The sequence below is a fragment of the Notolepis coatsorum genome (genome assembly GCF_963971535.1).
Source record: "Notolepis coatsorum genome assembly, chromosome: 16".
NCBI classification, from domain to species: domain Eukaryota; kingdom Metazoa; phylum Chordata; class Actinopteri; order Aulopiformes; family Paralepididae; genus Notolepis; species Notolepis coatsorum.
The window spans coordinates 43,742,181-43,886,359 of NC_140180.1; positions in this window are offsets into that span (position 1 = coordinate 43,742,181).

Sequence of the window (144,179 nt, forward strand, 5' to 3'; positions counted from 1 at the left end):
CCCTGGCCCTCTCCATGGACATGCATTATCGGAGGGCTGATTATTTGACCTAAACTCTCTGCCTGCCAATGATTTATTTTACCCTGGCACAGGTAAACTTCCTGACCCTTCTGACCTGATGTGGAAAAAGGAGTGACAGAGGACTTTAAGGCAGACATCACGTAGGTGTCACGGCTAACCTGTCAAGTGCATCAGAAAATGGAGCATGACTCGCCGAAACTTCAACAAAGGACCTTATGGGAACTTTTTAATCCTTCTTTGAGCTGAACTCAAATGTGGTCCTCTGTCTCCGTGGAGCAAAGCCTTTTACAAGAATATACAGGGGACTTAAAATGATCGGATCAATTGTTCCACTGCTACAGTAATTCAGAAAGATGGATTGCAGTCCAGAGTGAGACTCAAAATGTGCTGTGGAAAGCTAAAATCACAGGACCATAGCACTTTAAATGTCACTTCTCATGGTATGCATTACTGAAGTATGCAACCAGACAAGAGAATAGTTTTATGAAATATGCATTATCTTCACAAACTTTCATATAGTAGTAGGACTGTCCTTAATGTTCTCTTTCTCCTGCCATTTGAGGTCTATATATATCTATAGATATCTCCACAACAGTGGGCAGCGACTAGCAGCCTCCAGGCTCCACAACAGGGGGCAGCGACAGCGACTGCTACCAGACATTGACCTGGGACTTATAGGAACCCAAGGAGGACAACCTACACTACCTCTTACTGCACCCTATGTGGATACTGTGATACTGTGAATAATGTATATTTCAGTGGATACCGTGATACTGTGAATAATGTATACTCAGTAGATAGTAAATTATAACACTACCTCATGCATACTGCACCTTATGTGACACTGTGAATAATGTGAATATTCCTCAGCTAGTCAGATAGTAAATTATATTGACCATATTGATCAAATTGTTTACACTGCCTGTGTTGTTTTTTACTACCTGTATACTGTGTTGTTTTACTACCTGTACCCCTCCCCCCTCCCCCCCATGCTGCTATGATGCCTGAATTTCCCCAAGGGGATCAATAAAGGAATATCTTATCTTATCTTATCTTAGGTGTTATGAACGTGAATCCCATTCAGACTCAGTTTAAATAGGTAACATCCCCTTTTACAGTCCCGTAAAGATGGATTAGGCAATTTTTTTAAGAACTAATTGGTATATGATGAAATGATCTACATCCCAGCAGCTACCGATAAATTAAATTATCTGAGAAAATGTCAGTGTGCCTGAATCTTTATTCACAATTACACAAATGTGTACTTTTTCTATAAATTTATTAAATTCTGGAGTATGTACAGTACAAATTGAGACAACTGGCACTTCAATCTCTGCTCAGAAACAACAGCCGTGGAAGGTGCTACTTTGGGTGAGCCAGATGTCACAATGACACTTCGATCAACCCTCACTCAATTTCAAAGAACCACAGTGGGCAGGTGATATTTATTTCCTGATAACTCTACCATCTTCTTGATCAGCTTCCCACTCTCTTGTCAGGTAACAGAAGGAACCACAAGTAAATGCTAGCGCCCTTCACTCATTGTGTGTGTTCAGTTGGAGTGGCAATGTTTGACTTGCATTGTCTGATGCCCTCCCTTTTTCTCCTCAGTGCAGTTCTTTGTAAAGCCGGGAGCTGGATCGTGTTCAGTAGCTTAGGGCTCTATCTGTGGCCTGAAGATACAGTGTGTACAGATCAGGCTGTGAGCTTGTTTTACACTATAGTATGGCAACCTTTCTACAAATACAAGATAGACCCAGAGTGGAATTCCCCCTTTACACAATTATAAAAACACAAGATATTTGTGTACTAATGATAACAATAAGCACTCAATGATTAAACCTGCTCCCATTGCCAAAGTCTATCATGCCTATAAATGCTTGTACTATGGAATGAAACACTACAAATGCATTACATGCCACACGCACGCACACACACACACACACACACACACACACACACACACACACACACACACACACACACACACACACACACACACACACACACACACACACACACACACACACACACACACACACACACACACACACACACACACACACACACACACACACACACACACACACACACACACACACATAAAAATAGAACAATTCCTGATAACTATATGAATGAATGAATGAATGAATGAATGAATGAACGAACGAACGAACGAACGAACGAACGAACGAACGAACGAACGAACGAACGAACGAACGAACGAACGAATGAATGGACTTTTTATTTTTATTTATTTTATTCATGTCTTCTTTTACAAAGCAATGTACCCCGAAAAGATGTAGGCTGAAGCCGAGGCTTATAATTGCCTACCAGTTATACATTACATTATTTATAAAAAAGAAAAACATAAATCAGTACATAATTTGGCTAAAACAAATGGTTACAAAAGTTTCATAGTTTTATATACAAAACGTATACACATTTATTTATTAGTTTTTTATATAATTTTTTTGTCACAATTTTAATACAGTTATGTTATAATAAAATATAATTAGGATAATTATAAGGTTTTATATTTATGTATCACCTTATATTTGAATAATTTCTTAAATGTATATATCGAACTACACATTTTTACTTCGTTGTCACAGTTATTCCATAGTTTTACCCCTAAAATCGACTTTTTATATTTGTCCTTGCCTTTGTGATATATTGAAGACACAAGTTCCCCTAAGTTTATACCGGCTCTCTCTAGTTTGGAACAACTCTGGAATGCAACTTGGAAGTGAGTGGTTATGTGCTTTGTACATTATTATTGCAGTGCTAAGATCAACAAGATCTTCCAATTTTAAGGTATTTGATTTAATAAAGAGTGCGTTTGTCGGTTCATAGTAATCTGCTTGGTTCACAATTCATATGGCTTTCTTCTGCATTATGAAAATTTGGTTATATTTCACATAGCTCTGCTCAGCATCTATTGCACATGCTTCACGTCAGTACTTGTGCACTAAATAAAAACTCTCAAATGTACCTTTACATACCAACATCTGTCTGGCCACACCCCTATCCGCCACCTATATAAGCAGGGGTGTGGCCATACACTCACCTCCTTCTTCACTTTCACCTCAAGGAAGTGCCTGTATACCAATCACTCAAGTTAGGTTGTTTAGACTGAAGAAAGGAGAACAGCAAGGAGATACGGTGACGTTATATCTTTATTTTCTCTCTCACTATTTTCGCGAAAATACGGCGATAATGTCTTCGTCACTGGGGTGTCTGGAAGATGATGATCATTCTGACCTCTACCGGCTTTTTCGTATTAGGGGCTCGCGGCGCTGGTCTAATCCCCACCTGCAGTCCTCCAAAGCTGCGGCTGGATAGGTATTGAACCTCCGGTTCTACAGCTGGACTGTACACGAGGCGTCGGCTGTTTGTGAGAAACTGGCTGTCTCTGGGCTGGGTGAGTGATGTTTTGCTATGCGGGCGCCGGTTGTACTGCTAATGCTATGGGGGTTAGCTGCACAATTTTACAAAGGCCGGCCCCAGATTGGGGTCCTTTGTTCGGCCTCTTAGGCGATGGACGGAGGGTCCTGGTTTGAAGCCCATGATAATCAAGCTAGTGGGCCGCGACCGAGCTCTGTTTTTTTTTTGTTTTGATCCACTTTTTCTCCCATTTTCTATATTTTCTCCCATCCCAATTTCGTATCATCCAATTCAACCCTCCCCTGTCACGGACGCTGTTTCTTGCCTCCCACAAGCCGGCTGCAATGTGGACTAAGTCATACATAGCACAAGTCCCCTCCGGTAATTGAGGTAACAGCAGTCGCATCTTTTCACCTGCGCAGCTCGATCTCTCAGTGGCGAGGAGTAACGCGTGGGAGGCTCATGCTGCCCCCGACACTTCCTGATTCTACTGCGCAGGCGCACCAACCGACCTGTAGGAGTCGCTGTCCACAACGCCCGATCCCCACCCATCAGTTTCCCACCCCCTAATACGGCCAATGTGTATTAGTACGGACGACCAGCTAAACTGAAAGCAAATGTGGAGCGCTGGGCTCGAACTGACGAGCCCAGCGTTTCCAGCATTTCGTGGCGAGCGCCTTGCCCACTACGCCACGTAGCCGCCCACGACCGAGCTCTGTTTTAAACACGGGGTCTCTGGACGAGCGGATTCTTCTCTGTCCCGTGTAGGCCCCATCTTTCAAATGAATGAAAGTTTAAACCCTAATCACAAGGAAAAGTGAGTCTGGATCTTCGTTATCGGAAGTTCCATGCTCAAGTCGGCTGCAGCCCATACGGGAATTGTGCCGACTCCGCTGTATGTCTGTTAAATCACTGTTGAAAACTGTGTTGACATTTATTTTTCTCTTCTCTCTTAGAATGAGGAGGGACTCAGACGGCGGCCTGTCTGAAGTGTGGCTTATTATGTTCTTGTGTACAGTTCAGGTGATAGCTGCTTAGCTTGCGTGCTAGTTGTGTGGCCTACCTGTTAGCCAGTCAGCTGTTAGCTGCGGCGCTAGCCCATTGCGTTCACTAGGCTAGGAACGTTAGCTTGTTGCTATCAGTCGGGAGTTGGTTGTTAGCTTAATGCTACACTGTTGAACGTTACTGTGAGAATAACAAGCCTTAACACTGACTACGGCATCATCTTTGACAGAGGATGTTAGTCGACTCTACACCGGGTGCCCTGCCAGCGAGGACTTCGTCAACATGGAGAACGTAGCGGCTAGGTGGCGCGGCGGGCATTGCCCTCGTCACCAACGCAGGAGACGCCGGGTTCGACTTCGGCTGTCCCCGTTAACCAGTGTTTGCAGTCCTCTCAGCCTGCGCTCAAGGTGTAGGTAGGAGTCCTGCTGGACTTAACACTTCTTCTTTCCTTCCCTTCTAAATGTTCAATGTTCGCACATGAGTCTATGTGAAGCTGTTAAACGCTTCATGTAGCATACTATGACTGAGTCATGGCTCTACTTTGTCATTACATCGTATCAGGGGTGAGGGGTCGTAAGGGGGTGAACTGGTAAACCTTCCTCCCCTTTTTCTGATTGGTCAGGGGTTAAAACCCCCTGTCCTTCGGGCTTCCTGTCACGTTGCTGGTTCGGCACGTTACAGGGTAGGGGGGGGGGGGGGGGGGGAGGGAGTTTCAGTGGTCCCACGCTATGAAAGATTGGGCGTGCGGACCGCGGAAATTCCCCGCCATAGAGTACGTCACTGGGCGCGTTTCTATTGGTAAAACTTCCGTGGGTTATTCAGGCTCCATGTTATGGACCTGTTACAGGGAGTTTCAGAGCCTCCTCCTCAGGGAGTTCAGAGCCTCCTCCTCAGGGAGTTTCAGAGCCTCCTGTGAGTTCAGACCCTCCCTCCCAGTGAGGGAGCCTCCTCAGAGTTTCAGAGCCTCCTCCTCAGATTATCAAGGTGAGTAGAACTTAAAAAGAAGTTCTGCTCTGTTGTATGTGGTTGCAATGTCTTTTCAATCTATTGCTCACGTGGGAAGTCTCTCTGGGGGTTCTCCATCCTCTCCTTTTTGGAGAGGTGGACGGGGTATTGTTTAGGGTTTCCCTGACTCCACGCCTTAAAGGTCTGTTGAGTCATGGGTTTCCCCCCGTCATAGGGGTACGTCGCTCTCTGTCCCCTCTTATGGAGCATGGTTGACGGGGTGGTGTTTCCCTCAGCTGCGTCGTATGGGACCCATGTGCGTATTATTTTATCTTTTTTCTGTCAAAAATTAAAAATTAAAAAAGCGGCTTCTTATCGTTCTCCCAGGCGGCTTGGAGGAACGGTATCTGGTGTCTTGTTAGACTATCCATTGATGTGTTTTGGGTCTCGACGTGTACATAGTGCTGGCCCTGGGTGTTTATGATAGGAATCACGCATGAGGCTTGCGCGTCTTGGTTGCTCATCATTAAAACGGCGTTTTTATGGGGCAACTGGGATGGAGTTTGTCTCTTCCTAGTTTACTAGGTTTGTCTCGACGAATTCTCGTTCATATCTGGGGGATGTTAACGGAATAGATCAAAGCATAGGTAGAGGGGTCTCACGCCCTTGGGGTGGGCCACTGAGCGCGGTACGAACAGGACCGGCTGGGTGGCGCCCTCTATAATGTTTTGGATCGACACGCGTACCTACTCCCCTCCTAGAGTTGGGGATGTCGGCATGATTAGGCCACGGGACTGGTTCTGGTCACGCCGGTCCAGGTCAGCCGGGGTCGCAGATCTGTTGTTCTGGTACCCTGAGGGACTTGTGCTTTTTTCGGGGGGAAAAATTCCCGGTCGGCCCGGGTGTCACAGGGTTTGGCGTTATGGAGATGTTCGTGGTTGTGTTACTACGTATTACCCCTCACTGTTGCTTGGTCCATGTTGTGTTGTACCTTGAGCTGCGCTAAGGGGGCCTGATCCTTCTCCATTCTTTTCGCCCCTCTCTTCTCCCGCTTACGCATGGCTGAGAGGGGGCTGTTGAGGTGGTTCTTATGGAACTCCTCTGGCATCCCTGTGTACGTCCCGGTCCGCCGGGCCCGGTCCGAAGTTGTTTTCGTCTACCCGTAGGCCTGGGATAACCCCTTTTTGAAAACTAAAACACTTGTACTGCGGTGTAAATAGCCAGTGTATACCCGCAGGTGTGTTTTGGAGTTTTTCCCTGAGGGGTTATAGGAACAACCACCTCATGTTGAACCAAGAGGGTGGTTGATTCCCTGGTGTGTTGGAGCGGAGTCAACTCCCGGGTTACCTGTTTGAGTGTGCCCCCGCATGTTCATGACGTCTGCCAATCGTGTCAGCCTTCTCTGCCTCGGCCCCTCTAGAGCGTCGGGTTTTTTTTGTGGAGGCTTTGACATGGTGCTCAACAATGCCAGCATACGCCCCTTCCGCCGGGGTGCTGTTTTCAGTTGACCCCTTTGGCGCCTGTCTCGTCCGCAGTGCTCCAGGCTCGGGTCAAGTGCCTGCTGCCTGGATCGAGGGATCGGCCTCTTCTGGAGGTCGTCTCCCCGGTGCGCTGCCTGCTCCCGCTGTAGTGTAGCGTCTTGAGTGCTTCGAGTTACAGCCATGCTGACTGCCTGAGTATGCCAGGGTCAGTGAGCCAGGCGGCGTGCTATTGGGGGGAAGGGCCTGCTCTTGGATGGGCCCTGTCCGAATACGCTGGCGATGTGGGGGGCGGTGTCACTAGTGACCGCCTGGTGAGGTCTCGATGCTGTGGCGTCATTGGCCTCTCCGGGCCCCCTTTTTCGGGGGGGATCCCTTCTGGGTCTGGGTCTTCCTTCGCGCTCCGCTGCTACGGCCTTGCCACGGGGTTGAGCTTTGCTCTTGACCCCGTGATTTTGGGGATGGTAACAAGGTTTGTTCCTTCCGTTCGTTCCCTGGTGGCATGCAGGTTGTGTGTGTGGGTACCTACCCCACGGTCTGCTCACCCTGTGCGTTAAGTTGCTTGAGTTCCTCTTCGCGCAGTCGGATCCGTCTCCCTCCCGTCCTCCAATAGGGAGGGTCGGGGGGGGCTCGGGTCCTCCCCGGTTCTGATGGTTGTGGGGGGCCTCAGTGGGGTACATTTGTCGGGCGTAAGCTCTGCTCAGCTCCTGTTGTGCAATAGATGCTGAGCAGAGCTATGTGAAATATAACGTACGGTTATGTATATAACCATAGTTATATGAACATAGTGACGCTCAGCGTCTGGACGCCACTGCGGCCCTTGATCTTGCCTTGTGGTGAAAGATTGAGAAGGAGGTGAGTGTATGGCCACACCCCTGCTTATATAGGTGGCGGATAGGGGTGTGGCCAGACAGATGTTGGTATGTAAAGGTACATTTGAGAGTTTTTATTCAGTGCACAAGTACTGACGTGAAGCATGTGCAATAGACACTGAGCGTCACTATGTTCATATAACTATGGTTATATACATAACCGTATGTTCATGTTGGTTTTATATGTGTTTCCACATACCTCCACACAGTACGTTATGTATGGAACTATGAGCGAACAGTATAATACACCTTACAGATGTGTTCCATAGACTCACAGGAATTGTGTAAAATTGCCCAAATAGTGAAATAAATAGCTAAATAGTTCCCCTTTAAAGACCCACATCACCGTGGACACTTCCTGTTTAAAGACCCACATCACCCTGGACACTCTCTGTTTAAAGACCCACATCACCCTGGACACTCCCTGTTTAAAGACCCACATCACCGTGGACACTCCCTGTTTAAAGACCCAGATCACCCTGGACACTCCCTGTTTAAAGACCCAGATCACCCTGGACACTCCCTGTTTAAAGACCCAGATCACCCTGGACACTCCCTGTTTAAAGACCCAGATCACCCTGGACACTCCCTGTTTAAAGACCCAGATCACCCTGGACACTCCCTGTTTAAAGACCGAGATCACCCTGGACACTCCCTGTTTAAAGACCCACATCACCCTGGACACTCTCTGTTTAGGTGGAGAAGCTCCAAACACCAGATTAGAAACCACCAACCTGAGAGCATCAGAATAAACAGGAAGTGCTTCCACAATAGTTTATTTCCAACAGCTATCAGACTTCTTGCTGAAGACATTACAGATGGAGTGAAATATCCTGCATTCAAAACCCTCTGACACTGTGACAATAGGCTGACAGCACACACATGCATGCAAGCGCATACACGTGCACATGCACACGCACACACACACACACACACACACACACACACACACACACACACACACACACACACACACACACACACACACACACACACACACACACACACACACACACACACACACACACACACATACTCCAACTCCCTAAATCCACACACTCACACACTTTAACAGGGTCAGTACACCCCCCACTTTGAGTATATGTATTATTATTGATGAGTATTTGTTTTTTGTATGTGCACCTTTTTTCTTTTTTTATATCATGCTTTAATTTACAACTTGATTGAGATATCTGTACAATAATTTCAATGCCCTGTACACTTGTACAAATGCCTTGTACACCTGTACCTGAGAAAATGGCAAATAAAGTTGAAGGTGAACTCTACACCAGTTCACCCATTGTGGCAGCTTAGCCTGGGCCACAGCCTTTGTACACCTCACCACATCCTCTTGTCAATGTACCTGCTCCACTACCAGCTTCCTCCTTTCCACATGGGCTGCTTTGCTCCATACTGGTTTCCCTGAGCTGAGCCCTAAGCCCCCCTGGCTTACCTACAGTGTCTGTATGCCTAGGAACTGCCTCTGCTTCCTGTATTGCCTGTCTGGGATTTCCTTTCCTCCCTTTAGTTGGATTTGGGACAAAGTTACTAACTACTGTATCTTTGCTCCCTGATAGCAATACCTATGTTCTCACCTTCACACACTCCTCTGTAGAGGTAGAGAATACCTTTCCTACTTCAACTAAACCAAACTGCAAACATCATAACTTCAACTTGCCTGGAAGCCCTGCCTTCTCTATCCTCCCTATCTCCTCTAGAGCATCTTTCCTAAGTTTATCTATCTGTTTGCTATCATTAATCTCCCCATTATACCACCTACACAATCCTACGCAGAGAGTTGGACGATGTTCCACTGCGTTCCACTGTCAACTAAGTAAACTAACAGGTGCTATTTGTCCATAATATATTTCCATATGGATTTCACGGTGTCTGTGCAGCATTGTTTATTCACTGTGTCCATATGTAGCAGCCTGAATATTCTACAAAGTATTCAGTAGTGCTAACTAACTGTTACTTTCCCTGTGTGTGTATAACGTGTGATTTACAGTGTTCCTTTGGATAGACTAACAGTGTTCCTTTGGATAGCTCGCCCAGTCTAACGACGAGGTGAGGTGCTACTCCTCTCCAGATGCAGTATGGATTACTAGCAATAACATTGAGCCTTTGTTTCCCTTTCTGGAGCGGTCTTTGCGTGGGACCGGTGGAGGTTGCCAGCAGGGGGCGGAGTGCAGTGGTGGCAGGTGGAGCAGCGGAGAGAAGCAAGCAACGAGGAAGAGGGAATCACCTGGAGGTGAGGGGAACAGGAAGCTCTCTTCGGCGTTGGACTTGGCCGTGAACGGTCGCAGCTACAACGGGAGGTAGAAGCAGGGCCGGATTAACGACCGGGCCGCGTGAATATTAAAGGCAACCAACTTGTGTTCGGCTTTTCTCTGATTGGCCGCGCCCCCCCGCCCCCACGCGCAGGCAAGCGCACGTCCCAAATGAAATCGAAGGAGCAAGCGAGCGGCAGCGCGGCAACCAACTTGTGTACTTGTTGGGCTGCTGTTCCAACCAACTTGTGTTCAGCTGCGGTAGCAGTGGACATACAGTACACCTCCTATCTATGTTGGGATTATGTTTGGTCATGACAAAACAATAAAAATCGCTACTGTTGTTAGTAATGCTGCCACCACCCACTTCAATGACAGAGCTCTCATATTTGCGAATGCATAAACTATATCTTAAATTATGGCGATGTGTCTAATATGGCTGTCGAGAAGTCATTGATAAGCGACAGCCATATTAGACACATAGCCATAATTTAAGATATAGTTTATGCATTCGCAAAATATGAGAGCGCGCCGCTGTCATTGAAGGGCTTCCTACAACAGAGCACCGCCGCTGCTGCTGCTGAAGCTGGATCAAGCCGCCGGCGGCGCACGGACGCCGGGGAAAAACCACCGCGTCGCCCCGCTGGCGCTTCAGGCTCAGCAGCCTCCACCGGCGAAATAACATATAACGTTACAGTTCCACACTGATGTACAGTGAGTGTCTAATATGGCTGTCGCGAAGTCATGCCTCTCCCTCTGAAAGCCCATCCACGCTGTGTATCATAGACTACCAGATTCACTCGTGTATAAACAAAGCCCATACAGTTATGAAATGCGCTGAACTAGAAAGCGTAACGTTATGTTTCGCGTTCCATTGATTAACATCATTACCTGCTGTGCTGTAGGAAGCAGAGGTACAGTAAGTTACAGTAGGTGTAGGTTACATGTTTAATCAAAGCCCATAAAATGTTTTAGATGAATGATTGTGGATATAATATAGAAAACACATCATTATGATATTTGAAATATTATGAAAAATTGTATGGGCTTTGATTAAACATGTAACCTACACCTACTGTAACTTACTGTACCTCTGCTTCCTACAGCACAGCAGGTAATGGCGTTAATCAATGGAACGCGAAACATAATAACGTTACGCTTTCTAGTTCAGCGCATTTCATAACTGTATGAGCTTTGTTTATACACGAGTGAATCTGGTAGTCTATGATACACAGCGTGGATGGGCTTTCAGAGGGAGAGGCATGACTTCGCGACAGCCATATTAGACACTCACTGTACATCAGTGTGGAACTGTAACGTTATATGTTATTTCGCCGGTGGAGCAGTGGCGGCTCTACCACTAGGGGCGCTAGGGCGCCGACCCACCTGCTGGCCAGCTGCTGTTAAATCAGAGAAGAAGAGAATAAAACTTTTTCGTTTTTGTGTTTTATAGCCCTATAAATAATATAAACATGTTTAAAATTAATAATATTTACTCATTTTAAGTATGTTTGTATTTCCAATGCACAATATAACGTTATTATCTAAATTAAAAAAACACCGTTTTCCAGAGCAGGAAGTGACATCACGTTTTTTTTATTTTTTTTATTTTTTCGTATTTCTCGGGGGCAATACGCGATAGCGCTCTGCGTGCGCGTCACAGTTTGATCGCTGTCTCCGTCACAGCCAATCAGTGCATACGGCGTTGTGCGTTGAAATATGACTATTATGTTGGAATCCGAGCGCGATTTGAAGCGGTCTAGCCAGCAGCGTGAACTTCCGTGAAGGATTTTCCATAGCCGCATTTCGCGGAGACGCTCTCTGATTGGCCGACGCCAGTATTTCTTTCCATGGCAGAATTTCACAGAGACGATATCTGATTGGCCGAATCCAATTTCTAGCTTCTAGCTTGGTTGAGATAGTTGTGTTGTTGTGAGATGCATGCAGCTGTTTGCCGTGCCGTGACTGCAAGTTCTTAAGCTTAGGCACTCTTTCAAAGTTGGTTAAGGTTAGAGTTTGTCTTAGAGCATGGCGATAGAACGCCAGGTAGTTTTGCAGTCTGTTCGAGCGGAAATGGACAAAGGTGTACTTGTTGAGTGTTGTGGCAACGAGCTCAGCTGAGCTAACACTTGGCTAACTGCTAACTTGGCCCTGGACGTTCAACTAAACAGTGAGTCTCTCTCTCTCTCTCTCTCTCTCTCTCTCTGTATCTGTATCAATCTTGGATGCAATAATAACGTTACTTACCACACTGACTATCTCGATGGCTCATTGATTTAACTACTGCAGCTCTCTCGGATTGAAAATACGTGGATTATGGCTTGTTCAATATCGTCTATGTTTGAATGAATGAATGAATGAATGAGAACTTTATTAACAGATTGCAGAATGGGTACAATACAGTACGGCTCAATACACACAATTGTTAAGGGGATGCAGACCAGAGAAGGACGTTTGTCTTGTTTACATCAGGGTCCCAGATTTTCGATTCATATCGATAGTTTAATAGCTAGCCTTGGCTCGTTTAACAATATGCAAAATATGTGTACAGCCCTGTACTCATACTGAAGTTATTCTTGGTATATAATAGGTCTGATTGTGTAACGAATCGATTCCACGTCGCGCTGTGTGTGAGAGAGAGAAGGAGAGAGGGAGAGATCTGCCTGTGTTTGTAGACGGGCGAGTTTTGTTTCTAACTTTTCTATTTATATATTGTGTTTCAAGTTGTGAATTAGAGTCTAGACTATACTTTATTTGACTGGTTGTGTGTTGTTGTAGTAACAGCTGAGCGACTCGTTCATAAGAGCCGATTCATTGCCGTGAGCGTGAGTCGAATCGCTCACGTCTGGCAATGAGTGTTGCGTGGTACTGTACTGTACATGTTTGGTATATGTTTGGTATAGCGCCCCCTAGTGGCGAAACCCACCGGCCGCCACTGCGGTGGAGGCTGCTGAGCCTGAAGCGCCAGCGGGGCGACACGGTGGTTTTTCCGCGGCGTCCGTGCGCCGCCGGCGGCTTGATCCAGCTTCAGCAGCAGCAGCGGCGGTGCTCTGTTGTAGGAAGCCCTTCAATGACAGCGGCGCGCTCTCATATTTTGCGAATGCATTTTTATTGTTTTGTCATGACCAAACATAATCCCAACATAGATAGGAGGTGTACTGTATGTCAAATGTCGGTCATGTGGTGGAAGTGTTTAGTACAGTCACACAACAGAACACCGCTGTAGAGTACAGTCACACAACAGAACACCGCTGGTTCGACCAGCGCTTTTGCCGCGTCTCTCTTTGCGCGAGGGCGTGTGCTAGTGGATTGATTGATTGGCCGTGTGGCCAATCAGAGAAACGCTGAACGAAAAGCTGAACACAAGTTGGTTGCCTTTAATATTCACGCGACCGGGCCGCGGCCCGTGGTCCTCGAGTGATGAGGGGCCTCAAAAAAAAAAAAAAAAATTAAATTTTATTTTTTATTTTTTATTTTTTATTTTTTATTTTTTATTTTTTATTTTTTATTTTTTATTTTTTATTTTTTTGGAGGCCCTCGTCACTAGAGGCCCCAAATTATTATTATTATTTTTTTTACTTTTATTTTCTTTTCTTTTGGAGGCCCCTCGTCACTAGAGGCCCCAAATATTTGTTAATTTTCTTTTAACTTTTTTTTTAAACATTTTTGGAGGCCCCTCGTCACTAGAGGCCCCACATTTTCTTATTTTTTTTTCTTATTTTGGAGATCGATGTCATACTGTGACACTGAATGATTGGCACTGACTGACGCTCTCTGATTGGCCACTGACATGTTTGCCCAATCGCGTGACGAGCTGTGTCTTTGCCCATTTCCTCGTCAAACAGCCTGCAAACTACCTGGCGTTCTATCGCCATGCTCTAAGACAAACTCTAACCTTAACCAACTTCGAAAGAGTGCCTAAGCTTAACCGTCGAAAGAACTTGCCGTCAGCCCGTCACGCTCTAAGACAAACTCTAACCTTAACCAACTTCGAAAGAGTGCCTAAGCTTAACACTTTGACTGCCTAAAAACGCTTTACAGCGTCATTGCTGGCCATGCTAAAGTTGCCGGGGGACGCTGTACAGCGTCCTTATATCAATATTTCAAAAATCTGGAATCGGATTCATATTCCCCCTCCGCTGGCCTGAGATCCATCAGCAGGACCCACTGAGCTCTCTGGCGGTTCACGAGCGCCATCTGGTGGCCGATCGGCGCAACTGCTTAACAGGAAGCGCAGTAGAGGTTTTGCTGGTCGGCCCTATTACTTCCGGACACTCGGTATAGCTTCCGGCACTCTAGCTCGTCACTCTACATAGCGATCGATTGCCAATAACTCGATAAACAACATGATTTGGACGTATATACCATTATACAAGCTGGAGATGGACCGGGTAATAATATATCCCATAATGATAAAATTTCTACTCGACGATGATCGCCCAACGGCGCGCGGAGACTGGGGTGAGTTTCAGCGTGTAACGTTACCATCTTCGATACTAACTGCTTTTATCAACATTTGACCCACATTAGATGATTGGTATAACGCTGCCCACGGAATTATAAACGCCCCCTCGCCCATCCGGTCAACATCAGATGACGTGTAGTAACTTCTAGAAGTACGTCTAGTTGGAATTTTTTATATCGCGCTGATTGCCATCAAACTGTATTTCATCATCAATATAATGCATTTGGGGCTATATATCACGTTCTGGAGAAAGTTGCAGAAAGAGATGAAAACATACTTATACATTAGACCATACTTTACTATGAATATGTGAATGAAAAAGTTTAACGTTGCTACACAATGAACAATACATATAGGACTTTGAATGGGCCCTAATAATGGCAATGTAGCAATAGAATTTAAAAAGTTATAGCCCTGCAAAGAAGGGGACTTTCTCCATAGACAAATAGCGCTGGCAATCTATGGTATATCATTAATTTAACCCAAGGCAACCAAAGTGTTAACCAGTGTAGAAACAGGCATCGGCCAATCAGAGAGCGTCTTGCCAGAAATGCGGCTAGGTTTAGAAATAACGCGACTAGGGGCCTCCACACTACACACTAGTACTAGTACTAAATACCTATATGTCCCTATGCCATAAATGTCATGTATGTTGTGTATGTCATAAATGTCTATATGAATTGAAAATGGGGGACCCTGATGTAAACAAGACAAACGTCTTTCTCTGGTCTGCATCCCCTTAACAATTGTGTGTATTGAGCCGTACTGTATTGTACCCATTCTGCAATCTGTTAAATAAAGTTTTCATTCATTCATTCATTCATTCATTCATTCATTCATTCAGTAAAAAAAATTAAAAAGATACGAAAAGTAGAAATATAGGCCTCTCTCTTATACATGCCTCCTCCTAATACAAGCCTGGTATCTACTACAGTTGAAACAAATACAAGCCGGGGTTACTATTAGAGGAATTACGGTATTCTATATATTTTTTAAAGTGACATAAAAACGCCACTGTGCGTGCGTGCACGTGTGTGTGGGGGGGCCTCCACAAGAATCTGGCCCAGGGGCCTCTGAAGTCTTAATCTGGCCTTGGGTAGAAGTATCCGTGATAGTGTGTGAGTAAGAGAAACCAAACCCAAGGACTAACGTCTAAGCTAACGAGACTAACGTCTAACGTTATCGGGTTATAGTAGTTACTGTGTGCGGTATAGTAGCATGCCGCTAACGGCTCCGTCTGACTTGAGTAGACTACCGGGCGCGAGGCGCTGAAGAGACCGGTTGTGTAGCCAGCCACGTTGCGTTAACAGTATAACCGAATAGCAGGAGGGTGCGCCGAGGGGTGGTTTAATGTATTGAGCACTCGGTGCCTATGGTGGGAGGAGCTTCCCCTACATTGATAACAAGAGCACCCGGTGCCATATGCGTAAGCATTAACGTTGTAATGTATAATCTGCCCAGGCTTCACTAAACGTAGATTTAATTGGGATCATTGTGTGTGTCTCCTTCTTTGAGTTCCATTTGCTATTTTATTCTCTGGGTAAATATTGTGACGGCATAATTATTTAACCCTTACACCCCATTTACAGAATAGCATTTGAAGGGTCTATACAGGTGGTCAAGGAAGGGTACTGCTTAAAGGGAAGCCCAATAATACTATTGAACTGACAGTCACTGGGTGTGGGAGGGCTGTCGGAGGTACTGAGGGAGTGAGGGTGTGTGGGGAGCTACTGCTGACCGCCTTGGAAGGCGAGGGAGACCAGAGTACCAGTCCCCAGGTTAGTAATTCCTGGGCCCCATCCACTCCAGCTGCAAGCCCTCCAGTATGACGTTCCGGGCCAAAGACAGGGGTACTTATAGGTCCAATACTATAGTATCCTACTACCCAGTGTCTGTGTACTACTACTCCCACAAGCAGGGATAATCCACCCTTCTACATTTGGCGTCACGAACAGGATCAACATCCTACTCCACTTCCTTGACAGACCAGTAGAGAGACCATGAGGTCCAAAAAAAAGACCTGTGCCGTGCTGGTGTCGATCTGATAGCTGTTCGCTGACCAAGAGCGGTTGAGCGTGCGCCAGGAACAGCTCTCCCAGGCCTTGGAACCGGAGCTGACCGAGCAGGGTAGAGAGACCATGACGTCCGACGAAGAGACCCGCGCCGCGCAGGAGTCGATCCGACAGCTGTTCGCTGACCAAAAGGCGGTTGAGCGCGCGCCTGGAACAGGCGCTGGAGTGGCAGGTGAAGTTTGGGGGGGAGAAGTGCCGGACTCAGGCGGCACTCCTGGAGCAGCAGGCCAAAACAGTGAAGAAACTGGAACAGACCCAAGCCAGGGATCTGGAGGAGCTGCAGGAGAAGTGCCGGAATCAGGTGGCACTCCTGGAGCAGCAGGCCGAAACAGTGAAGGGGTTGGAGCAGGCACTCCAAGAGAAGTGTTACTCTCGGGCGGCTCGGCGGGAGCAAAGAGACGGCCAAGACGCCGCCACCGAAGTGAAGGAAGAGGGGGCGGTCACCAGGGAGGAATTGACGGCTCGGGTGAAGGCCCTGGCGGACATAGCGAACCGACAGGCAGGCCTCCTAGACCAACAGGCGCTGGCCCTGGAAAGGACCCAAGCCGCCCTCGACGGGGGACAGACGTTCCTCGACCTGACGATGGCGGCGATAAACTGGTCCGAGGAGGAGATGGTCCTGCCCCCCACGGAGGGTCCCGCCCTTTCCCTCGCTCCCGAAGCGCCAGGCCCGGAGGAACAGACCGAACCGCGGGGGGTCTAGACAGTCGTTACAGGACGGATGGGGACCCAGAAGAGGAACCGCCGGTACGACTGGGCAGAGATGCGGCGACTTCAGTCGGAAGGGCCCCAGCTGGAATCAGTGGGACGGGCAGTGTTCCGAGGGATCCAGCCCTCCAAGACCCCGTTCGATCGGCAACGGGAAAAGAAAGATCCGGACAGGAGAGGGCATGAGAGAGAGCCCGACAGGAGGGGGCCGGAAAAAGAGAAAGGCCGACCAGGGAGAGCCTGCTCAGAGAGAGCCCAAAAGGAGAGGGCCTGGGAGGAGAGAGCCCAACAGGAGAGAGCCCAACAGGGGAGAGCCCAACAGGAGAGGGCCCGATAGGAGAGAGCCTGCTCAGAGAGAGCCCGACAGGAGGGGGTTTGAAAAGAGAAGGGCCGGCCAGAGGGGGCCTGAACAGAGAGAGGCCAATGGGAGAGAGCCCAACAGGAGAGAGCCCGACAGGAGAGAGCCCAACAGGAGAGAGCCCGACGGGAGAGAGCCTGCCCAGAGAAGGGCCAACCAGAGGGGGCCTGAACAGAGAGAGCCCAACAGGAGAGAGGCCGACAGGAGAGAGCCTGACAGGAGGGGGCCTGAACACAGAGAGCCCGAACGGAGAGGGCCTGACAGGAGAGAGCCCGACGAGAGGGGGGCTGAAAAGAGAAGGGCCGATCAGAGGGGGCCTGAACAGAGAGGGCCCAACAGGAGAGAGCCCAGCAGGAGAGAGCCTGCTCAGAGAGAGCCCGACAGGAGGGGGTCTGAAAGGAGAAGGGCCGGCCAGAGGGGGCCTGAACAGAGAGAGCCCAATGGGAGAGGGCCCAACAGGAGAGAGCCCGACAGGGGAGGACCTGAGGGGAGAGAGCCCAACAGGAGAGAGCCTGACCAGAGAGGGCCTGAACAGAGAGAGCCCAACAGGAGAGGGCCTGAGAGGGGAGAGCTTGACGGCGGAGACCGGGACCTCTGGAGGCAGAGCTACCGACGAGGTTTCCGACCAGGAGGTCAAGGAGGCAAGGACCGCCCAGAACAGGGGCCTCGTTGGCGTGCGCTACCGGCGCAACTTTCAATACCGGCGCAGACGCTCACCGGCAGGTGTCAAACCGGGCCTAGAGGTTGGAGATGGGAGCGTCAGGAGGGTGTCAGGAGAGGTAAAGTCAGCCCTCTCAAACGAGGATGGAGAAGACGGTGGCAACGGGGGCGAGGAGGGCGCCGTGGGCGACTCCTCAGAGGCCTTGGCGGGCAAAGCCGTGGCCAAGGGCATACCAACAGAGACAGACGAATCTGACGCAGATTCAGATGCAGGGGAGGTTGGACGAACCTGGCCCCAGAGGAGCACCAGAGGTCGGCTACCCTCTCGGGATCGCCAGGACGACCCCCCCTTCCCTCCCCCATCTCTCTGAGTGCCCGTCTCCTGGCGCTGACTAAGGTGATGGATGCCTCGGGGTCTTGGCCAAGATTGTAGTGACTGCTCTACATGCACCTCCGAGGCCTTGGATCAGTTATTTACCATCGTCTGTCCGTGGTCCTGTCAACTGATTAACAGTATTAACAGACTGTTAACAGATTAACAGTCAACGCGGTTTCATTGCTGGGTTAAGTACTTCTATTCTATTCACATAATATGCTTACTTCATATATCTACTCCATTCACATATATGCTTACCACTTGTATCTATTGCTATGTCTGCCCACTACAATCACATGAGCTGTCTAACGCCTGTCCCGTCTCCCTGTCTCCCTATGACTTGCTGTCCTGGAGTGCTGACCGGAGTGTCGGACGTCCCGTGATGAAGGCCGGGAGGTTGCGACCCCCTCTGCGTGCCCCCCTGTCTCCGGAGGTCTCGTAGTGTTGACCGGAGTGCCGGACGTCCCGCGATGATGTCGGGGAGTTCGCGACCCTCTCTGCGCCGCCCCCTATCTCCCTGTCTCCGGCTGTCCCTGAGCAATGACCGGAGTGTTGAATGTCCCGTGACTAAGACGGGGAGGCCGTGACCTCTTTGCGCCGCCCCTGTGCCTCAAATAGATCCGCTATCAGCTCTATCTTTAATCTTTCAAAATGTTCAGTTGCTATCGCTATTAGCTCTATCTTTAATCTTTCAAAATGTTCAGTTGCTATTGCATGCACTCATCTGTGTTTCACTACACACATGAGTGCATGCTTACCAACTGTCCGTCTGCAACACTACTATCACCAACATCTAAGAAGGGAGATCCCCCCTTGAATGGCCCTTCTAAGGTTTCTCTCCTCCACACTGCCTGTGGAGCTTTTTTCCCTATTGTTAGGTTTTAGTGAGTTTTTCCTTACCTTCGCGTGGGGTATGTCTGGGAGTGCTTGCATTCTTTCATTTATTTGCATTCATCTAAAAATGTTTGGACCTTATGGTGTTCTTGTTCTGTTCTTGACTTATTGTTATGTTTTCTTCTTGACTTGTTTAAAGAAGACATGTACGGCCTTAACGTGTGTTGTCGGGCCTTGTAAATAAATCTTATTTGATTTGATTTAGAACAGTGTGTGAAACTAATGGAACAATGGCCAGCAACAGCAGCGGTGGACGTTTCCCAGACGGTACAGAGGACACCTCTTCCCACCAGCAGAGGATGCCATACAGCAAGCTCTGCCCGCTAACCACTGCCTGCTGTTCGCCCAACCTGCTGGCTGTGCTCGCGGATCGCAGACGCCATCTTGTTATCCGGACTAGTGGTGACAAGAGTGGGTCCGCCATCTTGGCTAAGTACTAACAGTGCCATGTGTGTATCAACAGCAACGTCCATTGAAGTGAACGCTAATCACCAGTGTCTAAGGGGTACCCCAAACAATTTAAGCCGGCTTAGGTTAAACATGGGCCCACATTTATTGGTTATTTTTGTTATTGGTTTATTTGACTGTTTGATTCTGAGACTCCCAATGTGTCTACGTTCTATGCCTGGGTTCCCCCAGTACAAGCGGGGTGGTTTAATGTATTGAGCACTCGGTGCCTATGGTGGGAAGCAGTGCATGTGAGCGGATCAGAGCGTCAGCAGCGCGGGGAGCGGAGCGGGCGGTTTTGACGTGAGCGAGGAGTGGGTTTTAAAATGTGTCGGCGCGACGTCCGGAGCGAGAGTTCTCCTCCGCTCCAATCCACTCCAGGCCGCTCACAGTGGTTTAACACTGATGTTAATATACATGTAGTACAATGCCAAAGCAACAGATGGCGATGTACAAACATGAAGGCCATTTTCAACCAATGAGAAGGGTGAACCTGTGATATCCTGTTCAGGCTTTGTCACTCACTCCTGTTAGAAAAAGTATCGACGCCATTGTTGTTGTCCTTAGCTTACATGCTAACGTTAATGGCAGCGACCATAGCATTGTGGCTCGGCTAGCTATCATCGCTTAATAGAGCTAGTGAATGGATAAACAACGTTATTTAACATTGCAGAATTGGTACAATTACAATGCGGCTCAATACAAACAATTGTTAAGGGGCCCAGGGGGTGTAGACTGTTGTAGTTTGAGCTAATTTACACCATGCTCCAAAAAAAAAAAAAAAAAAAAATCTGCAGAGCGATCTGGCGCGGGGAGCGCTCGATTCAAGGTGAGTGGTGAGCGAGCGGAGAGCGACTTGGGGGCGGGGTCAACATGAGCGATTAGCGGAGCGGACCAAGCTTTAAAGAGCGAAGAGCGGATTTCTCGGCCGCGCCGATCCGTTCACGTGGCCTGGTGGGAAGAGCTTCCCCTACATTGATAACAAGAGCACCCGGTGCCATATGCGTAAGCATTAACGTTGTAATGTATAATCTGCCCAGGCTTCACTAAACGTAGATTTAATTGGGATCATTGTGTGTGTCTCCTTCTTTGAGTTCCATTTGCTATTTTATTCTCTGGGTAAATATTGTGACAGCATAATTATTTAACCCTTACACCCCATTTACAGAATAGCATTTGAAGGGTCTATACAGGTGGTCAAGGAAGGGTACTGCTTAAAGGGAAGCCCAATAATACTATTGAACTGACAGTCACTGGGTGTGGGAGGGCGGTCGGAGGTACTGAGGGAGTGAGGGTGTGTGGGGAGCTACTGCTAACCGCCTTGGAAGGCGAGGGAGACCAGAGTACCAGTCCCCAGGTTAGTAATTCCTGGGCCCCATCCACTCCAGCTGCAAGCCCTCCAGTACGACGTTCCGGGCCAAAGACGGGGGTACTTATAGGTCCAATACTATAGTATCCTACTACCCAGTGTCTGTGTACTACTACTCCCACAAGCAGGGATAATCCACCCTTCTACACATAGAAACAACAATGAACATAAAGGTATGGTTTCCTTGTGCAGAAAAGACATAGCACTATAGTCTGTTTACTTTTCTGATAACTAGACCACTGCATAACTCATAAATGTTCAGGCAAACTACATTTTTGGTGATTAGTGATATTCTGTATACAAGTGTTTGGCTTGTGTTTGGCTTGTCCCTTATAGATGGAATCTTTTCCTTATGTAAAACATTCTCTCTATTACAGGCAAATTTTTTCAATCATGTAAATAGATCAGTGTGCACGTTTGGAGTGTTTAAAGAAAAAAAAGTATGTGTTGTGAAAGGCCAGATTAAACTGAGAATCTACCTTTATTGTTTGATATACTTTGTATATTATTTATATATATATATACACAGAATATCCCTTTACCTGCGTTCAGACCAGAGTAATATTCGCTCTCCTATTGGACAGCGCCCCCAGGCGCCAGCGCGCAAGCCCCCAACGGCAAGTTCAAAGACAACTGCAGGCATGTCGGAACATGCCCGGAGTCAGCGTAGTGATACCAGACAAGGACTGAGGTTGGGACTAGATATTCACTTAAGTATAAATACAGCGCAAGGTGCGCACACCAGTAATTCAAGCTTAGTTCAATTCAGTTACGTTCAGTACCTTACCCACCTTCACCACGAGTCAACGTGCAGTGAAGTGAGCAACCTTGCGTCTAACAGAGCATTGAGAACCGCGTGCGAATAGAATGGTAAAAGTGTCAGAGTTTAATGAAGTAACGTTGAGTTCGACTTAATCTAATGTGAAGTAAATAGTCGTTCATTTATTGTATATCGTGCGGCCACAGTTTGTCCGTGTGTAGCATTACCCAGCGGTTCGTCGTGTCTTTAGCTAGTGTACTTAACCAGGCTGTGTGGCCTAAATACGTCGCCCACACCCGAGGAGTCCTAGGCGGAGAACCGTTGGACATGTACACAGGAGAATCGGCGTCTGCGATTGCAGAACCATTACTGGTTGGATTATATTGATTTGGAACGTGGTACCCGGAGAAGAGCATCGTTGATTTCCACTATCGTTTGGGATTCAACCTCGTGAGGATTACAACTCGGGCCGGCCTCGTGGACGGGGCTGGCTAGCTGTCATCAATGCTGTCGAGCATCTGGATTACAATTATTACTTTGCTGCTGATCAAGGGAGTTTACAAGGACCGACTCCTGTACCTGGAGTCTCTTTATTCCTCATTGAATCAGACGGAGTACCCGAACATTCCTCTACCCTCCAGGCCTTACACCCCCGGAGGGAACCCATTGTCTCCAGTCGGTACCAGTGTTGCCCTATATAGTTGCTACTATACGACAGGTGGTGTCAACTTAGACCCATCGTAGGATTCCTGCTATTCTTAGTGACTCATGCTCTTGACTGACTTTACGTATATTCTTCGCCATACAAGCGCGACCCTAATTCTCATTCTGTAACCTAACGTTGCCTAATAATAATAAATTACCCTCAAATACTATTTCTTTGTCAATGCCGTGTTCTTGTGGGTGTTCACCATCTATATTTGATGTACTGTCTGGCCAGTAATTAAAGTACATAACTAGCAGTGGTTTAATCTATCACAATCTTTAATACAGTCAGGGTTTTGTAACCCCTCAGTTACAATTGGTCCTTCGAGCCGGAGGGTATCAGTGTAATATTTAATATAATATTAATATTGACATGGCCAGCGGTGAACACTCCCCAAGCGGCTCCCCTAAGCTAGAGCGCCCGCAGCGCAAACGTCAGCTACCTCCATATCTGGAGGAATTCGCTTTCGTTCTACCCCCTAGCTTATCTAAACAGACGTTAAATACGGATAAATCGGATAGTCTAAGCATGTCCAATCCTATCGACTTGGCGACCCTGCCAGTAGAGACCCCAGTGGGTTCAAACGAAACTGACTCAGCTCACGGGGGGGACCAGGTGGGACATGACGTGACTATACCTCCAGACAGCGTCACCGGGATAGACCCCGGAGCGCTCCAGGATAAAGAACGTGCTCCAGGGATAGAACCCGACACACCACCAAGAGAAGAGAACCGCGCCCAGGAGATAGACCTCGGAGCGCGCCAGGAGAACAGATCTCCAACAAGCCCTGTCAGCACCCGATCACCTCCGTCAGTGTCATCCCCCAGCGAGGCGGACCAGAGACTGGCGCAAGCCTTGATCGCCACGCTGACAGCCTCAACCGAAAGAGACCGACTCCAGGGTGAGCGCGACCGGCTTCAAGCAAAGACGCTTAGTGAGCGTGAACACTAGAGAGAGCGCCTCCACGCGCAACTCCAAGCGCAAGCCCTTAGTGAGCGCGAACACTCTGCCGTGGAACGAGAGCGCCTCCGGGCGCAACAATTAAGTGAGCGCGAACACTCTGCCGTGGAACGAGAGCGCCTCCAGGCTCAACAGATGAGCGAGCGCGAACAACGAGAGCGCCTCCAGGCGCAACAATTAAGCAAGCGCGAACACTCTGCAGCGGAACGAGAGCGCCTTCACGCGCAACTCCAAGCGCAAGCCCTTAGTGAGCGCGAACACTCTGCAACCGAACGAGAGCGCCTCCAGGCGCAACAAAGGAGTGAGGACGCCAAGGCACAGCGCGACACTGCCAATGCACAGCGCGAAGCAGAGCGCGACCGGCTGCAGGCGCAGATGATAGAACAATTGATCGCCAGGGCGACACCCCCTCTCTCCGCACGGAGCTCCCGGAGATCATCACGACAAGGGTCTAGGGCACCTTCCCCTACCCGACAAAGCGACCCGGGACCCGGCCAACAGGAGGAACCTGTCTACATCTCCGAGCCCCCTCCCCGACCGGTCCATATGAGACCCAGCCAACGGGAAGAACCGGCCTACGTCGCCGGGCGACTAACTAGAAGACTCCAGGACCTAGAAGAGGAAGAGGAAGAGGAGGAATATCAAGCCCACCAGCAAGAACGTACTCTGGACCAGGAGGCCCAGTACAGCCCCGACTTCACCCCCGAGTCACTGCACTACAAACCCCCGACCCAACTCACGGGTGAGTTTGACGTACAGACAGCACCGAGGAACAGCACCTGGGGACCCGGCCTCTGGTACCCACCAAGTACTAACCCACGACCACACGTACCGGGAGACTCGCCCAGGAGGCCTCTTCCCCTACGCTCACCAATGTACCAGCCATCCATGGCATCGTACCTTGGCACACCGACGTTCCCAGACTTTACGCGCGAGGACAGAGCACAGTACACGGAATTACGCATGTGTTTGGAGACTATGATGTCCGATGTCCCCGACGAGTCGTACAAATATGCCATCCTCCTCAAGCATCTCAAGGTGCCCAGAGCGCATAACATAGCGCTGGCATATTCCAACTCAAGCACCCCATACTCGGCGGCTCTGGTGGCCCTCGACCAGCGTTATGGACGCATACGTGATCCAAGGAATACGGGATATCGACCGCCTCCCCCCAGCCAAAGACAATAGAGCACTGGATGACCTCTCTATCAAGGTACAATCCCTTGTGGGGATGCTGGGGTCCCAAAAGGAGAAGGGGAGATATGAACTGTATGCAAATTCTAATGTGGAGCGAATACTGGAGAAGCTCCCTCCAGCCCGCCAAGAGCGTTTTCGGCGGCAGAGAGACCACCGTGATCCCAACGGCCCAGAGCCATCTCTCCTAGACCTGGCCGCTTTCCTTGCAAGGGAAGTTAGTAGCCTACGACTGGACACATTCGTGTGGAGTGGATCTAGCCCAAGAGATGGACCTCGGAGGTCCAACGATAACCGCCGGTCAGTGACCGTTATGCACCAGGCCAAATCAGTGCTGCAGCACAAGAACCAGAGCACCCCCCAGACCAAGGGGAAGTGGAAGATTGTATGCCAGTACTGTGAAAAGGAACATTGGCTGTCTCAATGTGACACCTTCAAGAAGCTGACCGCTGACGAGGTGAGTCAGTGGATCAAAGCCAACCGCCGCTGCTTCCGCTGCGCGCGCAGCCATATGACAGTACCCGTACCCCCAAGCAGCTCGAGAGTGAACGTCATGTACATAGACCCTGCGAAGAGCGGGAGCTCACGAGTGCTCTTGAAGGTGGTCCGAGTGATCTTAAGCTACGAGGACAAGGTCATGGACACTTACGCCGTCCTAGACGATGGGTCAGAAAAGACTCTCCTCCTCGCATCCGCCGCAGCCCGGCTGGGTCTGCGGGGGAGCGAAGAAAAAATGACAATCCGTACCATTAGAAGAGACCCGAAGACCATAAAGGGTGAAAATGTCTCCTTCACGATAGCAGCGGTCAGGCAGCCCGAGAAGCAGTATAGCATCACTAACGCCTTCACCAGCCACGACATAGGCCTGTCACAGTACACCTACCCCATCCCAAAGCTGATGGAGAAATACGTGCACCTACGTCAACTACCCATACCGCTCATCGACGACGCCACCCCGACCCTGCTCATAGGATCCGACCACGCACACCTCATCGTCCCAACGGACCGGGTCCACATCGGGCCCAGAGGCTGTCCAGCAGCGGTCGAGACCCGCCTGGGTTGGACACTACAAGGCCCCCTCTCCGGGTCTTCCAACCGACCGACAGCCACTCGCTGTCTCTACACGAGGATAAACGAAGAAGACACCACCCTCTTACAGCACGTCGAGAGGCTATGGACACTAGACGCGATGCCCTTTAAGAATGAAAAGAAACTCGTTCGCTCAAAGGAAGACACTTATGCTATAGCCCTCCTCGATGATCATGATGATTAGTAGTTTAGGTTTGAATGTTGTGCCAACAGAGAAGATGTACTGTAATAAGACATTAGTTATGAGGATTCGCCTGTTCCCTGGACCTTTATTCCCTGTCTCCTCACCTCACCAGCCCCCACCCTTGCGAGCAATTTCCCTGCCTCCTACTCTTCACCAGCCCCCACCCTTGGACATTCTGTTCCTCTACCTTCACTCACCTGTTGGGAGTTTGCAATCACCTCGGGAGAGTACATAGGTTGCAGACTCCCCTCCAGTCCTTGTCGGGTCGTTCTTGTTACTACAATCTACTGCCGCGTCTCCGGCGTGAGACGTCATGCCACCCCTGTACATCACCACCTGTCGCCGTTTGCCTGGAGTGGGACGCCGTCTTCGCTCTCCAATTCTCTACGGGAGGTTTTCCAGTGTTCCCACTCCAGACGTCAAGGCGGCTCGCCATCGCTCCCGATTCCACGGGAGGAAGGAGTCTCTTCGTGATCCTCGTTCCTGGGGTGAGGCTCGTCGTCGCTCCCTAGTATTCCACGGGAGGACGGTGTGTTCCCATCCCGGTCCCCTGGGACCCCCTTTGTTCTGCGCTGCCCGTCTGCAGCATCCGAGGAGGCGGAAGAGGATCCCCATGCCAGGCCTCCGCCGTCGGGCCCCTGTCCCCGTGCCAGGCCTCCGCCGTCGGGCCCCTGTCCCCATGCCAGGCCTCCGCCGTTGGGCCCCTGTTCCCGTGCCAGGCCTCCGCCGTCGGAACCCTGTCCTCATCCCTGTAAGCAGCTCTGGCCCTCGCCCTGTCCTAGGCCTTAACCCTGTTCTCTGTCCCTGTCTCCAGCCCGCCTCTCCGGGCCTCTGTCCCTGTCCCCCTCTCCAGTGCCCCTGGTCCTGGCCCTGACACTTAGCCCTGGTCCTTAGCCCTGGCCCTTAGCCTTAGTCCCTTAGCCTGTTCGCCTCTTAAAGGCACAGTGCCGCATTTTCCATATTTCCTTGACTCTAGTGTTTTTGTGTTTTCCCTTAAAGGGACTGTGCCGTTTTTTGTTCTATAATAAATATTTGCCCTGTTTTGGCTTACTCTCATACCTGTCTTGTGTTGTGCGATTGGGGTCGGTTACAAACCATAACAGTACGACCAGACCCGTCGACGACCCCAGCCAGCACAGACGGTGTATGTGAGTTAGCCCCTGTTAGTTCCCTCTAGTTCCCTCTAACCCACTCTAGCTCCCTCTAGTACCCTCTAGCTCCCTCTAGTTCCCCTGTTAGTTCCCCTGTTGACTCCCCTGTTAGCTCCCCTGTTAGCCTCGTTAGCTCCCCTGTTAGCTACCCTGTTCCCCACTGCTAGGACTGCCCCTTCAGCTAGCAAGGTCAGTCTCCCCACTGCTAGGACTGCCCCTTCAGCTAGCAAGGTCAGTCTCCCCACTGCTAGGACTGCCCCTTCAGCTAGCAAGGTCAGTCTCCCCGCTGCTAGGACTGCCTCTTCAATTCAATTCAATTCAATTTATTTAATGACCACACAGCCAGGCTGGTGGAATTTAGTTTCAGTGCAGGTTTCATAGCAGTTCCAACATAAAAACATAAAACCACAAAAACATAGAACATATAACATCACTTACAGCGTACATAAAAGAAAACACAATTACATAGATACAGTTCAGAGTTTGTGAGTTTGTCCATGTCCATGTCAGCAGAGGTCAGCTAGCAAGGTCAGTTTCCCCACTGCTAGGACTGCCCCTTCAGCTAGCAAGGTCAGTTTCCCCACTGCTAGGACTGCCCCTTCAGCTAGCAAGGTCAGTTTCCCCACTGCTAGGACTGCCTCTTCAGCTAGCAAGGTCAGTCTCCCCACTACTAGGACTGCCCCTTCAGCTAGCAAGGTCAGTTTCCCCACAGCTAGGACTGTCCTTCCAGCTAGCTTGTTCTCCTTTGCTAGTCCAGCCCTGTCTGCTAGCCTAGCTCCGGCAGCTAGCGCAGCCTCTTTGCTAATGTAGCAGTACAGCTAGCATAGGCCCTGTAGCTAGCAATGCTCTGGCAGCTACCCAGACCCTCTGCTAGCCCCACTTTAGGTGTAGCTTCCCCTGCTAGCATGGCCCAGTTTTTTTTTGTTTGTTGCTTTGTCTTGTCCCCTGCCCCGCTGTCTGATTCCGTCATGTTCTGCCCCGTCGTGTTAGTGTTCTGCCCCGTCGTGTTAGTGTTCTGACCGTCATGTTAGTGTTCTGCCCCCTCATGGTAGTGTTTCGGTCGCCCGGTGGCTCCCGTGGAGGGGGAGGTACTGTGAGGATTCGCCTGTTCCCTGGACCTTTATTCTCCGTCTCCTCACCTCACCAGCCCCCACCCTTGCGAGCAATTTCCCTGCCTCCTACTCTTCACCAGCCCCCACCCTTGTGAGAACTTTTGCCTGCCTCCTACTCTTCACCAGCCCCCACCCTTGGACATTCTGTTCCTCTACCTTCACTCACCTGTTGGGAGTTTGCAATCACCTCGGGAGAGTACATAGGTTGCAGACTCCCCTCCAGTCCTTGTCGGGTCGTTCTTGTTACTACAATCTACTGCCGCGTCTCCGGCGTGAGACGTCGTGCCACCCCTGTACATCACCACCTGTCGCCGTTTGCCTGGAGTGGGACGCCGTCTTCGCTCTCTAATTCTCTACGGGAGGTTTTCCAGTGTTCCCACTCCAGACGTCAAGGCGGCTCGCCATCGCTCCCGATTCCACGGGAGGAAGGCGTCTCTTCGTGATCCTCGTTCCTGGGGTGAGGCTCGTCGTCGCTCCCTAGTATTCCACGGGAGGACGGCGTGTTCCCATCCCGGTCCCCTGGGACCCCCTTTGTTCTGCGCTGCCCGTCTGCAGCATCCGAGGAGGCGGAAGAGGATCCCCATGCCAGGCCTCCGCCGTCGGGCCCCTGTCCCCGTGCCAGGCCTCCGCCGTCGGGCCCCTGTCCCCATGCCAGGCCTCCGCCGTCGGGCCCCTGTTCCCGTGCCAGGCCTCCGCCGTCGGAACCCTGTCCTCATCCCTGTAAGCAGATCTGGCCCTCGCCCTGTCCTAGGCCTTAACCCTGTTCTCTGTCCCTGTCTCCAGCCCGCCTCTCCGGGCCTCTGTCCCTGTCCCCCTCTCCAGTGCCCCTGGTCCTGTCCCTGACACTTAGCCCTGGTCCTTAGCCCTGGCCCTTAGCCTTAGTCCCTTAGCCTGTTCGCCTCTTAAAGGCACAGTGCCGCATTTTCCATATTGCCTTGACTCTAGTGTTTTTGTGTTTTCCCTTAAAGGGACTGTGCCGTTTTTTGTTCTATAATAAATATTTGCCCTGTTTTGGCTTACTCTCATACCTGTCTTGTGTTGTGCGATTGGGGTCGGTTACAAACCATAACAGTACGACCAGACCCGTCGACGACCCCAGCCAGCACAGACGGTGTATGTGAGTTAGCCGCTGTTAGTTCCCTTTAGTTCCCTCTAACCCACTCTAGCTCCCTCTAGTTCCCTCTAGCTCCCTCTAGTTCCCCTGTTAGTTCCCCTGTTGACTCCCCTGTTAGCTCCCCTGTTAGCCTCGTTAGCTCCCCTGTTAGCTACCCTGTTCCCCACTGCTAGGACTGCCCCTTCAGCTAGCAAGGTCAGTCTCCCCACTGCTAGGACTGCCACTTCAGCTAGCAAGGTCAGTCTCCCCACTGCTAGGACTGCCCCTTCAGCTAGCAAGGTCAGTCTCCCCGCTGCTAGGACTGCCTCTTCAGCTAGCAAGGTCAGTTTCCCCACTGCTAGGACTGCCCCTTCAGCTAGCAAGGTCAGTTTCCCCACTGCTAGGACTGCCCCTTCAGCTAGCAAGGTCAGTTTCCCCACTGCTAGGACTGCCTCTTCAGCTAGCAAGGTCAGTCTCCCCACTACTAGGACTGCCCCTTCAGCTAGCAAGGTCAGTTTCCCCACAGCTAGGACTGTCCTTCCAGCTAGCTTGTTCTCCTTTGCTAGTCCAGCCCTGTCTGCTAGCCTAGCTCCGGCAGCTAGCGCAGCCTCTTTGCTAATATAGCAGTACAGCTAGCATAGGCCCTGTAGCTAGCAATGCTCTGGCAGCTACCCAGTCCCTCTGCTAGCCCCACTTTAGGTGTAGCTTCCCCTGCTAGCATGGCCCAGTTTTTTTTTGTTTGTTGCTTTGTCTTGTCCCCTGCCCCGCTGTCTGATTCCGTCATGTTCTGCCCCGTCGTGTTAGTGTTCTGCCCCGTCGTGTTAGTGTTCTGACCGTCATGTTAGTGTTCTGCCCCCTCATGGTAGTGTTTCGGTCGCCCGGTGGCTCCCGTGGAGGGGGAGGTACTGTGAGGATTCGCCTGTTCCCTGGACCTTTATTCCCTGTCTCCTCACCTCACCAGCCCCCACCCTTGCGAGCAATTTCCCTGCCTCCTACTCTTCACCAGCCCCCACCCTTGTGAGAACTTTTGCCTGCCTCCTACTCTTCACCAGCCCCCACCCTTGGACATTCTGTTCCTCTACCTTCACTCACCTGTTGGGAGTTTGCAATCACCTCGGGAGAGTACATAGGTTGCAGACTCCCCTCCAGTCCTTGTCGGGTCGTTCTTGTTACTACAATCTACTGCCGCGTCTCCGGCGTGAGACGTCGTGCCACCCCTGTACATCACCACCTGTCGCCGTTTGCCTGGAGTGGGACGCCGTCTTCGCTCTCTAATTCTCTACGGGAGGTTTTCCAGTGTTCCCACTCCAGACGTCAAGGCGGCTCGCCATCGCTCCCGATTCCACGGGAGGAAGGCGTCTCTTCGTGATCCTCGTTCCTGGGGTGAGGCTCGTTGTCGCTCCCTAGTATTCCACTTGAGGACGGCGTGTTCCCATCCCGGTCCCCTGGGACCCCCTTTGTTCTGCGCTGCCCGTCTGCAGCATCCGAGGAGGCGGAAGAGGATCCCCATGCCAGGCCTCCGCCGTCGGGCCCCTGTCCCCGTGCCAGGCCTCCGCCGTCGGGCCCCTGTCCCCATGCCAGGCCTCCGCCGTCGGGCCCCTGTTCCCGTGCCAGGCCTCCGCCGTCGGAACCCTGTCCTCATCCCTGTAAGCAGCTCTGGCCCTCGCCCTGTCCTAGGCCTTAACCCTGTTCTCTGTCCCCGTCTCCAGCCCGCCTCTCCGGGCCTCTGTCCCTGTCCCCCTCTCCAGTGCCCCTGGTCCTGGCCCTGACACTTAGCCCTGGTCCTTAGCCCTGGCCCTTAGCCTTAGTCCCTTAGCCTGTTCGCCTCTTAAAGGCACAGTGCCGCATTTTCCATATTTCCTTGACTCTAGTGTTTTTGTGTTTTCTCTTAAAGGGACTGTGCCGTTTTTTGTTCTATAATAAATATTTGCCCTGTTTTGGCTTACTCTCATACCTGTCTTGTGTTGTGCGATTGGGGTCGGTTACAAACCATAACATTAGTCTTACATTCGTCTTGCACTTTTGGCCATGTTTACACAAAATCTACAATATTTAGGGCATAACAGCATGGAGACAATCTTTATTACAATATTATTTCCAATATTAACCTAAATCGATCTCGTCCAATGCACTACATTTTAGTAAAAAGGGAAAATAGAGATGTGATATACGTATTTTTTCAGCGTTTTTTTTGCATTTTCTGTCCTGAAATGTTATCAAGATGTGTTTGAATCTTAAAAATAACAATTGTACTGAATTCCTTGGGTCAAACTTGTTTGGGAAAATGTTTAAATTTGTCTCTATATGTTGTTAACTTCAAAAGTGATGCCGTTTTCTTTTTCTTCTTTTTCAGGTTTTGGTTCAGGATAGGTGTAATAAAGGGTTACAAATAAACCCATGAGACATTATTTCAACCTGTTACCTGGCAGAATCTTTTTTTTTTATCTACTTTTTTCTCCCATTTTCTATTTTTCTCCCATCCCAATTTCGTATTGTCCAATTCTACCCTCCCCTGTTTCGAACGCTGTTAGGCCATGCCTCCCACAGGCTGGCTGCAATGTGGACGAAGCCTTGCATCACGTGTCCCCTCCGGTACACCAGGAGACAGCCGTTGCATCTTTTCACCTGTACAGCACAATCTCTCAGCGGCGAGGGTCTGCGTGGGAGGGACACGCCGCCCCTGTTCCTTCCTGATTCTGCTGCGCAGGCGCACCAACCGACCTGTAGGAGTCGCTGTCCACAACGTCCGATCCCCACCCACCAGCTTCCCACCCCTAACACTGCCAATTGCGTTAGTATGAACGACCAGCCAAGCTGGTAGCAATGCCGAGAGCTGGGCTCGAACCCAGCATCTCCTGCATTAGTGGCGAGCGCCTTGCCCACTGCACCACTTAGCCGCCCCCCCTGGCAGAATCTTAAAATAGACACTTCAAGGATTAAGAAAAAACAGGTGGTGAAAAAAATATCCACCCTATGCAGGTGGACCTATGTTTCCATCTAGACTAAACGTAGTGCTGAAAATATACACTTTGACTGCTGTTTTGACAGGGTTATGGTATTTACTAAAAAACGCAACATTAATTCCTACATTCTGTAGAGGTGGATTTATGGTGTGATGTCATTGTTTGAGAGGTTAAGGACCTATTCACTAAAGATATTGCGCAAATGATATATTAGTGCAAACACGCCCATATGGTGTGCAATTTGCTCCTGATACTGTATATGTCAGCGCAGTTGGCTCGCAGAGTGCAATTTTCTCCGAATTGCTCCAGTTGGCTCGTGGAGCATCTCAGTGCAATTTCCTCCGGATATGGTAAAATAGTATAAATAATGCCCATGCAACAGTATGCATGTCCTAGGACAATGGCAGACAGAAAACAGAAGCTTCAATTCTCTGATCGTGAATTGGAAGTCCTGACAATCAATACTGTAGCTCTTCCAGTCCTTGGGCCAGACACTTTTTCGGTACCAATTGGGTGGGCACAGTCTATACATCTCTTGTGTTTTGATATGATAGACAGTTTGGTTTTGTAGCTTATTAGTACTTAACGAAAACTGAGTTTTCGCTAATTAAATCTCCTGCCATATAGAGATACACCCAGAGTCGATCGGACCTTCCTACACTGAGCTATATGGTAACTTTTGCGCATCTACCCTGTACAGGTGAATGCCTCATTGCAAAGATACTGCACCAGAAAAGAAGGGTAGGTTCCCCTGAATAATTGTGTAGATAGTGTAGAAAGATGGTATGACACTTGATCAAAAGTAGTGAGAGGGACCTCCCCCTCCCCCACTAACCTCTTTGTCACATACACCACCCCCATCTGAGTAGTGTTGACTCCTCTCACTCCTTTTTGGAAAAACACCTAAACATATCACAAAGATGTGTAAAACACTTATTTTTTGTGATATTGTTATCGACTTTGGACATGTTGACTTCAGGCTATGGCCCCAGCAGTGTTTTCAGCTAATAACTATAGAGTAGATAGATCTGCAGGCATCTGTTTGCAAAATAATTAAATGAAATAAAAACTTTCATGGCCTCTGTAACTCTATGACAATAGCACTCAGAGTGATTCTGAGTGTTTCCTTTAAAAAGAGGCCAGACTGGTGCATCTGCTACAAATGGTTCCAGAATAGCGTCCAATTTACTTTCAGTATGTGTTTTATGCAAAATTTGCAGGACTGTAAAGAGGTTAACAAACTTAAATGGATCTCTATAAAATGCTGTCCTGACTTGCTCTTTCTCTCTTCCTAAGTTGTTCTGCCCTCCTGAATACTGCTAACCGACTTCTTAGCTCTTCCTGAAAAACATTAATTCCTTCTCTCTCATCCACTGTCACCTTTCTCCGCTGCTTTCTTAGCTGTCTCCACTCTCCTCCCCTTCAATAATTTCTCAATTTCTTTCTGCCATCTGGACCTAACTGACTGCAATCTCTCCACCCTCCTGCTCCCAATGATTCCAAATCTTCCAGCACCATAAATAATGTCTCCCATTGTCCCACTATTCCTTTAAGCTCATTTACCACCATTATCAAATCCCTGTTAACAGTCTGGAGTAGACTGGCCTCAGTACCATCTACATTTAGTCCCGAAAGTGTGCTTTTCTACCTGTTACTGGACTTCAACTGACTGACTTGACTGACTTCTCAAGAAGTACTATAAATAAGCAAACCCAAATTCCCTCTACCAAACACTTTCCCTGGTGTAGGCTATTCTGACGTCTTTTACTGATGTTACTTTCTACCAGCCACAAGGACAGATCTGGAGCTTCTTTCCCTCTACCGCTACACCCCTGCCGTCTATTGATCCATTCACCCTCCTCATAGTGCTGTTCTTTCTAGTTCTAGTTCTAAAGGACAGGTCAAAGACCCTGTCTCGCATGGAATCACTCATCCAACATATAGCCCTGTCCGTTCTTTGGTCTGTAACCGTATAATCTGCCTGTGAGTCATCCTCCGCCCCTGCTCTCACAAACTCTAGGGGTATTTGTCCTGCATTGTTCGTAGCTTTTTTGGGTGCAGCAAAACTGTTAACAGTCTGTGCCACCGCTGTAATGGGGTGCTAACCCATGCTTCCAAGCCATCACATTAACTTTCCTTAGTTGTCAGCTGCTGTATTCACAGTGGTCACTAGCTAGGCTAGATAGATAGGCTTAACTTAAAATAAAAACACAAGATACTACTAATGATAAGGTAACGTGATCAATGACGAAACACACTCCCATTCTAACATGCCTATAAATACTTATACTATGGAATTACACTACAAATGTATTACATGGCCCATAATGGGACCCAAATAGTTGCCAGCTTCAACATACCCGTGCCCCATTGATGTGACCACCACATGGCTCCTAATGGCCACCACAACCCAATGTGTAAATAGATGGGCAGCATATCACCAGGGTTATAAAGTGTAGATAGATAGGCAATGAGAGCCAATATATCACCAGGGTTATCAAGTGTAGATAGATAAGCAGTGAGAGCCAATATATCACCAGGGTGATCACGTGTAGATTAGATAGGCAATGAGAGCAGCATATCACCACGGTTATCAAGTGTAGATATATAGCCAGTGAGAGCAGCATATCTGAACAATAATATGTTCATGACGACAATGTTTCTCTCTTTAGCGTGGTTTATTATCACATTGCACACATCAGTACACATGAGACCTTCTCTTGTGAGAGTGACGGAGGAAGAGAGTGAAGGGGGAGGTAACATCTCCTTTTATACTTCTCACCTGGCGTCAGCTACAATAGCCTATAGCGCCCTCTTGTGGAAACAGTTAGACAGTTACATGCAATCATATATAACATCTAACTTCAACAATATCACCAGGGTTATCAAGTGTAGATAGATGGGCAGTGAAATCAGCATATCACCAGGGTTATCAAGTGTAGATATATAGGCAGTGAAAGCAGCATATCACCAGGGTTATCAAGAGTAGATAGATAGGCAGTGAGAGCAGCATATCACCACGGTTATCAAGTGTAGATAGATAGGCAGTGAAAGCAGCATATCACCAGGGTTATCAAGTGTAGATAGATAGGCAGTGAAAGCAGCATATCACCAGGGTTATCAAGTGTAGATAGATAGGCAGTGAGAGCAGCATATTACCAGGGTTATCAAATGTAGATAGGCAGTGAGAGCAGCATATTACCACACCACAGTTATCAGATAGATGGGCAGTGAGAGAAGCATATCACCAGGGTTATTAGATAGGCAATGAGAGCCAACATATCACCCGGGTTATAACATGTAGATAGATGGGCAGTGAAAGACAGCTAAAAATATAATATATATATATATATATATATATATATATATATATATATATATATATATATATATATATATATATATATATATATATATATATATATATATATTAAATAAATAATAATTACTCATGTAATATATAAAATATAAATCATTGTTTGTGCTTCCCTCTCTCTTCTGGGGCGCTAGAAACATCGCCCCACTGACTGGGTGTCAGTGCGCAACGCAGCCAATTGAAAAATGCACATGGCAACATAAATGCACCTAGCAACAACATTTTCCCAATCAGCGTCTTCAAATATGATGCCTTTGAGCCCCAACCAGAGTCATTGGTGTGTTAGGGGGTGCGGACTGACGTGATGACAACAATGATGAACGCAGGGACGCGAGAGACAGGATTACAGCTGCCCCCAAATTCAATAATATCTCTTCTCCAAAAGCCATTTGAGAGGAGCAATTTGGTGGTTCAAGTTCAAGCCTGGACCACAAAGCTTCTCGAAGGGTTAGCGTTAGCGTGACACGCAACGGCTCTTCCAGTTCTACCGGCAGCAGAACAAGTGAGTCTCAGCCTCTGCGTAATGATATTATGATATGGAAATGTAATTGTACGGGTACGGGTTGTCTTTTGCATTTATTTTCTTCTCTGAGTGCTTCGTTTACATGTTAAAATCACAACGATTTTCTTTGTAAACATGTCACCCTTTCACCTCATCAGTTTGCAGGTCTGGTTATATACTGTAGTTACTGAAACTGATTGAATATGGCACCGCCCCACCTAGAATAATTTTCACCAGCCGCCACTGTGTAGATGTGATCTAAGCCAGGCTGTAGCTGTGTTGCTGGACGCAACTAGCAGCAGGTCCAAGATAGTTTAAAAGTGTATTAAAGATCATGGGATTGTATGCGTTTCCCTGGGTAGTTTAAGGCTGATTGATGGGGTTTAGGTTTCATAAAGGGTAGTTTGCTCCCATTTGACTTGAGAGACATGGGCTGCTACATTTTCACACTGGCTGAGAGTGGGAAGATGAAACACTGAGAATAACAAAAGAAAGTCCTCCATTATGTCCCATATGTTACCTAATTAATTTTCAGTGATTTGGTATCTTCCATCTTGACATCTCGTTATCCCCCCCCCCCCCCCCCCCCCCCCCACCAACACCTTTACAATCACTGCATTCTGTGGGTTCCCCGTTTTTAAGAAGCAGACTTGCTTGCTTGTGCAGCTAGAGCACATTCCCTTACATCAAAATGATTCTGTACCATAGGGATTGTCTACATTAAGAAGCCTATCCGATTCTGTGTTAAAGGGATTGTCTACATTAAGAAGCCTATCCGATTCTGTGTTAAAGGGATTGTCTACATTAAGAAGCCTATCCGATTCTGTGTTAAAGGGATTGTCTACATTAAGAAGCCTATTCGATTTTGTGTTAAAGGGATTGTCTACATTAAGAAGCCTATCCGATTCTGTGTTAAAGGGATTGTCTACATTAAGAAGCCTGTTCGATTCTGTGTTAAAGGGATTGTCTACATTAAGAAGCCTATTAAATTCTGTGTTAAAGGGATTGTCTACATTAAGAAGCCTATTCGATTCTGTGTTAAAGGGATTGTCTACATTCAGAAGCCTATTCGATTCTGTGTTAAAGGAATAGTCTACATTCAGAAGCCTATTCGATTCTGTGTTAAAGGAATAGTCTACATTCAGAAGCCTATTCAATTCTGTGTTAATGGGATAGTCTGTATCCATAAGCCTATTCCATTCTGTATTAAAGGGATAGTCTACATTCAGAAGCCTATCTGATTTGTCATTTCAGTCCATCCAAAAAGCATGAAGAATGTTGACCTCCACTGTCAATGTCCGTTTCCAATATATAAAAAATCAAAACCTCCCAAAGAGTTTTGGGATGCTGAAAGAACTTTAACCTCTTAAGCATCGGACGGCCCGACTCGCTGCACTTTGCCCTCGTCTGTCGGCTTTGGGCTGCGTTTCAGTAAAAAGAAATGCAAGTACACAAAACCTTTACTTCAGTGTGTTCAAACCTCTGTTACTCTATTTCATTAGCACTCAAAGTGATTCCTCCCTATGGTGTAAGACACTTCAGAATGTTACCTTTCAAAAGAGACCAGACTCATGCATGTGCTATAAGTATAAAGTATAATAAATCGCAGATTACTTTGGGTATGCAATCATCAAAAAAAAGAAAACTAGCCCCATTTTTGCCCGATCCTTAACACATTGGACGCCAGACCCGACATAAGTCGGGTTAACTCGCCGAACGTTGGGCGCCAAACCCGAGAAAAGTCGGGTTTTGGTCGTTATTTCTTTTATTAGCTATTTCCATTCATAATCCATCCATCCAGCCTGATGTTATCATTGGGAATGGGTCTGAGATCGCAAACGTCCAATACCACCGCCTAATGCCTTGCGGCCGCTATTGCACATCCTTGGAATCTCTCTGGCTCAGCCTGTGTGTCGATCTAAGAAATCCGGTCCAGGTTTTCCTTCTCGGGCAGGACAAGCGTTTATAACACATGGATTGGGGAGACATGAACCACCGCCGGTTCATGTGTTTTGGTGGATTATCTCGGCAACACGACCGACATCAATACTTGGAATGGCGATCAAATAATTGGAATATTCTTTTTGCAGTACCTCCTAGACAAGGTAAGGGCTATATGCTATCAATCTTGCGTTGATCCGATAATTCCTTCCCCGCGATCGGAGCGTTTGTCTGTAATGTACTGTGTAACGTATTCCGTTGGTGACGATTGAAGCATAGAACCCCCCCCCCCACCCTTTCATGCATGCATGATGAAACATAATACCAATAATCTAGCATTGATTTCAGATTGATTGTTGGTCCAAGCGAGGAATGGCATGATTCCTAGTGAAATGCAATAAAACGTTTCCGGGGATTACACAGAATTACTCTAAAACTATACTCATATTCACCATGGTATAAAATGGGAATGTATTGATGAAAAATATGTTTCTTGCATCTTGACCGGAAGAAACTCAATGACAATCGACTATATTATTAGATCCATAGCTATAATATTTAATATAGTTTTAGCACTGCAAACACCGGCATGTATCCCCATTCATTACAGCGCTGGCACACAGGCCATATGCCCACAGCGACCCCTGGCGCTGAACCTGTTAAGAGGTTAAGTTAAAAACAAATCAGATGAACTTCTTACAAATGTGGGCTATCCCGTTAAGTATTGGCCAACCAGCAGTCATCCAAATTGAAAAATAACAACCACTTTCCACTCACCCCTATCCCAGTGTTTGAATGCGGGATCCAATCAGAGCTGAGACCCCAATCAAATGCTAGTTTGTTTCTTCCCTCCTGCAGGCAATTAGAGTCTCCAATCAAATGAAAGGCTGACAAAGAAGTGTAGATGTGAATTGAAAGAAACTGCCTGATTCACATCGATTCTCACAGAGAAGTATTGGTCAGTGATCTTTTCCCTCCTTGAGAGGGGTTCAAAAAATGTCACACACAAAAAAAACATAGAATTGAGCCGCTACGACCTCCAAAATACAGTAAAGACTGGCCCATCAAACAATAACAAGGAAACAGTGATACGGCCATGGTGGTTTCCAGGTCAAGGTCAGTTTCAAGGTCAAAGTCAGCAGTAGCTGTCACATACAAGTTCTATATACCATTAGAAAGCTGGGACCATAAGGAATAATTTGAGATGCAGCTCAACACAGTCTGTCAATATGTCGTCTATTAATATGCAATAAACATTATGTTTTGAATCTCAATTATTCAAGTTATGAGTGTATCATAGCCATTGCCATATTAAATTATTTCTCATAAGTTGTTGCAGCAATTCTGGGGTTTATACCAATTGTTACACAGATTTACTGCAAAATTTAACTTTTTTTTTAATTTTTTTTACCTTGAAGAACACCCCAGAAAAGGTCATGCTATGGTATCCAAAACCTTTGCATCTGGACATTTCTGAAATAATTGCATTTTTTGGCAATTGGATGGCGAGCGCAACTGCTCTGAAATGGCTGAGAAACTCCCTTATTAAATAAACCTAGAAAAGTCATACACCATCTGAATGCCTCTGGCCTCTGGTTTGTGGTTGTAGAGTTTCATGAGGCTATGATTATCCTGGAGGTTACAATAGGTCGTTTTATACAGTGAGGTCAAGTAACAAAATAAATATCTCTCACTACAATGAAATGGCTACTTTGGGGACTAACATCATCACACATGAATACAGTTGGGCGTATTGGATCCACAAGCTTCCCAATGGAGTCTCAGCTTCCCAATCATATCCAGTGTATGCAATTTCAAGACTGTTTAGGGACCACAGTATACAGAAATAGGCAAATACTCCATTTAATAAATAGGCGAAAACAACACATTTGTACTACATGCATTTAGCCCCAAAGGTGCATGGGATTAGCATACACTGGTCTGTCGCTTTGGTCTCCATAGAACCTATTTTCATTCGGATATCTTGAGGTGAGAGGTTTGAGGGACCCCTTTGAAAATGACCATGACATTTTTGTCCTCGCTAAAATGTAGCCCACCTTTGGAGCATTATTTAGCCCCCTTCCCAACAAGCTAGCATTTCACTACGGCCTGCAGTCGGCTAATAAACTGGTGAGTCTAATTGGTCCTCCTCTTTTTTTTGTGCCTCTTCAACGTCATCTCTGTGTGGTTGAGTGTACATGGTCTTCATTCCAAACTATTTAAAATCATACAAATAGCACCGTTAACCTTTATATATAAAAACAAGTGACTTACATGCAAAAAGGTATAGCTTTTTAGCAAAGTAATTTAACATTGTCAATGCATTTCCACAGATTTGTAATATGTACAGGAACATTATCATGTTTCAACAGTTCCTCCTCCTATTGCAACATAAATAACTGTTGCAATGCTACTGAGAGGCACTGTCAACAAAGAGTTTGGCGTAGCTATCCTTCAGTGAAGAACAAGAACATGAACCTGTTGCAGCACTACAACAATCTTCCAGTAGGTTGGAATTTGAACTGTTGTGTGTTTGGAATACATACTTGTTTTTTTTCCTGTTGATTAAATCTCTGAACAAAAGTGAAAGGGTTGCCAGGAGCTGAGGACAGGTTTATGCAGCTTGCAGTAGGTGCAGGAAATTGGATCTGGTTTCTCCTGAGCCCATATTTTGGAGATTGCTGCAGATAGATTTCTCAGCAAAAGGAAAATGACATGAGTTAGTGACTAGAACAAAACAAAGAACAAACCATGTTGCAGTATAGATGATATGCTTGGCTTACGCAGCTAGAATTTTGCATTGATAAATACTAGGGCTGTCAAAGTTAGCGTGTTAATAACTCACTAACGCAAATAAGTATTAATGGCATTTAAACACAACATTCAGTCATACCAGTTAATATATCAACAACAAGCAATATAATTGTTTTCTATTTATTTTTGGGATTTTCTGTATTTCACCCATCCCAATTTAGTCGTTATGCCAGTTCCCTTCCTGGTCGTTGCGCGCATTTCCCCACTGTCGCCCTGAGGAGGGTGTAGAACTACCACATGCCTCCTCCGATACATGTGGAGTCGCCAGCCGCTTCTTTTCACCTGACAGCGAGGAGTTTCACTGGGGGAACGTAACGTGTGCGGAGGCTCACGCTATTTCCCCAAGATCCCCTCCCTGCTGAACAGGCGCCCCGACCGACCAGTAGGAGTCGCAGTTTACAACGACCAGGACACATACCCCACCGGCTTCCCACCCGCTAACACTGACAATTAGTGTTAGTAGGGACGACTGACCAAGCCGGAGGTACCGCTGACGGCTGGATTAGATCCCAGAGTCTCTGTGGTGGTAGGTGGACGCAATAGTCCACTGCGCTACCCAGCCGCACCCCGGTGAGAAACAATTCTGAGTTGACGTTAACTACTGACCTCCTCAGAGCTCCGTGCGCTCCGACTGGCCGTCTTAGCCCACACACGTGCGCTCATCATCGGCCTCGTCAGCCCCATAGGCTCCGCGCTCTCCACTTGACCTTGCGCCCCCACACTTGTCTCTAATGTAGCTACATGCGCACCACCCTTCCCGGGGGGCCCACACTTAAGCACTCTCCCTGGGCATGCCCGGGGTACTGGCCCTCCGTTTTCAAAATCAGACTGCTCAGACCATTGGTTTTAATGCTTAAAAAAACAGGGGATGTTTTAGTAAAGTTGGACACTACATTGTGTGAATACTCATATTAGTAGTAATGTTACATTTAGCAGGTCAATATAGTTATTATTTTTATGGCCATCTGATGCTGCCTATTGAGCGTTGTCATGTTATGATTATTTGCAGGATATTTGCTATTTGATATTTATAATGTTTTTAAATATATTTTTTCCCCTCCTTTTTCCTCAGTTTTTCTCCCATCCCAATGTTAGCCGTTATGCCAATTCCCAATCCTCTTCCTGGTCGCTGCGCACCTACCCCCTACAGTCGGTCTGCGGAGTGGAGGCTATCACATGCTTCCTCCGACACATGTGTACCCAGCCCACCGCTTCTTTTCACCTGGCAGCGTGGACTCTCACTGAGAGGGTGTAACGTGTGGAAGGATCACACTACCCCCCTTAGATCCTTTCCTCGCTGAGCAGGCGCCCCGACCGAACTGTAAGAGTGACTGTTTACAACGACCAGGACCAACCCACCGGCTTTCCCACCCTCTAACACTGCCAATTGTGTTAGTACGACGGTGAAGCAACGCCGAGAGCTGGGCTCGATACCAGTATCTCCTGTGTTGGTGGCGAGCGCCTTGCCCACTGCGCCACCCGGCCGCCTTTGCTATTTGATATTTGATATATGCTAAATGCAGTACCTTTGTTTTTCCTGACAATATTTGTCATTTTGGTTATTTATTTTATTTAATAAACATACATTTGCATATAATAAAGCAAGCATATCTGTCCACTCCCATGTTCATAAGAGTATTAAACACTTGAAAAATATCCCTTTAAGGTACATTAACAGATAAATATTTGTGATTAATATGCAATTAATTTGGGCGGCTAGGTGGTGCTGCATTGGTGGTGCAAGGCGCTCACCACCAATGCAGGAGACGCTGGGTTCGAGCCCAGCTCTCCGCATTGCTATCAGCTTGGCTGGTCGTTCATACTAATACAATTGGCAGTATTAGGGGGTGGGAAGCTGATGGGTGGGGATCGGACGTTGTGGACAGCGACTCCTACAGGTCGGTTGGTGCGCCTGCGCAGCAGAATCAGGAAGCGATGGGGGCGGCGTACCCTCCAAACGCAGACCCCCGACGCTGAGAGATCGCGCTGTGCAGGTGAAAAGATGCGACTGCTGCTTCCTCGAGTACCGGAGGGGACACGTGATGTAAGGCTTAGTCCACATTGCAGCCGGCTTGTGGGAGGCATGGCCTAACAGCGTTCGAGACAGGGGAGGGTAGAATTGGATGATACGAAATTGGGATGGGAGAAAAATAGAAAATGGGAGAAAAAGTAGATAAAAATAAATATGCAATTAATTACAGTTAACTATGGACAATCATGACATTTATCACAATTACATATTTTAATAAATTTACAGCCCTAATAAATACATCTTCAATGATATCTTGTTAGGGGTTTTTATGGCTGCCAAAGCCGTTCAACTGGTGCAGCCAGTGCATATCAAAATCACGTTTTTCGGTCTTGTTGGATTGTTTAAAGGCATGATAAGTAGTTTCAGCCTCTAGATGTCACTATAGCACCACCAAAACAATGTGTGTTTATACAGTCACTCAGGAGGTAGAGCAGTCACCTGGTAATCTGGAGGTTCCTGGTCCGATTCCTGCTCCTACCGGGTAGCGTGTCGAAGTGTCCTTGAGCAAGACACTTAAGTGACTTAACTGCTCCCGATGAGCAGGTTGGCACCTTGCACCTTGGAGAGAGAGAGAAAGGGCTCAGCCTCTCGCTCAAATAGGGCATGTGTATTTAGTTGTTACTTAGAGTTACATTGTAACTTTGTGGTGTAACTGTTATGACAAATATTTCAGTTACTGACCTTCTGAGTCATGTAAGATCAGCTCAGTCTATGCGAGAAGCTTCACAACTATGACAGTGTGTCCTTGTTATCTCTAACTGGCTTCATAATCCAGCTCTCCTGTCTATGATCAAAGTCTTATCATCTGTTCTGGTGTCAGTCTCTACGTTGCTGCCATTACTTTGCCCTCTGATAGGAGACACACAATTCAAGCCAAAATGGTGATACACACACTGGCAGAATGTATACACACAGTTTAAAGGAACACACCCACATTATGGGAAATACGCGTACCGTCTTCTCCAGCTAGCCTAGCTATTGGCCAAAAACACCTCTCCCAGAGTTTAAGCTAGTGGTTTCCCATTTCCTATAATGTTGGCATGTTCCTTTAACAGCGCCAAAATGGCAGAACGTTTACACACAGTTTACAAATGCCAAATGGCAAAAAAGTACACAAAGGTTGATTCTACATCTACTGTTATACTTACTTTACATGCTCAGATATGGAGCCACACAGGCCATGCACAGGTTTTACACTCTGTCTCACTACAAACTACAGGCTAAACATGCATTCCAAACAAATGCCTGTGGTTACACAATGGCATGCACAAATGAAGCTCTGCTTGATAACTGATTGGAATGTGGTTCAGGGTACTGTTGCAACGGCCAACGGAAGCACCCATCCACCTTACGGACCAACGTGGATGCCATACAAGCAGACACAAGGGACGGGAAAGACACAGGGAACTAAAATATCCTACCTGACATAAATACAATAAACAGGGAATGGGAGAGATATGATACAGGGAAGGCAGCTAAGGACTGGGGAAAGGAATAAAAAATGCAATAGCTGCAATAGCTCGAACAACGCGGCACAGCTAGCCAGCTAGCTCCCACAGGGCCGAACACCAAAATAACACTATGCGTCGATGTACAATCTCCATGTGAAACCGGTCGAATCCTCTGTTGGCCCGGTATGTCTGGTCAGTCCCACAGAGACAATCGAGCTGGTGGAGGAGAAACCTCGATCAGTGGCTTGCTGTTCACAGTTCAATATCCAACCATATACATGTGAAATACATAGAGCCACTTAACGTTAGGTTATGACTATAACCAAGTTCTGTTAGTTAGGGGCGATGCTTGGCATCGCTACTGCACTATCTCGCGTACGTGCACGCGTACTGAATAAACCACAAATGTACCTCTAATACCAGTATTAGTCTGACCACACCCCTCATCAGCTTACCTTCATAAGCAGGTGTGTGGTCACCTGCTCTCCTCCTTCCCAAGCTTTCACCACAAGGTGAGGACAAGGGCTGCAGCGGCGTCCGATGCCAAGCATCGCCCCTAACTAACAGAACTTGGTTATAGTCATAACCTAACGTTCTGTATCGTTAGTGGCTTAGCTTGGCATCGCTACTGCACAAGGGAGGCCAAGCGGAGCCACTTGGCTGACAAATACACCCCGCTGACAGCCCCCCAAAACCATCAGAACAGGGAGGGCCGAGCCCCCCCGACCCCCCCTAATGGAGGGTAGCCCCCCTATTAGGGACGTCACGGGAGGGCGACGGACCCGACCGTGCGAAGAGGCACTCAAGCAACTCAACGCACAGGGTGAGCAGACCGTGGCTTGACCCCACGACTACACACACGCACAACCCGCATGCCACCCGGGAACGAACGGAGGAACAACCTCGTTACTGCCCCCAGAATCACGGGGTCAAGGGCAAACCCAACCCCGTGGCAAGGCCGTAGCAGCGGAGCACGAAGGAAGACCCAGACCCACCAAAAGGACTGGACTCCCTGGAATGGGGGCCCGGAGAAGTCCATGATGCCAGCATCAAGACCCCACCAGGTGGGCACGTAGTGCCCCGCCCCCCACATCGCCAGCGTATTCGGACAAAGGCCCCTCAGTTACTGCACCTGGTATTCCCAGGCGGAACCAACCAGGCCAGAACCTGCCCAGCTTCCGAGATCGGACGAGACCGGGCGTGTTCAGGTCGGTATGGCCGTAAGCCGAGCGGGCCCCGTCCCCCCAATAGTACACCGCCTGGCACACTGACCCTGCAGAATAGGCAGTCAGCATGGCCGTAAGCACACAAAAAAGGTTAACCAACGGAAGCAGGCAGCGCACCGGGGAAAAACCAGGCAACAGGCTGTTAACCCTAGCCTGGAGACTGCGGACGAGACAGGCGCCAGAGGGGACAGCTGAACACAGCCGCCCCGGCGGAAGGAGCGTAAGCTGGCGGTGTTGCATGACCAAGCCTCCATTTAACAACCCCCACCCAGAGGGGTCGAGGCAGAGAAGGCTGACACGATTGGCAGACGTCATGAACGTGCAGGGGCACCCTCAAACGGTGAACCCGGGAGTTGACACTGCTCCAACACACCAGGGAATCAACCACCTCGGCGTTACCCAATGCGGTGGTTGTTCCTATAACCCCTCAAGAAAAAACTCCAAAACACACCTGCGGGTATACACCGGCTATACCGCAGTACAAGTGTTTCAGTTTCCAAAAAGGGTTAACCCAGGCCTACGGGTCGCAAACATCACTTCGGACCGGGCCTGGCGGTACGGGAAGCACAGGGTCACCAGAGGAGGTCAAAAAACCACCCCCACAGGCCCCTCTTCGCCATGCGTGAGAGAGGAGCGAAAAATAATGGAGAACCAGCCCCTAAGCACACCGTACCTGGTATTCCCCGGCGGTCTCCCAACCAAGTACTAACCAGGACCAACCTGTGTAGCGGCCGAGATCCGACGAGATCGAGCGCGTACAGAATGGCATGGCTGTAAGCCATGACGACAGTGCTGAGTAAAAACATACCCAACCAGGGTCTCCATAGCGCCTAACCCTGTGACACCCAGACCGACCTGGCATTTTTCCCCCTGAAAAAAGCCCAAGTCCCTCAGGGTACCAGAACAGCAGATCTGCATCCCCGGCGGACAACGGGTTCAACTGATCTGGACCAGCGTGACCAGAACCAGTCCCGTGCCCTAACCACGCCGACATGCCTACTCCAGGAGAAGGGCAGATATGCGTGTTGATCTTAACATGAAAAGAAGGCGCCACCCAGACGTCGGGACGAACCGCGCCTGGTGGCCCACCCCAAGGGCGTGAGACCCCACTACATATGTTCAGATCCATCCCGTCATCATCCCCCAGACATGAACGAGAATCCGTCGACAACCCACCCAGGTCATGGGATGTGGTCGCCGGAAGAGGAAAAACCCCCATCTCAGTTGCTTTATAAAAACGCTGTTTCAACCACAAGCAACTAAGGCGTGCCAGTCAATCGCCTGTTTACAGCGAGCTAGCACTATACGTGCGTCGGGACACACCCCCATCAATGAACAGGCTATTTAGACCTGTCATTGAATCCCCAAGGCGCCCAGGGGAACGACAAGAGGGGTGTGACACTCCCTAACTCCAACACTTCTGGAATAGAAAGAAGGAAGCATCAACAGTATGTATCCCAGTCTACACAGCCGGGGTAAAAAATGTTCACATTTTTACATCCCACCACCCTCCTATAGGAAAGAGACGGGGATCCCCAGAGAGACTTCCCACGCGAGCTGTACAGATTGAAAAGAATATATTGCACCTTGAGCCATGTAAAAAACTGGTTTTAGGGCCTCCGGGGAAGAGGCACCGAACCCATACACACTCAATAAACGAATTGAATCGAATATACATACAATAGAAAAGGACCCTTCTAGAGGGTCCACTCACTTTGACAATCTGAGGAGGAAGGCTCTGTACTCTGATGGAGGCTTCCTCACATGGAAGAAGGAGTCCGAACTCACAGAAGGCCTGAGTAGGCGCTTGGTGAGGAGGAGCCCTGACCACCCCCCCTGAAAACAGATCCATCACATGGACCTGAACAGCACACGGAAGTCCTACCAACAGAGACGCGCACGGTGACGTACTCTATGGCGGGGGAATTCCTGCGGTGCACACGCCCAATATACCAGGCCGTGGGACCAGGAACTCCCTCCCCCCCCCCCCCCCCCCCCCCCCGTAACGTGCCGAACCGCCACGTGACGGGAACCTTGAAGGACAGGGGGTGTACCCCTGACCGACAGAACAATGGGGAGAGGAAAGGTTACCAGTTCACCCCTTTACGACCCCACACCCATGATACGACGTAACGACAAAAAGAGAATATGACACAGTCATAGTCAGCTCTATGAAGCGTTTCACAGCTCCACACAGCGCACGAGCTAACCTGCTATCTGATTTTTACTAAGGAAAAACACAGAATAGAGAGGGCTCTAAGAACCCCGGTCCAACATACACATGTGCTTCTGTGGCCAGTACAACCCAGTTGTAGGTCACATGACACACACAACCCATCATCACCTACAAAAAATGGCAAAAACACTCAACAGAGGAACGCCGTTTTTTTCACAATGAGAGAATACATCATTCTTGATTAGTATCGACCACAGGCCTTGCCAAGCACACATGACAGCAACCAAACCAATTTCCCTTTAGGAAATAAGTTTCTCCAGCAGATTTAGCACAACCTCAGCAATCAAGCTGAGAGTTACATCGTATCCCTACCACACAAAAGACACAATTAATGCACAACATGTCTGATAGGAGGTGATAAAGTCCCCAGGGAACCGGGGGGGGAAACACAATCCTCCTATTTTACCCTCAATACGGCCAGTTAAAACAGGAAAACCTGTTAATGTGTGAACTCACTGTTCATTGTCATTACAGTCTGAGAAAGAACATTCTTTTACTCACTCGTCACCAAGCATAGCTTCATAGGTTAGTTGCCTTAGTAGTGAGTACACGGTACACATAAACACCATGATGTTTCTCACACAACAACCAGATCAATACATCACGATCTGCACGGAGAAGCTAACAGCCAGTGACAAAAACAGCTCACACACAACCCGCAACGTATCTCAAATGCATTGCAACAACACACGTTTTGGGAAAAAACACCGTTATTCACAATACATTTAGCAAGGTAAAACCAGAAGACGTGTTATGAGGTCTGGCCAACCCCGTACCTGCCCGGAACGCAGATCAGCGAAGTGCAGTCACAAGCCACCGTAGAACACAACCGTCCCGTGTTGTTCGATCCGGGCAGCGTCGCCGCTCCACCAGTCGCTACAGTCCTCTTTGTTGACGCAATCCCCGTCTAGGCTCAGGCAGGGTCGACGAACATCCCCTGTCAAGGATGACGTCGTGGTCAAGAGTGTAAAACATGTTAAAAATCAAAGCACGTTCAACAGAATAGCATCAAGCTAACGGCTGCTCCAACCGTTCGGGTGCTATTGCTTCCGCTCGCGAGACGCCGATCTACGACGCACGCGATCAGGAGCGAGCTCCCGGCGGCGCGCGAGAAGCCAAGCTACCCCGCGCCAGGCCACCGACCGGCTAACCGTAAGCTATGAACATGTAAACAATGACATAACACTCACCCAGACAGGCCGCCGTTCTGAACCCTCCTCACTTTTTAAGAGAAAAGAGAAAACAAGACGTCAACACCGCTTCACAACGGTGACATTAACACGTCCGGCGGAATCAGCACAGTACCAACTGGCCTGTATAGCTGACTTTGAACATGAATCTGCCGCTATCGCACATTACATGCACATATCCCCTCGTGAAGGAATACTCTCATTTGGATATGAAAGATGGGGTCTTAACACGGTGACAGAGAGAATCCACTCGTCCAGAACACACAGGGATCACCAGTGTCAATGGTCGCGGCCCACTAGTTAAAACTATAATGGTCGCCAGACCAAGGCCTTCTGTCGCCTAGACGGCTAAACAAAGGACCCTAGCCTGGGGCCGGTTTCCATAAACTTTGTCAAGTAGCCCCCATAGCACTAACAGACAAGTGGAGCCCGCCAGCAAACACTACTCACCCAACCTGGAACGCACCGCTCCTCACAACAGCGGCATGTCCGACAGTTCAGCTGTGGCCTGACAGGTTTCACCCCAACAAACACAGCAAGGAACTGCAGTTGAGAAGCATGCAGCGGCGTGCTCCCAATACGAAAACCGGTGGAGGGTTTGTAGAATGATCATCATCTTCTAGACACTCCAGTACGAAGACAATATCGCCGTATTTTCTCGAAAATAGTGAGAGAGAAAATAAAGATACGTATCCTTGTTTCCCAAGCTGTTCCTAATCCAATTTCTTCCATCATGGTGTCAAGTGTGGGGATCTACCGAGGCACCTCTTCCTTGTGGTGAAAGCGAGAAGGAGGAGAGCAGGTGACCACACACCTGCTTATGAAGGTAAGCTGATGAGGGGTGTGGTCAGACTAATACTGGTATTAGAGGTACATTTGTGGTTTATTCAGTACGCGTGCACGTACGCGAGATAGTGCAGTAGCGATGCCAAGCTAAGCCACTAACGATACAGAACTGGAGTGATGCCGTATTGTCAGCCCAAGTTAATGGATCCCTGAAGTTTAGATGGTTGAAAGCTGGAAACTGGAGGTAGATGGAGCTCACATATAACCCCACATATGACCATATACGACCAAGCCTGTCTGATCATCTATTTATTAACCAGTGGCTCGCTAAATTTGGAACCCACATAGTATAAAAGCATGGTTGTGTCATCATTCTGGAGCCACACAGCCCCCATGGAGGGCTGTGGTCTCCAGGACTGTTCCTCTGTGTGTTCCTGTGTCAATATACCATCGATTGACTTCACCTTCGTCTCCTGGCTCATCATATCAATCCAAAGAACTTAGTTTTATACTATCAGATAGTAGATCTGACACTGTAGATGTAGAACAAGCTATTCGCCACCATGATACCTCTGCACAGGGAATCAGTGTGTGTCGTGGGCTTCCACCCTGGAGTTGTCTTTCATCGTAACACTGGACTGCCATTATACAGCTCAGGTCTGTCTCCATTACCTCCTCACGCACCTATGAAATACCTGGGAAAAGGCATAGGTGGGGCTTTCCACAATTCATTCCACAACACAGAGCTGTGGCCATTCAACCCATGGCACACAGCCATGGGGGAAAAGCACAGGGTCATTCCATTGAGCAGGGCAGATTCCAACAGAAAACACAACATTTCACACTCACTTGGTTTGATTTCTATCAAACCACAGGGACATTCCATTGAGCAGGGCAGATTCCAACAGAAAACACAACATTTCACACTCACTTTACCCTGGTCCACAAATGCCTTTCATCTGAAGGAGGTTTCTGACACAGGCATGACTAAAGTACAGAGGTGGTTAGCTTGATGAGTTAGCTTGAGGTAGCTTATTATTAGTGCTGTCAGGCGATTCAAAAAAATTATCTAATTAATTACAGGATTTGTAATTACTCAATCTAATTAATTGCATTTTAATCGCATAACCATTTTAGGCCTGATATTCTATATTCTATAATCATATTTCAAATTGCATGTGTCCGGATGGCAGAATTCAGTACTGTATCTACAAAACCTTCTGTTTAATCATCTTCTATTTATTAATTTGCTTAGATTTTTCAGGTCTGGTCAATTTTAGCATGGTGTTATTCACAGTCAAAGATTAAAAAAAAATTATATTGATATTCCCATTTGGTTCATTACAATTTACTCAAGCCTAGTAACAGACACTGTATTTCTGACACTGGGAATACATTCTCTGAGATCCATAGATGTCCCTATCAGATACCAAGAACAGGCAAATGGACCATATTAAAAAAAGTCTGTAAAGTGTATTCTACATTCTTATGTAATGAATGAGATAAGAAAATATAAAAAAAAATTATAATAATAATAATACATTTTGAGTTAATTTTCATAACGTGATCATTTGCTGTGTAATTAATTAATCTAATTAACAAGATAAACTGACAGCCCTACTTATTACTTAATACTTACTTCCATATTGAGTTATGGGTCATCTCTGATCCGAGCAGTAGCTAGACACTTACAATATATATTGGCATTAAATACCGCTTCCTAGTATTCTGCTGGCCAATGTATAGTCCCTAGAGTTGAGAGCAAGAATCTATTTCCAGTGGGAAACAAAGGACTGCTACATCATCTGCCTTATCGAGACCTGGTTGACGGAAATAATTCCAGACCATGTCATTGCACTACCTGGGTGCAGACAGAGCTAAGGAACACTAAGGGGGGGAAGCAAAGGTGGAGGTGTTTGCTTTATGGTCAATAATGCTTGGTGTGATCATGGGAGTGTTCACTCATTAAAACCATTATTTTCCCCAGACCTGGAATATATTTTTGTCCAATGCCGGCTCTTCTGGACACTGAGGGAGTTCACAGCTGTGTACATACAACCTAGTGCCAACACAGACTGGGCACTCAAAGACAAGATGTGTATGAAACAATCAGCAACACAGAAAACAGGCACCCAGATGCTGCTTTCATACTGTACTCACAGTCATTCAACCAAGCAACTCTGTGCAGAGTATTTCCAAAACACCGTTGTGAAGACCTTCGAGAGTCTGGTCCTGCAACATCTCAAGCCGGGTGAGTGACTCCCTAGACTGGATCACTGACTACCCCACCAACAGACCACAGTACATCCGATCGCAGGGCAGCCAGTCAGATGTACTGGTGGGCAACACCGGCGCCCGCAAAGGAACTTTGCTGTCACCCTTCCTGTTCACCCTCTACACCTCTGACTTCTGCTACAACTCGAGCAAGGGCCACTTACAGAAGTTCTGAAGTAATGACTCCTCCTGTTGTTCCTGTTTGCGGACGACTCAGCCCTGCTGGTCTCTGACAAGAACAAGTTGCAGGTTGAAAAAACCCTCAGCTTGGAACTAGGCAAAATCTGCATATGGCTCGCTGATAACAAACTATCATTACACATGGGCAAAACAGAGTCCATTCTCTTCGGTTCAAATAACAAACTCAGCAAGACCGACGGCTTCTCAGTTACAGTGGGTGACAATATTGTCACAAGGAAAGACGAAATTACCTACCTGGGTTCCATCCTAGAGGCAAATCTTTCCTGTGACAAAATGGCATCCAATGTAATAAAAAAAAGTCAACCAACGAACTAGATTCTTGTACCGGATCTCCTCTCTGGTAAACAAGAATACCCTGAAGACTCTGGCAGGAGCACTCATTCAAGGGTACTACGACTATGCGTGCACCTCATGGTACCAAAGCACCTCAAAGGCGCTTAAAACAAGATTACAAACATCACAAAACAAACTGGTCAGACTACTATACTTGACCTTACCCCCAGAACCCACCTCACCCCTGCCCACTTTGACAACCTAGGATGGCTTAGAGTAGACGACAGAGTACAGCAACTTGCAATGGGCCTGGTCTACAAGATACACTATACGACTAAGGTACATGTCAAAATACTTCCCAAAGGTCAGTGAATACCACAACCACTACACCAGAGGAAGCTCAACAAATCATGTTAAACCCAGATTCGGCTCAAACAAGGGACTAAACACGTTTAGCAATTATGCCACATCAATGTGGAACGCCCTACCCAAAGCTGTAAAGGAATGTGAATCCCTACCCACATTCAAAACCGCTCTTAAAGAGCACCTACGGGAGGCTGCAATTCGAAACTGGCCACCGTAAATGCCCAAAACCCCCACCACCTCCTAATAGACAGTCTCCTCCCCACCGCATGTATATATTCCCTCCCCGCCGTATGTATATTTCTCTCCCACCCACCCACCCCCTCCTAATGTACAGTCCCCTCCCCATCATATGTATATACTCTGTCAGGATCTAGGGGTAACAGTACTGTATATTTGAATACCGTTTATGTCACAAATGTATCAGTACTAAATACCTATATGTCCCTATGCCATAAATGTCATGTATGTTGTGTATGTCATAAATGTCTATATGAATTGAAAATGGGGGACCCTGATGTAAACAAGACAAACGTCTTTCTCAGGTCTGCATCCCCATAACAATTGTGTGTATTGAGCCGTACTGTATTGTACCCATTCTGTAATCTGTTAAATAAAGTTTTCATTCATTCATTCATTCATTCATTCATTCATTCATTCATTCATTCATTCATTCATTCATTCATTCATTCATTCATTCATTCATATTCATTCATTCATTCATTCATTCATTCATTCATTCACCTCAGGTGGTGAATAAAGCACAAAATCACCTCATTCACCTCAAGTGGCTGAAGAAATTCAGCATGGGGCCCCAGATTCTATGGGCCTTCTACAGAGCACAACCGAGAGCATCCTGACTGGATACATCACCGCCTGCTATGGAAACTGCTCTGCGCTCAACCACAAAGCACTACAAAGGGTTGTGCGAAAGGCTGAGAACATCTGTGGTTGTGAGCTTCCCTCCATCCAGGATATGTGTCAGCAAAACCCACAGGATTATTAAGGACCCCAGCCACCCCAACCACAAACTGTTTCAGCTGTTGCCATCTGGCAAATGGTGCCGTAGCCTCAAAGCCCGGACGACCAGACTCCAGGACAGGACAAATGACACTAGCGGCTGGCTACTGGCCTGTGACTGGAGTATTACAGTGCTATTTTAATCTATTGTATCGTTATTGCTTCTTTTTTTGTATGTTTATGTTGATGCTACTACCAAGCAGAGGAGCCAAGAACAAAGAATTTCACTCTATGCTGTAACAGAATATAAAGTGACAATAAAGCTGATTCTGAGCACAACGGGAGAAAGGGTTTTAAAAAGGGAGAAACTATGGAAAACCCTGTTGGCAGGTATTGCAAGTAAATGTATTAGGAATTGGTGATTACAAAGGCAGCCAACACAACATACTGGTAATACATACAGTACATGTAATGGAGGTATTACAAGGAAATGTATAAGGAATTGCAGTAATATATTGGTGATTAAAATTCCAGCAAATATAGCAAATATAACATAAATACATAATTTGCACACTGATTTAGAATGATGAGTTGTCATACCAGGCGTTTGACAGTTCGCACCTGTCAGCCAATTACAATTGAGTATTCACACGCAAGCTGTTGCATAATCTATTGAAATGTGCTAGCCCCAAACAAGCAGAGACAACTAGTGGTGCAAGGACATTGTATTATGAATGTACTAGTATATGCAGCTCAGCCCAGAAATATACAGTAGTGACAGTAGAGAACCCAGGGGAAAAAGTGTCTTTGTTTAATGTGGCCTCGTGAAGAATAAGTAGCCTGGTGTGTCGTTTTCCCCAAGCACTTGAACGCTGGAGGGCCTGCATGGGTGATACCACCGACACTGCTGGAGAGGTAGAGAGCACCAAGTCTACTATGGATCCACATAAACACAATAGTGGAAGATACCCCTTCTCTAGAGGTGTTTTTGGCCTCTATCTTCACCTCACTGGGGTGCCTGTTCTCCAGTTCAACAGGATTCCTGCTAATGAAACCACACCTCAATCTCCAAAGCATGAAACAGTGGGCCACCATTAGGTTAAGGACAAAATGTAAAAACATTTAATGTTACATTTAGTATTCCCTGCTGGTATATCTTGTAGAAAATCTCTCTATTTTTTTTTCTCAGTAAATGGGAATCAAATCGTATAAAAGGGCCATAAGGGACACTCATGATCATTTGTTGATTAGCCTACTTACCTAATGCATGAATGTTGTCCTATATTTGTCAGGGGTAGTAATAATAATAATAAAATAGACATGATAAAAAGTTATACAAATAAAATACAATACAATGCTAAGCTTTAACACATTGGGCACCAAAGACGAGTTAACTCGTTTTTGGCCACCATGCGCTGAGCGCCAAAGACAAGTAAACTCTTTTCTCGTTTTTAGATCCTTTGATGTTTTTCCTCTGATCCCCGTTCTAAATCATCATCCGCATCATTCTAGCCGTCCCTGGGTCGTTTGTATATGTTTGAATTGCAATGCCGATTGACTATCACCAGGTGGCAGTATCGTCTGTGTCTGAACTGGAACTTGCTAAACTTGCTAAGAGGACATATGCTGACAAACTGGAGACACAAATGGCACAAAACGACACAAGAGGATTATGGCAGGGACTGAAGACAATAACTGACTATAAAGTCAGCGCCCCCTCAATGGGGAGCGACGACGCCTCCCTCGCGGACAAGCTCAACATCTTCTACGCTCGGTTTGGTGTAGACAGTGGCGCTGCTGGCTCTCCGTCTAGTGACGTCACTGGCGCGCCGGCTGTTGTGGAGGGGGGGGGGGCAACCGTGGGGGGGCGGGGACGCTCTCTCGTTGTCGGAACACAGTGTGAGAAGAGCATTTATGCAGGTGAACACCAGGAAGGCTGCTGGCCCAGATGGTATAACAGGACGCATACTCAAGTCCTGTGCCAACCAGCTGGCCCCAGCGTTCACCGCCATATTTAATCAATCCCTGGCGGAGTCAGTGGTCCCTGCCTGCTTCAAGATGTCTACCATCATCCCTGTACTGAAGAAACCCTCCCCAACATGTCCAAATGACTACAGACCGGTGGCACTCACCTCTGTGGTCATGAAATGTTTCGAGAGGCTGGTCAAGGACCACATTTGTGCCTCCCTCCCCAGTGATATGGACCCTATGCAATTTGCATACAGGACAAACAGGTCCACCGACGACGCGGTCTCCCAGGTACTGCACAGCACCCTCTCGCACCTTGACCGTCAGAAGGGGGGCTATGTGAGACTGTTGTTCATTGACTACAGCTCAGCGTTCAACACCATAGTCCCCACCAGACTGGTGGACAAGCTGATCGAGCTAGGTCTGAGCTCCGCCCTGAGCGCCTGGGTACTGGACTTTCTGAGCGAAAGACCCCAGGCGGTCAGGGTGGGGGGTCAGACCTCCAACACCATCACCCTGAGCATCGGGTCCCCCCAGGGCTGTGTTCTGAGCCCCCTGCTGTACTCACTCTACACACACGATTGTGTGGCCAAGTTCAGCTCCAACTCCATAGTGAAGTTCACAGACGACACAGTGGTGGTGGGGCTGATCTCGGACAACGACGAGAAGGCCTACCGGGAGGAGGTTGAGGTACTGGAACGCTGGTGCCAGGACAACAGCCTGCTCCTGAACATTGGTAAAACCAAGGAGCTGATCGTGGATTATAGGAGAGGACAGCAGGAGACGCACACACCACTGATGATTAACGGGGCTACCGTGGACAGGGTGAGCAGCTTTAAGTACCTGGGGGTCCACATCTCAGAGGACCTGACATGGTCAACACACATAGACACAGTAGTAAAGAAGGCGAAACAGCGCCTCTACCACCTGAGACAGTTAAGGAAGTTCAGAGTATCGGGGAAGATACTCCAGTCCTTCTACTCAGGAGCTGTAGAGAGCATCCTGACCGGAAACATCACTGCCTGGTATGGAAACAGCACGGCACAGGACAAGAAGGCCCTACAGAGAGTGGTGCGCTCAGCCGAGCGTACCACGGGTATTGCACTACCCCCCCTGCAGGTTCTATACAACAAGAGGTGCAAATCCAGAGCCTGCAGGATAATGAAAGACCCTCACCACCCCAATAACAGCCTGTTTCAGCTGCTGAGGTCAGGCAGACGCCTGCGAACCCCAGCTACTAGGACAGAGCGGCTTAGGCTCAGCTTCTTCCCCCAGGCCATCAGAGCCATGAACAATGAACATTGAGTGCTCAGAACATTGAACTATCCACACACAAGCACACATGAACACACACACGACACGCACGCTGTGCACGAGCAGCCACTTAACACTTTAACATGAGCGGGCACACACTCATGTCGCACACACGCACACTTATGGCCAAAGGAAAGGACACTTTAAATTAGAATAACAGGAACAGTGTATTGCACTACCAAAGCTAACTAGCATGTCCCATATGCTCTGTAAATAACTATGTACAGATACCGAGATGTCACTCCATGTTACCTGTTACCTGTTTACTGCACAATGTTGTTTTTTCATTTTTGATTCTATTATATGTTGTACCACTGTATTGCACATCGTTGCGGGCAAGACCACCCGCATTTCATTGTATAACTATATGCCGTGACAATTAAAACTCTTGACTTGACTTGACTTGGAATGGCTTGGTGTTGATACACGGCCTCCTTTTTTTTCTTGGTAGGGGCGCGTGAATATTAAAGGCAACCAACTTGTGTTCAGCTTTTCGTTCAGCGTTTCTCTGATTGGCCACACGGCCAATCAATCAATCCACTAGCACGCGGCCTTGCGGCAAGAGAGACAAGAGAGACAAGAGAGTCGCGGCAGAGAGCCGCGCATGCGCATGAGGCTCCCCCAGGTCCTTGTGTTTGAGACAGCCATATTAGACACATAGCCATAATTTAAGATAATAGTTTCCACAGCTCCAGTTAACCTAATTTATACCGTAATGAATCATTAAAAAATATTCCGTTAACTGGAATATGTTGTTTCTTTACACATATGTTGGATTATGTAATTGGGTTGTCATGACAAAACAATAAAAATCGCTACTTTACATCAGGGTGAACGCTGAACCGAGTCAAGCCGCGGGCGGCGCACTGAAGCCGGTGAATGAACAACCGCATTGCCCCGCTGGCTCTAGTTAACCTAATTTATACCGTAATGAATCATTAAAAAATATTCCGTTAACTGGAATATGTTGTTTCTTTACACATATGTTGGATTATGTAATTGGGTTGTCATGACAAAACAATAAAAATCGCTACTTTACATCAGGGTGAACGCTGAACCGAGTCAAGCCGCGGGCGGCGCACTGAAGCCGGTGAATGAACAACCGCATTGCCCCGCTGGCTCTAGTTAACCTAATTTATACCGTAATGAATCATTAAAAAATATTCCGTTAACTGGAATATGTTGTTTCTTTACACATATGTTGGATTATGTAATTGGGTTGTCATGACAAAACAATAAAAATCGCTACTTTACATCAGGGTGAACGCTGAACCGAGTCAAGCCGCGGGCGGCGCACTGAAGCCGGTGAATGAACAACCGCATTGCCCCGCTGGCTCTAGTTAACCTAATTTATACCGTAATGAATCATTAAAAAATATTCCGTTAACTGGAATATGTTGTTTCTTTACACATATGTTGGATTATGTAATTGGGTTGTCATGACAAAACAATAAAAATCGCTACTTTACATCAGGGTGAACGCTGAACCGAGTCAAGCCGCGGGCGGCGCACTGAAGCCGGTGAATGAACAACCGCATTGCCCCGCTGGCTCTAGTTAACCTAATTTATACCGTAATGAATCATTAAAAAATATTCCGTTAACTGGAATATGTTGTTTCTTTACACATATGTTGGATTATGTAATTGGGTTGTCATGACAAAACAATAAAAATCGCTACTTTACATCAGGGTGAACGTTGTTACACTGCCACCACCCACTTCAATGACAGAGCTCTCATATTTGCGAATACATAAACTATATCTTAAATTATGGCTATGTGTCTAGTCTAGTCTAGTATATATATAGTCGTAACAGTGTTTATTATTGCGAGTCCTAACAGTGTTTATTATTTCATAACTGTATGGGCTTTGTTTATACATGTACAGTGACGAGTGAATCTACCGTTGGTTGTTAAAAACGCGAAACATAATAATCAGTCAGCAGCGCTCCACGCTCCACTGCTACCACAGCCCAACACAAGTGCGTTGGAACAGCAGCCCAACACTACAGCGTGAATATTAAAGGCAACCAACTTGTGTTCAGCTTTTCGTTCAGCGTTTCTCTGATTGGCCACACGGCCAATCAATCAATCCACTAGCACGCGGCCTTGCGGCAAGAGAGACAAGAGAGACAAGAGAGTCGCGGCAGAGAGCCGCGCATGCGCATGAGGCTCCCCCAGGTCCTTGTGTTTGAGACAGCCATATTAGACACATAGCCATAATTTAAGATAATAGTTTCCACAGTAAAATATTCCGTTAACTGGAATATGTTGTTTCTTTACACATATGTTGGATTATGTAATTGGGTTGTCATGACAAAACAATAAAAATCGCTACTTTACATCAGGGTGAACGCTGAACCGAGTCAAGCCGCGGGCGGCGCACTGAAGCCGGTGAATGAACAACCGCATTGCCCCGCTGGCTCTAGTTAACCTAATTTATACCGTAATGAATCATTAAAAAATATTCCGTTAACTGGAATATGTTGTTTCTTTACACATATGTTGGATTATGTAATTGGGTTGTCATGACAAAACAATAAAAATCGCTACTTTACATCAGGGTGAACGTTGTTACACTGCCACCACCCACTTCAATGACAGAGCTCTCATATTTGCGAATACATAAACTATATCTTAAATTATGGCTATGTGTCTAGTCTAGTCTAGTATATATATAGTCGTAACAGTGTTTATTATTGCGAGTCCTAACAGTGTTTATTATTTCATAACTGTATGGGCTTTGTTTATACATGTACAGTGACGAGTGAATCTACCGTTGGTTGTTAAAAACGCGAAACATAATAATCAGTCAGCAGCGCTCCACGCTCCACTGCTACCACAGCCCAACACAAGTGCGTTGGAACAGCAGCCCAACACTACAGAAGTTGGTTGCCCGCGCTGCCGCGCTGCCGCGCTTGCTCTTTGGATTTCATTTGGGACGTGGGACGGCTGCGCTTGCCTGCGCGTGGGGGCGGGGGGGCGCGGCCAATCAGAGAAAAGCCGAACACAAGTTGGTTGCCTTTAATATTCACGCGGTAGGGGCCCCTCCTCCTGCTTGAACAGAGATTCACATCTAAGCGTATTTTACCATCGAAATGTGTATAGACATACACACTGGTAATCGCAATGGATGCGATCACCATTCTGGCTAAGGTAAGGTATATTATATGTCTATTTTACCAAATCTGAAACGTGTTTTTCTAACGATCACAGTTCTGTGTTTCACCGGACGTAAAACATGCTCGGCAAACACGATCACAGTTTTGAGTTAAAACAAACCCCCCGCCCCTCCCTTGATGATTTTGTGAAGGTACATACATGTTATATACCTTTGATTTGGGAATATTTGGGGGTTCAGGGAATCAACCAGAACAATTCGGGCTTATTGCACATAACACGTTTTATCTCGCAATCTATGAAAAAAGACTGGATTATCTTGGAAATGCGCAATGTTTAACGTGTAATAAACTACAAACTACAGTGTGTAGAAACAAACTATTTTTCCATGTTGCACTACAAGCAATGTCTGTCAAATGAGCCACACCATTGTCTCCACAGCTATAATACAGAACACACACAGCTTTGCAAATATAGTGAAACACTGCGGAAACGACTATCAAGCTGGCCATCTAGCGGGATAACCGCTAAGCGTGTCGCTCAAAGTGTACTATATACAATAATATACAGTTATGTTTTTTAAATTTACCTTTTTTGTAGTGCGTTTGTGTGTGAGAGAGTGCAAGTGAGGATGTGTGGTGTGTGTGTGTGTGTTCATGTGTTTGGAGCATGATCATGTACTGTATGGGGTGGGAACTCGTTGCCTACAATGGTTTTATGATACAGCAATTCTGCAATACTCGATACATTGCAAGACAATCATAAGATAAGATATTCCCTTAGTTGCCTATTGATCCCCCAATCATCTACAATACCTGTGTAAAAAAAAAAAAGGCAATAAGAAGGAATTAATCAGACTCATCATTATTATTATTTTCTGGTAATTGTCAGGTTGGTTTTGTTTGATATAAGTATCACATACGCATCTGAATCACATTCGAACCCAGTGGTTCTCAAAATGTATACGTAATTGGACCAAGGACCCCCATCTGACAAGATATTTTATGTTACATGTTTATGTTACACAATCCAGAATTCCACAACTAGTGAAGAATATGTTAGTGAAATTAATTAACCCCCCCCCCCCCCGCCCCCCCACCATGTGGGTCCCTGGGCGCCACTTTGAGAACCACTGATCTAACGAACTCATAACCAACTTGCCATTCTTCTTTTTCTTTCGGCTTTTCCCGTCAGGGGTCGCCACAGCGGATCATCCGTTTCCATCTGTTTCTGTCATCTGCGTCGTCCTCCGTCGCTCCCGCTGCCCACATGTCCTCCTTCACTGTGTCCATAAACCTCCTCTTGGGCCTTCCCCTGCTCCTCTTTCCTGGCAGCTCCATCTCCAGCATCCTCCTCCCGATGTACCCCACCTCCCTCCTCCGCACATGTCCAAACCATCTCAGTCTCGCCTCTCTCGCTTTCTGCCCGAACTGCTCAACATGGGCTGTTCCTCTGATGTAGACCCAGAGAGAACCTTAACATCTTCATATCTGCCACCTCCAGCTCCGCCACCTGCTTGTTGGTCAGTGCCACTGTTTCTAGACCATACAGCATAGCTGGTCTCACTACCGTGCTGTAGACCTTTCCCTTTACTCTTGCTGGTACCTTTCTGTCATAGATCACCCCTGTCATCCTTCTCCACCCGCACCACCCGGCCTGTACTCTCTTCTTCACCTCCCTACCACAGTCCCCATTACTTTGGACTGTTGACCCCAAGTACTTATAGTTGGGTCAAGAACCTCAATTCCGTGACCATTCTCTGGCTAAGATGTTTTGATGATTGATTTGACTTCTATGGACCTTTTATAAAAGATTTAGCCCCTGTGTCCCTCCCAAAAATCCCGGCATTTTCCCGGGCCAAATTCAAAATACCTGCTGGCGCCATCTTGAAAAATTTACTTTGAACCAGAGCACCTAGAATCATGTATGAATACACTTCTTTGTGTAAGTCGACCATGAGGATTCCGATTCTGACATCAGTTTGACGTTATGACATAATTTCTTCCAGATATCCAAGATGGCCGCCACCCAGTAGAGCAACATTTTTACTTTTAATGTCAAAACCAATTTTACCATGGTACTGCTGTACTTTAAACAAACTACCTTCATAAGGATCTCAGTAAAATAATTGATGAATGTACAGTATGACAAGATAACTAATTCATACTAATACATTCTCTTTAATAGTTGTAACTTGAACAGGTTAAGAATGAAACCACTTTAAAAATGTGATGATCAGTCCGAATCAATCAGCATTCTGCCTCACTAGATTCTGAATCATCAGATTCCAATGAATCCCCCCTCCTCCTCTGTACATCATCATCTCCCTCCTCATCACCATCCTCCTCATTCTCTTCCTCGTTTTCTTCAGCTGGTCCTGGTGCAGGTAGATGTGTTGGGAGAGCAGGTTGTGTGTGGTGGACAGGGCGACAGCGACCACCCACCAGCCATGTCTGAGTGGTGTTCTTCATTCTCTTCCACCTTGTGGCATGGGCCTCAGCCATGGTGCTACTCTTCTTGTCGCCATAGATAACATGTCATGTGAACTTAAAGAGCTCCTCTACCACCTCCTCCTCAAGGTCAAGGCTATCTCCACACCGCAAGAGCAGCCGTCGTGCCACAGGGCTCTTCGCCACCTTGTCATACATTGACAACTTACCCTGCCATAGAAGCCTGAGTTGGCATCACAGCCTGTAATACAATGTAGCTCGACAATACAGTCTGCAATCTCCTCATAACCAGGCTATGGCAGAAGACAGTCTCCTGCTTTCTCTTGATACAGAGCATACCGGGCAGCGTCTATGCCTTCTACAACGCTGTTCGGTTTCCGGGTTCCTCTGATTGGCCGCTGACCTATGCTATTACACGCCCCTTTACACTCTCGCGCTGTGAAGCGCCAGCGGGGCGATGCAGTGGTTTCTCCCCGGCTTCCGTGTGCCGCGCTCCCGCCGGCTTGACTCGGTCCAGCTCCAGCAGCAGCGGCCGTCTTCCGCCGCCTGCGGTATCCTCCCTCGTTCTTATTATTATCCCCCATTGTTCAGGTCGACATGGTCGCACAAACACCCGTTGGAGGAGTAGTGGGGGAGAAGAAGAGGAATATTTTTAAATAGCAAGAATTATCGACTGGCAACTCTGTGCTCGTAAATGAATGAATGAATGAAAATTTGATTTAACAGATTGCAGAATGGGTACAATACAGTACGGCTCAATACACACAATTGTTAAGGGGATGCAGACCAGAGGAAGACGTTTGTCTTGTTTACATCAGGGTCCCCCTGTTTACATCAGGGTGCAGCTGCAGCTGCTGGTACTGTAAGAGGCACACAACAACAGACAGACAGCCGGTTTCAATCACTGAGCTGTCTGTCTGTTGTTGTGTGCCTCTCTCCATACAGTACCAGCAGCTGCAGGTATGACGAGCACAGAGTTGCCAGTCAATAATTCTTGCTATTTAAAAATATTCCTCTTCTTCTCCATGTCGACCTGAACAATGGGGGATAATAATAAGAACGAGCCGCCTCGGAGGGAGGATACCGCAGGCGGCGGAAGACGGCCGCTGCTGCTGGAGCTGGACCGAGTCAAGCCGGCGGCAGCGCGGCACACGGAAGCCGGGGAGAAACCACTGCATCCCCCCGCTGGCGCTTCACAGCGCGAGAGTGTAATAGCATAGGTCAGCGGCCAATCAGAGGAACCCGGAAACCGAACAGCGTTGTAGAAGGCATAGACGCTACCGGGCAGCTGTTGCGAGATGACCGCTGCCTAGACATAGACATCGCTGTCGGCTGCATCAATGACAAAGGCCACTGTAGCTTGACTCACATAGAACTGTGTACGCAGAGAAGAAGATGGTGTCAGCCTCAGACTGGTCAAAGCTGTAGTTCTGCATTGGTTGCTGGGTTGACAAGTTGGTGCAGTGGGAGCCAACAGAGTAGACAATCTCTACTCAGCAGTGTTTTGAACTCTCTGGCAGAGGGGAAGGGGTCGCCCAGTTTCATGTAGGTGTTGGGGACATGTACCTTACCTTGTACCCACAGGTTTCGCATGTCATCTTTAGATGAGTAATGTACGGGTAATTTACACAGATGATACGGTCAGCATCACCATGGCAGGCAAGGATGATGGATGACACCTTGTGGACATAATCCAGCCACTTGTATGGGGTGCCATCTTGCATCTGCCGATTGTCTACTGATGGAGTTGCCATCCTCCAGATCATTCCCATGTCGACAAGATGTAGGGTTCTTGCAGATCTACAGATTGGAGAGAGAGCTTCTGAAGGAGCTTGCTCTTCTGTGTCTTCCTATATGTGCCGTTGAAGTTGAATAAGGCCACACATTCGACAACACGACAACTCTGGGAGATTTACAAGTTGACCTCAACCAGGTCGAGAGCACTCCGCTCCATCTCAGCAGCTCTTGCCTTGAGTTCCTCCCTGGGCTTCTCCATGCATGGCCCCTTGACAAATGTCAAGCGTTTTCTCAGAGGGACGGGTGCATAGAGAGAGGTTTTCTTACTGAACACCCGGTCAACTTATCCTCTCCCACAGCGTGGGCTGAGTTGAAGTCCGCAATGAGTTCATCAGAGGCAGGAATGGCTGACTGTAAGGTGCAAAGGGTGGGTGAGGCTGGGTCAAATGGGAAGGAGTCAAACCAGGTCCTGCACTCGCTGCTCATCTTCTCGTATCCAAGGTGATATCTGATTTCAAGTGCGTAGGGCTGATTAGCTGCATAATTGATAAGACAGTTGATTCTGTCTCGCATTCTCTGATCTTCCAGGGCCACTGTGTGGCTCTTGAAAGCTGCCCATGCATGATCATACAAAATCAGTACCAGCTTTGATTCTGGATGCTTGGTCAAAACACATTTGGTTTTATCATGTATCAGCCCAAGACTCGATCTCAGCCACTGGGCAGCTGGAGCCGCAGCTGGGGAACAAACATCAAACATAGACGAAGACTCAGATTGGCTTTCATCAACCTCTCGTCTTTTCTTGGCTTGTTCCAGTTTCTTGGCATAAGGTCAACCTACATGTATTATGGAAGACGGGACCTTTATCCCAATCAACAGTTGCATGGACGTTTCTGAACGTGTCAAGACCGCTCCATAACAGTGCATTTTCTTTATATTTTCTCAATTAAGGTAATGGAATCGGTGGCTTCATCGCAAAGCCTGCCACACTGGAGGATACATGTAGTCTGATGAGTTATGCACTTTCTATTCATCCTTGTGAGTTGATTGATTTCTTCCATTTTCAGTTATGCATCTACACTGTGCATCTATGCAACTACTCTTCCTTTCAAACTCTAACCTTATTCTGACCTAGCTCCCTGGAAAAACAACCCTTATAGCTAAGAAGCATAGTCTAGCGTGACTTAATCACAAACACACCTCCATAACATCAAACCCCGCGCCGCCCGGGCCAACACGGCATTTCCCCCCCGAAAAAGCACAAAGTCCTTCAGGGTACCAGAAAAGCAGATCTGCGCCCCGGCGGACAACGGGTTAACTGACCTGGTCCGGCGCGACCAGAACCAGTCCCGTGTCCTAATCACACCACCATCCCCAGTGCTAAGAGGGGGGTAGGTACGCGTGTCGATCTAAAACATCACAGAGGGCACCACCAAGACGGTCAGACACCCCTGTCGCTGTTTCTATAATGAGCAACCAAGGCACGCCAGCCCATGCGTGGTTCCACACTGAAGCACCCAGGGCCAGCGCTATGTACACGTCAAGACCCAAAACACATCAATGGTAATTCTAACAAGAACCCAGATAACGTTCCCTCCATGCCGCCTGGGACGAGCGGTAGGAAGCTTGCCAAAAGACACAGATATGGGCCCCATATGACCCGTCTGAGGGAAAGAAACCCTGCCAACACTGCTCTGTATAAGAGAGGAGACAGGGAACCCCCAGATAGACCTTCCATGTGAGTAATAATTGAAAAGATATATGTAAACATTGAGCCACGTGACCAAAAGCTCAACACATATGCAATAGAGAGCAGAACAGAAAACAACGTTTCCAACGCACAGCATAACTCAATCTTGACAATGACAGCGGTCCACAACATGGAGCCTGAAAAAACCTCACGGAAGCCTCACGACCAATAGAAACGTATTCTATGGCCGGGGAAATTCCGTGACCCACCTGCCCAAATATGGCGTGGGATCAGGGAACTCCCTCCCCCCCCCCCCTCTACCCTGTGACGCGTTGACCCAACAGCGTGACAGGAAGACCAAAGAACAGGAGGTCCAACCCCCTGGCCAATCAGAAAAAAGGGGGGGGGGGGGAGGGGTTTATCAGTTCAGCGTCTTATCACCCCATACCCCAGATACGATGAAAACAAACAAGCAATGATGATACCAGTTTACCTAGCATGCTACATGAAAAGCGTATATCCACTAGGATAAGCTCAACCATTTGCACGCCAGCCACAGACGATAACTCGTTTGTGAACAAGGCTTTAGGCTCATGTGCAAACACGTCACCCGTGTTTATATACTTCACCAAATAAAGGGAAAACACAGACATTTAAAGAAAGGGGCAAAAGACCTCGGTATAAGCTACATATCGCTGCTGTCGGGACAAAACCTCATAACTCCAAAAACCCAACTTTTCAGCAGATGAAAAAAACTAACACAGATTTGAGGGTGAATAGGGGTTTAGACAGATGATCGGTTTAATGCTTTCCCATTGTTTAAACTTTGTAAAACCCACACACACATATGGAGGATGATCTACGGAGTTGATTTATATAAAAAAAGAAATTTAAAAAAATGGAGTTATGAGGTTTTGTCCCGACAGCAGCGATATGTGATTACTTCTGTAGGCTAACACACCTGGTTGTGGACTCTATGCCATGTTTCCCAAACGTAACAGAATACACACTACCCCCTCAGATAAAAAAGGTAAAGTTCACTCTTACTACTGCAAGAAGAACACAATTCTCTCGACCGAGTACTAGCCACAGGCCTTGCTAAGCACACATATATATATAGCGACCAGAAATTTTTTTTCAAGAAAACTGTCCTACTCCCTAAGCAAGCACACAACCCCACAGCTAGGTGAGGGTTTATACATCGTATCCCCCATATAGTGAATAAACACATTTTGTAACAAAAAACAGTCCCTGTTGGGGGGGGGGGGGGAAACAGGGGAGTCACTAGCGGCGCCTGCCGCATGCAGAGCGCTGCTTGCCCCCACGGGGAGCCGGCCCGGAGGAACAGAGCCTGGTCACGACGATCCCTACCGTTACCTCTGGGCTTGGAACGGCTGGCTACAGCGGACGAGGCACTCCTTCCACTCCTGGCCTTCTTCGCCGAAGGTCCAGTAGCGGCGGCTATCGTGGCGGAGGCAACGGTCGCGGTCCTCTGCCGGCGTTGCTTCTTCCGGACATCACTGGTGGCATCGGGTCGGGGGAAATGGGGTTGGAGCACAGAGCGCTCCTCCTCCATCTCTCTGCAGGCTGCCGTAATCTGCTGCATGGCCGACCCGAATAGCCCAGCATCGGAGAGGGGGGCCGTGAGCAGCGGAATACTCTTCTGCTCCGGCACCCGCACCTGCTCCAGCCAAAGGTGGCGCTGGGATAGAGTGGCCAGGGCGTGCTCCTTCCCTGCGGCTATCGCCTGCAGCTGGGTTAGGTGCAGGATGGCTCCAGCCGCCTGGGCGTGGAGATATTGTTGATAGTCATCCAATACCGACCCGCCCGCCATCATCCCCGACATGTAGCGTGCTAGCAGCGCGATGTTGGAGGTCGCAGCTAGGCTCTGAGTCGCGGCGATGTACACCTGGTCACTCCAATTAGCCAACTGCCTAGCGGATTTCCCTTGGGGAACCGGCTTTCGCAACTGCTCCCACACCATTTCGGGACAAAGTATGGATGCCATCGGGCTATCAAGCCGAGGCACCCCGTCCTTTAGCCCCTGGACCAAACCCGCCACCCGTGTGACTGGCACTATCATGTCATCAGGAACAGGTGCTGGCAGTGGCTGCGGCAACGCCACACCATTAGCGGTTGCGGCGGCTGCATGAGCTCGGGGAACAAGGCAAGCAACTCCCCTTGCGTACCTCCCTCCACGTCACTCGCGTCCCTCATGTACGGGAGGCTGCCACGGGCGCCACCATCTGACGTGGCAGATAGCTGGGCATCTTCTCTCAGGGTCGGAGGAACCCCAAGGAGACGCAACACTCCCTGCCACTCCACGAGGGGGAGAGTGATACGTCTCTACTGGGGCTTCGAACAAGAGAGCTCTCGCCCCCTCCATATAATCCTCAGTCTCCATCGGAAATGGAGACGAGGCAAGAGAACTCTCGTCCGGCTCCAGCACAACATCAAAGCCTGGCCGTTCGCCCCTGCTGCTCGCCGCCTTACGACGAGTGCGAGCAGAGGCGAAGAGTCTGCGTCGCAAATCCCCTGCCACCAGAGGAGCTGTCGCCGACTGTCCACTGGCGGGGGAACCAGGGCTGGAACCAGGCCATCTCACGGGAGATGGAGGCTCAACGGCCCCTCGGAGAGGCAAACTCACCACCAGGCGCCGCCCGGGCGTATCGGACTGCCACGACCGTGGAGCCAGAGACGCCCCACGACGCACGGAGGACGCGGCAATGGTGAAGTGCTGGTGAAGGGTGACGCTGCGAGCGTCCAAACCCTCCGAAGGTGCAAACATTATGTCTTAGCTTTTCTCGTAAATTGGCGAGAGAGAGAAAAATAAGATACAATGTCCACGTAGCTCCTTTCCAACAACTATTTCGGCACTAAGCTCAAGTGGTGTATACAGACACTTGTCGGTGGTGAAAATAGGGAAGGAGCTGTTAGTATGGTATGGCCACATCCCTGCTTATGTAGAGGAGCGGATTTGGGTGTGGCCAGGCGGATGGGTGTGTACATGTGAAGAAATGTATTCAGTATTAGATTGATAAGGGATAGGGTTCCACCAGAGTGCAGAGCGTACGCTATACGATATATAACTGTCTATAGATATAGTTATAATTTCCACAACTGACCATAGCTTGTAGTTATAGCTGACCATAGCTTGTAGTTATACCTGACCATAGCTTGTAGTTAACCTGACCATAGGTCAAAAACCTGTGAAACAAAACAGATGCACAATAGCATACACATTAATTGAATATAATAAATAGTTATATTATACATATATATTCATATACTATTAATACTACTATTGAATACACTATACATGTCAATCATAAATGTCTTACATATTAATCAAACCTGCATGTCATGTCCCCTTTAACACTTTGAGTGCCAGCAGGGGGCGCACGATTTAGCACTTGAGTGCCGGTGCTGTAGTCAATGGGAGGGCGAGCACATTTGCGAACGCATAAACTATATCTTAAATTATGGCTATGTGTCTAATACGCCCGTCGCTTATCAATGACTTGTTTGCAGTCAACATTGTCGAAACGGATTGTTTTTTTAATCTGTACATTTCCGTTTTATACCATTTTGTAAAACGTTTGTTTTTGGAAACTTCCAGAAAAAGGTGATTCTGCAGGAATCGCGCTTTAGTGGAATACACAAAAAAAGGTTGTCATTTTTCGGCCTATTTATGAATAGTTTTCAAATAAACGCTAGATTATCGATAGTATATGTGTACTTATGCACGCTAGAGAAGCGGGCTGAAAATCGATTATCTTATTTCCTGATCAGCACACACACACACATATGGGACACGCTGAGATATAGGTGAAAAAAACTCTGATTATCCCAAGACTGGTAAAATAGATTCCTTACCTCAGATCAGATGTTCTCCAAAAAGATTATTCCAATTCCTGATCGCCATTCCAAATATCGATTGCGTTTATTGATCCAACGCTGGTTACCTGAAACATATTCCACGCTGTTCTGTGGCTCGGCAATGAATGGGATCGTCTCCGGTTACATGCCTGACAAGTGAAATGTGGATTCCTGACTCTTTTTTTCCCATCCATTTCATTCAGTCCAATCCAAATGGGTGCAATAACATCCGGAGAGACGATAGGGGGCGGTATTTTCCCTGTTCGAGCTCAGATAGATCCCCACTGGTAACGTGAGACTAGAAAAAAAATTACGATTAAATAACGAGATTTCTCGTGGCTGGCACTCAATGTGTTAACACATTCTGCACCATAAACGAGTTAACTCGTTATTGGCCGCCATGCGTTGGGCGCCAGAAACGAGTTAACTAGTTTTTGGGATTGTTATTTCATTTATTCGCTATATCTATTCATAATTCATAGCTGCAGCCTCTGGTATCCTCTTCAGAGCCTGTCTGAGCTGGCAGACGGTCAACACCGCCCTCTACTGCCAGGCGGAGCTATTGCATCTCATTGAAAATGGGTTGGTGTGTTTTAGGAGGCGATCTGAGCCGGGTGGGCAGGGTTTAAATACTCGGGCGAACCAGTTCTATACAACGGTGGCATCGAGCAGTAACTCCGCCCGCCCGTCATTGTTAACCGGTCGGTAGTGTGGTGCGGACCTCCACAAGCATTATTTGGAATTGCAATCAGATATTTGGATTATCTCTTTTGCATTACATCAGATACAATGTAAGAAGATTATATATAAATTTGATCGTTGATCTGACATTTATTTCTACCGCGATCACAGCTATATGTGTGGACCGTGTATGGCTGTTTACCGTTGGTTGTGGTGGGGGTGTGGGGGAAGCGCCCCGCTACGACGGTCATTCCATGAATGGACGAGGAGACATACAAATGATAATCTAGCGTTGATTTCAGGATGATTAGATAATCAGCTGAAAAATTACAACGTGATGACTGGATTACAGTACAACGCATTTCTCTCGCCTTTTTCCTGGAATTACTGAAAAACACCCAAACCATACTCTATTCAAAACGGTATAAAACGAAAATGTACCAATGAAAAAACAATCTGTCTCGCCGCATGTTGACTAGAAGCAACTCACTGAGACCCGACGGCGTTATTAGACCCATAGATATAATATAAGATATATTTTAAGCACTCGCAAATGTCACAGTCTAAAACTATATCCATTGAATAAAGACTTGACGACGAATGGGGTATCAGCGCCCCCTGGTGCTGGCATTCAATGTGTTAACAGTGGGCGAAAGAGGGAGAACTACAATTACTACATTTACCAGAATGCCTGGCAATGTTTACATCCTCCTCTGCTTTCACACAAGCCATTCAAACCGCGTTGTCTCAAACATGACGCAAACCCATGCAACGGGACAAGACAGTAGTTCTCATTCAATCGGAGCACACACACATACCAAAGTTCCGCCACATGAATCTCACTGTGACAAACCGGCAAAGCCACAGACACTAGCTCAGTCGTGCACCATTGGCAAAGTATGTTAGCCTAGCCACAAGCTAGCGGCAAACATTTAAGCACAACATTCATTCATTTAGCCACCATCACCAACAACCTGCACATGCAAATATTATTAGCAGCCAGCAGCCAACGATACTAGCTGCTGCAGGGCTGGTGGAGGCTAGCAAGCCTCGACTAAGGCTAGTAGGCCTCAGCCCAGATGGAGGCTACAGTTTGTAGGGCAGATTGAAAAGGCATCAGTATGCAGATGGACCCACAACACCAAAACAGATTAAATAATCCACAAACCACAGGAAGTTTCTTAAAAAAAATTATTTTCTGCTGCAGTCCCGGGCTAAAAGCGAGCCCCACTGCAGCAAGAGCTAGAGCTCTGAGTAGCTCAGCTTGTATAGCAGTTCCCCAGAAGTAGGGATGGGCATTTTACAAGATAATCCAGAAAACGCTGTACAAAATAAACGTCTATTCCGTTGTTTTAGACTTTGCTCTTTTATTTTGAAACCCCCCGACCGGAAGTATTGTTGTTATCTATGAGCGGACAACTTGTGTTTTCCGGTTCTGTGTTTTTGAGCTAACGTTAAAACAAATGTTGAGATTGTTGGTGAACAACTAACTTTAGGTTAGTTTTAACGTTAGCTAACATTATATGCAGCTACAGGCGATCGATGATGAGGAAGAGCTGCTGATTTTATTGATCGATTACTCACGCCCACCCCTACCAGAAGCAAAACAAATACCCCAAACAGTCCACAAATACACAGCACAAAATCCTTACCCGGATTGGAAAGAATGCCAGGATGAAAAATGAACCACTGGTTACTAAATGTAGCAGGGTGGATTATCCCTGCTTTATGGGAGTGGTTGTACACGGCCACCTGGTAGCGGGACGCAGCAGAGCTGAGTCTAGCTGGATCCCCAACTGTAGGCCAGGAATGCCGAAGTGGAGGTCGAGCAGCAGGAGCGGATGGGGCCTAGGATTCACTGACCTAGGGATGGTACTCTGGTCCTTCTTGCCCTCCAGGGCGATCAGCAGTAGCTCCCCACACACCCCCACTTCCCCCAATACTTCCTTAGCCCTCCCACACCTGATGGCAGTAAGATGGATAATGTTTTCACTCCCCAAAGCAGTACCCTTCCTTAATGACCTGTAGAGACCTTTAACAATGAACTATAGGCAGGGGTGGGGAAAGGGTTAAATAATAATGAGCATTACCCGGGCAGAAAAGGGTTAAGACAGCAGACTCAGTAACAGACACACACAGTGCTCCCATTCAGTGTTTGTTTAGTGAAGTCTGATTCAAGGTACACTTAATTACAGTCTGATTCAGGTTACAATCACGCCCTGGCCACCTAGTGCTCTCGCTCTGTAACACAGACTAAAGTGCTTCCCACACTGGGCTAGACACAGTAACAACACCTTCCCTTTAAGGGCTTATACTGTTCCGCTACTCCATAGGTGGGGAGAGAGGGGAGGAAGAGGGAACAGATAAAGGGGTTACTGAATGGGAATTTTATAAATGAACACACATATTATTACACTCAAAAGAAATTAACAGTGGGCCCACATTTAGCAAATAAAGTCCTATCTAAAGCCGGCTTGAAATAGTTGGGGCGCCCCTATACACTGCCCTCCAGCGTTCGTTCAAAGCACCGTTTATCTTCACTCTTACAGAGCCTGCGCCCCACAGTAGACTGTCTACCGAACACGTTTCAACACTCAGAACACCGCTGATACTTATCCAAGATGACGGGCCCAATCTTAGCACCACTAGTCCGGATGCTAAGATGGCAGATGGAGATCCCGCGATAACAGCCAGCGGGGCGGAGTAGACGCTGGGGCAGGTGATGGTGGGAAACAGCTTGGAGAGGCTGGAGAAGCGTGCAGTGTAGTGGCGTCCTCTGCTGGGCTGAAGAGGTGGGCCGGCGCGCATGTTAACACAGCCTAAACTGCCTAAACACAGCTAAACTGTGGGTCGTGTTGAACCCTCCTGCTATGACGCCTATAAACAGCTAACGCAAGGTGGCTAATGTCTACCACCTGCTCTTCGACGATGCTCGCCTGTTGATTCCTTCACAGTGTCTCTGGCACATGAACCAAATGTTAAGCTACCGCATGTATTTCTGGGATAACCCGTTTTGTAGCTGAGTCTGTTCCTCGCACGCTCACTCACTGGTGCTCCTATTGTAGACGTCCTTCCTCCTCTGTGTAGAACGTCAAAGAGAAAACCACTCCCCGCTGCACCGTGCGATGAACCATTTCTTCCTCTCCTGATGGTGTGTATACTTTCCGCAACGGAGTTCGGTTTCCGGGTTCCTCTGATTGGCCTCGACCCCCACGTGACCCGCCCCCCTTATCGCTGCCGCTCGCCGCTGTGTTGCAGCGCAGAGCGCTCGCTTCCTGAGTCAAGAAACGCGTCACTACTCTGAGTCAAGAAACGCGCTGTTGGTAACACCACCCACTTCAATGACAGAGCTCTCTTGTTTAATAATATTGTCGCGTCATCTTAATTATGCTGCTTATGCAGTTATCAGCTGTATTTGGCATAGACGCCTGAGTCAAGCCTCTGAGTCAAGAAACGCGCTGTTGGTAACACCACCCACTTCAATGACAGAGCTCTCTTGTTTAATAATATTGTCGAGTCATCTTCTGAGTCAAGAAACGCAGTCATCTTAATATGCTGCTTATGCAGTTATTAGCTGTTCAAGAAACGAGGAAAATAAACGATGAGAGAGCATAGATTTCAATGTGTATCATTTAATCATTTATCATTTAACATTTAACATTTGAAAGGCATACATTGATGACAAGGAGACGTCGAGAGGCTTCTTCTCTGACGCAGGGTTGGTATTTATTATTTTTATGTCATTTAGTCTACTTTCATTCTGATTTAATTACTGGACTGTCATTATTGTTATTATTATTTCTGTTATTGTCCTGTGATTCATCGTTGATTACTACTGTTACTGTATTGTTTATCTTGTTTCATGTAAAAAAAGGGGAAATAAAAAACATTTGTTAAAAAAAAAAACATACTCAACCTCTACTGTCTTTAACTATGAATGAACACAACACTAACTTACACAGATCGTGATGCCAACCTCTACTGTCTTTAACTATGAATGAACACAACACTAACTTACACTGACCGTGTTACCAACAGCGCGTTTCTTGACTCAGAGTAGTGGCGCGTTTCTTGACTCAGGAAGCGAGCGATAAGGCGGGTCACGTGGGGGTCGCGGCCAATCAGAGGAACCCGGAAACCGAACTCCGTTGCGGAAAGTATACACGCCTCCTGATGTCCTTCCTGCCCAGCGACCACCACCGCCCCCTACCGGCACCTGTATCCTGTCTCGCTATGAGACGTCAATGTTTTGGATAAGGAGAATCAGAGCGCAGCAAGTTAACAGTCAATGTCGGGGTAGGAATGATCAAAGAGAACCGCACGTTAAGTGTCCACAACGTCCTCGTGAACACAGGGAATGCAAAAGACCAGCGTCAGACATCCTGAATAATAGTCAGACATATTCAGGTGGCTACATAAAAATAGTACAAAAACGGTTAAAAACTAATATAAATACAAGTTACAAACTTGACATGAGCAAACACCGAATGGAGACAATAGACGTGCTGCCATCTTGGATTCTAAAACATGGCCGATATTCTGTGATTGGTCAGGATTCGGCTGTCCTAACTGTGGTGGGAAGTTCATTCCACCATTGAGGAGCGAGGACCGATAATAGGCGGCTTCTCTTTGATGATCCTCCCGGAGGTCCGATAGGAGTTGGTCGTGTAGAGCGGAGGGCAGGCATGCGTTCTTCAGATAAGTACTCGCTATTTGCATATCAATAGCGCCGGTCGTCACGTGTGTTAAATACGTTCTCAGATACATTCACACCTAACTTGTTGTGAATGACATGTGTTACATTCCCTTCGTAGAGGCAATTAGGCACTGTCTTTAGTCTGTGCTCAAGCGAGGGGACATAAAATGCGCATTCGCGGGAGCGCGCGCAAACGCCGGGAGCGCGCGTGCACGTGCCATTAGGTGTGTGCAACCCCAGATGATTTCAATAACGCACCACTGGCGGAGGGGTCTTGAGGTGTAGTTAGAGACCATTGACCGGAGGTAGGCGGGAGCCGTTCCCTTTGCGGTGATCGGTATGCGAGCAGTGCATTGCAGTAGTCGAGGCGAGACATGACTGTTGATTGGACAAGGAGTTGCATGGCTTCTTTTGTCAGGAAAGGACAGATTCTTCTGACATTGCTCAGGAGGAATCTGCAGGTTCAGGGCCCTCATTTATCAACGTGGCGTACACACAGATATGTGCGTAACCCGTGCGTAGATCATTTCTAAGCAAAGTGTGGGATTTATCAATTTGAACTTGTGCTTGACTTTGTGCGTATATTTAAGCACAGGTCGGACCATGCGTAGCTGGCGCCCGTTGGTAGAATATATTATTACAACAAGGAAATAAGCTTCTGTGCATTAGTTTCAACACTGGCATGTTCTGTATGAACCGTAATTCATTATAGTTAATTGTAAAATAGCAACAGTAGTGTAATTATGGTCAAAACCCTATAAATAGCATATGGAATAATAGGTATTTTCTCTCAGAATGAATGCAGCATGGTTTATATATAGCGTTATCGGAATATACGGGGTGTACTGACTGACTGTGCTCGTTATTATTTTGCGCACAGACCGCAGAAACACGGGAACGTTTTGATTATATTTAAAAGGCTTTACGTAAGGCGAATTTCGAAGCTGTAAGCAGAATGCAAGTCATATGAACACCCACGATATAGTGTTCTTCCCCCTTCCTACTGTATAAGAAAGAATAAAAAACGCATTGCAATGAGACCAGGGTGTATGTGTATTACAAAACCCTTGCAATAATGTGTCTTAAATTAATGAAAAGCATATGTACATGCTCTGGACACAGAGCATATATCGTGTGGGTGATATGACTTGTATTTTGCTTACAGAATTCCACGTATTTAGTTTTACAACGTTCCCGTATTTCTGCAATCTATGCGCAAAATAATAAGGAGTTGAGGTAGATACACACTCAGAACGTATTACATGCTGGTATGCTGATAGAGTAAACTATTATATGAATATGAATATGATATGATATAAGGTATACACTGGTCCATCGCATACACTGGTATGTGCAAGTTACTGTTGCATAATGTAGGCTATGGCTGCTATTATATGTAATTCATATAGGCTACCTAATAGTATATGATTTTTAGAGGCATCTATTTTGTTGTCGGTATTAGGCTAATACCGACAACAACATGGGGGGGACCCTGATGTAAACAAGACAAACATCTTTCTCTGGTCTGCATCCCCTTAACAATTGTGTGTATTGAGCCGTACTGTATTGTACCCATTCTGCAATCTGTTAAATAAAGTTTTCATTCATTCATTCATTCAAAATAGATGCCTCTAAAAATCATATTATAGCCAATCGAACACAACTAATAAAGGCATTCATATTACAGCACGGTTATAATGACACACACATGATGAATTGAAAATGGGGGACCCTGATGTAAACAAGACGAAAGTCTTTCTCTGGTCTGCATCCCCTTAACAATTGTATGTATTGAGCTGTACTGTACTGTACCCATTCTGCAATCTGTTAATAAACTTTTCAATCAATCAATCAAACCACCAACGCCAAACAGTGGTCAATGAACGGTCTTTATTAGTATTTTGAGCTGTCCAGGCAGAATTGCAGCAATGGTCTTAGGGAGCCGTTGATATCTGACATCACTGTTTACAAGTCAGCCTTTTATTTATCCCATAACACGCGTTGTGTCTTCTTGGTTCGGCAGCGCCTCAGTGAACAATCTCCCGTGAAGTTTCACAGAGTTCCGCTCGGGTCAGTCCATTATTTCACATCCCATGGGGGGTGTTTCATCACTTTCATGACCATATGGATAATCATGCACGAGCATTGAATGAATGAATGAATGAATGAATGAATGAATGAATGAATGAATGAATGAATGAATGAATGAATGAATGAATGAATGAAAACTTTATTTAACAGATTGCAGAATGGGTACAATACAGTACGGCTCAATACACACAATTGTTATAGGATGCAGACCTGAGAAAGACGTTTGTCTTGTTTCCATCAGGGTCCCCCATTTTCAATTCATATAGACATTTATGACATACACAACATACATGACATTTATGGCATAGGGACATATAGGTATTTAGTACTGATACATTTATGACATAAACGGTATTCAAATATACAGTACTGTTACCCCTAGATCCTGACAGATTATATACATATGATGGGGAGGGGACTGTACATTAGGAGGGGGTGGGTGGGTGGGAGAGAGATATACTGTTATGGCTTGTAACCGACCCCAATCGCACAACACAAGACAGGTATGAGAGTAAGCCAAGAACTGGGCATTTATTGAATACAACAGAAAAGCGGTACTGTCCCTTTAAGGGAGAACACAAAAATACTGGAACAAGGAAAAAGGGCAATGTGCCTTTAAGAGGCGAGCAGGCTAAGGGGAAGGCTAAGGGAGAACACAAAATACTGGAAACAAGAATTAGGGGAAATTGGCACTGTGCCTTTAAGAGGCGAGCAGGCTAAGGGGCTAAGGCTAAAGGAACAGGGCCAGGGCAAAGGACAGGGCAGGAACAGGGGCACTGGAGAGGGGAACAGGGACAGAGGCCCGGAGAGGCGGGCTGGAGACAGGGACAGAGAAAACAGGGTTAAGGCCTTGGACAGGGCGAGGGCTAGAGCTGCTTACAGGGATGGAGTAGGAGCGCGCAGGCTAGACGTCTGGAGGAGAGCGCGCCGGCTCGGAGAGACGCATCCTCCCGTAGAGAATTAGAGAGCGATGCGCGTCTGGAGTAGTAGCGCGCCGGCTAGAAGTCTGGAGTGGTGCGCGTCGGCTTGAAGAGCGCGCCGGCTCGGAGAGACGCATCCTCCCGTAGAGAATTAGAGAGCGATGCGCGTCTGGAGAAGTAGCGCGCCGGCTAGAAGTCTGGAGTGGTGCGCGTCGGCTTGGAGAACGCGCCGGTTCGGAGAGCGCGCCGGCTCGGAGAGACGCATCCTCCCGTAGAGAATTAGAGAGCGATGCGCGTCTGGAGTAGTAGCGCGCCGGCTAAACGTCTGAAGTGGTGCGCGTCGGCTTGGAGAACGCGCCGGTTCGGAGAGCGCGCCGGCTCGGAGAGACGCATCCTCCCATAGAGAATTAGAGAGCGATGCACGTCTGGAGTAGTAGCGCGCCGGCTAAACGTCTGAAGTGGTGCGCGTCGGCTAAGAGAACGCGCCGGTTCGGAGAGCGCGCCGGCTCGGAGAGACGCATCCTCCCGTAGAGTATTAGAGAGCGATGCGCGTCTGGAGTAGTAGCGCGCCGGCTAAACGTCTGAAGTGGTGCGCGTCGGCTTGGAGAACGCGCCGGTTCGGAGAGCGCGCCGGCTCGGAGAGACGCATCCTCCCGTAGAGAATTAGAGAGCGATGCGCGTCTGGAGTAGTAGCGCACCGGCTAAACGTCTGAAGTGGTGCGCGTCGGCTTGGAGAACGCGCCGGTTCGGAGAGTGCGCCGGCTCGGAGAGACGCATCCTCCCGTAGAGAATTAGAGAGCGATGCGCGTCTGGAGTGGAGCGCGTCTGCTGTAGGAGCGCGTCTGCGCGGGGTCTGGAGTGGAGCGCGTCTGCTGTAGGAGCGCGTCCGCTGTAGGAGCGCGTCTGCTGTAGGAGCGCGTCTGCTGTAGGAGCGCGCCTGCGCGGGTCTGGAGTTGAGCGCGTCTGCTGTAGGAGCGCGTCCGCTGTAGGAGCGCATCTGCTGTAGGAGCGCGTCTGCTGTAGGAGCGCGTCTGCGCGGGGTCTGGAGTGGAGCGCGTCTGCTGTAGGAGCGCGTCTGCTGTAGGAGCGCGTCTGCTGTAGGAGCGCGTCTGCTGTAGGAGCGCGTCTGCGCGGGGTCTGGAGTTGAGCGCGTCTGCTGTAGGAGCGCGTCCGCTGTAGGAGCGCATCTGCTGTAGGAGCGCGTCTGCTGTAGGAGCGCGTCTGCGCGGGGTCTGGAGTGGAACACTGGAATACCTCCCGTAGAGAATTAGAGAGCGCAGGCTGTGTCCCACTCCAGGCAAACGGTGACAGGTGGCGAAGGCTTGCACCTCGTCTCACGCCGGAGATGAAACAGCATACAGAATACAGAAACAGATACAGATAGGGAATCTCCCGTAGGAGCTTACAGATAGAGAACGACCCGACGAGGACTGGGGGGGAGATCGAGGTATTTAAAGCCCACTGGGGCGCTAATTAGAACACACATCAGGTGCGTGATGGAAATTGATACTTGACTTAGAAGTGTGTGTTCGGCAAGGACCAATCAACACAGAATGAAAGGTAGTCCAAGGGTGTGGGCTGCTGAAGAGCAGACGAGAGTAAACGAACGCGAGGGTGGGGGCTGGAGAGGTGAGGAGACAGGGAATTAAAGGTCCAGGGAACAGGAACTAAAGGTCCAGGGAAGAGGCGAACCTCACAGTACTCACAGTACCTTAAAGGAACGGAGCGAGGCAGGGAATGCAATAAATAAACAACGACAACGCGAGGGTGGGGGCTGGTGAGGTGAGGAGACAGGGAATTAAAGGTCCAGGGAAGAGGCGAACCTCACATATACATACGGCGGGGAGGGAATATATACATGCGGTGGGGAGGAGACTGTCTATTAGGAGGTGGTGGGGGTTTTGGGCATTTACGGTGGCCAGTTTCGAATTGCAGCCTCCCGTTGGTGCTCTTTAAGAGCGGTTTTGAATGTGGGTTGGGATTCACATTCCTTTACAGCTTTGGGTAGGGCGTTCCACATTGATGTGGCATAATTGTGAAACGTATTTAGTCCCTTGTTTGAGCCGAATCTGGGTTTAACATGATTTGTTGAGCTTCCTCTGGTGTAGTGGTTGTGGTATTCACTGACCTTTGGGAAGTATTTTGACATGTACATGGGTACCTTAGTCGTATAGTGTATCTTGTAGACCAGGCCCATTGCAAGTTGCTGTACTCTGTCGTCTACTCTAAGCCATCCTAGGTTGTCAAAGTGGGCAGGGGTGAGGTGGGTTCTGGGGGTAAGGTCAAGTAGTAGTCTGACCAGTTTGTTTTGTGATGTTTGTAATTTTGTTTTAAGCGCCTTTGAGGTGCTTTGGTACCATGAGGTGCACGCATAGTCATAGTACCCTTGAATGAGTGCTCCTGCCAGAGTCTTCAGGGTATTCTTGTTTACCAGAGAGGAGATCCGATACAAGAATCTAGTTCGTTGGTTGACTTTTTTTTATTACATTGGATGCCATTTTGTCACAGGAAAGATTTTCCTCTAGGATGGAACCCAGGTAGGTAATTTCGTCTTTCCTTGTGACAATATTGTTACCCACTGCAACTGAGAAGCCGTCGGTCTTGCTGAGTTTGTTATTTGAACCGAAGAGAATGGACTCTGTTTTGCCCATGTGTAATGATAGTTTGTTATCAGCGAGCCATATGCAGATTTTGCCTAGTTCCGAGCTGAGGGTTTTTTCAACCTGCAACTTGTTCTTGTCAGAGACCAGCAGGGCTGAGTCGTCCGCAAACAGGAACAATTTGCAGTCACAGGCTGACGACATGTCATTTGCATAAATTAGGAAGAGTAGCGGTAGAACAAAGAGGTATTTATCAACATGGAGGAGCGTAGGACCTGTGTACGCACGGTTGATAAATCCCGTTTTTTTTGTGCGTGCACACATTCTAAATTCTGTGCTTACATATGAAAATAGAATACTTTCTAAGAAAAATGTATAAATGAGGGCCTGGTCTTTGCGGCGTTCTGAGCGGAGAAGTTCAGTCGATCGTCAAGGACTACACCAAGGTTGTTAGCCGTTGAGGACGAGGCCACGGCTACATGTTCCACTATGATGGATAGGTCGGTCAAAAACTTTTAAAAAGGCAAGATGCAAAATGAGGTATGGATGTACTGCAAATCTATTTAATAAATAGATAAATATGATGTAGTTAGTGTTTAATGCAAATTGCAGGGGGTCCAGGCCAGGGTGTTGCGGAGGGAGGAACAGATGTAGCCCTTCACATTGTAAGACTTCCAGGGTTAGTTATTCAGTAAATTCATCTAACTCCCTTCTCTTTCATTGTACATGGTGTCAGAAAGTGGAAAAACAACACAAGATATCTGCGCACTACTCCGCTATAAACGCTGGATACTTTTCTCAGAGTAGACAATTGGGGAGCAGCTTAGTAGCAACAATAAGTGCAGTAAATGATGCATGCTCTCCAAGGCAGGAAGCCAGCGACTGTGTTCGGGTCTCTGAGTTACTAGGCGGAGGGACCCAGGTGCACACACACACGCTAGGGAGAGGAGAGAGGAGAAACGGCAGAGGCATAAAAGTATTCCTGAATGTAAAACAACGGGAGGGAAAGACAAAATGTCAGTGGCGGTCGTACAAATATCCCACACTGAGCCATTTGACTTCTCAGATCCATCAGAAAGGCCAAGATGAATGAGCTGAGGGGAGGCGCCCGGGGGTTGGTCATCAGCCGATCCCCAGGTCCTCTCCCGACACAATCGTTTGTCCACAGCTGCGCCCAATCACGTATCAATTAGTCAATAATGTCCAAAAAATGTCTGGGCATGGCTATGGAAGAGACATCTTGTAGCACACAGTTGAAGCGGTTCATAGTTGCGTCTCAATTATGCAATAATCCAAGGCATATATTTAAATTGTAATCGTGTAACCCAATGGGGTATATGTAGGGGTATATTCCACAGTCTTAGGTGTGAAGTCACAAAGGATTTGTTAGTTTATGTTAGGTGGGGGGGGGGGGGGGGCTATATGGGGAGGGAGCCCTGTCGACCTGTGACATACCGTACATTATGCACAAACTCAATTAATTAAGACGTCATTCCATCTATGAAAATGGAGATAACTCTCCTCTACTGGAGTTATTCACCTCGTCGGCTTCAATGCAGCCAACAAACACACATACACTACCAATAAGCCTGGACTATGCTAGAGGGAGACATACGATCTGTCAGAAACGTTTTCCAAGTCAGCCTCCGTTTAGCTTATTATACAACAGACTGGTGGGAAACCATATGTCTTTCCATCTACCAGTTGATCACAAGCGGCCTCTGAGTCAATCACTGGACGAGCTGGAAAACCCAGACAACGACATACTGTATATAATAGTCATCCAATCACACTCAGGCTTGTTGGTTTATACTTGAATCTCAGCGAATCCCTGTCCTCCCGTGAGGCTCTTTGGCCCGCCTTCTTTTTTCACAGGCTGTCACCAGGTCCCCTGTTTTGCATTTGCATGCTTAACATTGCACCATGAATAGCCCTGGGACTCGTATGCAGGTGTGTACCCTCTTACAAGGGCAAACTACCAGGCTGTGAAGCCATAATCAAGGATGGGTAGGCTATAGGATGAGACGTCAAGTGACAGCGACCTACACAGAATGGGAAGAGGATATACATTTTCGTAATTTTATTCAATAAATATATTGAACATAATAAATAATAATAATAATTTAGGACCTGCTCAGAGGTCATCTATCGGTACGCATGCGATGCATGCATGCGATTCGTCTCTGCGATTAACCCATCCCATCGTCCTTCCCCCCAAGGGCAGCCGGGAGCAGACAGGCGTCAACGTGAGCCGCGCCAGGGGACCAATCCAAGTGCTCCTGTCCGTCTTCGTCAAGGACGCCACAGCGTTAGCGATCTTGTTGTTGTGCATGTTTTTCCATTGGGTTTATCTTATCGGGGGGGAAACCCTTGCGAGCACGGGGAGAACATGCAAACTCCACACAGAAAGGCCTGGAAGATACCCCACCTGGGTAACTGGCATCTTGGTCCCCAAGCGGGAATCGAACCCTGGACCTTCTTGCTGTGAGGCGACAGTGTTTGACTACACCGTGCCGCTTTGGTGATGTTCCATGCACTCGGGAGGAGAGGGACAGTTGCCACCCATCCGATATAATAAGCAAACTGTTGTTTACTGTATGAGTCAACACTGCGTGCCATTTGTTCTGTATTACTTGAGTGAGAATAACAGCATTAGGCTGCGTACAGATGAGGCGTCTTGATAACATGGACACAAATGGAGATGAGCGCAGCCGCTTGCATCACTCGACCGAATCCTTTCATCTCTCTGTCTCTGTTGCTGCCTTATGCAGGAATCATACCTGGTTTAATCATAAATTGTTATATGTACCAAGGGTTGAAAAATAAATTAGAGTCATCTTTCTCCCTCCGTGTCTGGCATCTTGTGTGTGTCTCTAGTTGGCTGTTACACAATTGTTTCTCAAAAGTCTCTCATGGAGGACATAATCTTATGGAGAAGGTTTGCTGTGGTGTCTTTGAAGTCTTTGTTGTTCCCGGATAAATTCCATTGTTCCATTGTACTCCGTCCTTTGCCATCTTGTTACACCTCACTAGCTACATAAGTCGTCATTTGATTTTATTCCCTGGTTCTATTCTTTCTGGCCACCAGAGCGCTGTAATCAGCTTGGGTTAAGTTTCAGACCATTTCACCACAAAATGATTGAACTATTAGTTGCATTAAAATGTGCAATATAACTGAAGAGACATGAGAGCTGTCATTCCCTGTGTTTACTCCACACCAGGGACCTACTCCCTCTCATACTAGGACCTACTCCATCTCATACCAGGACCTACTCCATCTCATACCAGGACCTACTCCATCTCATACCAGGGTCTACTCCATCTCATACCAGGGTCTACTCCATCTCATACCAGGACCTACTCCATCACCTACCAAGACCTACTCCATCTCATACCAATCCTACCAGGACCTACTCCATCTCATACCAATCCTACCAGGACCTACTCCATCTCATACCAGGACCTACTCCATCTCATACCAGGACCTACTCCATGTCATACCAGGGTATACTCCATGTCATACCAGGGTCTACTCCATCTCATACCAGGGTCTACTCCATCTCATACCAGGGTCTACTCCATCTCATACCAATCCTACCAGGACCTACTCCATCTCATACCAGGACCTACTCCATCTCATACCAGGACCTACTCCATCTCACACCAGGACCTACTCCATCTCATACCAGGACCTACTCCATGTCATACCAGGGTCTACTCCATGTCATACCAGGGTCTACTCCATCTCATACCAGGACCTACTCCATCTCATACCAATCCTACCAGGGTCTACTCCATCTCATACCAATCCTACCAGGACCTACTCCATCTCATACCAGGACCTACTCCATCTCATACCAGGACCTACTCCATGTCATACCAGGGTATACTCCATGTCATACCAGGGTCTACTCCATCTCATACCAGGGTCTACTCCATCTCATACCAGGGTCTACTCCATCTCATACCAATCCTACCAGGACCTACTCCATCTCATACCAGGACCTACTCCATCTCATACCAGGACCTACTCCATCTCACACCAGGACCTACTCCATCTCATACCAGGACCTACTCCATGTCATACCAGGGTCTACTCCATGTCATACCAGGGTCTACTCCATCTCATACCAGGACCTACTCCATCTCACACCAGGACCTACTCCATCTCCTACCAGGACCTACTCCATCTCATACCAGGGTCTACTCCATCTCATACCAGGGTCTACTCCATCTCATACCAGGACCTACTCCATCTCATACCAGGACCTACTCCATCTCCTATATTTACTCCATACCAGGCCAGAATCCATCTCCTATAGTTGTTTACTCCATACCAGGGCCTACTCCAGGAATTCTGTTTCCACAGGGAATATTTGCGTCCCCACCACTTTCCAAATCAAACCCTTGGTTATAACTAGTTTGCTGAATAGAAATATAGTTTTTGCGCATAGATCACTAGATGTATCAACTTATAATACAAGTTTTGCATTAGCAATTATTTTTAGTGTTTTTAGAGACTAGGAAGCAACCATCTTTTGTTCTCCATAAACACTCAAAAGGTTTCTGCCCCCCCCCCCCCCCTCTCCATCACCGTCTCCGACATGCAATTGTCACAGGTCTACCTGAACTATTCGTAATAGATTCCCAGACAGAGTACACAACAGATGAAGGAATAACAAAACAGACAAAGAGGAAATGTCAGCCAATTTCCTGTTGACGAGGAGGTGTCGGGGGCCTCTAGTGGACTGGAGACAGTGTGGAAGCTGGAATCCAGCCTTGTCATACCTTACTTGGGCTGCATAAATGAGTATGGTGGTTGGTGGTAGCAGGCAGGATGGTTATCGCCAATAAAAGAGCCACACCGCAAAGTGCTTGATATAAATACCAGTAGTTCCACACAACACACACCAACAGCCACAATTATAGGGTGCAATAATCTGAGAAGCTGCGCTATTTCCACAATATGCTATCACACTGTACCGTAGGTCACAATATAGCTATAGGGAGCTAGCACTGCACACTGAGCCTGGGCTTGGAAACACGTTAATTATTCTGCACTCTACAAAACAAAGGCATTCAATACAACATGGAAGAACGCTGCCTAGAGCTAGGGAAGCTATAGCTAATAGCCGGGGGGGCTCCCCCTTCGCGTTCCTCGCTAGCGGGGTGCCTGGGTGCTTGAGGGAATACACAGAAGGGAGGACTAAAAATAGGCTGCCTATACCAGCTATACTGATGTTAAGAACGGTCGTGGGGAAGGAAAGGCATAAACATCACAGAGACGCCCTAGACCAGCGGTTCTCAAACTACGGGTCGCAACCCAAAGTGGGGTCGCGGGTAGGTGACAGTGGGGTCACGCATTGGCAACAAAACAATTTACTCTGATAGAGTTTTCCACCTGGCAGCTGTGTGTATTTGCCATGTCTTGCCCCTTCAGGCCGACACACAGTATTCCAATACACACACATCTCAGTACATCCTGCGCATTTATAATCGCGGGAGGGGTGGTCTGGTCTTTTGTGTGTAACCTGGACTCGCAATGGATAGGTTTGTTGTCAGAAGCGGTGCCGGTTGGCCGTGATGAAATAGGCTCTGCACATAACCAGCTGCTATACCACACTGAAGTGAGGTTTGGACTGTAGGATCAAAGATCCGTTCATTATGCATGACGCAGCAGGCCACTGTCTGAGCAGGAAGCACTCAATGATCTTTCGTGTGACGACTGACGAGCTACTGAAAGTCAAGTTCACTGGACAGGCCCTCGCAAAGTTCTGGATATCAGTCCGGAACGAGTACCCAGTGTTGTGTAATGCTGCACTGAGAATATACCTCTGTGAGGCCGGATTTTCAAAGTAGAAGCGGATCTCCGCCAAAACGCACATGAACGCATTTTCTTCATGTTCTGGCAACATATTTAGCCTAAATATGCCTTGTTTTATAAATGTGTATAGTGAAACAATTCCGTTGCTTTTGTTGATAATAATAATCATTCATTTCATTGATAACATAGTGCTGTAATTTCATTCTCGAATAAATAAGCATGATCAAGTTCAACAACATGTGCTTTTATTTTGATATACCTTATTTCCACGTTGAAATTACGCGATACATTAACTCATTCTCTGCCAACAACGATTAAACTCGTTATTGGCCGCCAATCGTTGAACGTCAACAACGAGTATACTCGTTATTTGATTGTTATTTCTTTTATTCAATATTTCCATTCATTATCCATCCAGGGAGCCTGGTGTTATCATGGGGGTGAGTCTGAGATCGCTAAGGTGCAATACCGGCCACATCCTACCAGGTGGCGGTGTCGAGCACCATTTGAAACCTTGTGTATTAGGCTGTGCGTCGATGAAATGCCCCCAGCCACTCTTTTCTACTAATCTGAACCTAGGGCTTCACCCGATCGCATTGAATCATTTTCGGGACCCTCGATTCATTATGCTGTGGTGGATTATGTTGTGGGCCAAATGGACATACGATCTACCAGATGGCAATCAAATAATTGGAATATTCTTTTTGGAATCCCACCGGCCACAGGTAAGAGCAATTTAACGTCAATTTCAGCTTGATTGTGCCTTGTTTTCATCGCCCTGATCAGCTTATGTTGTTGTCATAACGAATGCCATTATTGACAATCAATTAATCAGAAACGACCCCCACCCCCCCTTTCATGCATTCATGATGGAACATAATACCGATCATATGTATGATCATTTTAATTGTAGCGTGTGTTGGGACAAAATGCCAATGGGTTTAGTATAATACACATCGCAGGCTATTACTAGCCTCCCAGGAATGACCCTAGACGGCTCTAAAACCATACTTATATTCACCACGGTATAAAACTAGAATGTATGGATGGAAAAATTATTTATTTTTCACATATTGAACGATAGATACTCGATGTCAAAATGGGCCATAGTATTGCATCCATAGCTATAATATAGAACAGGGGTAGGCAACCCTAGGCACGCATGCTTGCATAGGCACACAGGGGCATTTTCATTGGCACAGGGGGCAGCATTTTTTAGCTTTGAAATATTATAGTGAAATATTTTGCACTATTGTCGCATTTATCTTGTTGAAATCCTCCCACAGGTTCTTTTAAGTCAAGTATATCGAGGAGGCTTTTCTCTGTAGCTCAGATGTTTTGTTTGAAGGCTTGCCAAACAAAGAGACAATCAAATCAAGGATAAAAGATATCCCCATGTCAGCTTGAAGTGTCGAGCGACGCATCAACGAAATGTCAGAAAATATCAGAGAACAGCAAACAGCTGGATTAAAAGATGCTCCGGTGTGCAGCTTAAAGTGATCAACTACAGCCCCCAGATAACGGAGCTCAGTAAAGCAAAACTGTTTGTCTGCATTGCACCCCCATCCCAACTCAGATTTCTAAAAAAAAAAAAAAAAAAATTTAAGTTATCATTAACCCATTCTCCGCCAATCACGTGTTAAGGGGGGTTTCTCCGCCATGCGTTGTCTGCCAATCACGCTGTAAGGCGTGTTTGAGATCAATATTTCATATTTTCGTCATGGTTTGAGATCAATATTTCATATTTCACCCACAGAGTCTTGGCTGATGCTGTCTGAGCCATCACAACTCTGCAACGCTTCAATACCGCCACCTGGTGGCCGATCGGCGAGTTGCCAAACCGGAAGTGCCCGTTGGGAGCTCGGTCCGTCCCCTAATTTCGTCCGGCCACTCGTTTATCATCCCGGGGCTCAATACAGACACCGTGGATATGGATCTTTGCCATAACTCAATAATCAACATGATTTGGACGTGTATTAGTAATATACAAACCGGAAATGGATCGCATCGATCAACATCACATAATTAGGATCTGTTAACTCCACTCTCATCGCCCAACGCTACGAGGAGACTGACGTGAGTTTCAGCGTTTTTCTTTATCATTTTCGATACAAACTGCTCTTATCAATATATCACCCATACTACATAAATCATTTTAACGTCGGTCATTGAATTATAAACGACCCTAAAAAAGCCAACAACTGAGTTTTTAGCCGCAACTTCAAAATCCCTAGGGTCTGGGCAGAGCGACTTTGTACTGGCAGACTATTCCACAACTTGGGGGCAGCCACCGCAAAACCTTGGTCACCTTTCGATTTTAAGCGTAGACCTTGGGACATCTAAAAGTAACTCATTCGATGACCTCGGTGCTCTAACTGGGGTGCGAACATGGAGAAGTTCAGATAGGTACTGAGGGGCCAAACAAGGGGCCAAACAACATAATTTTAAAATCAATCCTGAAGCGAACAGTAGGGGAGACTGGGGTAAGTTGAGCCACTTTTCATATTCAGGATCACTACATGAAGGCAATTATAGTTTTGTTGCTAACTGATATATCAGCATATATTTCAGTGAATGACTTTGACTTAAAAGTAGACCTGTTTTGTTTTTATAGAAACCTCCACTTAAAAGGCATGGTACAAGGCATCTCCCACACCGGCAACTCCTACTCAGTCCGGTGTAGATAGCCAGGGCCCATCCCCTTCAAACCTAAGTCTCACTTCTGTCCCACAGTGCAGAATCCTACACTGAACACTTTTGAGAAGAAAGTTAGTTAATAGATAGAGAATCTCCTTGCTAAAAGCACAACCTCTAGTAAACATAACCTGACAAAGGCAGAACGTGAAGCACTGAAAGAACTATCTGACAAATGTAGTTGTGATCAAAAGAGCGTACAAAGGTGGAGGAGTTGTGGTTTGGGGTATTGAACACTACACCAAGGAAGCTTATCGACAGCTACGGGACCCTACCCATTATCTCCCCTTAGCCAGGAATCCCCTATAGACACTAATAGGTGAACTAAAAGAGCTGTTTTCTAAAGCCAAAGTAGATGGTTTGATCTCAGAACAGGAGTTTATGTTCCTTTTTAACCCCAATCCCCATATAGCATCTTTCTACATGTTGCCATAAGAGCCTCACAAATACACCAGGAGGACCCGTCATCTCTGGAAATGATTCCCTCACATAGCCTATTTCGAAGTATGTTGACTTGTACATTAAGCCGTTGCTTCCATCCCTCCCAGCTTATATACGTCCACGTCCTTACTAAAATCAAGGAACCTAACAACATTAGCCCGAATGCATTATTAGCGGTGATGGATGTCACAGTGTTGTATACATCAATCGACCACAGACAAGGTTTGGCTGCCCTAAGACACTATTTGGACAAACGCCCACAGCCACAAGAACCACCCACAGATTTCCTTGTAGACCTCACAGAATGGACACCAGGGGTGTAAAGTACTTGAGTAATTGTACTTCGTTACAATACTTAAGTACTGTTTTTCGGGATTTGTAGTGCTCAAGTAGTGGGAAATGTATAAAGGACGGTGACGAGAGGGAATACCGGGAACTGGTAGTGGACTTTGTCACATGGTGCGATAAAAACCACCTGCAGCTAAATGTAGCGAAGACCATGGAACTGGTGGTGGAGCTGGGGAGGAGGAGGAGTGCACCTGTGACCCCCGTTTCCATCAGGGGAGTCGATGTGGACATGGTTGAGGAGTACAAATACCTCGGTGTGCACATCGACAACAAACTGAACGGGTCAAAACACGCAGAGGCACTGTACAAGAAGGGCCAGAGCCGACTCTACTTCCTCAGAAGGCTGAGATCCTTCAATGTCTGTACAAGGATGTTGAGGATGTTCTATGAGTCGGTGGTGGCGGTCGCCTTCTTGTACGCTGTGACCTGCTGGGGCAGCGGACTGAGAGCAGGGGACACAAACAGGCTGGATAAGCTGTTCGGGAAGGCCAGTTGCGTGGTTGGGGTGGAGCTGGACTCCCTTGCTCTGCAATGTGGTCATCTGCTGCCAGTGGTGACCTCAGGAAGCTCCAGGTGGTCCAGAACAGGGCACGGTTGGTACTGGGCTGCTCACTAAGGTCTAATGTGAGCCGGATGCATGCCCGCCTCTCTTGGCTTAACGTTGAAAATAGATTGTCTTTTAATATACTTGTGCTGTTCAAGTTGGTCATGAGCAGTAAAACTCCTGTTTTTATACATAATCAGATTGTTTTTAGTAATACTGTGCACGAGCATTACACTAGAGGTTCCAGTAGTGGGCAGCTTGAATTGCCAGGTCCTAGAATCAGCGCTTTGGGGAGATCTTTTATTTTTAGAGCATTAACTCTGTGGAATGGCCTGCCTCAGAACCTCTGCTGCATTTACAGTAGATTCACTTTTAAAAAGAATCTTAAATTGTTTTTAAATTGTTTTTAACACTGTAAAGTAATTTTTTGTTTTTGTTTTACACTAATGTAATTTTAGCTTAATTGTTACAGTAGGTTCATTATGCATTGTGTGTACTGACTTTTAATAATTTAGTTTTTTGCAATAGTGATTGTTTTTGTATGTTTTTTTTGTGTGTGGACCCCAGGAAGACTAGCTGGTTGCTATCGCACCAGCTAATGGGGATCCCTAATAAAATCAAATCAAATCAAATCTGGCGAGGTTGACGGAGAGGATGAGCCTTGCTAAGCTCCAGGCCATCAGGGAAAACCCCTCCCACCCACTATACACAGACTTGGCTGACAGGAGGAGCATGTTCAGTGCTAGGCTTACACTACCTAAATGCAGCACTGAACGGCACAGGAAGTCCTTCATTTCAACAGCCATCAGACTATACAATGCATCACTGTGCCTCACTGCATCACTGAGCACAGAGTGACAGTTACCATCTTCCTGGACTCTTACTTTTGAAACAGCACTGTGCAATATTAACCTACTGTAGACCACAGTATATGTTTACTGTATTTATTTACTGTATATTTTATTCCATTTTATTCTATTCTTATCTTAGGCAATTTGATTTGTTTTGTTATTCTTATTCGTGACCTGTTCTGTCTAAATGTTTAATGTTGAGCGATTTGCAGTGTCAAATTTCCCTCAGGATAATAAAAGTATTTCTATTCTATTCTATTGTACTTTACTCAAGTATTATTAGGTCTGTATACTTGTATTACTCAATTACATTTCAGAGAAAAAAAACATAATTTTTACTCCTTACATTTAAAAAGTACAAATCTCGCAGGTCCAACCATTTTAATGAGTATATTTGTTTCTCTGGCCGAACTAACGTTAACCCTGTGGCCGCACTTTATAAAAAAAAGTTATACAAAAAGTATTTGTGACAAGCTCCAGAAGATGGCCACAAACGATAGTACGATTGATGAAGAGGATGAAACGGAACATTGCATTGCCCGGGAATAAAAAAAAGTTTTTACTTTAAAAGGTCCTGTGTTTTGCTATTCCTTTCACTATTTGGGCAATGTTACACAATTCCAGTGAGTCAATGGAACACATCTGTAGGTTTTGTTTCCAAAAAAAAAATCATTGTTTTGTATTTCTAATCAAGTACTCTAAAGCAGCATTTTTCCACTTCAAGATGTCAAGCTGTTTTGGGCTGGGCTCCGCCCATAAGCGCTTTGAGTGACAGTCACCCACAGTCTGCACTGGCAGACAGAGAGAGACATAGAGAGATTCAGGGGGATACTAATTAATTTCACCGCGTGGGGCATAATCCCACGGGACAACGCATTGGTAATGACAATATATACCCCTGTGAATATTATTGCACGGATCAGAATACGGGTGGGAGCGTGGGCAATGATATTTTGCAGCAGGTTGACAGTGATATGCGAGTGCTCCCGACTGCGTGTGTGTTTCCCCGTGCACGCGGTCAGGAGTGTGTGTGTAAATGCTCTGTGTCCCCCTCTCTCTCTCTCCCTCTCTATCTCTCCCTCTCCCTCTTTCTCTCTGTCGGCACCCGCGCCACGTCAACCCGTTTGAGGAAGTGTCAGTATTTCCACTCGCTCTGTTGTTGAGCGAATTGTTGATTGTGGGCGGTGACTACAACCAGTGCCTTATTCACGTCAGCAAATCAGAATGGCTTAGTTCAGTGGGGGAAGATCTCGTGAACTCGAGACTAGACTGATGAGCCAACATGAGAATTAGAGACACAGACCCCATTGATACAACCCCACATTGCTAGAAAACAATGCTAAACACTGGAAAAGGCTATTTATAAGACATGGGACCTTTAACTTTTTAGTACTTAAATGTGTTTATAGCCAGATACTTTTACTTTTACTTGAGTACGATATTGAGACAGTACCCATACTTTCACTTAAGTATAATTCTGGGTACTTTTTACACCCCTGATGGACACATGTGTTTCTATTTCAGGATTATCGGTTGAAACAAGTGAAAGGGTGTGCCATGGGAGCCTGCTTTAGTCCTTCCTATGCGGGTCTATATGAGCAAGTGGGAAGAAAACTTTGTGTTTCATCCACGCAACGCAATCCATACAGAGATTAATCTGGTGGGCCCGCTACATACAGTAGATGATAGGGATGGGAATCGAGAACCGTCCGATTCCTGTAATCGCATGCCTCCGTGACTATCGATTCCTCTCATCAATGCCAAGTTTTTCTGACAGTTGCGCATTTTAAAACAATAACGTTAGCGCTACGCATGCAGCCATAGCAGACTATTTGATTCCTTGACTAGGAAAACTTAATGAAAACGAATGCTTTCACTGTATAAATAATATTTCTCCCATTTCATCCATTTTAGATGATCACAATAGACTGAGGCTGCAGCTAGTGGTTCTCGCGCACCTCAGGAAAATCCTTTCACGCTAGCACAGCGGGTTAAACTGACTCAGGAAAAGGTGAACGAGTGTCACAGAGCAGTCACTAAATTTGTAAGGGCTGGAAATTGCGACCATTTTGGTGGGGGCTCAACAATAAATGACAATCAGAAATGTCAAGTTGCATGTTGTTATTCTAACCAGCTTAGTTCTGTTGCATTTCCAATTTATTTATTTAAATTATACATTTATCAGGAATCAATAAGGGAATCAATAAAGTTCAAGTTCAAGTTCAAGTTTCTTTATTAATTGTCATACAGAAGTACAGAATACTTTTATACAAAATGCTTCTTTCTGTTTCACTCCAGAGACTGTGCTAGGCAAAAATAGATAAGTATAAAGTAAGTATAGCAAGTATGAAATAGAAGTCAAGTACGTAGACAAAGAAATTCAGTATTTACATATATACAATGCTCAATGTAGAGTAGAAGTAACTGAGTTACCATACAATATACTATACAGTGCAAAGCAGAGGTGGGATGAGGTACAATTTAGGTATAATTTACAGTAAGGTATAATGAGGTATGGGTTGTAGTGCAAATTCTTTACCAATAAATATATAGTGTGCTTAGGTGTTCTAAAGTGGTTAAAGTGGGTGCTGCAGTGAGTTGTATGTTTAAAGTGAGTGTGTGGATGTGTGTGCTGTGAGTGCATTTGATGGTTGTTACATAGTGTTATTGTTCGTTGAGCATCCTGATGGCCTGGGGATAGAAGCTTCTTCTGAGTCTCTCTGTGCTTGCCATGAGACTCCGGTATCGCTTGCCTGACCGCAGCTGTTCAAAGAGGCAGTTGTTTGGGTGGCTCAAGCCTTTGATAATTATCTTAGCCTTGCCCATGCACCGCTTGTTGTAAATGCCCTGGAGAGTGGGAAGCCCCCCTCCAATTGTGCGTTCGGCTGAGCGGGCCACTCTCTGTAGTCTGCTAGGGTCTTGTGCGGTGCTATTCCCAAACCAGGAGGTGATATTGCCAGTCAGCATGCTCTCTATTGTGCATGAGTAGAAGTTCTTAAGGATCTTCTGACTGACTTGGAACTTCCTTAGGCACCTGAGGAAGTAGAGGCGTTGCCGTGCCTTCTTCACAACACTGTCAATGTGTGTGGTCCATGTCAAGTCCTCGGATATGTGGACTCCGACGTACTTAAAACTGTTCACTCTCTCAACCGGTGCCCCGTCGATGCTGAGGGGGCTGTAGTCCCTGACCCCCGTCCTCCTAAAGTCCACAATCATCTCCTTTGTTTTGCTGACGTTCAGGGAGAGGCTGTTCTCTTGACACCATCCCGCTAGAACCTTGACCTCCTCCAGGTAGGCCCTCTCGTCGTTTGCAGAGATCAGGCCCACCACTACTGTGTCATCAGCTAATTTGATGATTGTGTTGTTGTTCCGCTGTGCCACACAGTCATGTGTGTACAGGGAGTAGAGGAGGGGACTCAGAACACAGCCCTGGGGGGCCCCTACGTTGAGAGTGATGGATGAGGAGGTGCAGTTGCCTGCTCTCACCACCTGGGGTCTGCCCGTCAGGAAGTCCAAGACCCACTGGCAGAGGTCATAGTTCAAGCCCAGGTCCCTGAGCTTGGTTATGAGTTTGGAGGGGACTATGGTATTGAATGCTGAGCTGTAGTCGATGAACAGCATTCTCACATAGTTCCCCTGCCTCTTGTCCAGGTGTGATGCTGCTGTGTGCAGCACATGGGCTATGGCGTCCTCCATGGACCTGTTGGGGCGGTATGCAAATTGCAGGGGGTCCAGGTTGATGGGGAGGGAGGAGCAGATGTAGCCCTTTACTAGCTTCTCAAAGCACTTCATGGCTATGGAGGTGAGAGCTACAGGGCGGTAGTCGTTGAGGCAAGCAGGCTTGAATTTTTTGGGTACAGGGATAATAGTGGACTTTTTCAGACAGGTGGGGATGACAGCCTGTTCCAAGGACAGGTTAAATATGTCAGTGAATACCGGGGCCAGTTGGTCGGCACAGACTTTTAGGACGCGGCTGGGGATCCCGTCCGGTCCTGCTGCCTTCTATTCACTTTCTTAAAGGTCCTCCTCACCTCATGTTCTGTTATGCTGAACACTGAGTCTCCATCAGCAGTGTCCCCCCCTCCATTGCAGTGGATTGTAGGCTGGTGCTGTTATTCCCAGCCTCAAACCTCGCATAGAAGGTATTGAGATCATTTGCTAAGGAGATGTCACTGTTCATCTTGAGGGAGGTGCCTTTGTAATCTGTCATCGTTCTGAGGCCCTGCCACATAGCTCTAGAGTCAGCCTGTTCATATTGGAGTTCAATTTGATCCCTGTAGTGCCTCTTTGCTTCTATCACTGCCCTCCTCACGTTGCATCTCGCCACCTTGTGGTCATTCATGTTGCCTGCCACAAGCCCGGCGTTGTAGGCTGAGGTGCGAGCTTTCAGAGCCTCACGGATGGATTTGTCTACCCAGGGCTTTTGGTTTGGGTAAACTCTAATTGTGGTAGTGGGGATTGTTTCTTCCACCAAAGTACAAACAAAGTCCAGCACTGTCTCCGTGTAGTCATTAATGTTATCTGTGTTATCTCGGAACACCCCCCAGTCTGTACATTCAAGTGCAGCCTGTAGCGTTTCCTCTGATTCCACAGACCATTTCTGCACCTCTCGCAAGACTACCGGGGCGCGCTTGAGACTTTGTTTATATTTTGGAAGAAGGAAGATGGCGTTATGATCAGATTTGCCGAATCCGCTGGCAGCCTGAGACTTGTAACCACATTTAAATTGCGAGTAACAATGGTCTAAAATATTACCGCCTCTGGTGTTACAAGTCACATGCTGGTAGAAGTCCGGCAATACTCTTCTCAGGTTGGCGCTATTGAAATCACCCACAACCACAATAGCAGCATCAACGTTAGCAGCTTGGAGCTTATAAACCTCGTTGTGTAGCTTCGAGAGCGTGTCGCCTGTGTTCGCTTGTGGTGGGATATACACTCCGACCAGGATTACCGACGTTAACTCTCTCGGGAGAAAGAAAGGCCGGCACTTGATGGATATATACTCCAGGTTGGGGGAGCAGTGGTTCGAAAGCTCCTTCACGTTGCCTGGATCGCTCCAATTGTTGTTCAACATGAAGGCTATTCCACCTCCCCGCTGTTTTCCGGATTCTGCTGTTCGATCCTTGCGGTGGATTAAGAAGTGATCGGCCAGTTGAATGGCGTGGTCTGGGACGTCCGGCGTCAACCATGTCTCGATGAAGCAGAGAATGTTACAGTCTCTAAAGAATCGGATCAATAAGCAGAATCTATAATGGAATCGTATCGATAAAATCTTATCAATTCCCATCCCTAGTAGATGATGTGATATTATGGTGAAATGGAACGGAGGAGGAGTTGGTGTCATTTCATAGGTATCTGAACAGCACAAATAGTCATGTGGAAATGTCTTTAGAAATACGATAGAAATAAAATCAACTTCCTGGACCTTACAATCAGTAAAGATGCTAGGGGCTATTTTTACACTTCTATATATCTTAAAGACACACACAAAAACAACATACTCCATGCTAATAGTTTCCATCCATCTGATTGAGAATATACCTTTTGGACAATTCCAAAGGCTCCGTAGGATTTGTGACAATGACAGGGATTTTGAAACTCAGAGCAGAGAGATGTATACCCGCTTCAGGGAGCGCAACTACTCCCCTAAGATCCTAGATTCAGCTCTCTCTAAGGCCAGCACCCTAGAACGCCAATCACTTCTAACCAGGAAGCCCACCACTAGCCTTAAGAAGGACCAGGACGTGTACGTCTGCACTAGATACAGTACACTATACGCAACATTATCAAGTGGAACTGAGACATCCTCAAGTGTGATGCAACTCTGAAAGAAGTATTTCCAGAGCCCCCAGTGTGCTCCTTCAGGAGAGCTCCTACTCTAGGAGACAGACTAGTACACAGCCACTTACCAGCTGAGGAAAGAGCCACATGGCACGGTGGTGTAGTGGTTAACACTGTCGCCTCACAGCAAGAAGGTCCAGGGTTCGATTCCCGCTTGGGGACCAGGTTTCCATGATGCCAGGTACCCAGGTGGGGTATCTCCCAGGCCTTTCTGTGTGGAGTTTGCATGTTCTCCCCGTGCTCGCAAGGGTTTCCCCCCCGATAAGATAAACCCAATGGAAAAACATGCACAACAACAGATCGCTAACGCTGTGGCGTCCTTGACGAAGACGGACAGGAGCACTTGGATTGGTCCCCTGGCGCGGCTCACGTTGACGCCTGTCTGCTCCCGGCTGCCCTTGGGGGGGAAGGACGACGGGATGGGTTAATCGCAGAGACAAATCGCATCGGCGATCCTAAAAAAAAAGACAATGCATGCGTGTGTGTTCCGGTGTGTGTGCTAAACTAACCGCTGTGTGTACCACTAAAACATTGAGTGTCGTTGCATGCCGAATAAAGACCTCTGCAACAGGTCCTGCATTATATTATTATTAAAGTTCCTAATGGAACGTTTCAGTGTGGCCACTGTAAGTAGTGTGACATTGTGGTGAAATGTAAATAATAATAATAACTTTATTTGTATAGCACTTTTCATACAGAAGTTGCAGTTCAAAGTGCTTCACAACAGTAAAAAATTCAGGCATAAGCGAGCATAAAAAAGATAGAGGTAGCAAGCAAGGTAAGGTAAATCACAGTGTTTCACATTAGGATCTAGCATCCCAATAGGCCTCTCTGTAAAGAAAAGTGCGGTTTGATTCAGTTTTAAAATAGGCAAAAAAAATTAAAATAGAATGGACATACAACAGGGTATTTAACATACAACAGAGCAGTGCATCAGTAAAAAGTGTGATAAAATAGTTCAATAAAAATATAACAGAGCAGTGCATCGCTCTTAATACTTTGAGTTTCTTTACAACGTTCTAACATACAACAGAGCAGGGCATCGCTCTTAACACTTTGAGTTTCTTTACAAAGTACAGTTCTAAATTACCTTATAGAACAACAGAGCAGTGCGTCACTCACAACTTAACAACAGAGCAGTTCATCGCTCTCAACTTTGAGTTTCTTTACAAAGTTCAGTTTTGAATTACAACAGAGCAGCGCTAAAGGCTTCACTCATCCTAGAACACAGCGGGTACACTGTATACACAACGAGACATTTTATAAACTGTAAAACTACCCATGTTATTTATATACTGTGTTGTTCTCGTTGTGATGCTTTTTATATTGGCTGCACCAAACGGCGCTTACAGGACCGCCTTAGTGAGCATAAATATGCAGCCATTGCCAAGGTTCAAAACTGACTATGCTAATATGCTATAAGCATTATATGGAGAAACATGCTGACAATTCCATTTATTTTACAGCTCTAGGAATTGACCATGCCCCCCTCAATCCCTGAAGAGGGGATAGAGAGAGAGCACTGAATCAAATAGAGAGTCGCTGGATATACAGACTCAAAGCTATGTCTTATCCAGGGTTAAATTATACTATTGATATGGTTTATTTTTTGTAAATATGGAAGTATCTATCTACCTGTCCTTTGTGTTTTGTTATGTCGGATGCTATTCTGGTTTAAAATGTGTACTGTATATAGCTTCCAATTGAAGTGATATGTAGCCTATAGGCCTATTGCCTGTCTGTCTAGATGCTGAAGGACCTCTGGAGGCATTTGCTATTATGCCAGGTAGACCTTAGGCTGACTAAATGCTCACACCTGAGCTTGATTGAGAGATTAGCACTGCCTCCTTTATAATATGGCTCAGAGTTCATTTGTTTGTATGCCCTGAAGAAGGCCGACAGCTAGGTCGGAACATGTTGGCAGTTTTTTTTATTGTTCCAACATGAACTAAGCAATATATTAAAGGGGAACTATCTTATAAATTGCCTGTTCCAGTGCTTAGCATTGTTTTCTAGCAATGTGGGGTTGTATCAACACTATCTATGTCGCAAATTCTATTTTTTGCACATTCTTCCAGTTCAGATGAGACAATTGGTCCTCCCCCACTGAACCAAGCCATTCTGATTTGACTGGTTCGCTGACGTGAATTAGGCACTGATCTGCATATCTCAGCCCCTGTTTGTAGCCACCGCCCACAATAAACAATTCGCTCAACAACGAAGCAGTGGAAATAATACGAAAGCGGTTTTAGACAGACAGACACTTGCACTTCCCCAAAAGAGAGAAAAAGAGAGCAAGAGAGAGAGGGAGGGAGAGAGAGATTTTTTTTTTTTTTTTTTTTTTTTTTTTTTTATATATGAAGAGTGCCTGGAACTTCAATGTTTTTTATATATTTCAGAATGTTGTGAATCACTACAGACAATCTTAATCGGGGTGAACATAACCGTTTTGATAATATAGCATGTCCAAAGTCTCGTCACACAACTTACTTATGGGGGTAAATTGAGCTAGGAGTGGGGTAAATTGAGCCATCTCACTCCTTCCATCCCTACTTCCTCCCCCCGCCCTCCCTTCTCCCCTCCCCTCTTCCAACACCCCTCCCCATATACCCCCACCTCCTCCTCTCCCTGGATTAAGACATTCCACAGTTATACATGTCTGTAATAAATAACAGTCACTACTTAAAATCTGTATGCATTTTTATTTATTAAACACAATTCAGCCTAGCTTTGTTTTATTATTGTATTTGAAACCATTTCAACATAGGCCTGAGAATGCCTTAAGGTCTTCTGTATTTTTTAGGAAATCCCTGAACATGATATTGCATTGGTTTGTGATAGATTATTAGTTACTGGGTATTTCAAAGTTTGGTGCCATTTTGAAGCTAACAACTAGGGCTTTCCAATGATATAAAATAAGTGTAGGATTATCATCATAATTTTATTATTATGGTTCATATGTTAATATGGCACTTGAACTTGTTGAAATTAAACTTGGAAGATACAAATTAATTAAATTAAACTTTCCTTGCTTATATCAGATTTATGTGTAATGAATGGAATGTAGACAATCTTGTTGGCAATATAGAACAGCTGACAGATTAGAAATAGCATCTATTGTTCAAAAGTTATTAATTAATTAATGAAACAAACTAGATAAAAAAATTATAAAATTTTCTTTTTTTACATATTGTGATGGTAATTATAAAACTTTCATGTGTGTGTTAACATTTTTCTTCAAACTTACCCCATTCTCTTCATAGAGCCTTGTCTTCCTCCATACTCTATGCCGCTCTAGAAGCATCTTTCCTGGGCAGATAATAGCATGGGTCTTCCTGGCTCTTCCTGGCTCTCAGCTCATGTTGTTAGCCAGCGCTAGCATGGGAGCTAGCGTCCAGCAGCTAGGGCTTGTCGTCAATTCTAGGTTGATAAAATGAAATATGTTACATATACGAATATGACCCACTAATGAATACACTAAATACAGCAATGTGGCTATTTGAAAACACTGCATTTGCGAAATATATACGTCAATTGTGTCACGCATTAGCTCAGCAGCTAATGCAGCTAGCCCCTACTAGCCCGGGGGGAGATATAAGTACACAGCGGTACTTTTGAAAACAAGCTTTTTGAGTGGAAAATATGACCAGAATCTCTGGAAAAACATCTCACAAACGCCAACGTTAACGAATGCTATAATAAGTCCAACAAATTAGTATAAACAGTACTTACACAGTCGTTTCGAAATGCACAAACACACGCCGATTCCCCGGAGAAATTTATTCTTTGACTGAGCGCTCTGGGAAAATCTACCAAAAAACTTGAGCTGCCGTCGACTGAGGCTTTTATAGACTTCCACTCAGAGCTGCGGGCTGATACTTGCTGTGCGTATGGTGGCCGGTCTTCCTAATATGGTCACAAAGAATGGTGTCCCTCCACCAAATAATGGCTGCACAGTGTGGATCAGAAATAAACAGCGTCCTATATCACGGCGCCGTACAGCTCGACCTGGACCCTGTTACGATTAGTACGCTTCTTTGGCATGATGGACCCAGATGGCAGAGTATTGATGAGACCGGAGACAGAGCGTGACGATGAACAGTTTACTACACAACAAGGTACATACACGACTAACACACACAGGTAACATTTAACAATGATCGCGCCCAGCAGGGCAGGACAGACAGGACTATATACACAGACTAATTGACAAGACACTGACAGACACAGAGGGTAATTTACAAACAAGACACAGGTGTGGTAGACAGAAACAATAGAACACAGAGTACACTGGGAAACAATAACAAATAACCAACCAGACTAAAACATAATTACAAACCACAGACAGGGGAACACAAGACTAACAAAGTGGAGACAACAGACAATAAACACAACAAACACAACTGACAATAAATAACAATGAGTTGGTGTGTGAGCTGATGCCAGATCGGCATCAGCCCACCGGGTGGCAATGTTGATTGAGTGTTATTGTTAATGGGAGGTACTTGTGAATATGAATGTCTGAGTCCTGGTCCCACAGGACCAGGACCGGAGGAAGTGTTACAGGAACCGTTAAAAGTGTGGTCTGAAAGAGAACGCTAAATCTGAATTTGAACTTGATAAATAACGAACATCTGAACATTCTGAACTGAAACACTGGCTAAACTTGCCCCTGGCCAAATGGCTCAACTTACCCCAGTATAATATGGAATTAATTAGCACCAACAGCTCAAATGGTGCACTTTCAAGCTAGGTTTACTATCTCATGTTTCAGCTTATACTGAAACTGAGATATAAAACAAATACAAAATTATCTGTTGGTCTAAACACAATCCTCATGACATACATGTCTAACCACTTTAGCCATGTGGCTCTTACCTTCAGACTCTATGCAATGGCGCCTTCCTTCTACATTTCTGGTCACATGCTCACTTTCTTTTTTACGGTTTCCTAGAAACAAGGGGTGGCTCAACTTAGCCCTATCCTCAATTTACTCTAGTCTCAAGAAACAAACAGGTGAACCAGCTGAACAGGTGAACCATGATGTGTAGGGGACCGGAAGATGACCAAATAGGCAACAGGAAGCTACTGAAATTAGAAAGAGAGAGAACGAGTGGGGGAGGTGTAAGATATTTATTCATTAATATCTAATATCTTACATCCAGCTCCTCTGGTCAACCATGAGCGCATAGGTCTCCCCCAATCTGGAATGTGGCTGTGGGGTCCAATGACCAAGCCAAGCCAGGCACCCAGGTTTAGACTAGAAATACTTTGACCTGTGTGACCTAATGACCAGTCCATGCATGGCTGTATCGGACCTCCGGCAACAGGCCAGTGAGAGGAGCAAACCAGATTCATCCTTAGGCTACCTTATATGCCAAGCCTGTCGGATCATCCATTATTAACCAGTGGCTCCCTAAATTTGGAACTCCCACATAGGATAAAAGCCATGGTTGTGTCATCATTCTGGAACCTCTCAGCCCCGTGGAGGGCTGGGTTCCAGGACTGTTCCTGGTTCTCAATCCAATTTTTGATACTATCAGAGGGGAACTGAGGTCATGATGACTTGAACTGGTCTGCATCCCCTTAACAATTGTGTGTATTGAGCTGTACTGTATTGTACCCATTCTGCAATCTGTTAATAACGTTTTCAATCAATCAAACTAAAGGCTTGGCGGGAGTGGAGATCGTGACAACAGGGTCATTGATTCAAATTGGTCTTGGTTCTCTAGTGAGAAGGTGCTTTACAAATACCAAGAGGATTATCCTAGGCCACAAGTATGATATTAGTAAATTATAAAATTTTACTATATTTCTCTTCAATTCTGCAAACTGTATTTTGTGCAAGATTCTGTTTGATACCCCCTCTGAAGATGGTAGAGGCACCTTTTTACATTACAAAATGTCAATTTCCATCATGCAAATTGGGCATATGAAAGGTGTAGACTCCTTGTACCCTAAAAGTAGTAATTTAGTAACTTAGTACATGATCTTTTGTACAAGATCTTGAGAAAAAGTTGGTACTTTTCATATTTAAAAAGTAATTTAACTGTATAGCCATGCTGAGAAACTATGCAAGCCCCTATTGTGGCAACAGTGGCTCAGAAGGTAGAGCAGTCATCTGGTAATAAGAAGGTTCCCGGTTCGATTCCTGGGCAGCGTGTCTGAGTGTCCTTGAGCAAGACACTTAACCCCTAATTGCTCCAGATGAGCAGGTTGGCACCTTGCATGGTTGCCTCCGCTGTCGGAAAAAAACCGCTTTGGATAAAAGTGCTATATAAATGGCATTTACCATTTATTGTCCAAAACCAGATTTAAGTCATGACCGTGTCATGAGAAAGCAGATCAACTTGTAACCATCACACCGCTGCCACCATGCTTCGTGCTGATGATGGGCCATTCATCAGTGCTTCATTTGCAAGGCTAATTTTCTTGTTGAACTCAATGGGAGGATTATTAGCATATTAGAAGGATGCGGAAAAACATGACAGGTAGGTGTCTTCTCGACCTTTAGCTCACCACCCCACTTTGTTAAGGACTATATAACAAGCCTATCGCAACCCGGGATATCATTGGTCAACATGTTCATTACACAGAAATCAGTCGTCAAAAATCCTAATCTCTCAAAGGGCCAACTCTCTGTAACACGATGCCTCATGATTTATTTCCTTCGACAAGCAGCCTCTGCCTTTTGTCTTACTCTTTTATTTTTCACTGCCTGATCATTATTTCCTCATTTTGCATTAATTTCATCAGAGATAATTTATCTCTGCCCGCTTTAATTAAGTGATAATTCCATGATAATTAACGTAATCCTGCACCAAAGCAAATTTGCCTAATGACTGTTGTTGTGATAGTCTGAGTCGGTGCAGGGAAGGATGTCCGCGCTGGGAGGAATGCAGGCACTGTGCCAGGCATGAGGGAGGCAGGGAGAAGGCGAGCTGGGAGGTAAAAGGGAGAAGCATCAAAGTAATGTACTTTGTGATCTCAACTTTCTCCACAGCGCAAGAGAGATGACCTGACACTTTTCATTCAGCAGTTCAAGTAACAGGGTGCTAATAGGTTAAATGGATACCCATTCAGTGAGAGAAAGACTATTATTTGGTGTGCCCTTTTATGTCTGACTAGGAATGAATATATGAGAAAAGGCTCTTGGCCAAGGTATTGAACCTGCTTGATTCCTTGAAACCCTGTATTTAAAGGGTAACTTCACCAATTTTACACTATTTTACAATGGTTCCTCTGCTTTCAGAGTAGCTAGCTGGGCAGTGGTGTGACATAATTCGCCTTGCATTGCTTTGCTATTATTGAAGGCTTATTTCTGTTATCTATTAATCTATATCTATTGTTTTTCTTTTATTTACAAATACAGATTGATATTAACTGTCTGCTGAAGAGGGGGAACATTTTAGAATATAATTTTGGCGAATCATTACAACCCTACTGAAAATGCTGAATAAACTTGATTGAAGTTTGTCATAACACACTCCAACCTTTCACTCTTTTTTTTGGTTGATTCGAAGTATTTGAGAGCAATTGGCAAAATATTTCCCAAGAATGTGCACCAATTACTCCATTACCGACAACACCAGCATGTAGCTCTCCTCATTGTTCTTCACTAGTCCTCCCAAGATCATGTTCTGAAGATCCTTAAATAAAGTGCTTGAAGTAGAGTACAAGCGATACAGAAAAGAACAACCTCATGCTTACTTTACTGCAAATTAGCCTACCAAGCTTTTTCAGAGGCCTAGGGTGTGTGGAACTTGTCTTCCGTGTAGAACTCTTCCGAGTATAACCTTTAGTGATTTGTTAAAAAGAAAAAGCAGGGAATGGAAACATGGCACACAGCTAAGAAAACAACAAAACAGCCATCTCTGCCCAACTTTCAGTTAACCGTTAAAACGTTCCGGCTCATCTCATTTACCGTGCAACAGTAAATGGACTTAAAGCTGCAGCTGTGGATGATTGTGCCACAGACAATGGCAGGGAGACGTAGTGGTCGCTCATTAAAAAGCTCCAATTTACACAGAGAACAATGGCATCAGGCCCAAACAGCCTCCACAATACTGGCCAGCCGCAGACCTTTTCACCAGCCTTTTCTTTTTTTTAATCAATTAAGGAGCTTGTCGGGTTTCTCCCTTTTTAAAGGGACTAAATAATTTAAACATCTGGGGTCAGTTCCTATTAACCAAGGTGACATCGGCAGGCCTGCATTGTGCCAATGTTTATAGAGCTGCACCTTTTGTTGGGGGACTAAATAGAAACAGGGTAATGGGGGGGGAATTACGTTAACGACGAGTGGTTCCTTGTTGGTATTGTATGTGAAACACTATTCCAGAAAGTTTTTCTTTAAAGACCCAGGCAGAAATGAGAGAACAACTGAATGCAACTCAGATGAACAAATGTACAATAATGATTATAATAATGTGTTATTTTTAGGGCTGTCAGTTTATCGCGTTAATTAGATTAATTAATTACACAGCAAATTATTGCGTTATGAAAATCAACTCAAAATTCATTATTTAAAAAAAAAAATCCTTTTTTACATTTTTGTTTAATCTAATTTATTCCATGAGCATGTTGAATAAACATTTACAAACCTTTTTTTAAAATGGTCCATTTGCATGTTCTTGGTATCTGATTCTAGGGACATCTATGGATCTCAGGGAATGTATTCCCAGTGTCAGAAATACGGTGTCTGTTACTAGGCTTGAGTAAATTGTAATGAACCAAATGAGAATATCAATTAAATTATTTTTTTTTCTTTTTTTTAATGTAAATAACACCATGCAAAAATTGAAGCAAATGAATAAAGGGAAGATGATTAAACAGAAGGTTTTGTAGATACAGTACTGAATTGTGCCATCCGTACACATGCAATTTGAAATATGATTATAGAATATAAAATATCAGGCCTAAAATGGTTATGCGATTAAAATGCAATAAAAAATTACAAATCCTGTAATTAATTAGATTAATTTTTAGTTATTTTCTACCATAGGTACAAGTTCACCCTCAGTTCGCATTAAGGTACGAATCTGCTCCTCTAACTTCTTCCATAGTACTAAATTAGGAACATGTGGTTGAGTCAGTGGATTAACCCCTGATGGTTAATTGAACGTCTTATTAACTTTGCTCAAGGACGATGGCAGGAAGAGCTAATCTGACCGCCAGGCTTGTTAGTGATCTCTCACATTCCAGCGTGTTAAAACCAATTATAGGCATATTTCCCAGCTTCTTTATCATTAAATAGTTGGCAATGGGACCTATTTAATTTGACCTTGGGCATCCCTCTGTGGTTGTCTGCTCCACGGATACAATATAAGTCCCTTGTTACAATCGTAGGTGTTCTATGATTAATAATTCATCACCTCGCGGCTAACGGATGGGAGTCGCCTGGTGGTAAACTAAAGGTGACACATTAGTAGTTCGGAGCAGTCTCTTCACTCAACCCTAATGAGGTGTTTATTGTTGATTATGTAACGAAAACCATATATTAGGGATCACCTTTCTTCTTCCAACCCCCCATTCTCACTCATGGGTCGATGATACGTTTAGTCCATTTCCTGTCACTCCCTATACAGAATGCATTCGTATCAACCAGGGGACCGGGTTTTCCCTCTCATTTATGTCCACAGACTTCTAATGACAGAAATCAGTTTTAAAATAAAACATTTTCATTAAGAACACGTCAACCATGTCCAATCTGTTTAAATTGATTAACATCTTTAACTTCATTATGAGCTCACAATCATAAATGATTACTACTGCATTATAAAAAGGTGTTATATAAGTCACAACGCATAATATTATATTATAAAGTGGTTTTCTTACTGATTGGTTGTCAGAAAAGACATGATAACAAAGTGGCTGTACATAATCAATTTCTCAGTGACTGCTACAGGACAATGCACCTTTTCTTTGAGTCAAAAGCTATGGAAGGGCATTGGTGTATCCCGGCTCCTGCAGAGTAGCATTGCACATTAATATGAATACAATGCAGTACTGTAAACAGTATTCTACTCTTGTATAAAAAAGTACAACATATAGCTTTTGTTTGTTGTTCGGTGTCAAGGCACTTTTGCGTGTCGATAGAGCACACATCCCTCCAGGATCTCACCCCATCGAACCCTAAAAGAATGGCCAGCAAACCCCTGGTAACAGGCCTAAGACTGCCGATCCCCCTGTGTTACCACGGCTTCCAGCCTGTATGACATTAATATTCATTTCCTTGGTTTTAACGAAGCAGGCAACAGGCGTGCGGCGCCCGGGGTGCACCGCGTTTAGCATCAATGGAGACACAGTCAAACAATCAAACACAAGGGGGAGGAAGTTGGATGTCTCCTTCCCCTGGGCTCCATATTAATGAGACAAAGCCACACTGCAGCCAATTACAGCCAGTCCCAGACAGATGCCTTCGGTCCAGGACAACCTCCTAGCATAGACCCCCTCTCTACCCCATTCCTCCACATGAGCACACATACATCATATTCTCCTGACAAAAATCTATACCTCTATGCATAATGCATTATGTATGTTTACAGACTTCAAAGGGTTGCCATTTCAGGCTATTTGTCCACAGAACAATAAAATGGTAGGAATTGTTTTTATTTAGATGCTATATGTAGTAGTAACACGTGATTTTATTCAGTGGTGAATTGTGATTGGTGGAAAAGTGTCCTATCTGGTTTAGGTCAGAGCTTTCCAATGTAATCCATTCACTTGACAGTCAGCACAGTAAGAGTTCAATCATTTTGTGTCCCGTCCTGTGTAATTACAGTCCTGTGCCACTAGGGTGAATGTTGCAGCAGCAGTACAGTGGTTAAACAGCAGTACAGTGGTTAAACAGCAGGACAGTGGTTAAACAGCAGCAGTCGTAAAAAAGGCGAAGCAGCGCCTCTACCACCTGAGACAGTTAAGGAAGTTCAGAGTATCTGGGAAGATACTCCAGTCTTTCTACTCCGGAGCTGTAGAGAGCATCTTGACTGGAAACATCACTGCCTGGTATGGAAACAGCACGGCACAGGACAAGAAGGCCCTACAGAGAGTGGTGCGCTCAGCCGAGCGTACCACGGGTATTGCACTACCACCCCTGCAGGTTCTATACAACAAGAGGTGCAAATCCAGAGCCTGCAGAATAATGAAAGACCCACACCACCCCAACAACAGCCTGTTCATGCTGCTGAGGCCAGGCAGACGCCTGCGAACCCCAGCTACTAGGACAGAGAGGCTTCGGCTCAGCTTCTTCCCCCAGGCCATCAGAGCCTTGAACACTGAACTCTCCACACACAAGCACACATGAGCACACACACGACACACACACTGTACACGCTCACACACTAGCAGCCACTTTAACATGAGCAAGCACACACTCATGCTGCACACGCCCACACTTATGGCCACTAAGGAAAGGTCACTTTATAAATAGTATAGTATAACCTGAGATTGTATAAAATAGCAATGTACAGAAAGACCCAGTGCCTCATCCATAGCTAACAGTGTATTGCACTACCACAGGACCTAGCATGTCCTTCATGCTCTGTAAATAACTTTGTACAAATACCGATATGCCCTACTATGTTACTTGTTTATTGCACAATGTTGTTTTATTGGATTCTATTATATGTTGTTATATATTTGTACTGGCATCGCGTCCCGCTCTTAAGCCATACCGAGATATACCTCATCTCATGTACCTAGTGTACTCCATCAACGAATAAAACTAATACACCCATCACCTGCCAGGCCCCGCCCCTAGTGGCGTACTATATAGTACTAGGCGTGGTCACCACTCACTCTTCCTCTTTTTTCGTTTCCATCATAGCGGATGCATGACACCCTATGCAACTAGTTGTTATGAAAAGTTTAGAGTAATTAGGTTGAGTGCTTACCGAAGATTTGCCTACCCCTGAAATCTTCGCGGCATGTTCTGGCGGTTCTGCGACTCTGCAGCGGGATGCATTTCGATGCATTTCAGCGTCGAGTTCTGTAGTCTCCTTGTTTCCCAGGCTGTCCTGGAGCGCGCTGCTAATACTAAATGCTATAAATGCTGGGTCAATGTTCTACTGTTCCCCGCTGTGGGATGTCACTAGGCATGACAATGCTGGCGTTTGTGATGTGCTCGAGTTGTCCCGAGAGACAACCGAGTGTGTATTGGCGCATGCGGCCGGATATCTGGGTAAACGTTGTTGTTTTCCCCGTTATCCTGGAGCGCGCGGCTAACGCTATGCTATATTGGGCTACTGTTTCTGTTCTGTCTCTCTGCTACGGGAATGTCTGTCTATACTACAGTCTTCCCTCCTCTCAACCATTCATGCTGACAGTCAATCGGTGTCTACTGGGGGAGTATTGCGGGGGGGGCTTTGTTTACCTTCATGGGTAAATGGGCTGAGGTCTAGGGCTGGTGTGCTGTTGTGAATATTATGAATGAATGCGGGACTGGTTCTCTCTGGTCCGCAACCCCTTAACGTGTGTGCATGGGCTTGCCCATTCTACAGTATATTCGTGGTGTTAGTTCATTTATTCATTAACCCCTTCATGGTGCACACCACAGTGGAGGTTGCTGGTTGCATCAGTCCTTTGCTTTTGACATGTTGAAACAGTGCCCCGCCCGGCCGACGCCATGAGGTGGGTCGGCCCGGCGAGTGGCTGGTGGGCTGCTAAAGCCTGTACCGCCACGGTATGGAATTGGCAGCGATTAGTAACTGTGTTTTGAATTGCTGTTTTTTCTATAAAAAAATTGTGTCTGGTGGCGGGGCCTTGAGGGCCAGCCGACGTCGACACATCGCGCGAGGTTGTTGACGTTATTAGCTTTGACCTAGCCGCAAGCTATAACCGCTCAGGGCTCCCCTCTCCGCAGAGGATCTTGGTCTTCCGCTGGAGCGCGGGCGGTATTGTCCTAGGCCCCACACCGCCTCACACCGCACAGCCAGAAAAAGAGAGAGCACGATGACGAGGCCCTCGACAAGCGGCCATGTTTTCCCCCGCCAGAGGTATCCTTGGCGGCCGAGGGATCGGCCATGTTGGATGAGCTCGGCTTGGAATATACAAGCCGTCGCCGTCCTGCCGCGAGAAGCCCGCTCTCCGTTAACTCCCTCCCCCAACACCAGCGGAAAAGGGGCTCTGATTGTTTCCTTTGGCTGCGGGCCGCGTGCCTTCGTTGAAGCGCGTGCGGCCCCACTTTTCGCTTCTCATGGGGACAGGGGCTGACACCCAGTTGATGGCTGAGCCTGGGTCTGTCCGTGAGAATGTTGTGCTGTCAAGCGGCTCCCACACCATAAGCCGTGTTTGGTTGAGCCTGGTGTTACGTCTGTCAACTATAAGTGTTGTCAGCAGGGGGGCTCGAAACCTTTTTGAGGCACACAGTGCGGGCTTCCCTGACCTCGCCTTCGCCAGGCCAAGTATCATGTTGGTGCCTCCCACTCCTGAAAGATTGGCAGTGGTCTCGCAGGCGCGCGTGATTTGGGTGGTAGTAATATCACTGCATGGCTACGGTGTGTAGGAACCCATGGGGGCCTCACACCTTGCATGTCCGGCTGCAGAACAACTCCTCAGCATGTTCTGGAGGTGTGTTCAGTAGGGGAGCTTTTGTCACCTAGAACTGATGTCAGCTTCCCCCGTATCAAACCGGCCCTTTCTGTCGGGGTCCCCCCTTGGGTGCGATTGCCTCGTGGGTAGTGTCAGGGTCAGATGTCCCGACACGGAACGCTCTGCTTGCACGGGTCCAGGGTTGGCTACGCATAGCGGGTGGGACCGGGCCGCCTATCTACAGTTCCTAGTGGACCTGCGCCACATGGCGGCGGGTGCGTTGGGAGTGTCATCACATATGGCTACAGCAGTACCATATGTCGAGGTGGATGGAGAGAACGCTGAGGCGGGGACTTGTGTTTACACAACCCCACCCGTTTTCGGGTTTGGTACAGACCCTATTGTCAGGGTCACCAGCAGTGACAGCTCTGGTCAACGAGATCCAATCTCTGTGGACGAAGCAAGCCATCGTCGTGGCGTTTTCCTCCCGGTCTTCTCTGGTGCCTGAGAAATCGGGAGGGGGGGTGTCAGACCCATGCTGGACCTGTCCCATGGGAAGGTTCAGCATTTTTTGGATCGTCTCCTACCTGTTGAACACTGTCAGGTGGGGGTCTGGTTCTCCTCCATAGACCTGTAGGATGCGTATTCGCATCCCCGATCTTCCATCCTAGGGCTTACCTACGCTTCCTTTGCAGGGTTAGCGTATGAGTGCCAGAGGCTGCCGTTTGGTTTTTCTCTGGCTCCTCGCATCTTCACCAAGTGCGTGGAGGCCGCACTCGGGCCTCTGCGTCGTCAGGGGTTACGAAGTGTATTCTGCCCTGACGACGTTCTGGTCCTTGACGGTCAAGGTGGATCGTCAGGTCTCGTACCAGGCAGGTTCCTACCAGCCTGGGGTTTGCTGTAGACTGGAAGTAGAGTACTCCTCTTCCCAGTCAACGGGTGGAGTGCTATGGGCATCCCTCTCAGAGCGTGTTGTGGACACGCTCGGGAGGTTCCGTCCTAGGGCGGTTACGGCGCTGTCCGTGATACGCCTGCTTGGTATGATGGCATCTGCTCATTCCGTGGTCCCTCTTGGCCTCCTCTTCACCCCAGGAGGGGGTTACGGAGGTGGGTTTTCCAGTATGGAAATAGACCCGGTGAGAGGCAAGTGAAAGCGGCTAAGGTTCCCGTGTCAGTACTGGGGGACCTCGCCCCTGGGGAGGGCCTGGGGTCCTCACCAGGGGGGTCCCCATGGGCAGTAGGCTGTCACACGTCACGTTTTTCACTGACGCCTCCCTCGCTGGAGACGCGTCCGGCCAACGCAGTAGGGGGCAGCTGGCAAGCCATGCTGCCCGGTCTGCGCTACGTTCAATGTGTTGGTATTGAAAGCGGTCCTTCTGGTCCTCAAACGGTGTTGATCAGGACGGCTCTCCACATCCCCGGCAGGGTGAATGTGGGTACAGGTGTAATGTCGCGGGGCGGTCCTCACCCTGACGGGTGGGGATTACGTCCGGACATAGTCAGGCAGGTCTGGGACCAATGCCGTGCCGCCTGAGATTCTTTCCCCCATACATCTGTTAGGTCAGTTGTTGGGGCGGGTACGTTGAGGAGCGCAGGTCCTTGATCCTGATTGCGCCGGACCGGGGCGCAGCTGTGTGGTTCCCGGTCCTGGTCCAGCTCTTGGTATCTCGTCATGGCCTGTTCCTCGGTCATCGCGGGCCCTCTCTCAAGCGCACGGGTCTCTGTGTTAGTTCCCTGTGCTGGGCCAGCTGCTGGTGGGTTGGCTGGTGAGAGGGTGAGTCTGGAGAGGATGGATCCTTCTGTGGTTGGTACCATCCGGAACGCGCATGCTCCCTCCACTATCCCGGGTTACGCGGGTAGGTGGCGTATTTTCCAAGAGTGGTGTAAGGCCACCCTCTTGTGAAGCGTTTCCTGCTTGGCGTTGACGCCTTAAGCCGGTGAAACGCTCTTTGGCTCCGAGCTGGGATCTTCAATTGGTCCTCGTCGGTTGTCCTTGGCCCGTTTGAGCCTCTTGAGCAAGCGCTGTTGGAACGGCTGTCGTTCAAGACTGCGTTCTTGCTGGCCATCACCTCCGCTAAAACGCGTGGGTGTGCTTTGTGCTCTCTCGGTACGGCCAGTGTGCCTGTCTTTTCGTTCCGATAGAGGTGCCACTCTGCGGCCTAATCCAGCCTTCGTGCCTAAAAATATCCGGAGTGCTTTCCACTCCAGGGATATTATGGTTCAGGCGTTTCATCCGCCTCCTCACGCTAGTGAGTTGGAGGCGGGCCTTCACCTGTCATGTCCGGTCCGGGCTTGGGGGTTTACCTCAGCCGTACTCAGGGCCTCAGGGCTACCGATCAGCTCTTTGTCTGTTACGGTGGCTCTCGTGCTGGTAAGGCACTGTCGACACAGCGCCTGTCCCATTGGTTGTGCGAGGGCATTGCCCTTTGCTTCACGTTGGCCGGGTTGGCTCCCCCTGGGAGCGTCGGGGCGCACTCCACTTGTGGGATGGCGGCCTCTGCCGCTCTGCTGGGTGGGGCCTCGGTGGAGGACATCTGTGCCTGCAGCTTCATGGTCCTCCCCGGGTCCCTTCGTAAGGTTTTACCTCATGGACATGACCGGGGGTTCTGTCTCCCAGGCGGTTCTGAGGTCTGTGGCCTCTCCTGCTTCCCGTCCTTTGGGGGGGTAGCAGGGGTGTGTGGGTGTGGGCCACAATGTGTTGTGTCACACGTGGTTCCGCCTGTGCTGTGTGTTCAAGAGGTTCTAGTTCCCTCTTGTTCGCATTCGGGTGGAGTTGACTGCGCCCCCTCTTCATTAGGAAGGATGGGGTGACGGGACTCCCCTCCCCCCTGATGTGGGCTTACGGGTCCTCAGGGGGTGCATTTGTCGGGCCTCGCGTCCGCTCTAGCCCATATCTCGGTATGGCTTAAGAGCGGGACGCGATGCCAGTACGAATATATAACGACAGGTTATGTATATAACCTAGTTATATGAATACTGGCTAAGCGTCCCGCTCTTAGCGTGCCCTGAATTCCCTTGGGGAAACTTTTCTTTGGAAACGATTTTCCGAGGAAGAGTGAGTGGTGACCACGCCTAGTACTATATAGTACGCCACTAGGGGCGGGGCCTGGCAGCTGATGAGTGTATTCGTTTTATTCGTTGATGGAGTACACTAGGTACATGAGATGACTTATATCTCGGTATGGCTTAAGAGTGGGACGCTTAGCCAGTACTCATATAACTAGGTTATATACATAACCTGTCGTTACTACTGTATTGCACATCGTTGCGGGCAAGACCACCCGCATTTCATTGTATACTTGTATGCTGTGACAAATAAAACTCTTGACTTGACTTGACTTAACTTGACAGTGGTTAAACAGCAGGACAGTGGTTAAACAGCAGCACAGTGGTTAAACAGCAGGACAGTGGTTAAACAGCAGGACAGTGGTTAAACAACAGTACAGTGGTTAAACAGCAGGACAGTGGTTAAACAGCAGCACAGTGGTTCTGTATCGTTAGTGGCTTAGCTTGGCATCGCCTTCTGCACTATCTCGCGTACGTGCACGCGTACTGAATAAACCACAAATGTACCTCTAATACCAGTATTAGTCTGACCACACCCCTCATCAGCTTACCTTCATAAGCAGGTGTGTGGTCACCTGCTCTCCTCCTTCTCGCTTTCACCACAAGGAAGAGGTGCCTCGGTAGATCCCCACACTTGACACCATGATGGAAGAAATTGGATTAGGAACAGCTTGGGAAACAAGGATACGTTGACATCATATCTTTATTTTCTCTCTCACTATTTTCGAGAAAATACGGCGATATTGTCTTCGTACTGGAGTGTCTAGAAGATGATGATCATTCTACAAACCCTCCACCGGTTTTCGTATTGGGAGCACGCCGCTGCATGCTTCTCAACTGCAGTTCCTTGCTGTGTTTGTTGGGGTGAAACCTGTCAGGCCACAGCTGAACTGTCGGACATGCCGCTGTTGTGAGGAGCGGTGCGTTCCAGGTTGGGTGAGTAGTGTTTGCTGGCGGGCTCCACTTGTCTGTTAGTGCTATGGGGGCTACTAGACAAAGTTTATGGAAACCGGCCCCAGGCTAGGGTCCTTTGTTTAGCCGTCTAGGCGACAGAAGGCCTTGGTCTGGCGACCATTATAGTTTTAACTAGTGGGCCGCGACCATTGACACTGGTGATCCCTGTGTGTTCTGGACGAGTGGATTCTCTCTGTCACCGTGTTAAGACCCCATCTTTCATATCCAAATGAGAGTATTCCTTCACGAGGGGATATGTGCATGTAATGTGCGATAGCGGCAGATTCATGTTCAAAGTCAGCTATACAGGCCAGTTGGTACTGTGCTGATTCCGCCGGACGTGTTAATGTCACCGTTGTGAAGCGGTGTTGACGTCTTGTTTTCTCTTTTCTCTTAAAAAGTGAGGAGGGTTCAGAACGGCGGCCTGTCTGGGTGAGTGTTATGTCATTGTTTACATGTTCATAGCTTACGGTTAGCCGGTCGGTGGCCTGGCGCGGGGTAGCTTGGCTTCTCGCGCGCCGCCGGGAGCTCGCTCCTGATCGCGTGCGTCGTAGATCGGCGTCTCGCGAGCGGAAGCGATAGCACCCGAACGGTTGGAGCAGCCGTTAGCTTGATGCTATTCTGTTGAACGTGCTTTGATTTTTAACATGTTTTACACTCTTGACCACGACGTCATCCTTGACAGGGGATGTTCGTCAACCCTGCCTGAGCCTAGACGGGGATTGCGTCAACAAAGAGGGCTGTGTTCTACGGTGGCTTGTGACTGCACTTCGCTGATCTGCGTTCCGGGCAGGTACGGGGTTGGCCAGACCCTCATAACACGTCTTCTGGTTTTACCTTGCTAAATGTATTGTGAATGACGGTGTTTTTTTCCCAAAACGTGTGTTGTTGCAATGCATTTGAGATACGTTGCGGGTTGTGTGTGAGCTGTTTTTGTCACTGGCAGTAGCTTCTCCGTGCAGGTCGTGATGTATTGATCTGGTTGTTGTGTGAGAAACATCATGGTGTTTATGTGTACCGTGTACTCACTACTAAGGCAACTAACCTATGAAGCTATGCTTGGTGACGAGTGAGTAAAAGAATGTTCTTTCTCAGACTGTAATGACAATGGACAGTGAGTTCACACATTAACAGGTTTTCCTGTTTTAACTGGCCGTATTGAGGGTAAAATAGGAGGATTGTGTTTTTCCCCCCCCGGTTCCCTGGGGACTTTATCACCTCCTATCAGACATGTTGTGCATTAATTGTGTCTTTTGTGTGGTAGGGATACGATGTAACTCTCAGCTTGATTGCTGAGGTTGTGCTAAATCTGCTGGAGAAACTTATTTCCTAAAGGGAAATTGGTTTGGTTGCTGTCATGTGTGCTTAGCAAGGCCTGTGGTCGATACTAATCAAGAATGATGTATTCTCTCATTGTGATGATGATGGGTTGTGTGTGTCATGTGACCTACAACTGGGTTGTACTGGCCACAGAAGCACATGTGTATGTTGGACCGGGGTTCTTAGAGCCCTCTCTATTCTGTGTTTTTCCTTAGTAAAAATCAGATAGCAGGTTAGCTCGTGCGCTGTGTGGAGCTGTGAAACGCTTCATAGAGCTGACTATGACTGTGTCATATTCTCTTTTTGTCGTTACGTCGTATCATGGGTGTGGGGTCGTAAAGGGGTGAACTGGTAACCTTTCCTCTCCCCATTGTTCTGTCGGTCAGGGGTACACCCCCTGTCCTTCAAGGTTCCCGTCACGTGGCGGTTCGGCACGTTACGGGGGGGGGGGGGGGGGGGGGAGGGAGTTCCTGGTCCCACGGCCTGGTATATTGGGCGTGTGCACCGCAGGAATTCCCCCGCCATAGAGTACGTCACTGTGCGCGTCTCTGTTGGTAGGACTTCCGTGTGCTGTTCAGGTCCATGTGATGGATCTGTTTTCAGGGGGGGTGGTCAGGGCTCCTCCTCACCAAGCGCCTACTCAGGCCTTCTGTGAGTTCGGACTCCTTCTTCCATGTGATCCATGTGAGGAAGCCTCCATCAGAGTACAGAGCCTTCCTCCTCAGATTGTCAAAGTGAGTGGACCCTCTAGAAGGGTCCTTTTCTATTGTATGTATATTCGATTCAATTCGTTTATTGAGTGTGTATGGGTTCGGTGCCTCTTCCCCGGAGGCCCTAACACCAGTTTTTTACATGGCTCAAGGTGCAATATATTCTTTTCAATCTGTACAGCTCGCGTGGGAAGTCTCTCTGGGGATCCCCGTCTCTTTCCTATGGGAGGGTGGTGGGATGTAAAAATGTGAACATTTTTTACCCCGGCTGTGTAGACTGGGATACATACTGTTGATGCTTCCTTCTTTCTATTCCAGAAGTGTTGGAGTTAGGGAGTGTCACACCCCTCTTGTCGTTCCCCTGGGCGCCTTGGGGATTCAATGACAGGTCTAAATAGCCTGTTCATTGATGGGGGTGTGTCCCGACGCACGTATAGTGCTAGCTCGCTGTAAACAGGCGATTGACTGGCACGCCTTAGTTGCTTGTGGTTGAAACAGCGTTTTTATAAAGCAACTGAGATGGGGGTTTTTCCTCTTCCGGCGACCACATCCCATGACCTGGGTGGGTTGTCGACGGATCCTCGTTCATGTCTGGGGGATGATGACGGGATGGATCTGAACATATGTAGTGGGGTCTCACGCCCTTGGGGTGGGCCACCAGGCGCGGTTCGTCCCGACGTCTGGGTGGCGCCTTCTTTTCATGTTAAGATCAACACGCATATCTGCCCTTCTCCTGGAGTAGGCATGTCGGCGTGGTTAGGGCACGGGACTGGTTCTGGTCACGCTGGTCCAGATCAGTTGAACCCGTTGTCCGCCGGGGATGCAGATCTGCTGTTCTGGTACCCTGAGGGACTTGGGCTTTTTTCAGGGGGAAAAATGCCAGGTCGGTCTGGGTGTCACAGGGTTAAGCGCTATGGAGACCCTGGTTGGGTATGTTTTTACTCAGCACTGTCGTCATGGCTTACAGCCATGCCATTCTGTACGCGCTCGATCTCGTCGGATCTCGGCCGCTACACAGGTTGGTCCTGGTTAGTACTTGGTTGGGAGACCGCCGGGGAATACCAGGTACGGTGTGCTTAGGGGCTGGTTCTCCATTGTTTTTCGCTCCTCTCTCACGCATGGCGAAGAGGGGCCTGTGGGGGTGGTTTTTTGACCTCCTCTGGTGACCCTGTGCTTCCCGTACCGCCAGGCCCGGTCCGAAGTGATGTTTGCGACCCGTAGGCCTGGGTTAACCCTTTTTGGAAACTGAAACACTTGTACTGCGGTATAGCCGGTGTATACCCGCAGGTGTGTTTTGGAGTTTTTTCTTGAGGGGTTATAGGAACAACCACCGCATTGGGTAACACCGAGGTGGTTGATTCCCTGGTGTGTTGGAGCAGTGTCAACTCCCGGGTTCACCGGTTGAGGGTGCCCCTGCACGTTCATGACGTCTGCCAATCGTGTCAGCCTTCTCTGCCTCGACCCCTCTGGGTGGGGGTTGTTAAATGGAGGCTTGGTCATGCAACACCGCCAGCTTACGCTCCTTCCGCCGGGGCGGCTGTGTTCAGCTGTCCCCTCTGGCGCCTGTCTCGTCCGCAGTCTCCAGGCTAGGGTTAACAGCCTGTTGCCTGGTTTTTCCCCGGTGCGCTGCCTGCTTCCGTTGGTTAACCTTTTTTTTTTTTGTGTGCTTACGGCCATGCTGACTGCCTATTCTGCAGGGTCAGTGTGCCAGGCGGTGTACTATTGGGGGGACGGGGCCCGCTTGGCTTACTGGCCTGGTTGGTTCCGCCTGGGAATACCAGGTGCAGTAACTGAGGGGCCTTTGTCCGAATACGCTGGCGATGTGGGGGGCGGGGCACTACGTGCCCACCTGGTGGGGTCTTGATGCTGGCATCATGGACTTCTCCGGGCCCCCATTCCAGGGAGTCCAGTCCTTTTGGTGGGTCTGGGTCTTCCTTCGTGCTCCGCTGCTACGGCCTTGCCACGGGGTTGGGTTTGCCCTTGACCCCGTGATTCTGGGGGCAGTAACGAGGTTGTTCCTCCGTTCGTTCCCGGGTGGCATGCGGGTTGTGCGTGTGTGTAGTCGTGGGTCAAGCCACGGTCTGCTCACCCTGTGCGTTGAGTTGCTTGAGTGCCTCTTCGCACGGTCGGGTCCGTCGCCCTCCCGTGACGTCCCTAATAGGGGGGCTACCCTCCATTAGGGGGGGTCGGGGGGGCTCGGCCCTCCCTGTTCTGATGGTTTTGGGGGGCTGTCAGCGGGGTGTATTTGTCAGCCAAGTGGCTCCGCTTGGCCTCCCTTGTGCAGAAGGCGATGCCAAGCTAAGCCACTAACGATACAGAACGTTAGGTTATGACTATAACCAAGTTCTGTTAGTTAGGGGCGATGCTTGGCATCGGACGCCGCTGCAGCCCTTGTCCTCACCTTGTGGTGAAAGCTTGGGAAGGAGGAGAGCAGGTGACCACACACCTGCTTATGAAGGTAAGCTGATGAGGGGTGTGGTCAGACTAATACTGGTATTAGAGGTACATTTGTGGTTTATTCAGTACGCGTGCACGTACGCGAGATAGTGCAGAAGGCGATGCCAAGCATCGCCCCTAACTAACAGAACTTGGTTATAGTCATAACCTAACGTTAAACAGCAGCACAGTGGTTAAACAGCAGGACAGTGGTTAAACAGCAGGGCAGTGGTTAAACAGCAGGACAGTGGTTAAACAGCAGTACAGTGGTTAAACAGCAGGACAGTGGTTAAACAGCAGGACAGTGGTTAAACAGCAGGACAGTGGTTAAACAGCAGGACACTGGTTAAACAGCAGGGCAGTGGTTAAACAGCAGGGCAGTGGTTAAACAGCAGGACAGTGGTTAAACAGCAGGGCAGTGGTTAAACAGCAGCAGGACAGTGGTTAAACAGCAGGACAGTGGTTAAACAGCAGGACAGTGGTTAAACAGCAGCAGGACAGTGGTTAAACAGTAGCATGACAGTGGTTAAACAGTAGCAGGACAGTGGTTAACCAGCAGCAGGACAGTAAACAGTAGCAGGACAGTAGTTAAACAGCAGCAGGACAGTAAAACAGTAGCAGTACAGTGGTTAAACAGCAGGACAGTGGTTAAACAGCAGCAGGACAGTAAAACAGTAGCAGGACAGTGGTTAAACAGTAGCAGGACAGTGGTTGATAACAGTATTGCTGTTATCGTGAATTAATGTCTTTGGCATCTGCTGTAATGTTAGGGGAAATCATTGTTTTAGTGAATGACAATGGCATGTCTGTGCCACAACAGATTGAAGAGGTTGCACATGTCCTTGGATTCAAGAGTAATAGTCTATGGATATACAAGTAGGTATATTTTGAGATAGGATTTGAAGGTGGAGAGTGAGGGAGAGTCTCTGATGGTCTGAGAGAGGGTGTTCCAGAGTTGGGGTGGAGCACGAGAGAAGGCCCGATTGCCTATTCTTTAATCCCAGCCCAAGAGTGCTTCCGCGTTTTCCCTGATTGGCCGCGACAACGCCTAGCACGGCCCGCGGCAGAGCGGCAACGGCAGAGTGGCAGCGGCGCATAGGTTGCCGCGGCATTATGTAGCCGTAATCCCCCCTGTTTTAACATCGACGGTTAGCTCAACTCGTTCGCCGCCTTGCTGTGGAGCCTGCGGTGCGTTGGTGACAAGTTCGAATCACTTAAATTTTTTTTCTTTTTCTTTTTACGTTTAATTAATTTATCATCTCTCTATATAAACGTGCATTCTTTCGCCGGTTAAGTTTAGGCATTCTTTCGGAGTTGGTTAAGGTTAGGGTTAAGTTTAGGCATTCTTTCAGAGTTGGTTAAGGTTAGGGTTAAGTTTAGGCATTCTTTCGGAGTTGGTTAAGGTTAGGGTTAAGTTTAGGCATTCTTTCGGAGTTGGTTAAGGTTAGGGTTAAGTTTAGGCATTCTTTCGGAGTTGGTTAAGGTTAGGGTTAAGTTTAGGCATCAGTCAGGTAGGGGGGGACCAATACTTTCAGATACAGGACTGGAACTTGATGTCACTGAGACTAGGTTGAGTCAGCAACAGGATGATCCTATTCTGAGACACATTCAGACGACAGATACATTTGTACATCAGGTGTCTGAGCAGAGCATGAAAAGAGTTAACTCCAGCGCCACAAAACATTTTGCATTCTTACACACCGTTAGAAAATCAACATTCATTACAAGGAACGATGCACAAAGAGTGCACTGTTAAGACACAACAACAAAATCCATGAGCACGAGGACAGAAGTCTACCCTGTGTGTATACAGAGGAGCATCTAACAATGTCAACATAATTAAATGTAATCACAGGTAGCATTGTGAAATGAAAAACATACTTGCAATGCACAAAAATGTGTTGGTAGCACTTTATAATAACACCCTGTTATAATACATTTATAAGGTATTTGTAGATAATTAACTAATCATGAACAAACCATTTATATACATTCATAAATGATTATTAAATGATTTATAACTATATTTGTATACCATTTACAAAGTACTTATAATGCATTAGTGGATAATGAACTAATCATGAACAAACCATTTATATACATTCATAAATGATTATTAAATCGTTTATAACTATATTTGTATAACACATTAGGAACAAATGCAACGTTAGCGGCCACCACATCTACACGAACGTCTACACAACATATAAGAGTTGTTTGTAGGTCGGAAATGATGGAATAGATTTAACAACAAAAAAAGGTGTTTAACCTGCTCATACCTTATTAAAAGCGTGGGGCAGGAGCAGCACGGATAACTTGGTTCTGCTAATGTATCGTGCTTCCATTCAAACAGACGGTAACACACGTGACGTCAAGTCTCACTCACGTGAGACTTCCTCTCTAGATACTCTTCAATACCTGGCCAGGGTACTCCTGGGTCCTAGTGCCCCCCAAGTTACACTATATGTCATGCACATGTATTTTATATGTTAATAAAATTGCATTTATCTTTAGTCCTAATTCTGTCACTGTTTGATGTCACAAAGAAGGGTGTATCCGAAAGCTGCCTACAACATTTGTAACATGTGATGAAAAAGTAAACAAATAATTAACTGTATTAGACACTTGTTAATGATGAATAGGCTTCACTTTAGATTGGCCCCCACGATAGCATCTGCAAATGATTTATAGATGTTTTATGAATGTCTTAACAAATCATTTGTTGAACATGAAAAATAAATGGAGATACAGTATAGTCGTTTTTTCATATCCATTTTTCAAAGCATCTACAAATGTGTTACTACACATTAAACAACATTATTTAATGATGAACAAATCAAGTACAAACAATGTTGATAATGAGTTATAAATAATGTAGAATTAATCTGTAAATGTTATACAAATATAGTTATAAATTATTCAATAATCATTTATGAATGTATATAAATGGTTTGTTCATGATTAGTTCATTATCCACTAATGCGTTATAAATACTTTGTAAATGGTATACAAATATAGTTATAAATCATTTAATAATCATTTATGAATGTATATAAATGGTTTGTTCATGATTAGTTAATTATCTACAAATACCTTATAAATGTATTATAACAGGGTGTTATTATAAAGTGCTACCAATGTGTTTTGTACTTCCTCACCAGCATGTTCAGTTTGTTTGTGTCTCTTGAGTTTATGTTGCCCCCCCCCCCCCCCCCCCCCCCAGTGTACCGCGCTGAAAAAGAGGACAGCAGCCAATTGCACATGTTGAAGGACCCGAGTCTCCTCAGGAAGAACAGCCTAGTCTGACCCTTCCTGTAGAGGGCCTCTGTGTTGTCCGACCAGTCCAGTCTACTGTTCAAGTGTACTCCCAGGAACTTGTAGGTCTCCACCACCTCCACCCCTCAGATGGTGATGTGAGTTAGGGACCTCTTCTTGCTTCGCCAAGAGTGGCTAACCGTGACTGAGTGAGTGAGTGGGTGAGTGAACAAATATCATTGTGGGTCATAGAGGTGCTTTGCATTTAATGAGAGTCAAATTCAGCTACTCCCTAAAGTCCCTCTTGAAAGCACCACAGTATCTAAGGATACATTGTCTGGCCTGCATGAGGCTTCTCATTAATTGTATATTACAACCCTCAGACAAAGAAGATGGAGCTTCCTGTCTGGCATCAAAGCATTTCCTTTATCGAAGGGCTGGAGAATATGGCTCTTTGAGTAGGCAGGCTGCACTTAGTAATCATGCTGTATTCAGCACAGTGGGAACATGGACTTGTTGTTTTCTGTAACCAAGTGGATAAGAAGGTCCCCTTTGAATCCGACCTAAAATAAATGGAGTGGCTGTTGGGAGTGGCAATGTGTGTTGAATAAATTGAAGCCAGCCTCCAGACCCCAGAGATGGAAGTTAAAGCAGAAATCCCATATGGTGTACACACACATCTTACAAAATGTGTATATTGTCAAAATTATGCAATTGTGGTAGAATTTAAGCATTCCGGGGGCAAATTACTTTCAGATGAATACAGTTGATAAAACAAAACAAAATAAAACCGGAGTTGATCTGCAGACAAACTGAATATCACAAATCACACACCATCTTATATAGGCCTACAGATTTTCTGAATACACCTGCTATGAGACACAACTCTATCCATCCAATATTTGCTACCCGTCTCTCCGTCATTGGCTGTGTTTACTTGTGGTGGACTATGCCATCGTGGTTTTATTTGTCTTCCAACAGGGAATTTGACATCTCAGTGCTGAGTCAGGTTGTTGTGTTCTCTAGCAAGTTGTCATACTAAGCTGAATCACACAGATAACAGGCGTTGACAAAAACCAGGACATTGAACATCTGTGTGCATTCTCCTGACAAGCAGTCACAATTACGATGAATCACTAGACAGATGCCATGAAATATAAGTAGGCCTAGGCCCACATAATCATATTTTCATATAGGGCCTACATATTTTCATATACATTTTAATATTATGCAATACTTATGTAAGGCTTTATCATTTATGAATTTATGTAAGTCCATTATAGATTTGCCACTACACAATTTGTACATGCCCAGGCATATATGGAGAATCTGACATATATATGCCTGGGCAGCCAGTAATCTAAACATATAGCCGAATAGTATCACAACATAGATGGAATGAATATGGTAATGATATTTGAATCTTCTATGTGCATTCTTTGACCGCCTGAGACCCACTCCTATTCAGGCTCCTGGACTCCTATTGAGACAAAGCAGGTTCCACAGTGGTGGAACAAACTTCCCACCACAGTCAGGGCGGCTGAAACCTGCCCAATTTTCCACCGTCAACTAAAAACACATTTCTTAAAATCAATAATAAAAAAAGAAAATTTAAAACCATTACTGTCTTTTACTACTATGTACTATGCTACTATGCCTATACTACTATGTACTATGTGTACTATGCTACTATACCTATACGACTACCTACTATGCTAATATGTTAGCTAATAGTGTTGCACTCAAACTCGGCACAGCTAGACGAACAATACCACTTACCCTTAGCAGCCGGGGGTGTACCCTTCCTGCTGATTTGTTGTACACAATTTGTGAGTGGCTTTGGATAAAAGTGACAGCTAAATGACTAAATGTAAATGTACATGCATGGAGGTGAGAGGTGGTACAGTACGTGATTCCAGGTGTTTTTCCCGTCATCACCACCACTCTTCTCATTATAACTCTTTAATTAACGTTTGCTTGGCTGCTTGGCACATAGCCTTGGCACAAGTGTAAACCACTGATTAAGTAAGTGTCTCGATCTTGAGGGCGGAATAGTAGTGCAGTAGTAGGGCTGTCCCCGACTAAGGATTTGGATGGTCGACTATGATTGGCCAAAATTTGCCGTTAGTCGACTATTGGTCGACAACATTTTTTAAATAAAAAATAAAATAAAGTATAATATTTAATAAAAAAATATTTTTTTAATCTTTTTTTATTTATTTTTTATCATTCCATTTGGGCTGTGGGGGTGCTTAATGTTTGAAGGAGTCGACTGAAGGCTCTGCAAAAGCATGCAATTGGTCCGCTGATGGATACATCTTGATATTTGTCTAGTCTAGTGTGTTCATTAGATGGGTGAAATCCTTTTTCAGTGCCTCTGTGCCTGTTTTCGTAGGCAGTTAGCTTCTGGTATGCGTGCCATTAGAGTTAGCCATGCTTCTAGGCCTCTTTTCTTTTGGAAAGAATGATAGATAAAAAAATAATTTTAATTATTATCATTTTTTTTTATTTAATATTTTTTATATTCGACTAAGAGGTTGGCTGGTCGACTACGGCTCCTTTCGACCGATTAGTCAACTAATCGACTAATAGGGGTCAGCCCTATGCAGTAGTGATTCATTGTTGTTTGCATGCATTGGAAAGTGTAGGCCTACACATCTACTTCTGTACACATCTTACACTTTTTTTTTGGTTAGCCATTTCCTCCTACTGACTCGTAGATGACCTTGCATTTTCTGGCCCACTCAATTTGCGGAAGGACATGGGTGAAAATTGTATATCATGACTGAACTTGATAGACATGATAGGGACATGATAGCGGCACATTGAGACACCTTCAAGATCTATCGACGTGAGTGCTTTCTCATTTCTTACTCTCTGATTTAAAGAAAGTCACCATGACTGGTACACACCATGGTAGACATAAGAAACTGAAGTTTCCCCCAAACCAGAAGCTAAAAACTGTGGCCAGACAAAATAATGGCCCATTTAGCAAGTGAATGCAGACAGGTCGGGCGACGGGGGCCTGGGGGAACTAAGAATCACCGGATTCGGCTGGTATTCAGGGTGCATCACGGCTGCTAGTACGATGCCTTGGCTTGATACAACTGGGAGGGGGCTGTGACTGGAATTAATTTGCCGTGATTGAGGCGATTGCCAAGGTTACGGCAGAAAATCAAACAGAGGAATGTCACAGGAAGTGTTGCGTTCAGAAGCACAGTATCCCGGGTCACAACTCAAACCAAGGAGATGCTAATGACGGCTTTGCCTTGCATCGTTTTGAGAAACCTAAACAACCTTTTCAACCAATCGTGCCACTCGGGTAAGACGGACCCATTAGAATCTCAGTTCTTAGCCTCTGTCTAGTCTATAATGTGCCATGGCCTATATGCACGTACTGTGAAGAGAGACAGTGGGGATAATAGGAGGAGATGGGACAGCACTGCCAGGATTTTAATTCATAGTAAAAGAAAGACATTCTGATCTTGGTTCTGCAAATGTACTACTATTTAGTGATCATTAAAACACACAATGAGTTGCAACTTGTGTAGACATGATGGATTAGTGTGTTTACATTAGATTTGAGTGATTGCAAACTTGCCTCCTGCAATTTTATCAGTAAACATTGTTAATAATGTCTGTTTACAGACCTAATCTGTAATGTATAGAAGACCATATGGCGCCAAGATTTTTTAAGACATATTTTCACTCGCAAATGATTCATTAAGCCTGTGGTACAAGGATTGCAGTTTTTTGACAGCTAGAAAGCTGCTCTACAGTAAATGCATTTCAAAACCAGTTTGTTTTCATTGAGCAAGTGTTAAAACAACTCTTGGATGATAGTGTTTACTGAACGAAATGCTCTTTAGTGAGAGGCCAGTCAGGTGCTTCACAGACAGGTGCAACCAACTCAACATTAGTAAATTATTTCTAACTCGACTGGAGAGTGTGGTAAAGCTTAGGTGGTGTTTCATATAAGGACTCAGACAGCGTGGCCATTTCAAGTAACGTCTTTATTAATCTTAACACAACTGCGCCTGCGCCACGCCTTACAGCAACAGCTATGGATGCCCGTAAGGGACATCCACTACATCTCCCCTTCTCCCAGGAATAAACCTAACATCCTCAAGTATAAACATCCTCCAGTATATTCAGACATCTACTACAGACATCCATTACATCTCTCCTTCTCCCAGGAATAAACCTAACATCCTCAAGTATGTTGAAATACTGATGTAACATTACATAACATTCCTGCACAGATAATACAGGTAAGTGCCTTCTAGCTGTAAGGTGAAGCACCCCCCTTTTTTTTTTTTTTTTTTTTTACTGAACGTAGTCCTTGAGCCATTCTGGCGGCTTTATCTGCCGTCTCAGAACGTCTCTCACTTTAGTCTCTGTACTCCCTCTCTCTCTAGTCAGGGCGCTTGGCGCTATTTCCTCCTCCGTTGTTTGCTCCTCCTGTGGAGTCGGTGTCTCTTGTGGCTCAGGGAGAGCTTGCAGATGAGCCCTGTTCCTCCTCACCACCTCTTCTCCTGCCCGGACCACATAGGAGCGTGGCGTGTCAGCCTTCCTGAGCACCGTAGCTGGCCGTTTTGAGGTGGAGATCCACACCGATTGACCTCTGTGTGGCCCGGTGTCTCTCATTAAAGTTCTGCGTCTGTCTCAGTTTCAGTTGGTAGTCCTTTTCCTGAAAGGCCTTCATTTTGGGCCATTGTGGTTTCAGGTGGGCAGGCGCCTGTGGCAGTGGGGAGCGGAGCTTCCTGCCCATCAGGAGCTCAGCAGGTGATGGTCCATGGTGCAATGGTGTGACTCTGTACGCTAACAGTGCCCTGTGTGGGTCTTCATTCTTACTCAACAGTGACTTAGCCGTCTTGACAGCTCTCTCTGCCTCTCCATTGCTCTGGGCAAAGTACGGGCTACTTGTCACATGAGCAAAGTCATAATCTGTGGCAAAGGCGGCAAACTCCGCTGATGCAAACTGTGGACCATTATCACTCCGCAGGACCTCTGGGACCCCGTGTCTGGAGTACATGGCCTTTAACGCCTCGATCACTCCTTTAGTTGTGGTAATGGGGGTTTTCTCTATTTCAATGTACCTTGAATAGTAGTCTGCTGCTAACAGGTAGGTGGTGCCCTTTAGGTAAAACATATCCACCCCTACCTTTTGCCACGGCCGCTGAGGCAATGCCGATGGCATCATTGGCTCTGGATGCCGTGTCTGACTCTTCACACATGTTTCACACTGTGTTACTACCTTAGCGATCTGACTACTTAAGCCCATCCACCACACTGACTGCTCTGCTCTCGCTCTGCACTTAGATATCCCCATGTGTCCCTCATGTAAACGTGCCAGCATTTCTGTTAGCAAAGTCTCTGGTACTACTATCCTCCGTCCTTTCATTAAAAGGCCTCCTGCACAGTATAGCTCACTCTGGTAGATACAGTAGGGCTTTAGCTGCTGTGGCAGTTCCTCCTGTCTTGGCCACCCCTTTTTGCACTGCTGTATAAGCTGTCTGCAGACAGAGTCCTTTTGCTGTTCCTCAGCAATCTGTTGCAGCTTTGCCTTAGACGCTGGTAGGCCCTGCTGTACTGCCTCAACAAACACCTGTGCTTCTCCTTCCAGCTCTCTTTCCTCCTCTGTCAGTGTGCGCACGATTGGGGCCCTTGATAATGCATCTGCCGTTATCAGCGCTTTCCCTGGGACATATACTATGTGGTATGTATATCTCAGTAGTCTAAGCCTAAAGCGCTGGATTCTTGGGGGTAAGTCATCTAGTGCCTTCGTACCTAACAGAGCCAACAGTGGCTTGTGGTCGGTCTCTATGGTAAATTGAAGGCCTATTATATACGAGCTGAGCCTTTCGCATGCCCATGTTACTGCCAGCGCCTCCTTCTCCACCTGGGCATATCTCTGCTCTGTGTCAGAGAGACTGCGTGAGATATAGGCTATTGGGCGCCACTCCTTGTTGTCCTGCATTTGGGTGAGGACTGCTCCCACTCCAAAAGATGATGCATCTGCAGACACTCTTGTCTTAGCATTTGGCCTGTACTGTGCTAGCACCCTATCTGAGGCCAGATCAGACTTCACCTTTTCAAAGGCTGTCTGCTGCACCTCTCCCCACACCCAGGCATTCTCTTTCACCAGTAAATCCCGTAGTGGTTTGGTAGTGTCGGTGAAAAGAGGTACAAACTTTCCCATGTATGTGGCCATGCCCAGGAACCGTCTCACGTCTGCGACATTTTGTGGAGCGGGCATGTCTACGATTGCCCTCACTTTCTCTGGGTCTGGCGCTATGCCCCCTGCACTGACTTTGTGGCCCACGAACACCAACTCTGTCTGTGCGAACACGCACTTTTCATTTAGGGTCAGGCCGGCTTCCTGAAGCCTGGACAGGACCGCAGTGAGCCTCTCATCATGCTGGGCCCTATCTACGCCACATACCAGCACATCATCTGCGTGGCATATTATGCCCGTCAGCCCGTCCAAGAGCTGCAACATGCGCCTCTGAAAATGTTCTGGACCAGAGCTGATCCCGAACGGCAGGACATTGAAACAGAAGCGGCCACATGGAGTAACAAATGTGGTGAGCTCTCTGCATTCCTCTGATAGGGGAATCTGCCAGAACCCTGAGCGTGTGTCTAGCTTAGTGAAGATCTTTGCCCCATTCAATTGAGCCAATGACTGCTCTACCGATGGTAGTATGTGTCGTTCTCTACATACCGCCTCATTGAGTCTAGTCAGATCCACGCAGACCCTGATGTCCCCATTGGTGGGCTTTATCACGGGTACCATACCCGCACACCACGGCGTTGGCCTTTCTATCCTTGAAATTACTCTCATTTTTTCCATTCTCTCCAACTCCTCCTTGACTTTGTCTGCTAGTGGTATAGGCACTCTGCGTGGAGTAGTGAGTGCGTATGGTACTGCATCCTCCTTCAGGCGAATGCAGTAATCCCCCTCTAGCCTCCCCAGGCCTGCGAACACTGTGGGGAATTTATGCCTGAAAAAGTCCCCTGGGTCCTCCAGTTCATCAACCCGCTCTACCAGTCGCAAGGCTTCAACTGCTGGCAGACCTAATAAGGGTCTGATAAAGAATCTACTACAAATACTGGCTGGGCAACCGTTCCACTTTTGCTCTTGAGCTGGCATATGACTTGCCCTGCTACCTGCAGCACCATGTTATTGGGCCCATATAGCTTCTTATCTGTTGCCATCAAGGGGCCGTCTCTGCTATATTTATATAGCCTGGTGGGGATAGCAGTGACTGCTGCTCCTGTGTCTATTTTAAAAGAGATCACTTCTCCATTGAGTTCTATGTCTGTGTGCCAGCCAGAGACATGATCCTTCACCTCTCCTAGAAAAAGGGTGTCCTGTTGTAACTCTCCCTCCTCTAGCATCTCATACACTGGCTGTGCGAAACGGCACACTGCAGCAAAATGCCCTGTCTTGTGGCACTACCTACATTCTGCATTGCTAGCTGGACATTCTCTCCAGCTATGGGGGGAAAATCGACCACATTTCTGACATTTCTCTGTGTTTTTGACTGTCTCTGTCTGTCTTGTTCTGGTATACCCTGTTTGTTTGTGACCATATGCCTCTTTCTTTTTGAATGGACGAGAGATCGCATCCACCTCTCTCCTTTCCTCTGTGTGTGTAGCCCCGCCCCGCATCACAGTCTGTTGCTGCTTCACCGTTTCCTGCTGTTTCACTTGACTGATAGCCTTGTTCAATGTCATGTCAGTGTCTAGCTGCAGTTTCTCTGAAAGGGCCAGGGCCCTCATTCATCAACGTGTTCTACGCACAGATCTGTGCTTACCCTGTGCGTACGATCATTTCTAAGCAAAGAGTGGGATTCATCAATTTCGATTTGAACTTGACTCCGTGCTTACATCTACGCACAGGTCAGACCAGGCGTACCTGGCGCCCAGTGGTAGAATATCGTTACTACGCATAAGCACTCCTCAGTCCTGCATTAGTTTCAAGGCGGAAATAAGCTTCCGTGCATTAGTGTTCAACTTCTGTATGACCCGTAATTCATTATAGTTCATTGTAAAATAGCGACAGTAGTGTAATTATAACGGGCTCACACGCGAACAAGAGGTTGGCCTGCTTGTTTGGCACGGGGGGGCAGACGCAAAACACCAACCTCCAAACGCGATTAGATATTGTTTCAAATAAAAAGCAAATTATTTTGTGTGTCATGTATCCAAATAAGATTGGTCACGAAATGCTTTCTACTTCAATTTGTTGGTTAGAATAGATGACCTCCGTTGAAACTTCACTGAGACTAACAGTCTATTTGTGAGCTCCCGCACAGATGTGATGATAATAATAATAATAACAATAATAATAATAGCTTCATTTTATATAGCGCCTTTCAAGAGACCCAATGTCGCTTTACATAGATAGGGGGGGGGGGGGGAATAACAAAGTAACAAACATAGTGGACAGACACACAACATATATGATGATGGAATTCATTCAAGATCCTCTCCACCCTCGGGTCTTTGCCACCGCGGCACGGTCCATCGTGATATTGGAGATGGATCGAGCAATAGACTGTTACTGTAGCTGTCAAAGCTCCATCACAAATGCAGTTATGTGAATAGAAAGGGATTCCACTCAGTCAATGTTGCGATGCGCATTTGCCTGATACATGTTATTGCTGGATGCCGGGAGGAAGGCGATGCTGAATGTTTTCAATTCATTAAATAAAATGGATACTTTTTGCAAGGGTTTACTGACTGTCATACAAATAATCAACCAACTACATACTGTAACTCTTCAGTGCACGTTCTTATTTACATTGTGACAACAGCCTTGTGAGTTCCCGCAGTGACCCGCACACAGACATGATGGAATTCAAGTTCATGTTTGTATTGATCACATATAGGCAGGCTACACATGGCGTATCTGCTACATCATACATGGCAGTAAGATTCATTGTTCTTGTATATGCTCTCGTATTATTGTTTATGTAGGCTACCCAATACTGACATCAAAATAGATTGTAGTATGCCTCTAGAAATCATATGCAGCAGGTAGAAAATTGACGGGAGATCCATCGCGATTTGGAATCAAATTGAGGAGAACTTTAATCCCTGGGTATTAATCAAACAACACGGGAAAAGGCAGTCATATTCCAGCGCGGTCTTTATTAGCCGACAACAAAATAGATGCCTCTAAAAATCATATAGCCAATCGAACACAACTAATAAAGGCATTCATATTACAGCACGGTTATAATGACACACAACCAACGCCAAACAGTGGTCAACGAACGGTCTTTATTAGTATTTTGAGCTGTCCAGGCAGAATTGCAGCAATGGTCTTAGGGAGCCGTTGATATCTGACATCACCGTTTACAAATCCGCCTTTTATTTATCCCATAATACGCGATAGTGTCTTCTTGGTTCGACAGCAGTGAATTCTCTGTGGAGTTTCTCAGAGTTCCGCTCAGGTCAGTCCATTATTTCACATCCCATGGGGGGTGTTTCCTCACTTTCATGACCATATATGGATAATCATGCACGAGCATTGACGGTAGAACAAAGTGGTATTCATCAACACGGAGGAGCATAGAGCCTGCGTACGCAGTGTGTGATGAATCCCGACTTCCCTGTGCGTACACTAGTTCTACATTCCGTGCTTACGTGTGGAAATAGGTCATGTTCTACGCACACATTGATGAATGAGGGCCCAGGTCTTTTATCCCGACAATAATGCAATCCCGGATTAACTCCTCCCTCAACACCCCAAAGTTACAGTGTTCTGCGAGTTTATGCACTGCCGTTATGAAGCTATCCGCGGCTTCCCCTGGCTCTTGTTTACGTACGTTAAACTGCGCACGCTCGAATATGACGTTATGTCGCCCTACGAAATGTTCTTCCAAACACGTAACCACAGTTGCATATACGAGCCTTTCCTGTGCACTCAGCTGAGTAGCATTTAGAATGTCCTCCGCTTCATCTCCCATGAAATATATCAGCGTATTGACTTGGAAAGCCTCTCCTTTCCTATCCAGTCCCGATGCGACGCGATATCTGTCAAACCTCTGGATCCATCTCGGCCAGTTCTTGCCGTCTGTACAGTCAAACTTCTCCGGTGCGCTGACATGGAAACTGTCCGTCTGCGCGCGACCTGCTGCCGGTGCTGGTGGCGCCGCCCTTGCTGGCGCTGGTGCCCCTTCGCCGTCCGACATAGTTAGCTAACGTTAGCTGTTGTGCTTGCTATCTCTTGTAATAGCCTGTAATATCTCTCTCGCCGCTTGACCAGTCTCTTCTCTTCGTCTCCTAGGTAACGGGTTAACCCTTCTGACATGGGTTGAACACTTCTGACACCATGTGGTAAAGCTTAGGTGGTGTTTCATATAAGGACTCAGACAGCGTGGCCATTTCAAGTAACGTCTTTATTAATCTAACACAACTGCGCCTGCGCCACGCCTTACAGCAACAGCTATGGATGCCCGTAAGGGACATCCACTACAGAGAGTGTCCTCCCTCCCTGTCCATAACTCAATCAGGTCCAGAATGTCAGTGGGTGACACCGTCCAATAAAGCCAAGCCACACAACAAAGCTTATCAAGGAATCCATCTATTGGGTGTCCTACAAAACCATCAAGAAAATATGTGCTTGTTAAAGGGGTATGTTACTCAAATTGGACCTTGTTTTTCTATCATTTGGGGTCTAAATAATAGGGACAAAAAAAAACATTGTAATTGGTCCAGTATTGAGAGAGATCACTCGAGCTGCAAAATTAAAAGTAATATTATCATCATATGTGTCTGACAACATTATGTAAAGGATCCATGTACAGGACAGGACCACAGTCGGTGAAGAGGGTGTAGAGGACAGGGCTCAGCACACAGCCCAGTGTTCAGGGTGAGGGTGGAGGAGGTGAGAGTGTCTAACCCAGGGGTCAGGAACCTTTTTGACTGGGAGAGCCATAAAAGCCAAATATTTCTAAATATATTTCATTGAGAGCCATATAGTATTTTTAACATATAATAAATTAAATATGTCTTACTTTTAATGCGACTTCTGGTGCTGCATGGTTTTGCTGAAGGCCTTGTAATCTGGTTCATACGTGGTGAGGTTGAGCTTCATGCAGGCGTTGAGGCTTCCATCAGTTAAACGTGAGTGTAGGTTGGTCTTAATGTTCCTCATATGCAAGAATGACTGCCCACATGCATATGTAGAGCCAAACATGGTCAATACGGCAATACTCACGCTGCATTGTGTGGTATGTCACAGGAAGCTCGTTCCAAGTTTTAAGAATCAGCTGGTCTTCAGGTTGAAGATTTTTTATTTCTGTCCACTTGTGTTCCCTCGCCAGCTCTGCTCGCTATATCTTCAGCTACAGATACTATTAGCTGTATCTTCAAAACTAATTTCTGTTTACTTTAAAATGACACAGTATTATTAAGAAATATCACAAGTATTAAAAAAAAAAAATGTTTTTTTTTTTTTTTTTTACTCAAATATTTCTGGGAGCCATATGCTGTCACCAGAAGAGCCATATATGGCTCGCGAGCCATAGGTTCCCGACCCCTGGTCTAACCTAACATACTGGGCTCTGTTGTTTAGGAAGTCAAGTATCCAGTTGCAGAAGGAGGGGTTGATCTCAAGATCCTTGGTTTCCACAAGGTCACCAAGTTTGAAGATGAGTTTGGAGGGGATGATGGTGTTGAATGCTGAGCTGAAGTCGATGAACAGAATTTTCACATGGGTGTTGCTGTCATCCCTGTGGGTGAGGGTGGAATGTTGCGCTGATGAGATGGCGTCCTCCATGCTTCTGTTCTCACGGTAGGCAAATTGGTGTTTATCCAGTGAGGGTGAAAGGCCAGATTTGTGATGAGCCAGGCTCTAGAAGCATTTCATGATGATGAGGGTGAGTGCAACAGGGCGGAAGTCATTAAGGCTCGCTGCGGAGGAGTGTTTCAACACTGACGCGGTGGAGGTGGCCTTGAAGCACGTGGGAACAACTGCCTGGGCTAGTGACGGATTGAAAATGTCAGATGTTAGGACCTCCGTCAGCTACTCTCCGGGGATGCCATCAGGGCCAGCAGCCTTATGTGCATTAGTCCTGCTAAGCGGGGATAGAGTGACGGGTTGGTGGTCAGCAGGGAGAGCAGCCTTGGTGGGGGGCGCCTCTTGGTTGTCCCTGTCAAAGCGGGCGTAAAGGTTTTTGAGCTCATCAGGTAGGGAGGGGTCAGTGGTTGGGGGACAGTTGTTGGTGGAGTAGGCCTGGCTGTGCAGATTCTGCAGAAGCCTGCGCAGCACCAGATCTAAAACGGTGTCGCTTATTCATGACCCGGGGGCGTGTTTTCTGATGTTTACAAAAGAAGCTGCAAATGGGAAATAAATCTATATATCCTATAATCAGTCATGACTCAGTTGATATTGTGTACATACTACTGGCTTATTGAGTGATTGTTTTTACCGTTATTCTTGCCAAGCTGTGTACTGATGCCAGGTCAACACAATAACTTTAGCTAATAACATTACCTCCACTCTATCTGCAGCAGGTCTCTCCACTCTTGGAACAGCTTTTTTCTTTAGGAAAATGTGCTTTGGTATAGGGATTCTTCTCTTGGACTGGCAGTAGTCATCAGGGTAAAAATTATCGCTGCAGACTCGATGGTCTGCAAGGCGCGGTATACATTTACAATTACATGCAAGGCGCAGTCATCCATTTGTTTTCAGCGCATCCCTATCCAGCAAAGGTAGTCTATGAAAACTGTGTGTGTGGCTCGACATTTTGTTGGTTCAATTCGGATATGAGCACACAAACAATTTTTTTTAATATATTTTAGATAACACAACACTTTCTGTATTTCAACAAGACAAACTAATCTTTCTCACCAAATCACTCAAGTTTCCACTGTACTCTTCCTGCAACAACTCACACCTCATAGGATTTCAGAGACTTGTGTTTGAGCCAGACTGTAAAAAATAAATAGAAGAGTCTTCATACATTTATTATTATTAGTGGCAAAAACAAGCTCTTTTAGTGGATGTACTTTGACGTGCATGATTGCCCTGTGTGATTACATCGCAGCCCGTTTTGCGGTTGCCGGCCAAATCGATCTCTCTCAATACTGGACCAATTACAAAAATTGTTGTCCCTAATATTCATAAATGATGGAAAAATAGGGTCCATGTTTAAAAATAACAGAATTCCTCTTTAAGATTACAAAGACAAATGGTTACCTCTTGATCTTAAGTGTACAGTAACCAGGAAATTGTCTGAACAATACTTCAGCCACACAATGTAGCATTAGATAGTCATAGAATATACATTTTACACTATACATTTCGTTTTTCTGTTTAACTAAATGCTTACGGCAATGTACTATAAGTTTAGTACCATGCGTAATATCAAGACATGTGTTGGAAAGGAAACAACTCGAGTTTTCATTGTAATCATAGGGATATGTTGTTTTAAAATACAATTATGATGATGATAAAAAATAATAATAACTAGGAGGGCACTCAGAGAGATGCCTACACCCACGCACTATGAGTATGTGTTATTAAACTATACATTTTTATTCCTGCCATGAGTGGAGCTAAATGCTTCACTTGAATTGATCACCTGTGCACTCACTCATTTAACTACTGGGATGCATCTGCTTATGAACCATAATGACACACCTGATCATTTGTCACATCCAATTATACTTCTGCAGCTGTGACTGGTCTCTTTAATTGTCACAAGTATTTCACTTTATTGTACCTCTTAACACCGGACGGCCCGCCGACGGATTTTCACACACACACGCGCACGTTGAGGCGCTTTGCCCTCGTCTGCGGGTCTGCGTTTTTGCCTATCAACTAATACATTGTTGGAAAGGTGAATTTTCCGCCTTTCAATCGTCACCCTACCTATTGCGTGCTTCCAGTCTCGAGTTACAAGACGAAACATCCAACAAGCGTCATTTGACAAGCCATTCGGACAAGTGACCATGTCCGGTTTGGCCGGGTCCTGAACGGACCAGTCACCTCTCATGGCGAAAATTATTGACCACCTTTGTAGCCAATGCAATTCTGGAGCCAGGGCTCTCCCGAGAAAGACAAAGAAGAAGCCGGGTAAGTTCTTTGTTTTTAATAGCACCTCGGAATCAATGGGAGCGGACGGCCATTTTGGATAATCAGGCCAAATTAACACCTTTGTAACACACATTACAAAAACTGTAGGGGTTATAGCTGAGCTGAGGCTCTGTGCACACAGGTGTAATCATTTATATAAAACCTTATGATACAGTATACCTGGAGAGCAATGGTGTCGCTGCCATGTTTCTAAACAAACTGACTGATCGTACAGGCAGCTGGCTGTCCCGAAGACAGCCCCAATCACACCTTTAGATCACACCATTTCATATTTGATCATCTAGAAATATTACTATTAAAAATGAATGAATTGGTCACATGGATTGCTTAACATTTATATACATTAGCAGCATCATATCAGAAGGGGTTATGTTGCAATTAAACCAACATTCTTTCCCAAATGAGAGCCACATTCAATGGCCCCTAATTGCAATGTTGTACTGAATGCCACCTGGGAATGGCTCAGAGATGGAGAAATTACTTTGCATTCAGAGCACAGTTCATCTGATCAGATGGAAACAGCTTGGAAGGTCCTGCTAAGGGTACGATTGTGATTACTTGACTTTGTGTACCCTAGACTGCAGCAGATTGGTGATTCAGAGATATTGTAGATAATAGGCTACTTACATAACTTTCCTTCGGGGGAGTGAGGAATCCACTTTCCTAAATAACTCAGGGGGGGGGGCATTACCACGTTTAATATCTGATTACATTTCTAATTGGATGACAACTGACGGTGTTGGCGAGGCAGAAATATGCTATGATATATCTCCTGCGATTGATTATTTATGCCATCCATGCTCATGCATCGACAGTCTCATTAACGGAGGTCCAGGCATCTAAATCCCCATTAAAACAAGGAAATCATTCACATCAGGGCTAAGGACACAGCTCTATTCATCTTCCTCTCCTGTGAAGAGGGTTGGACCATGTTACACTGTCAAAACATCTCTGCCCAAAGAGGAAGTAAACCAACTACTTACACTCATATTTCCCCATATTGAATAGATAATTATTCTAGTAAATATTCCCTCCTATCTATCTATCTAAAAAAAATTGTTGGTAGTCACTCATATCGAAGGATACAACATTTTAAACAGACTTGAATAGTCTGTTAATGTTGCACCAAACAACCAAGACAAATTCCTTGTATGTGCAAGCTTACTTGGCAATAAAGACCTTTCTGATTCTAAACATGCCCTTGTGCTTAAATTTGATCGGTCTATATGATCTTTCCCGAAATCTAGGAGTTGGTCAAAGAAGGTTGGACTCATTACAACTTCGCCAAAAGTTCCCTGTAATATGCCTACACCCCCCCCCCCCCTCCTCTCACGCTTCTGTCTGTGTGAGCTGACCTCTGCTCTGCTGTGAGCCGAGTTTGTTGCAGAGCGTGGGAGTGGCTGAGCCTAGGTTCTCTCTTCCCCCTCTCTCTCTCCATCTCTCTCTGAGTCAAACGTTACACGATAACAATAACTGGATATTTGATGATGATCAAATAAATAGAATAAGGTAAAGAGCAAGATAGAATATGAAATAAAGATGAGGGTCTGATCTGCTGGACAGGTGAGACATGTATACTCTATCGATAATAATAATACAATGAATGCATGTATATACAGATTTTTATTCCAAGTCAACCCCATGTACAAATATATATAGCTAACCTAAGTCTACTCTGTACAATGTGCAATATTTCATACTGGGTCTTAGTCTACCCTGGTATGAATAAACAGATTAAATGTGTGTGGGTGTGTGTGCGTGTGCATGCGTGTGGAAATTTGTGCACACTTTCTAGTTTCATAATCATTTACTGTCACTGAATTTTTTTTTATTGAATTTTAAAGTTATTTTCTGCTGATTCGCCACCGCCATTGGCATCCAGTGTATCTGAAAAAAGTCTAGAGTAACTTTGCAGGGGGAAAACAAACACTTTTCAGGAAAATAAATACATTTTAATCAAACACTGGGTTTATGTGGTGTGTAAGACACATTTTAAGATACAATGGAAGCCTATGGCAGTAGTGAATTGGCAATAACTTTCATTGTTGGTTAATGAGGGAAAAATTATGAAAAAAATAAGGGCACCTTGATTTCTGTATCAAGGCAAGAATGACTTGCCAAAAAGACTGGCCTGGTCCTTTAAAGGATAATACTGGCATTATTTCAAGACTGTGTCAATCTTCTAGGCTGCTTCTTTACATTATTCATGGTGGTGTCTGCACACAGTCAGTATAGTTAGAGATATCAGGGTTTGTTTTCCTGCCTTCGGAATAAGTAATTTGCTGCCATTCTGTCATCCATTTAACAGCTCCCATAGCAAGATAATGAATCACAAGCCCCTTTCACACTTACCGTGTTATTCCGCCTTGTCGTTCCGTGTAAAAGGTACAAATATGGAATGGGAGGGGGTCAAATTGGATGCGGTCAGGAAGTATAGTAAGATTGCCGAGGTGGGTTTGCTTGCCCCCAGTGTCTGTATGAATGGGACTGCCTGGCATTGTGGGACAGGGGTGTGTCCCGTGTTTTGATGATGTAGGTAATTCTTTTTTTTACTCCACTTTTTCTCCTCCTTTTTAAAATTTTTCTCCCATCCCAATTTAGCCGTGCCAATTCTCCAATCCCCTGTCTTGATCGTTGCTCGCATGTGCCCCCCACTGGCCGGTTGTAGGGAGGATAGAAGCCCATCACATGTCCCCTCCGAATACATGTGGAGGCAGCCAGTCACATCTTTTCACCTGCCAGCACGGACTCTCATTGGCGAGGAATAACGTGTAGGAGGCTCACACTGCCCCCGCCATTTTCCTGTCGTTTGCTGTGCAGGCGCCCCAACCGACCTGTAGGAGTCGCTGTTCACAACGACCAGACTACCACCCATCGAATTCCCTCCCGCTAACTCTGCCAAGTATGAGTCAGTATGACAGCCGGCCCAAGCTGGAGGCAATGCTGACAGCCGGATTCGATACTGGTGTCTCTTGCGTTGGTGACGAGCGCAATATCCGCTGCACCACCCAGCCGCCCATGATGTAGGTAATTCTGTGGGGGTTATATTTTAGGTAATATCACGACCACAACTATTTTCACTAGTGGAGCACTACCACTATCCCCGTACCACCAACCCACAGGAATATTGCTTTGCTTTTGATCAGTTGTCACATGAATGCTGGGATAGAACAACGGCTGACCACATGATATAATAATCATAATAAGAATAATAATAGGCTAAAGAATATGCAAAGTTTTTCATATTTCACAGTTTTTTGGCTTTCATTCGTAAGAACGCATACGACAATTTTGCCAAAACTGGACACCATGCAGATGAAGATTACACTATTAACCTAAAATCTTGCAAGCACTGCAGGGCTTGCCATTACCACCGCCACCCACCAGATGCGCATAGAAGTGTTTTTTGGCCTTTCAGTGCAGAGAAAAAGCTCTTCCCATGGTGGCATTTTGAAATTACCATTATGTTTGTTGTCAAAAACTACCAGAAGGACTGTCCTGTCTCTTCGTTTGGACCCCAGGAAGCAATTATTAGAACTTTTTTAGAAATTAGAATTTTTTGGAAAGTTGTGCATCGAGAGAAAAGAGAGTGGGAAAAAAGGAGTGCAATTTGGAGTTTTCTCTTTTATCTCGGCAGCTCCGTATATTGAAAACACATGAAACATTAACTAAATAACAAGACTAGGGATGTTCGATATTATCGGCCTACCGATATTATCGGCCGATATTTTCCATTAAAATGTGATATCGGAAAATATCGGTATCGGTTTTCAAAAAAAGCAAGTAAGAACAAATTCTGATTTTATTTATTGTCAAAAGTATGCATAATGTTGTGTTAATTCCACAACAAGAGATATGTAATGTTAATTACCTGAAATTATTCCGTTTTTTGGGGGGGGGGGGGGGGGGGGGGGAAACCCTGCATATCGGTATCGGAAATTAAGAGTTGGACAATATCGGTATATCGGTATCAGTAAAAAAGCCAATATCAAGCATCCCTAAACAAGACACTAAACCATTGCCCAGTCTGATATCCGGTGAGACTGAGAGATAAAGGAGTGCTCTGCCCATTCCCCACTATGCTAACTTCACCGAGAGCTTTCAAGTGATGCACAAATGTGCGTTCAATCACTACACAGTGACGTAATGACCCTTCCTTTGTTTATAGTTTCCATGGTCCCTGCCAGGGAATACCAGGTAATATTCCCTCAGAAAGTGTGAGGTTTTGCCCGCTGCTCACTACCTTTTCTCTGTCTTCTTTAAGCCTACTGTTAGGAATTCCCTATTCTCTGTCTTCTTTAAGCCTACTGTTAGGAATTCCCTACTCACTCTCTCTAGCCCCCACCCTCTCGTTCCTTACCCTTAGTGGCCACACCTGTTTGATATTCTATTATCTCTCGCACCTGTGGTGGCAGGCTAATTAGTCCCCCTGTGGGCTTTAAATACCAGGGCGCTTCCCCTCGTTTTGGCGTGGGGTCGTGTTGTATACTTGCCGAGTCATATTTCTCTAAACATCATGTTCCATTCTCCGGCGTCGAGATGTTTGCTCCAGCCTTCGCCAGCTGTCGCCGTTGCCTGTGGGGGAGACTGGTCTGCGCTCCCTGTACTTCCACGGGAGGCACCCCAGCGTTCCACTGCAGACCCCCGCGCAGCTGTTCGTCCTGATGCACATCCAGACCAGCGCAGACGCTCTCCAGTCCTCAGCGCGCAACGCGCATCTTCCAAGGACGCTCGAGCTTGGCACGCTCTCCAGACCAGCGCGCAACGCGCATCTTCCAAGAACCCTCGAGCTTGGCACGCTCTCCAGACCAGCGCGCAACGCGCATCTTCCTAGGACGCTCGAGCTTGGCACGCTCTCCAGACCAGCGCGCAACGCGCATCTTCCAAGAACCCTCGAGCTTGGCACGCTCTCCAGACCAGCGCGCAACGCGCATCTTCCAAGGACGCTCAAGCTTGGCACGCTCTCCAGACCAGCGCGCAACGCGCATCTTCCAAGAACCCTCGAGCTTGGCACGCTCTCCAGACCAGCGCGCAACGCGCATCTTCTAGACCTTCGTGCTTGGCACACTCCTCCTCGCAGACGCACCCCGACGCGTCTCTCGGTTCCGGTGCGCACTCAAGCAGTGGCGCACCACTCTGTTCCTCGGCTCCGACAGTCGGCTACCCGGTGACGACACCTTCGCCACCGCCGCCTGTTCCAGCACCACTCTGTCCTCGGCTCCGACAGTCGGCTACCCGGTGACGACACCTTCGCCACCGCCGCCTGTTCCAGCACCACTCTGTCCTCGGCTCGGACTGCCGGCTCCCCGGTGGCGATACCCTCGCCACCGCCGCCACTGTTCCAGCACTCTGTTCCTCGGCTCGGACAGCCAGCCACCCGGTGGCGATGCCCTCGCCCCGCTGCTGTCCCTGTTACCTTTACGCATACGCCTGGGTGAGTTTTGATTGTGATGTCACTCACCCAGCGTAGTGCCCTTGCCCCCGTTCCCGCTGCTGCCCCTGTACCTTTACGCATACGCCTGGGTGAGTTTTGATTGTGATGTCACTCACTCAGCGTAATGCCCCTTGCCCTCGTCCCGCTGCTGTTCCCCAGCGTATTGCCTCTGTTTTTGGTTCTCACTTTGAATAGTATTTTTGGACTTTACATCTCCCCCTGTGTGTTTGTCACACGAAGATATTATTACTTTGTTCACTTTGTTATTTGGACTGTTCTGCACCTGCTCTGCTTTTTCCCTTTTGTGCATTAACTATCTCCTCTGTCCTGCAGAGCGGCCCAGATGATTTCCACCAGTCCTCCCAGTTCCTCCCTGTTTCCCAGCCCGCCTCCGCGGGCCTCAGTCCCCCCTGTTCCCAAGTTCTCCCCTTCTAGTTCCACCTAGTTCCTGTTCCCTAGTTCTCCCCTTTTCTAGTTCCACCTAGTTCCTGTTCCCTAGTTCTCCCCTTCTAGTTCCACCTAGTTCCTGTTCCCCAGTTCTCCCCTTTTCTAGTTCCACCTAGTTCCTGTTCCCTAGTTCTCCCCTTCTAGTTCCACCTAGTTCCTGGTCCCTAGTTCTCCCCTTCTAGTCCCACCTAGTTCCTGGTCCCAAGTTCTCCCCTTCTAGTTCCACCTAGTTCCTGTTCCCTAGTTCTCCCCTTTCTAGTTCCACCTAGTTCCTAGTCCCTAGTCCTCTATCCCTAGCTCTCCTAGTCCCTAGTCCTCTCTCCCTAGTTCTCCTTGTCCCTGGTTTACCTAGTCTCTAGTTCTTCTGTCCCAAGGCGTTCCCTTAACCTTCCCTTAGGCGTTCCCTAACTTTCCCTTTGTGTTCCCTTTTCCTGCCCGCCTCTTAAAGGCACCTTTCCTTCCCCTCATATTATATTCCTGTATTTGTGATTCTCCCTTAAAGGGACAGTGCCCTTTTCCCTGTATTTCCCTGTTGTTCAATAAATATCTGTTTCTTGGCAAACCATCATACCTGTCTTGTGTTGTGCGATTGGGGTCGGTTACAAACCATAACAGAAAGTCCTTATTTGGGGTGTCTTTGTTAGCTGAGACAGCAGTATTTTTAAAATAACAAATAATGAGTATAGGAAAGTTATAGGAAAAAGCTCATTACAGCATGTGTTGCAAGCTACATTAATTTGTGCAAAGGCATTGGCTTAAATCCCCCTTGGTAATGACCGTCCAAACTCAGAGAGGTCGATATCCCTGCTGTCTCCCAAACATCCCTCTGGACGAGATGTGTTCCACGGTAGCAGTTTACCATTAGGGCAGAGTGATAGGTGGACAGGCAAAAAGAGCCTCCTGTCTTGTCTAGGCCAACTTCCCTTTCAAACTGAGACAGTGGCCACCCCAGAGCCACCCAGGTACTTCACAAAGAGCCTTGACCCCCTCTGACCTCCAGCAATTACTGGCCGGAAGACTACACGGCTACTGCGTCTGCAGCAACTGTCAAGAGACCGTAAG